We start from the raw sequence: 144,179 nt of genomic DNA on the forward strand, positions 1-144,179 counted from the left end.
TGCCATTCAATACGATCATGGCTGATCTTCTGCCTCAATTCCACTATCTCACCCGTTCCCCATATCCCTTGATTCCCTGAGAAATCAAAAATCTGTCTATCCAGCCTTGAATATATTCAATAATGAAGCATCCACAATCTTCTGGAGTAGAGAATTCCAAGGATTCGCAACCCTCTGAGTGAAGAAACTTCTCCACATCTCAGACCTAGTTGATCGATCCTTTATCCTGAGGCTATGCCCCTGTGTTCTAGATTCTCCAGCCAGGGGAAATGAGAAGTAAGAAAGTGAGTGAAGGCTGGATGAGTGGGAGAGAATGTGCATTGGCACCAATACCTTGAATAATCTTAGCTACCCTTATATGGTCACTGAACATCTTCTGCCAATGTGTGACAGTACTTAGGGTAGTGGAAGTAGCACTGACTGCCTTTGTCATTGGATCCCACACAGCCTGAACTACACTGTCATGGGACTTGCTGCCCTCAGTCCCGAATAATCTTAATCTTTTGGCTCTTAAGGGAACCTTCACAGATGCATTTACCAACCCATCCAGTTGTTGATGCTCCTAAGGCATTGCACTACCACAGAATTTGGCCACTGCTATGCTTTACACCTGTGCATTTTATCATACAGTAGGTCTGGTATTTCCCAATGTCTACATGTTAGCAGTCATATTACCACACCAAATCCACCCTGCACATGTATTGAGGACCCCAGGAGGGAAACTGCAGTTGGTTAATCATGGAGTCAAGATTGCGGGGAGGTGGGGGGAGGCGGGGGGGGTGGGGGGGGGTGTCGTTCTCCATGCTCTTCCGCTAATCTGCCAATGGCAGGAGTGTCCAACTCATAATATTAACATAGCAGTCAGTACCACTAATATATAATCTGGAGTTTTTTTCACTTGTCCCATTTTGTCACCCAATTAGGGAATTTTCAAAATCAGCAGGGGCAAGAAACTAGAGGCAGAGTCTTGCCCACCTGATTAAGGAACATTGGTCAGAGAATATAACGGACAGCAGATCCACTGACTTGCTGAGGGTTTCCAACATTTTCTGTTTGGCTTCCATTGCTGTGTGGAGTATAAACAGATTGAAGAGATTAGCAATGTTTACCAAAACTACACAGAGGCAAAAGGCCAAGCCAAGGGAAATAGTTCGGAAGTGATTCAAGATTGTTACATTACAAGAGAGATCAGCAATTATTAATTATGTTGCTTAGTTGCTTGCTACATCGTGATGCTTTGTGCGTGAAGCTCGGTTTAAATTGAGTATTCAGTGCTGCTTGCTGATCCTACTGCCTTTAATCAATTTCATCCTGTTCTTTTAAGGTTCTGGTGCTGCACTGTCTTTTCATAACTAAAATTACTTTGGTCTTCCTCGTCATTGCCCATCATAGGTAAAGGCTGTTTCAGCCCTTAGTTTCTAAAAATCAGCTTCTTCGAGTGTCTTTTGCTCTTCTGTTCAATTTTTTGATTTTTTTTGCTGCTCCTCTCAGTTGCCACTGGTTTGCTCTCAGGGAATAATCATTCAAATTCATATTTAACAGACTAGAAATTCATGTTTGAAATAAATGTAGCCAACAATAAATGCAGCGGAACTTCTGAAAAAAAGGTGTGTAAATAAAATTGCTTCCTTTCCTAGCTGCACCTTTCAATTGAAGAGGTAGTTGCATTTCCATAGTGCCTTTCATCTCAGGGTGTACTCAAGGCGCTTTAAACTTTTGAAATTTTCTTGACTCTGTTGTAATGGAGGAAATGTGGCAGCTAATTTGCATACAGCAAGATCCCACAAACAGCAATGAGGTAAACAATCAGATAATCTGTTTCTAATGCTGTTGGTTGAACTTGGTTTAATTAATTTTCTTTCTTCAACAAAGTTTATCATTATCTTTTAAATGGCAGGGAATTTAAGTTCTGCTGGTAGTTCACTGGTTAATCTGCTATTTTAATAGTTTTTAATCTTTTGCTTTTAATATTCTTACTAGTTAACTAACCACAATTAGCTGTGATTGCTTATGTGATTATGCTTATGCTTTGCATGAATAACAGAGGAAATGTTCTCTCAGTTTTCGTTTTCAGCGTGAGCCTTTTCCAAAGTTCCAAAGCACCTTCCACGGTGTAAGGAGAGCAAACAATCTTGAGCTCTTAGTGTGCTGATCCGACAATTAAAACCACTCGTCCCCTCAGTGGCACATTAGTCATGTCCACTGCTATTTGAAGAAACACATATTGGGTACAAGCTATGCTTACATTTGATAAATGATATTGCGTAGAGTAAATGTGCTTCATTAAAAGGCTATCTCATAATTATAACTACGTTTTGTGTATTTCCTTGAAGGTGTATATTTCAATGCTTTGCCTATTATGATTCCATTTGCTCATCATTGACTTTGCAAACAACAAGCTATTCACTACAGAAGAGCTGAATGATTTTTCTTCACTCTCCTGTAAATGGTTTCCCATTAGTTTAATGACAAGGCATTTGTTTTATTTGAAGTCAATATTTGTTTATTCGTATTAGTTTCCTGTTACTGACAATAGTTTTGTGCTGTTATCTGTTTTTCCATTAGTAGCCTTACATTTGTAACTATCTTCACAGTCAGGTTAGTAGTTTCTCATCTGTTTTATTTTAGTATTTCCAGTGTTTGCTAGTGACAGGCAATTGGAGGGCATAATAATATTTGTCCACATGCAGTTATTCAATAACAGCCACTCGCACTCACAGTAGATCACAGAGAAGATTCGTCTCAGAATTACAGCAGGGTGGATATTGGTGCTTCAGCAGAGAAAAGGACTGAGCTATTTTGAGATCTGGACCTCAATTAAATAGAATTATGAATTGTAGATGCCAAAGAGCTCAATATCAGACAACCCACCCAAGTGGCAGCAATATAAACCCAGGGGTGTCTTGATGTCATTGTGTTGCAGTGGATGGGGTGATCAGGATTATAGTGGCACAAATGATTTTTTTGGTGGAGGCCTGGAGGACTATTCCAAGCTGCAAAAAGATAATTAAAAATGTATCTGTTCATTGCATGATTGTTCCAAGGCACACACTCCAACTAGTTCTATCTCAAAATGGCAATCAGGGCTCTCTGCACATCGATTCACATTATTTAAAGGGGTCTACCGCCCGACAAGTGAAGTTTGACCTCTCAGCAGGAGGCCTCTTTAAATGCAGCAGCAGGCACTGACTGAGTGGCACGTTTATCGATCCCATTTTGAAGCTGTCACCACCCCTTTAATGGAGATTTTGACAAGTTAAAATCAACCCCAGTGTAGTTTCAATTCTTCAGTAACCCCACCAAAATAAAATAAAACACCCTCTTCAGCAATACAACGTATTCTTTCCTCCTCTGTCCTCTGGACTTGGATTTGCTATTGGATGAAATTGCACTACATTCAGTAACAAATTGTCAAAAATCTTCATAACTCCCACAGGATTTTGCACAGCTTTTCTAAACAGTTTGGATATGATCGCAATAGCAGTGTTGAGACTTAAAACTGAGCTGTAGCATTGCAGGGTACCAGGACATCTGGCTACGATGATCGTAGGTAAGTGTATCACACACACACAGATATGATGCTTGAGTTCACTTTGCAAACATTTCCAACGAGATGATATATTTTGTGATTTTTTTCAATCCAATTTCTGGTTGATAAGTCCCCAGGACCTGATATTTTACATCCCAGAGTGTTGAAAGAGGTAACTATGGAGATAATGGATGCATTGGTGATCATCTTCCAAAATTCTATAGATTCTGGAGCGGTTCCTGCAGATTGGAAGGTCGCAAATGTCACCCCACTATTTAAGAAGGGAGGGAGAGAGAAAACAGGGAATTACAGACCTGTTAGCCTTACATCCGTCATTGGGAAAATGCTGAAATCTATTCTAAAGGATGTGATAAATGGACACTTGGATTTATGAATGGGAAATCATGTTTGACAAACCTGTTGGAGTTTTTGAGGACGTTACTAACATAATTGATAAAGGGAAGTTGGTGGACGTGGTATACTTGGATTTTCAAAAGGCTTTTGATAAAGTCCCTACAGGAGGTTGGTTAGTAAAATTAAATCACATGGGATAGGAGGTAATATACTGGCATGGATTAAGGATTGGTTAACAGGCAGAAAGCAGAGAGTAGGAATAAACGGGTCATTCTCGCGTTGGCAGGCTGTGACTCGTGGGGTACCACAAGGATCAGTGCTTGGGCCCCAGTTGTTCACAATATATATCAATAATTTGGATGTGGGGACCAAATGTAGTATTTCCAAGTTCATGGATGAAACAAAACTAGGTGGGAATGTGTGTTGTGAGGAAGATGCAAAGTAGCTTCAAGGGGATTTGGACAGACTTCGTGAGTGGGCAAGAATGTGGCAGATGGATATAATGTGGAAAAATGTGAGGTTATTAACTTTGGTAGAAAGAATAGATGTGCAGAGTATTTCTTAAATGGTAAGAGATTAGAAAGTGTAGATGTACAAAGGGACCTGGGTGTCCTTGTCAATAAGCCGCTGAAAGCTAACATGCAGGTGCAGCAAGCAATTAGGAAGGTATGTTAGCCTTTAGGAAGGTATGTTAGCCTTTGTCGCAAGAGGATTTGAGTACAGGAGTAGTGAAGTCTTGCTTCAATTGTATAGAACCTTGGTTAAACCACACCTGGAGTACTGTGTGCAGTTTTGGTCCCCTTACCTTAGGAAGGATATTATTGCCATAGAGGGAGTGCAACAAAGGTTCACCAGACTTGTTCCCGGGATGGTTGGTCTATCCTATGAAGAGAGATTAGGGAAACTGGGCCTGTATTCTATAGAGTTTCGAAGAGTGAGAGGTGATTTCATTGAAACCTACAAAATACTTAAAGAGATAGACATGGTAGATGCAACTATGATGTTTCCCCTGGTTGGGGAGTCTAGAACCAGGGGGACACAATTCCAAAATAAAGGGGAAGCCACTTAGGATAGAGATGAGGAGAAATTTCTTTACTCAGAGGGTTGTAAATCTTTGGAATTCTCTACCCCAGAGGGCTGTGGAAGTTCAGTCATTGAGTATGTTTAAAGCAGAGATTGACAGATTCCTAAATACCAATAACCAATATAGGGATAGCGTGGGAAAAAGGCATTGAAGTGGATGATTGGTGGGGCAGGCTCGATGGGCTGAATGGCCCGCTCCTATGTTCCTAAATGGGGAGGGCAGGTGTCTGGTTTCATTGGCAGATGTACTGGTGAATCACTGAATGGGGAAAAATTAAGAGGATAGAACTTCTACTTACTAAGAACATAAAGGGAAAGGAAAACAGAAGCGTGGGCAAACAATATGGATTTGAACAAGTGCTAACAAGGATAGATATTAGCCTCAGGCTAGAAGGTAAGATGTAAGAGATCATTATTTTTCAGTTAGAGATTGCTTAGATAGAAAGGCAATGTGAAATACAAATAAATCAGACCACAGAAAAGGAAAGGGCATATGTTTAATACTTCTTTCTCATTTTTAAAGGAGAAATGTAGACAGCAGGATTTGTTTACAGCTTTTATTCTGCACATTCACTGACTGTCTTTAAATAAATCAGCTTAACAGTTGGGGTAGAAATTCCAAAGACTCACAACCCTCTGAGTAAAGACGTTTCTATCATCTCTGTCCTAAGTGGCTTCCCCTTTATTTTGAAATTGTGAGTGCTGGTTCGAGACTCCCCAACCAGGGGAAACATCTTAGCTGCATCTACCAAGAATGTGTTCCTCAGTTTACTCGCTGAAATATTCGAAAAGCATTCATGAGAACAGATTTGAAAGGCAATGAATCCAATTCAAATCACAAGGGATTCTATTGTTACATCCCTGGGTTATGTTATTACATAATTAGATATTGGGCATATGGACACACTCCTGAACATACGATATTTAGGCCACTTAGAGAAGGCACCTGATTCGCTGTACGCAAAATAATGTGTAAAGCAGACCTGAAAGATATTAACAGTTGACTTAGCAAAGGCCAAGGATTGAATTTAAGGTCATCCAGTCTGTATGAATCAGTATGAAATCATATGAGACATTTTCACTTACTCATCACTTACAAAAATAATTAAGCCCAGATTTTAAACCAACGTGCTCAGTGGGCCCAGTGCAGATTTGAGTCAGATGTATTTTTCACTCTATCTGATTTTAGTGTCCATTGAAAGGAGATTGTAAAGTGGACATGCAATCTGAATCTGCCCTCTTATGCTAAAATCGAGGCTGTAAAATTGCTATATAACATTATCTTAATGTATTATGTTTTCTTTGTTCACAATATTTTCAGAGGTATTAATACTTTTATTTTAATGCCTCTATTAAAAATAGTTAATGTATCAAGCATTCGTATGCTATTATTGTACAACACCTCAGACAGTACTTCGCAAACCCGCAGCCTCTATCGGCAAGAAAAACAAGGCCAGTAGATGCATTGGAAGTTCCCCTCAACGTCACGCATTGTCCTGACTTGGAAATATTTTGCTGTTTCTGCATTGTTACAAGGTGAAGATCCTGATACTCCTTCCCTAACATCATTGTGGCGCAGTGGTTAGCACTGCAGCCTCACAGCTCCAGTGACCCGGGTTCAATTCTGGGTACTGCCTGTGTGGAGTTTGCAAGTTCTCCCTGTGTCTGCGTGGGTTTTCGCCGGGTGCTCCGGTTTCCTCCCACATGCCAAAGACTTGCAGGTTGGTAGGTAAATTGGCCATTATAAATTGCCCCTAGTATAGGTAGGTGGTAGGGAAATATAGGGACAGGTGGGGATGTGGTAAGAATATGGAATTAGTGTAGGATTAGTATAAATGGGTGGTTGATGGTCAGCACAGACTCGGTGGGCCGAAGGACCTGTTTCAGTGCTGTATCTCTTTAAAAAAAATCATTGTAAGAGCAACATCATCGTGGTAGCAGAGTGGTAATGTTACTGGATTAGTAGTTCAGAGATTTAGACTAATAATCCAGAGCCATGAGTTCAAATCCCACCACGACAACTGCAGAAGTTCAGAACACCTGGAATAGTATCAGTAATGGTGACTATGAAACTACTGGCTCAGTAATGTCCTTTCGAGAAGGAAATCTGCTGTCGGTAACCTGGTCTGCCCTATGTGTGACTGCAGACCTTTAATGATGTGGTTGTCTCTCAACAGCCCTCTGAAATAGCTAAGCAAGTTTTATTCAAGAAGATGTTTCACCATCACTTTGTCAAGGGCAATTAGAGATGGGTAATAAATATCATACACATAGTGTAAATAAAAGCAAAACAATCTCAGCCCATGTCTTTATTTCTAATTGGCACCATGAGAATTTTATCTTCCGTTTCTGTCTAGCATATTAAAAAAAATTGAATATTAACTTTCATTGTTAACCATGGTGGCTCAGTACAGCACTCTAACCTCTGAGCCAGGAGGTTGTGGGTTTAAACGTCACTCCATAATCTTGAGGACCTGAACTAGGCTGAAATTACAGTGCAGTACTGAAGGAAAGCTGTGCTGTCTTTTGGAGAAGAGGGTAAATTAAAGTCCCATCTTCTCTTTCAAGTGGACAGTAAAGATTCCATGGTGCTAATGGAGGATAAGCAACAGAATGCACCTTGTGTCCTGGTTAACAGTTATCCCTCAAGGAATAATCTGTTTTAAAATAGATAGTTTGCTCATTTATCTCATTGCTGTTTGTGGGACCTTGTGTATGCAAATTTCCTGCTGCATATCCCTATATTACAACAGTGATTACACTTCAAAAGTACTTTAATGGGAGTGACAAACTTTGGGACATCTTAAGATTGTGAAAGGTGCCATACAAATTTAAGTTATTTTTCTAATAAAAATGTATGCGGTCAAAATGAGGCAATTCTCATTCTCCTGCCAAGACTGATTCAGTTGCTAATGCCAGAAAAATAAAGATGTGGAAACTGACAAGATGAAGAGAAAGAGCGTCATGAAGAGTGGGTAGGAGGAGAAAATAAATATGAGAGTGTGCATTAGTGTTTAAGAGACTGTGAACATGTGTGAGTGACTGCCACAAAGCCCATGGGACTGACTGTATGTGGGAGAGAGATAAAGCAGGAAAGAAGGTTTCATAACAAGAAAGTAACAATACACATCAATCAGTTCTAATCTCTGTATTGTTCTGCATTGTGTTCCATGTCAGTTGTAGGTTCGATGGTGAGTTGGAAGGCATTGCATAAATAAATTCCTCTGTATATGATTAGATTATGGCCTTATGGTGCAATTGGTAAGTAATATCTGCCAATTTGAGAATCTCAAACACTGTAACAACACAGTGATCAAATGGTATATTTAATTCTCATTTATCCTTGGTAATATTGCAATTAGGACAACATTCTGTCCTCCACCGAGAGTAAAGTAAATGATATTTCTCAGTACCTGTGTAATTTAATGAACAGCTACAAATGATTGGCACCATTCCAAGTCAATACTTTTTTTAAAATGTTGGTTAAGTGGGTTTACAACAGATGAGGAAACTCATCACAATGTTTTGGAATTTCCAAACCAAACTACTGAACAATCCAGATAAATCTTTTATGGTTTCATGATATGACATTTTAGTTTTCTCCACATAGGTACGCACCCCATTTATCCAAATCCAGAGAGTTTAGGTGCATTTTTTAATTCGTTCATGGGATGTAACATCACTGGCTAGGCCTGCATTTGTTGATAATCCCTAATTGCCCGTGAGGAGGTGGTGGTGAACTGCCTTCTTGAACCGCTGCCGTCCACGTAGTGTAGGTACTGTTAAGAAGAGAGTTCCAGGATTTTGACCCAGCAGCAGTGAAAGAAAAGTGATATAGTTCCAAGTCAGAACTGTGTGACCTGGAGGGAAACTTGCAGGTGGTGGTGTTCCCATGCTCCAGCTGCCTTTTTTCCTCTAGGTGTAGAGCTCACAAGTTTGGAAGGTGCTGTTGAAGGAAGCTTGGAGAGTTGCTGCAGTGCATCTTGTAAATGATGCACATTGCTGCCACTGTGCACCAGTGGTGGAGGGAATGAATGTTTACGGTGGTGTGTGGGTTGCCAATCAAGTCCTGCTTTGTCCTGGATGGTGTTGCGCTTCTTGAGTATTGTTGGATCTGCACTCATCCAGGCAAATGGTGAGTATTCCATCACACTCCTGACTGGTGCCTTGTTGATGGTGGAACGGCTTTGGGAAGTCAGGTAGTGAGTTACTGGCCACTAAATTCCTAGCCTATGCCCTGCTCTTGTAGCCACAGTATTTATATGGCTGGTCCAGTTAAGTTTCTGGTCAATGGTAAACCCCAGGATGTTGATGGTAGGGGATTCAACAATGACAAGGTCATTGAATGTCAAGGGCAATTGTTGGCAATGGTCATTGCCTGACCCTTGTATGGCACAAAATTTACTTGCCATTTATCAGCCGAAGCCTAAATATTATGGGGGTCTTGCTGCATGTGGGCATGGACTGCTTCAGTATCTGAGGAGTTGCGAATGGTGCTGTACACTGTGCAATCGTCAATGTACATCCCAGCTTCTGAGCTTCTGATGGAGAGAAGGTCATTAATGAAGCAGCTGAAGATGGTTGGGTCCAGGACGCTACCCTGAGAAACGCCTACAGCGATGACCTGGTGCCGAGATAATTGGCCTCCAACAACCACAACCATCTATCCTTTGTGCTAGCTCTGACTCTAACCAGCGGAGAGTTTTCCTCCCAATTTCCTTTGACTTCAATTTTGTTAAGGCTGTGTCATACAGGCCCCCATCTGCCAAGAATGGGGTAGAGATATTTTGCCACATGGACATTAAATTTTAAAATTGTTGCTGGGAAGAAAAGAAAGCCTATTAAAAGGGATTGCCAAGCCCCTGACTGGAAAGACATTTGCATAAAAACAGACAGTGCTTGGAAAGGACAAAGGGACCACTCCCTGCTCCAACCTAATCCACAATGGACTTTTGATTACCAGACGTTGAAGGTGGAGAGGCTAGCATTCCAAGTTAACTGCGAGGATGACCGAATACACAAATAGATGTGGTGAGACCAGTTTAGTCACACGACTATCTGGCTTTTTTTTAAAATTCAAACTTGCCACAGAGAATTTGAACTCAGAAAAGCTGTTTCCTCGTGGACTGAAAAGACCTCTCTCCTGGCAGCTCCCATCTTGCTCTCACCAGTTTCGGAAACCATTGAAGACACATGAACCCCAAGAGAGAAAAGTTTCCACAATGAACAAGGTTTAAGAAGAATATTGGGCCCCAACAAAAAGTAAGAATTACCTACAAGCAAGAACTCCCTACAAAAGGACTACAGTGAGGTCGAAGCACAGCAACGAGAAACTCTTTTGACAGTGCCTCAAACCTCTACTTTATTTTCTTCTTCTGCTCTTTTCTGTCTCTATTTGCATGTGCATATCGTGAATGTATAGACTGATGTGACAACAGACAAGACCAAGTGGACCTCAAGTGTGCACAAGGATAGTGCAGAGCCATTGTCTAACACTATACAACTGATTTCTTGCTTCTCCATATAAAACATCTGAATGATTGTGCTTTCAATTTCTTGAAATGATAAGATCTGCCACTAGAGTAAATATTTCCAACTGATTAAAATATGTAATGCTCAGAGTTAATATTTGCATTTGTCTAATCAGTGGTTCATTCCATTGGTGAGCATTAAGCAACCTGTGAAATAATATATCAGCTTCACAGAGTCCACATCTTTCCACTACTGCTACCAATTATCTTACCTCTGGCTGCAGAATAAGCCTGGTTATCGCTGTTGGCCTAAAGAATTCTGCTAGCTAAAACATTAAAGGGGATGACAATGGCCGACGTGAGATGCAGCAATTCCCTGACATACACTTCCGAATCTAAAGAAAATTGTTGGAGGGTAAAACCCAAGTGGGAGGTCCATTGTGCTCAAGTTGAGCAATTGTGTAATTACTCAGTTAGATTGGATACTTAATGGGAACTCTCCCCGCATTGCTATAGGAATGCATTGCTGAAGATTTGTTCATCTTGCCCAGCTGTAAAGTACATTAAGGAAGGCTCCAGGGAGAATGCTGGAGAGTTGATTTAAAGACAAGTTGACTCAAAAAAATTCCCAGATTCTTGTTTTTTTAGCTATCATGGATTGTTGAATGCAGTGCAGGAAAAGGCTGGCAGTGATATTGGATAGCATTCATCGTGTACTGTTCAGTCTTGCTGCTGTATTACACAGTGGGACTCTTGTAACAGATACCCTGTAATGACAGTAGGGATGTGCCTAAGGAGATTTGAGTTTAGCAGAAAGAACGTGACAGATCTGTGCCTTATTGAAGATCTCCACACAACATGTAACGTCAGCACAACACCGCCGAAAGCTGTCAATGTCAGTAAGATCCTCAATTTTTAGACATCAGGGAGCTCGTAGGTTGGCATTGGGGAAATCTGGAGTGTCAGCCAGTTTGCTGTCCCAGATGCATCAAGGAAAGCACAGATATGTAATTCAGCAGAGACCATGATTTCATCACCTTCACTACAGCAGCAAACTGAGAGGACAACACAACTCTGTTGAGCTGTTATAAAAGCAAACTACTGTGGATGCTGGACACCTGAATTAAAAACGGAAAATGCTGGAAATACTCGCAGGTCTGGCAACATCAGTGGAGAGAGAAACAGAGTTAACGTTTGGCCAGTTCTGATGAAAGGTCACAGACCTGAAAAGTTAACTAAGCATTATGAAAATAATGTTTCATCAGTTAAACTGCAGAGCCACAAGTGGATCCATAAAAAAAGTACAGATTTTAAAAAAATTCTAGCCAAGTATATACTGTTCCATTTTGTGTTTCCATCCATTTCAGTGGATGCACCACAACTGATCTTTTAAAATTGGGAGGTGAGTTCAGGATGATCCATCATTGCTTCTACAAATTTTGAAGGTAGATGAGAGATAAACATGACTTAAATCCATTAATTAGGATTTAAAGTCATAACACTTCGAATGATTGATTTATTTTTAAATAGATGGTAACTGAATGTTGTAACTTTGCTCTGATATTTCAAAGCTTCATGTAAAATGGAGAGCTGGCAGGAAAGTGGAGTTGAAGCCTAAGATCAGCCATGTTCATTTACCTCTCTCAGAATCACAGCGCATCGTGTCCGTACCTGCTCTCCAAGTGAGCAATTCACTTAGTGCCGGACTCCCACCCTCTCCCCATAACCATGTGTGTTCTTCCTTTTCAGGTAACTATCTAATTCCCTTTTGAATGCCTCGATTGAACCTGCCTCCAATGCACTCTCTGGCAGTGCATTCCAGATCCTAACCATTCACTGCGTGAGAAAGTTTTTCCTCGTGTCGCCATTGATTGTTTTGACAATTACCTTATATCAGTGCCCTCTCATTCTCGATCCTTTCACGAGTGGGAACAGTTTCTCTCTATCTACTCTGTCCAGACCCCTCATGATTTTGAACACCTCTGTCAAATCACCTCTCAGTCTTCTCCTCTCCAAGGAAAACAGTCACAATTTCTCCAATGGTAAATGAAGTTCCTCATCCCACTGTTTTTTTTTCATGTTTGTACTTGCGGCTGTTCAATTTCAGTCCATTAACACCCTATCTGTACTAACGCTTTGTCTTTCAACACACCATAACATATTGTTTGCCTTTGCTCCACGACCTTCTGGTCAGCTATTCTGTGACCTTGTCCTATTTACACCTTCTCCTTTGTTATCTCTTGCCCCACCCCCACTTTACTTGTAAAGCTATAGTATTTCCAGCATTTCTTGTTTTTATTTCAGATTTCTAGTATCTGCAGTATTTTGCTTTTACAGTATCCAGTGCCTTCAGTCGTTTCTTGATATCACGTGGAGTGAATCAAATTGGCTGAAGTCTGGCATCTGTTCGTGCACCCCTTTAGAATTGGACCCTTTATTTTATCTTCTCTCTCTGTGGTCTTCCTACCAAAATGAATCACTTTACATTTCTCCACATTGAACTTCATCTGCCACTTGACCACCGTTCCACCAGCTTTGTCTATGTCCTTTTGAAGTTCTACACTATCCTCCTCACAATTCACAATGCTTCCAAGTTTCGTATCATAAACAAATTTTGAAATTGTGCCCTGCACACCAAGATCTAACACTGACCTCTGGGGAACTCCACCATAAGCCTCCCTCCAGCCTGAGAAACATTTGTTAACCACGACTCTCTGTTTCCTGTCACTCAGCCAATTTCGTATCCATGTTGCTACTGTCCCTTTTATTCCATGAGCTATAACTTTGCTCACAAGTCTGTTGTGTGGAATTGTATCAAAGACCTTTTGAAAGTCCATGTACACCATATCAACTCATTGTCCTGATCAACCCTCTTGGTTTCCCCTTCAAAAATCTCAAGCAAGTTAGTTAAACATGATTTTGTGGCCTAAAAAAATGATCTGACTAGATTTAGCATCACTTCATCGCTTTTGTACTCTATACTCATATGTGTAAAACCTAAGAACTTATATACTTTTATTACAGTTTTATCAACTTGTCTTTACACTTTTAAAGATTTGTGTATCTAAATCTTTCAGTCTCTCAACTTCTTTTAAAGTTGCATTATTTAAGGTAAATGTCCTGTTCTAATTCTTTCTGCAGAAGTGCATCATCTCACACATGTCAGTATTAAATTTCATTCTGACATCTTTTACAGTTAGTTACATGCCTCACTTTTGTGTTGCCTGTACATTTTGATATTGTCTCATATACTCAAGAACAAATTATCTATCTATATTGCTCTGATGCCGGTACATACACTGATCCCTGGAGAGCACTGGCTCTCCTTTGTCTTCATCACCTGCTAAGTGGAATATTTAGCAATCTGTTAGTGAATTAATTGGGCTGGATTTTCATTCCAGGATTGGGAATCCGATGCCCGGAGCATTTCGGAGTCTAGACCCCGCACTTCAGCAGTGTCGCTCTCGCAATGCAAACTTGGAATGCAAGTGCCCTAAATTGGGCATGAGCCAACCTTGGCATCCAATTAGAGGCGCTAGAGGAGCTGCCTGCCTGGGGACAGTGGCAAAGGCAGACAGCAGCCATGTTGGAGGCTGCTGCTGCCTTACTGTGGAGTGCAGGCAGCTCATGAAAGGGCCAGGACAGTGACGAGGATGGAGAGTGGCCATGGAGGCCAAGTGGAGGTACAGCACTTGACCCAGTGCTTGCAGGCCCCTCAAATTTATTTCCAGCACACTTTCTAATAAAGTTTATTTGACCGCATGGTCACCTCGACAGCTGTTGGAATCACCAAGATCAGAATTGAAAATTGCCTTCTCGAAAGACAGACGGCTGTTTTAGTGACTGGAAGCCAGTGTCCAGTGGCGTACCACAGGGATCTGTGCTGGGTCCCCTATTGTTTGTCATTTATATAAACGACATAGATGACTATGTGGGGGGTAGGATCAGTAAGTTCGCGGGTGACACAAAGATTGGCCGAGTGGTTAGCAGTGAGGTTGAGTGTCTTGGGTTACAGGAAGATATAGACGGGATGGTCACATGGGCAGAAAAGTGCCAGATGGAATTTAAAGCTGAAAAGTGTGAGGTGATGCACTTTGGAAAGTGTAATGTGGCACGGAAGTATTCAATGAATGGCCTGACACTGGGAAGTTCCGAGGAACAAAGGGACCTTGGCGTGTTTGTCCATAGATCCCTGAAGGCAGAAGGGCAGGTTAATAGGGTGGTGAAAAAGGCATAAGGGACACTTGCCTTTATCAATCGAGGCATAGATTACAAAAGCAGGGAGGTCATTTTGGAGTTGTATAGAACTTTGGTAAGGCCACAGCTGGAGTACTGTGTGCAATTCTGGTTGCCACATTATAGGAAGGATGTGATATCACTGGAGGGGGTGCAGAGGCGATTCACCAGGATGTTGCCTGGGATGGAACATTTAAGCTAAGAAGAGAGGTTGGATAGGCTTGGGTTGTTTTTGCTGGTGCAGAGAAGACTGAGGGGTGACCTGTTCGAGGTGTACAAGATTATGAGGGGCATGGACAGGGTGGATAGGGAGCAGCTGTTCCCTTAGTTGAAGGTTTAGTTATGAGGGGACACAAGTTTAGGGTGAGAGGCAGGAGGTTTAAGGGGGATTTGAGGAAGAACTTTTTTACCCAGAGGGTGGTGACGGTCTGGAATGCCCTGCCTGGGAGGGTGGTGGAGGCGGGTTGCCTCACATCCTTTAAAAAGTACCTGAATGAGCACTTGGCACGTCATAACATTCAAGGCTATGGGCCAAGTGGCAAATGGGATTAGGTAGACAGGTCAGGTGCCTTTAATGCATCGGTGCAAACTCGATGGGCTGAAGGGCCTCTTCTGTATTATTCTGTGATTCTGTGAATGCCCCGGCCCCTTAACAAGCTCCTCCATGAGCTTAATGGGCCCTTAATCGCTGGTGAGCGCCTTCCTTATTCCCTTCCCTCTGCCCTCACAGTGAAAATCACGGGCTGTCTCAGACATGTCGGCTTCTGGAAGCGATCTCCAAGACCATGACTGCTGCAGTTCCCGATGCCATGACCCTTTGAAAATCTGGCCCATTATGTTTGACTACTTTATCTGCATTTTTTCAAATCTTCTGGGTGTATCATCTTCATAATAAAAGTGTCTGGCAATTTTATATTTCTTCATTTGTTGAGCTATGATGAAATATTACATACCTGAGCACCCTATTTACTGGAAAGAGGAAGCTGGAGGTTGTTGATTGTATAATGGTCCTCAGGAAACGTGTCAGTTTGATTAAGCAGTAACATATGATCAGAAGACTAGGAGCAGGAGTAGACCATATGGCTCCTCAAGACTACTCCGCCATTCAATATGATCTTGGCTAATTTTCAGCCTCAACTCCACTTTCCTGCTCACTCCCCAAACCCCTAGATTCCATGAGACACCAAAAATCTGTCTCTCAGCCTTAAATATACTCAACGATGGAGCATCCTCAACCTTCTGGGATAGAGAATTCCAAAGATTCACAACCCTCTGAGTGAAGAAATATCTCCTCATCTCAGTCCTAAATGATCAGTCCCTTATCCTGAAACAGTGTCCCTGTATTCTAGATTCCCAGTAAAGGGAAAAACTTCCTTCAGAATCTTGTATGTTTCAATGAGATCACCTCTCATTTCTCTAAACCCCAAACAGTATAGGTCCAATTTTCTCATCATAGAACAACCCTCTCATTCCAGGAACCAATCTAGTGAACCTAAGTAAGAAGCTTGTGGCTTCAACATCCAGTGCAGGATTTGATCAGATAATCTATGGTGACACTTCAATTCAGTACTGTGGCAATCTGTTTTACAGGGTGTGCCATCTTTTTGATGGGATGTTAAAGGAAGGCCCATCTGCCTGATCAGGAGGACATAAAAGATCTGGAATACTGAATATGTCACTCAGGACGGCTTTGCAAAGATTCATCCCTCAACAAACAACACTTAAAACTATTAACTGGTTATTAATCTCAGTTGCTGTTTGTGGAATCTTGCTGTGTACAAATTGGCTGCTACACTTGACTCTTAAACAAAGGGATGGCAGTTTCAAACTAAATAATTGCCTTTGAGACACTTTGGAACACCCAGAAGACTTGAAAAGTGCAATATGAATGCAAGTTATTTTTTGAAACATTTTTCTTTAGTACAACGGGATAGAAACATGAAACAGATTCCCAACATTGTGTTCACGAGCCTGGTGCAATGCCAGGTACATAAGCTGTATGTCTCAACGACTGACGGATCATATCAAACAGCATGTTTGTAACAGGTAGAGTACTGACTGTACTCAATCAGCCGCATGTGCAAAACTCAGAACACAATGTTAGATGTGATTCTGCAATTGGACAACCCTTACTGAATAATCCTGAGTGTGCTAAGAATTACACGAACTACCAATTTAAGATGAACATTCGGACTTGCAACGTGTCTCACTTACGCTTGCTAGAAGCTACATATATTCATACACAGGGACTCGTCCTCAGAGGCAAAAGGAACATGTCCAAGAGTTGCGCCTTTTTGAATTAAACAAAAGCATGGGGGACTATAGTTCCCTGGTGCATTCTCCATAGCAACATCGCAACCAGAGTTGACTTGCCAACCAACCAGCACCCTTTTCTCATGCAATATAAATTGTTGCTCCCTTTGAAATTTGACCTTCTTGCATCTGTCCTGGTGAGTGCAAGATGAAAAGCTTCAACAGCATGTCTCTTTTTTTCAGTAATACATAATAAAATGTCTCAAGGCACTTCACCGGAGTGTTAGCAAACCAAATTTGGCACTGAGCCATAAGGAGGTAATCTGCTGCCCCTGTCCTAACGCGCACCAAGTCCCATTCACCCATCACCCCTGTGCTCGTTGACCTACATTGTCTCCTGTTTAAGCAACCCCTCAATTTTAAAATTCTCATCCTTGTTTTCTAATATCTCTCCCTGTCTCTGCCTTTAAAACACTCCTTAAAAACTACCTCTTTGTCCAAGCTTTTGGACATCTGCCCTAATGGGCTGGATTTTTCCCTCGGCGGATGGGAGCTATCAACCAATTGAAAAGTCAGTGGTGAACCAGCTTCCGCCTGGCCTGGGAATCCGACCCACATTTTGCAGTTCCCCGGCCTGTAATTGTTGTGAGTCGGGACTTCCACCCGCTTGAGGCAGGAAGTCCTGCCTTATGGAGCTGCCAGCCAATCAGCGGGCGAGCAGCTCCTCGTCCCAGCAGTGCCACCGGGAATGTACCGGTAATGCATTTTGGAAGATCTAATGCAGGTGGGAAGTATACAGTAAATGGCAGAACCCTTAGGAGTATTTGACAAGCAGAGAGATCTGGGCGTACAGGTCCACAGGTCACTGAAAGTGTCAACGCAGGTGGATAAGGTAGTCAAGAAGGCATACGGCATGCTTGCCTTCATCGGTCGGGGCATAGAGTATAAAAATTGGGAAGTCATGCTTCAGCTGCACAGAACCTTAGTTAGACCACACTTAGAATATTGCGTGCAATTCTGGTCGCCACACTACCAGAAGGACGTGGAGGCTTTGGAGAGGGTACAGAGGAGGTTTACCAGGATGTTGCCTGGTCTGGAGGGCATTAGCTATGAGGAGAGGTTGGATAAACTCGGATTGTTTTCACTGGAACGACGGAGGTGGAGGGACGACATGATAGAGGTTTACAAAGTTATGAGCGGCATGGACAGAGTGGATAGTCAGAAGCTTTTTCCCAGGGTGGAAGAGTCAGTTACTAGGGGACATAGGTTTAAGATGAGAGGGGCAAAGTTTAGAGGGGATGTGCGAGGCAAGTTCTTTACACGGAGGGTGGTGAGTGCCTGGAACCTGTTGCCGGGGGAGGTGGTGGAAGCAGGTACGATAGCAACGTTTAAGAGGCATCTTGACAAATACATGAATAGGATGGGAATAGAGGGATACGGTCCCCGGAAGTGCAGAAGGTTTTAGTTTAGGCAGGCATCAAGATCGGCGCAGGCTTGGAGGGCCGAATGGCCTGTTCCTGTGCTGTACTGTTCTTTGTTCTTTGTTGCTGGGACTGCAGCCCAGCTTCAAGAAGAAGATGTCGGTGAGCCCCGGAACCAAGGTATGCTTTTGTTGCCTTGCCGGGGGAAATCGGTCAGGCCCCGGCGAGGCAAGGTGATCGATTGAGGGGACGTGGAGCGTGTTGTGTGTTGGCCATGGTTGGGGCAGTGGAGACGGTCCTCCGTCAGGCACGAGGGTGCCCGATCATGAGGTGCCCCCCCCCAAAGGCCGTCAGAGAGCTGCCTGCTTTTGTCAGGCAGCTTTTCTCAGGCCTGGGCCACCTGCTTGCCGAGGGTAAAATACATGTGGCGGTGGGCGGAGGCCCTTAAGTGGCCACTTAAAGGCCTTGATTGCCTTGGGGTGGGCGGGCTGTTTGTCGCCGCCGCCACCCTTCGTAAAGTGACAGCGGAGGCAGGAGCAGGTCGGGAAGGCCCCCCCACCCCCGAGCTTCCCGCTCCATTTTATGCCCCCCACCACCACTTTCCCGCTGTTTGGGTGGGGGTCGTAAAATTCCGGCCAATATCTCCTTATGTGGCTCAGTGTTAAATTTTGTTTGCTAACCCTCAGACATTGGGATATTTTATTATGTTAAAGGTGCTTAACAAATACATGTTATTGTTGCTTTTGTATTCGAGCAGATGGCCAAAAGCTTGGTCAAAGAGGTAGATTTTAAGAAGCATCTAAAAGGAGGAGAGCGAGGTAGAGAAGTGGAGAAATTTGGGGAGAGAATTAGTGTCTTTTTACCTACATTACAACAGTTGTTGTTCTTCAAAGGTCTTTTTTAGCTGTAAAGTCATTTGGAGCTGCCCTGGGCACATCGATGGCACAATAACAATGCAAAGCTTATCTTGGGGATGAAAAAGTTAGTTGCAGCTTAAGCAGATTTTGTAAAGTAAGTACAATTCTGAAAATTGTACCTGTGGAGTCTGTATCTTTTTGTGTCACACAGCTGCGTAATATCCTGTCAGTCACATGATTTATCACATCAGTAAATTTGCTGTATTCTAGCAACGGGTGTACTGCTCTCTTGCTTAGGCTGTAGTTCAGCTGGACGTAACATCAGAAACTGCACCAGTGAACAATGCCACAGCAAGTCTACTAATAACATTGGAATTTCACCGATACTCACTGCATGTACACATTATTGTAATAAACACTGCAACACAGTTACAGGATCCATCAAACAGTGTAGAGGTTAATTTGCTGGAGATTCTATCTGCAGCTGTATTTATCCAGGTCATATTAAAAGTTAAATTATTCAGTACAGGGAACCTGACAGGTTTTCTTATGTAACTAATCTGGTGTTTTTTTCCCCCATGGTGAGAGTTATGAATATTAACTCTGGAAAGTTCTACATGCCATATAGAATGAGGTCCTTTGTTAATTATGTAGTTGGTGAATTTCATTGAAGTCAATAGACACATTCTATAAATTTGCAGTGTAGCCTTAATGCAAATACGATAATATCTTCCGATTTATTTTCTGATATATTTAAACATTAATGTGATTTCCTTATACAAATAATTGGTTAAAGTATTCTTTTTAGCAGCACATTTACAGCAGGTGAAGAATTCTTGCCAAATTAATGAGTGAATCTAGAACACTTGCTTAAAAAAATTTGCCTTATAAACCTGCTTACTACAGAGTCAACACAAAATGTTGTCGAATATCTTGTTCATAGAAATATAGAAACATAGAAAAATAGGAGCAGGATTAGGCCATTCGGCCCTTCGAGCCTGCTCCACCATTCAATACGATCATGGCTGATCGTTCAAACTCAGTAACCTGTTCCCGCTTTCTCCCTGTATCCGTTGATCCCTTTAGCCCTAAGAACTATATCTAACTCTTTCTTGAATATATTTAATGATTTGGCCTCAACTGCTTTCCATGGTAGAGAATTCCACAGGTTCACCACTCTCTGGGTGAAGAAATCCCTCCTCATCTCAGTCCTAAATGGCTTACCCCTTATCCTTAGACTGTGACCCCTGGTCCTGAACTCACCCGCCATCGGGAACATCCTTCCTACCTCTAGTCTGTCCAATCCTGTTAGAATTTTGTAGGTTTCTATGAGATCCCCTCTCATTCTTCTAAACTCTAGCAAATATAAGCTTAATCGACCCAATCTCTCTCCATACGTCAGTCCTGCCATCCCAGGAATCAGTCTGGTGAATCTTCGCTGCACTCCTTTCATAGCAAGAACATCCTTCCTCAGATAAGGAGACCAAAACTGTACACAATACTGATCTTACCAAGGTCTTGTATAATTGCAGCAAGACATCCCTGCTCCTGCACTCGAATCCTCTCGCTACGAAGGCCAACATACCTTTTGCCGCCTTAACTGCCTGCTGCACCTGCATGCTTACTTTCAGCGACTGGTGCACAAGGACACCCAGGTCTCGCTGCACCTCCCCCTTTCCCAATCTATCGCCATTCAGATAATAATCTGCCTTCCTGTTTTTGCCTCCAAAGTGGATAACCTCACATTTATCCACATTATACTGCATCTGCCATGTATTTACATACTCACTCAACCTGTCCAAATCACACTGGAGCCTCTCTCCATCCTCCCCACAGCTCACACCCCCACCCAGCCCTGCGCCGTCCACAAACCTGGATACATTACATTTAATTCCCTCATCTATATCACTAATATATATTGTGAATTACTGAGGACCCAGCACTGATCCCTGTGGCACTCCACCAGTCACCGCCCACCACTCAGAAAAAGACCCGTCCATTCTCACTCTCTGCTTCCCGTCTGCCAACCAGTTCTCTATCCATGTCAGCACCCTACCCCCAATCCCATGTGTTTTAATTTTGCACGCTAATCTCTTATGTGGGACCTTATCAAAAGCCTTCTGAAAGTCCAAATGCACCACATCCACTGGTTCTCCCTTATCTATTCTACCAGTTACATCCTTAAAAAATTCCAGTAGACTTGTCAAGAATGATTTCCCTTTCATAAATCCATGTTGACTTTGTCTGATCCTGTCATTGTTTTCCAAGTGCTCTGCTATTACATCTTTTATAATGGACTCTAGCATTTTTCCCACTACTGATGGCTAACCAGTCTATAATTCCCTGTTTTCTCTCTACCTCCTTTTTTAAATAGTGGGGTTAAATTAGCTACCCTCCAATCTGTTGGAACTGCTCCAGAGTCTAAAGAATTTTGAAAAATGATCAGCAATGTATCTACTATTTCTAGGGCCACTTCTATAATAGATATAATATGGTTCTTTAAAACATGATATTATTGTAGCTATCCGTTTGGGTTTTGGATTGGATTGGACAGGTTTGTCTGCAAATTTCTAAGGCATGGAGCAGATTCCATAGGTTTTTTTTTACCAACTCACAGATCCTGATTGTTAATAAAAATTGAACAGGCAGGGAATTGGAAAATGGAAAGTTAATGTTTTTTCCTCAGTCGTCACTGAAAAATATGCTTAAGCTTCCAATTCAAAGCAACAGAACCAAACAAAATTTGCCGATTTCTTTTGATATTTCATCCAACATCAGGACAATTAAATCTATGGGATGACAGGGAGCCCCTAATCTGACTCTGCCAGAGTTGCTGAGGCCAGAAAGAAAAGAAAGACTCTCATTTATATAGCTCCTTTCACGACCTCAAGATGTCCCAAAGTGTTTTACAGCCAATGATATATTTTTGAAGTGTCTTCACTTATTACATTATTGTAATGTAGGAAATGCAACAGCCAAATCTGAAATAAAAAGGCAAAATGCTGGAAATACTCAGCAACTCAGGCAGCATCTGTGGAGAGAGAAACAGAGTTAATGGCTGGAATTGTATGCCACCCCAGCGAGCCGGATGGTCGCAGGGGGGATTGGCGTAAAATTGAGCGGGAAGCTCCGGGAGGCCTTCCCGACCTGCTCCACCTCTGCCCCACTTTACAATGTTCAGTATCTGTCACGACTCCTCAGATACTGAAGCTGTCCGTGTAGAAATGCAGCAAGACCTGGACAATATCCAGGCTTGGACTGATAAGTGGCAAGTAACATTCGCGTCACACAAGTGCCAGGCAATGACCATCTCAAACAAGAGAGAATCTAACCATCTCCCCTTGACATTCGATGGCATTACCATCGCTGAATCCCCCACTATTAACATCCTAGGGGCTACCATTGACTGGAAACTGAACTGGAGTAGCCATATAAATACCGTGGCTACAAGAGCAGGTCAGAGGCTAGGAATCCCACAGCGAGTAACTCACCTCCTGACTCCCCAAAGCCTGTCCACCATCTACAAGGCACAAGTCAGGAGTGTGATGAAATATTCTCCACTTGCCTGGACGGGTGCGGCTCTAACAACACTCAAGAAGCTCGACACCATCCAGGACAAAGCAGCCCGCTTGATTGGCACCCCATCCACAAACATTCACTCCATCCACCACCAACGCACAGTGGCAGCAGTGTGTACCATCTACAAGATGCACTGCAGCAATGCACCAAGGCTCCTTAGACAGCACCTTCCAAACCCACGACCTCTGCCATCAAAATTGCCAGAGAATCCTAGCCAGTGAGGATTTGGGGACTATTAACTTGATCTATCCTGAAAGGACTGGAGTTAGTCAGTGTAACCTGTCTGGACTTCTTTCCCAACTGTAGTTAATCACAGTGTTGCAGTTACTGCCCCTGACATGGGCAGGCTCTGTAGGCAGGGGGAACGGGTGTGGAGGAGGGTGGGTGGGTTTGATCCTCAACCTCGGGGAAGTCTTTACATTGGGGGAGGTTCTGATGAAGGGGTTTGCAGAGATGACTGCTGCTCCTCCTGGCCCGCAAGCAGTGCTATAATGACACTATTATCTTCTCCCCGAAGTTGTCCTCACCTCATTTCAGCTGTCGGGTTTACCCCAGTCAGCCAAGCTTAAACCTACAAAGCAAGTTAAAACTGAGGCTGCCAGCAACAACATATTTAAATTGCCAACACACATCCTAGGAGTAGGTTGGCTCCCTGCCCCCTGTCTTTCTTCCGTGGGCTCGAGAAGGGTTCAAGATTTTTAAAATTTTAACATCCCACCTGACTCCAACCCACCTAGCTTTGCTGGTTAAAATTCACCGAGTGTGCAGGCATGTGCTGTGACACAATTAGCAGAGCTACCCCTGACTAAGGAATTGGGTAACAATTACTGGACAAAAGGTGACGCACAAGGTGAGTATAATCTAGCAGAAGTGGTGACCACCCAAACAATAAAGCAAGAGTCATTGAATTCATTAGTGCTGTCCATATCATTAATGAAGGATAAAACAAAATGGAAACAAAGGCTCCATCCTTGCCGGCAGTGAGAAACACAACATCCAAGAAGATAGATGTCAGGAAGACGCTCACCAACAGAGACTGATCACCTCCTCATCGGCAATGCAGTGCAGTCTGATCAAAAGTGTATGTATCCATCCAATCTGTGAAAGTTAAAGGGATTGTATTGTAATATTATACATTATAAAGTATGACATTATATTAAGGATTGTATGGCTTGAACTAAAAATTTGAAAAAGAGTGTTGTGAGAACAATTGAATTTGTTTGAGCAAAGCAGAGTTAACTGGCTGGACCTTTAGCCCCCGCTGGGGGTGAGAGTGGAGTCAGGGGGGCTCGGAGCTTTTTGCCGCTGGGATGCGTGCTGGTTCCCCGGCTCCATCCTGTTCCCGAGCCATGTTCCTGGAGGTGGGACATGGCGGGGGTCGGGGAGGTGGTGGAAGCAGGTCTACCTGCCTGCAAGCAGCAGGTAACCAGTTCACCTAGTTAATGGCTACTTAAGCGCAATTGCCAGAGGCCAACTGGGATTTTCCAGTTAACCTCCAGGCTCCCACAGGTGGTGGGGGACATTGCGGCTGCCTGGAGGTGGCCTTCCAGCGGCAGACCAGGGGGCCAGCACTCCAGTCAGGCTTAGAGAGCCACAGGCCACCCTGTGGGGATCCTCCCCCCCCCCTCACCCCGACAACCCCCACCCACTCAGTGGTGGCCCAGCTGCAAAGGCCTTTTTAAAATTTTCAATTTGAAAATGTCGAGAGGGCACCTCCACTTTAGGGCTCCCTCTCCGTCAGTTACCTGTCAGGACATCCTGGTGCCACTTTCAAGCTGGAGAGCCTCCTATTGCCCCCCAGCTTCGAGAGACTGCCCGCCCTTTGGCCATTAATTGGCCAATTTAGGGAAAGTCACAGGTGAGTGACTGTTTTCCACAAAGTGATCCCCATTTGAGCCTAACAGCAGGGTTCAGAAGCCAGCAGGACAATCCTGCCCAATGTTTCAGAACTGGTTGTGTTAAAATGTCATCAACCTGAAATGTTAACTCTGTTTCTCTCTCCACAGATGCTGCCTGACCTGCTGAGTATTTCCAGCACTTTCTGTTTCAAAAGCAAAATGCGAAATCTGAAATAGGATTTGTTTGAGACTCATTACTCCATTCAGTATGTTAAGATTGAGATATGGAAGGAAAATCCCCAATGCCAGTAATTTTATTAATGTTGACAGTGACTCAATTGTTTTTTGAAATGGAACAGATATTGAACAAAGTTATTGGTCAGCTTAGAATTATCAAAGTTAGTGTTACACAGCTATATTCAACCCAGATCATAGAATCAGAGACAAAAACAAGAAATGCTGGATTCACTCAGCAGGTCTGGCAGCATCTGTGGAAAGAGAAGCAGAGTTAACGTTTCGGGTCAGTGACCCTTCTTCCGTTAACTCTGCTTCTCTTTCCACAGATGCTGCCAGACCTGCTGAGTGAATCCAGCATTTCTTGTTTTTGTTTCAGATTTCCAGCATCCGCAGTATTTTGCTTTTATCATAGAATCAGAGAATGGTTGCAGCAGGGAAGGAAGCCATTTGGCCCATCGTGTCTGTGCTGGTTCTTCACAAGAGCAATTCAGCTAGTTCCTACTCCCCTGCCTTTTTCCCGTAGGCCTGAATATCCTTTCTCTACAGATAATTACCCAATTTATACCAGATACAAATAAAGTCCACAGATGTAAATGTTAAAACATGCCAACATGTTAAAACAAAAATGCTTTGAATGTGTGCAATAGGTTGTAAATGATGCCAGTCAGTTTAATTGAAGCTGCCTTTCAACCTCACACTTCAATTTTACTGTCCTCAATTATTCAACTCCCACTTGCCCATTATCACTTAATTCAATCACACCTGAGGAAACTACAGTATTCTGCTTGTCTAAACTCTGTCGTTGTAAATGTGATTGAGAATACCTCAACATGACTGAAGTTATCCTCAAGTGCCAGAACATGTCATAAAGATCAAAAAGCAAAGATAATAATCATGCACTTCAGTAGATTCAGATAGGAAGTAATGCTGCACTTTTTCAATGTTTCAGAAACTACGATTGATGGTAATCAATTTTTTTATCCTTCTATAGTTCCACAATAAAGCACAAATAAGTGTCCATTACCATGAAGTGTAGATCATAAACGTTTATTTCATGATGATCTTCGATTGATTCATGTTTCATGTTTCTAGTTCCTCCCAAATCAATCCCTTCACATGATGTTATCCTCTAAAATCAGTGAGGTGGGATTACTCAGGCTATAAATTAGGCCTGCTCCTTGATCAACAAATCAGGAGGTATGCTTACACAATGAAAGGTCTTCTCACACTCCAATCTGAGAATGGGGAACCAAACTGAGGTCCCCAAGTGGAAGTTGCACTCTCTGATATTATAGCTGCAAGAGAATTGTGCTGTTAACTGTTTTACGTTGTCTATATGAAATTAAATAATGGTGCATTTTGCTGTGAGATTTGTATCTGAGAAGAGACTATAGAGAAGTGTCGTGTACGTGGGTTTTCTCCGGGTGCTCCGGTTTCCTCCCACAAGCCAAAAGACTTGCAGGTTGATAGGTAAATTGGCCATTATAAATTGTCACTAGTGTAGGTAGGTGGTAGAGAAATATAGGGACAGGTGGGGATGTTTGGTAGGAATATGGGATTAGTGTAGGATTAGTATAAATGGGTGGTTGATGTTCGGCACAGACTCGGTGGGCTGAAGGGCCTGTTTCAGTGCTGTATCTCTAATCTAAAAAAAAAAGTGTGTGAGCATATTGTCTTCCAACATGACAATTTCCTGAGTTTGGCAGTATCTTATTGGAGAGCACCAGTCATAGCACTGATCTTTACCTACAAACAGGCAGGAAGAATCGGAAGGGTGAGGAACCACACTGCCACCTTGCTAAACACAGCTGGTTGTAGAGAAGTATCGGCCAGTAGCCTGAGCACAGGTTATCTGCCTGCCTTCTTGCTTGGGTTTGCTGACATATACAAAAGACAGAAATGTTCTTACAGTCAGACTACCTTGAGTAACTGGAAGCCGTGATGGGATTGAAATTTACCCAGGCTTACTAAAGGAGCTTTATCAGTTCGAAGTTGGCATATAAGGAACATAAAAATGCCACGTTATCTCTTAATGATGAATTCATAGAGCAGTTGTGGTATTAAACACTGTGAATTAGTTCATGACTACTTGAAATGACAACCAATATGAAATAATGAATAAAAAAGTATTACAAAATATTTGAGGATTAAATAAATACATTGTTATAATGTGCATTAGATTGTTGTGTTTGATCCACCAGAAGCATTTAGAGCAAACAAACTGTTGATCTTTTGTCTTTCAATTTAAATCAGAAATTACTGCTTGCAACATTACAGAGTGAAAGCTTAATGCCTTTTCATGGCACTGCCGTGACCACTATTTAACTAAGACATCAACTATTTACTTTTAAATTGCTGGCTTCTGGGCTATAAATAAAGAAGTGGATATAACCTCATGCAATTGACTAGATGGCTTTATGACTAAAATGTAATTGGAACTAAGTATGAAAGTCCCAGCATCATAGCGATAGAGCTTAGTTCCTTTGATGGCAACATCCTTGTTAGTAAGGTTAATTAACCTTCAAGAAAAGCTTAGTTTAAAATGTAGTTGACAGCCGAACAAAGGGAAAAAAACAGGAAAAGAAAATCTCCCAATGTAGGAACTGAGGGATTAAAACTGTAGTCATTAATAAAATTAGCTTAGAAAGTAAATGCAAGCAAAATGTTGTGGAATTGGCAGAGAAGACATGAAAGGACAAGTGGACATTGCTTAGAGTGTGTCAAAGGATTCCTACACCATCGAAAACGGATTCGTGAACTTTTAAGCAAAAAGATTGAAAAGTACTGTGCTTGTTAACAGTCAGTGGTGGGAAACTCATGAATACATTTGCAGCATTGGAGGTGATCAGAAAAGTGAGTATTCGTCTCCAGTGTAAAGGGAGAAGGAAGAGAGAGATTCCTCTGTGTAACAAAATCATAAACCTAGTTACAAAGAAGAGGTATTTGATTCTGTTACCACATAGCACACAGGAAAAATCTCTACCCCCGCACCCTTCATCTTTTTGCTTTTGATTTGATAGGGTAGGCATAGTAAAGTTATTTCCACTTGTGGGGAATCCAGAACTAGGGGCCATAAATATAAGATAGTCATTAATAAATCCAATAGGGAACTCAGGAGAAACTTCTTTATGCAGAGAGTGATTAAAATGTGGAACTCGTTACCACAAAGAGTGGTTGAGGCAAATAGCAGAGATGCATTTAAGGGGAAGCTAGATAAATAAAGGAGGGAAAAAGGAATTGTTACAGCCAGGTGGGTGATAGTATGACTTGTTCCCACTGTTCATCTCCCAACTGACCACAGAAAGTGTTTTTCTTACTAATGTTTTAGCCCCTTGTGTTTTATTTGCCAAATAAGCAGATGACAGATCTTCTTGTAGTTGAAAAAAAACTATTTCTTTTAAACAAATCCTGAAATAATCATAACACTACTCATGCATTCATTCACTCTTACATGCACTCTCAAGAGAAGAGAGATAAAAAAGTATAGGGTAAGAGGTTGTAAAAGTCTGTTGTTTCAGAACAACACAAGAAATAGGAGCGTGAGTAGACCCTACGGCCCATCGAGCCTGCTCCGTCATTCAACACAATCATGGCTGATCTTGAGCTTCAACTCCACTTTCCCATTTGCTCCCCATATCCCTTGATTCCCTGAAAGACCAAAAATCTGTCTATCGCAGCCTTAAATATATTTAATGATGGAGCATCTACAACTCTCTGGGGTGAAGAATTCCAAAGATTCATATCCCTATGAGTAAAGTAATTTCTCCTCATCTCAGTCCTAAATGATCAGCCCCTTATTCTGAGACTGTACCCCCATGTTTTAAATTCCCCGCCCAGCCGAAACAATCTCTCAATGTCTGCCCTATCTAGCCCCTTCAAAATCTTGTATGTTTCAATGAGGTCACCTCTCATTCTTCCAAACTCCAGAGAATATCAGCCCAATTTACTCAGCCTCTCATCATAGGACAACCCCTCATCCCAGGGACCAATTTAGTGAACCAAGTAGTCATGAACTAATTCACAGTGTTTAATACCACAACTGCTCTATGAATTCATCATTAAGAGATAACGTGGCATTTTTATGTTCCTTATATGTGAACTTCGAACTGTTAAAGCTCCTTTGCTGTATCGCTTCCAATGTAAATGTGGAGACTAAAACTGCACACAGTACTCCTGATATGGTCTCATCAAAATCCTGTACCTGTGGAATCTCCTCGGACGGAGAATTTTTAAAGTTGCAGGCCTGTTTGCTGCTGTCTGGTATTCGTTGGGCTGTTGCAGTCTCCTGGTGGTTCACTTTGAAGATGGTGCCAATGTCTTAGGTCAATTCTCACTGGTAGAAAAGTCATTTTTGCAAAGGCACTCTCTTGTCTCTGTTGCAGCTAGCTTTGAACTTGTCCCAGCAGGGTTGGAAATGATCTTGATCTCTCACTCTCTCAGCCTTACTGGAATTTAAGATGAATATTTGTTGTACTGTCTGGCTAAGGAGACCAGACTGATGTTGCCTCGAGTCCTGTCTTGAAAAAACTTCCCCCTTTGTTCCTCAAAATGATTACCTTATAAGGTGAATTTTAGAAGGGTTGGCTTCACCCATGTGACTTCAGGTTTTAAGCCTAACTGGGCTGTAAAATAGCTTTGATGATGGCCCCTTTCTGAGGAGATGAGGGTGGTTTACACTCCAATGTAATGGAGGTTATTCAGAGGGGAGAAGTCTGAGAAAGATCTTGTCTCATGGTGTTTGAGTATAGCTCACATCCAGGTGTGATTATCTGTCGCATTTCCACGCAGATGGGGCTTAATTGGTTTTCCATCTTAGTAGACACGGATGTGAATTTGAGTGCAAGAGATGCTGAAGGTCATGTGTCCTTTCGTCCATTTTGTTGACAGCACATATACCAGTCTCTTTTAAATTGCACCAATCTTTTATAACTCTTCAGTTTAGTCCTGTATTTTCATTGCTGCCCTTCTTGTGAGCATGACAGATTAGAAGGATATGATGAAATAAGTTGGGCCTCATGGCTGGATTCCCTGCTGCAATTTTTACTGAGATATCTGTGCTCTTCTAATTCTGGCCTCTTGAGCTTCCCTGATTCGAATCGCTCCAGCATTGGTGGCTGTGCCTGAAGCTGCCTGGGCCCTAAGCTCTGGATTTCCCTTCCTGAAATGCTCCGCCTCTCTACCTCTTTATTGACCTTTAAGATTATCCTTAAAAGCTACGAGTTGAACTTTCCTGCTCCATTGGCAATGAGCTGGAGGCAGAAGGGCTGGCAAAATAATGAGGGAAGGTGTCAGGAGGGGAGACTGATGTCTTCCTGCCGCCAGGCCATAATGCCAGCGGCACCTCATGCTCATCAAAAGTTGGTGGCTCAGCTGCCCCCTGGGTGGCCAATTGAGCTACTTAAGTGCCCAACTAAGGGTCAATTGCAACTTCCATGGGCATTTTGCCCATGTCAGGAGGGCCTACCGCCAGGCGAGGAGACCACCCAGTGAAAGCTGGCGGCCTTCGGGGGTGGAGACCCTCCTTCATGGGCACTCCATGGCCCATGGAGGGGTCTGCTGGTTGCAATGGCTGCCCTCATGGCCATGGTGCTGTGTGTGCTCCACAACAGCTCCCCCTCCCCCCTACCCCCACGCAATCACCGGGGCCTGGTTGCCAGGCCCCAGTTTCCCCAACCTACCTCAATTCTCTTTAAGGATGCCCCACCATTTAGGAGTCCTCATGTGGAGCAACAACCTCAGCAATAGCCACCTATAGCGATGACACTGTTGAGGTTGCTGAGCTGACGGTCCTCTGATTGGGCAAGCAGTTCTTGGTGGCAGGCCGCTATCCTCAATTGGACAGTGGGCCTGGTAGTGGTGGCAGTATGCTGCCCCAGGTCCGGCTGCCTGCCTAAGTGGCATCGGTTCCCACATTCGCCCCAGCAGCATGACTTGCCGGTTAGCAGCAATATTCAACCCTACCTTTTCAACCAAGCTTTTGGTCATCTGCACTAAGATCTCCTTAGCGGGCTCGACGTCAAATTTTGTTTGATAACCCTCCTGTGAAGCATTATACAAGTTGCTGTTGCAAGTTCTATGCAACTTTGGGCAGGATATTTATTTGTTCATGAGGGTGGGAAAGGGGGGCAGCAGATGCTAAACCCAGCTCTCGGGTCGGCATGCAGTTTCTCAATGTGGAACCCAATGCTTTGAGTTTAAAGGTCATGGTGGGAGCTGGAAGAGGAAACCTGCCCACTCTGTGCAAATGGCCACTTAATCCATTATTGAGCTTCTTGTTAGCTTGTTAAAGGGCCAGTTTAGGATTTTGTTTCTAAGGTGCGGGTTCGACGCAGCATCAGAACCACGACAGGGAGGAGGAGATGATGACGCAGAGGGGTGTGAGCTGGGACGGTGGGAAAGAAGCAAGAGGCAGCATTAAAGAGGGAAGGTTCAGAGACAGCCCTCATTCACAGATAATCAGTTGTTTTCAGGCAGAAGAATTATCTTTCATAACTCTGCACTCTTGACAAGGGCATTTTAGAGGGGAGCCAGGATTGTCGTGGCAGGGGTGGGGGCAGTTGGGGAGGTGGTGGGGAAGAGTAGAGGGGAAGGGCTTAAGGAGGGTGACAGGTCCTTCTGCTAACAGGTCTCACGGGTATATAATGGTGGGTGGGGGGGTTCAGGAAGACTCCACTTTCCATTGCCAACAAAGGAAGGGCATTAGAGGAAATGGGATCAAACTTCTCCAAGCTTGTTCCAACCAGTGAGGAGGAGCAGCATCTGCTGAAGCAGAGGCCGATCCCTGGGCAATGAGGGCAAAGGGCTGAGGAAGGAGGGGCAGGGAGGCTCCAGACTCTCCACCTTACACAATCCCCACCAGCTCACTCCATCGTCCTGCGAGCCCTCACATCCCATTCTCCTGCATCTCGCCAACATGAAATGGAAACACACAAGTCAGCCATAGTGCAATAACTTTCCCACTGCTTTATCACTTAACATGTCACTATTATTTACATCAGAAACACCCAAGTGATCCACACAGTAACATAACCGACACAGTGGCCTGCGTTCACGGCCACTCCTATGATGTCTTTCCCCTGTGGTTGAGGATGAGGTGGAGGCAGACTGCTCGCTAGTGCCTGTCTGGGACTGAGATGTCCGTGTCAGTCAGCCTCAACGTGGAGATGCTGGGGGGCAGGGGGCCTCCAAAGGCTGCTGCACCGGCAGCGCTGTGTGGGCAACCTCTGTCACAGGGCGTGACGCCACAGATGCTTCACCCGTCGGAGGGGCCATGGACGTGGATGATGATGATGAAGCCCTTAAGGGGTGGCTTCCTCATCGCCAGCTGTTGCCTCCTCAGCACTTTCTTGGTGCCCTTGATCGCTGGAGGGAACCATCGGGGGCGCAGCTGGCATCCACTCCATGCTTCATTGCATTTGCATTACTGAACAGTCAATGTTACAGATTGCAGCATGCATTCCATGCATGGCAGTGCTCTGTTCCTGCATCCACTCAGTGATGCTGCATGGGCTCTCCATGAGGTTGGCCACTCTCTCAATAGAGGAGCTCATGTGCTCAAAGCACTGAGACATTGTGAAGAACATGAGATGAATGGACTCCTCCATTCTCATCCCATGACTCTGCAGTGCCTCTGGTAACTGACATGTGGGCACACATTTCACACTGGTTCTCCAGGTAGGGCCACCTGTTTTATGACTCCAGAGGCTTTGCATCTTCGTCCTGCAGAGCAGGGTTGCGTCTGTCCTCCATCCTTTGAGGGGGACTGTCCACAGCTGATTCTGCCTCCCCTGTTCCTCCTGCTCTGATGTGATGTGTGCTTCACCCTGTGCCACATTCTCTATAACAAGTGAAGCCCCACCAATGTGAGAGTACCTGCGCTGGTGGAGGATGCTCAGGAAAGATATGCTGGTACAGGTTTCTGTTTCTTCCTCCTCTGACTCTTTAGGAACTTGTTGTCTTTGTCTGGCCTCCTGCCCCTCTGACCCTGTGGGAGAAGGTGGTTATGAGAGATCGGGACAGTCAACAAATGCTTCCGCTGCTAAAAAGCAATGTGCTGATAGCTTAGGCATTGACAGCTCGCTGCACAGGGAACACTGCCGTGCATCCCCTGAACCTGGAGATGTTGAGATGTTTTCACCCTCTCTATGGTGGACCCCCTGATTCTCCATATCGAGCCTCCCTGTGGCTTGACACTCTGGCCAAATCAAGGGCCAGCTCCTGAAAATGATTCACCGACATGAGCTGGGGCACCCTGCCAGGCTTGCCCTCTCTCACTCCTTGGCATTGTTCTCCCATTTGGCCTGCAAGGTGAATAAAGATGCAGTTAGTACAATGCCTCTTTCCCTCACCACTGGCAGCTTTTCAATCACATAAGCTGTGGCAGTCTGCACTGCTGCCTCCTATACAGCAGGGTTCTGACTTTTGCTTCCAGGTGCTGAGCACTCATCTCTTCCATGGTCAAGAAAGCGCTCTATGCTGTCAGGATGCTGGTCTTTTTTACATTATGTTGGGGGTGGGGGAGTTGGTGGTGTGCTTCCTTCCCAATGCCCTTTGCTCTTCACCTGCCTCCATCTCTTAGGTGAATGGAAACCTCACCAACAGCTACCGTCCACCCTTAATTCAGGCCTGCCATAGCCTTTTGCTGCATCCACTACCACTAATTGGGCAGTGAATGCAGCTCTTGGCCTATTAGTTGCTTCACATGAGAAAATTGCAATGTAGGCGCATTGCAGACACGGTGCGGGGCCGGGACTCGGAAGTGACCGGGACTTTGGGGTCCCGACCCCAGAATGGAAATCCTACCCTCTAAGTCATTCCCATGAGTTCATTTTACAGCTGGAGTTGGCAAGATGCTGAGACGAACAAACGTTTCTCATTAGTATTATTACTAGCTCCACTCTACTGATAACGCTCATCACACCTGACTGGGGAATATAAATGTCGGAGAATCTTGGGACTTCGCTTTAATTAACATGCAGACATCTTAAGCTGATTTATGCTATTCAAATTGAGCAAAATGCAAGAACTTAAATCTGATGAGTGTTGATTAGAATCAAGCCAGTGGGATTTTAACTTGTAATCAAAGGGGTTGAAAGTAAGTGATGCACTGCTTCACTGATCTGGAAGTCTTTTATACCCAAACACAAAAACTTAGTGGGGCTATTTTCTGCAGCATATTGAGGATCTAAAGGGGTGGCCAAGATGGGGTTTTAAGCTGAAATGCCAGTTCAACCTGCTTTTAGTGCAAAACACCATCTCGGAGTCGAAGTCTTCACTAGGAATGATTGCCTTGTTAAGGGGCTGATTGCCAATTAAAATGTCTGCTAGTGCTCAATAAATAGGCTGCATGGCATTTTGGTGCTAACGTTTGTCTCAATGTCCTCTTTTAACAGTGACCAGCTGATTGGATGTAAACATGACATTAATGTAGAGTTCAAGTGCTACTTAAAGGGATACTTGCCATTTCATTGCTGCTGGAGCTATCAATAGGATCTCTGAAACACAACAGGAGACTTTCTGGGACTTTTTGTCGGGACTTCAACATGAGCCACATTTATTCCCGAAATCCTTTAAGGATTTTACCTAAGAAGAGTGTTTGCTGTGCTACTCTACCTTATAGGAGTCACCAGGAGAAAGGCAGTGTTTGCTCATCGGCATCTTGCTATAGGAACCCAACACCCACACCCCTCACCCCATTGATTGAATCTGCACAACTGACGTTTGTGTACAGCAGTTAGATTCAATTGTGGATTCCCTCCCCAAACCCCATTTTGGAGATGTCCATCGTGTAGTTGTGCGAGATAGAAAATGGACCGTGTCCGCAGGGACACGATGTACAAAACTCTAAAGGGGAAAAAACGTACCCAATGTTGCCCTCATCCTGATGGCGACCTTTGTCTGCTGCTGCATCAAGTTGTGTGCAAACCCCTGACACACAAACATTAAGTGTCACTACGTGCTGAGGTTCTATCTGTCTCCAGTGTTGTGAAGGATGGGTCTGGCCACGTTGCTATGAAACACTCCATTCAGTTGGATCGTGCTGTACCACATGTCCCTTGAGGAAATGTTTGTGTTGTAAAACACCTTTGACCACAAGCCCATCAGGTAGTGATCAGCATGTAATGTCCTCAAGGCTATGTGGGAAAAGGAGATGGTGGATCTTGTCGGATGATTCCCTGAGCAGACTGTCAAACTCATTTGACAGAATTTTCAAACAAGCACCAAGATGTAGCTTGCCTGGTGGTGAGAAGAGCCCTTTGCATCAGATCCTTCCTGCACACCTGGGGTATCACTGCCTCCGTACGCTGCTCTCTATGCAGCTGCAGTGGGTCACCCACCTCCTTCTGGAATGTGCCTTTGCAAAGCAGGTGTGGAAAGAAATGCAGTGGTTTTTGTCAAGATTCATCCCGAGCAGCTCCGTAACACAGGAGTCTGTGCTCTAGGGGTTGTTCCCAGGGATGCACATCTCGATAAACATCAACTATTGCTGGAGAACCATCAACTCAGTGAAAGACACTCTTTAGTCTGCCCGAAACTTGCTGATCTTCCTGTGCAAAGAGCTGTCGACTACCACATGTTACAGACTGGCACATTCCAAGCTCCAGGACTACGTGCTGAAGGACGCATTAAAGCTTGGGGCAGCTGCTGCAAAGGCTCAAGGTTGCTGTGTAAGGTCCTCCGGATATAGTATACTGAGGGACTGGAAACCGTGTAAAACCCCTCGGGCTGTATGTACCAGTGAATGTTTGATGTGTAATGTAAATTGTCAGGCAAACGCTCTCACCTGCCAAGACTGAGGCACACATAATTTCGCCACATGAACGTTAGAACTTAAAATTGCAAGCCCCTGACTGGAAAGACATTTGCATAGTAACCGACAGTGTTGGAACAATGGGGACCCAGTTATTGCTCCCCCAATATACAGAAGAAATGGTCAGACCAGTTCTGGTCACATGACTGACTGACTGACTGTTGGAGGTTTTGAATTTGAACTTCCAGAGGATTTGAACTCAAAGCCTGGAATTGAAGCAGAGCCTCTCCAATCCTGCTTACCTCCATCTCTTTCCCACCGAACTGAATCTTGTGGAAACACGTAAACTTCAAAGAAAGAAAAGTCTCCTACATGAACAAGGTTTAAGAAGAACACTGGGCCCCGACCAAACAGCAAGACTACCTTCAATCAAGTGAGCTCAAAGCAGTCATAGAGTGATACAGCACTGAAACAGGCCCTTCGGCCCACCGAGTCTGTGCCAACCATCAACCACCCATCTATATTAATCCTACATTAATCCCATATTCCCTACTACATCCCCACCATTCTCCTACCACCTACCTACACTAGGGGCAATTTATAATGGCCAATTTACCTATCAACCTGCAAGTCTTTGGCTGTGGGAGGAAACCGGAGCACCCAGCGGTCATAGGGAGATCTTGCAAACTCCGCACAGGCAGTACCCAGAACCATACCTGGGTCGCTGGAGCTGTGAGGCTGCAGTGCTAACCACTGCGCCACCCTCAATAAATAAGAAACTTTTCTGATATTGCTTCTGATCTCTCTACTATATTTTACTCTCCTCTTTTCTGTCCCTATTTGCATGTGTGCATCGCATGTGCATGCTGGTGTGGGCGTGACGTATATCTGTAGACGTGAACCATATGAGAGTTTAAATTTTAATAAAATGTAATCTTTCCTCTTTAAACTTAAGGAAGCCTGTTTGTGCTCATTTCTTTGCCTTATAATTGGAAAGTGGTGAACAAGGATTCACAAAGGGGGAACTTAAAACACAGTGTGTTTAAAATAAAACCCTGTTACAATAAGACCAGGTGAAGATAGTAACAGACCCCTCGACACATTTCTCACCTGGTCCTAACAAAATGTACATTGTAAATATAATCTGTAATGGCAAGTGTAGTGAGGCACCTCATGGACTGTACTGAGTGAAACAAACTGATCTTTATTATACCTTATGTAATGTCAAATATGAATTGTTGTGTAATGTATTTTTACAAAGTATATTTTTTGGAAAAGAATTTTTGTTAGAGGTCCTCCATGGTCTGGAGGAGGAATGTGTGCAGGATATGAGGTCAGGTAGAGCGAGGTAGGCCCCTTGCCCCGTGCGGGCACAGGACATCCCTCCTCCTCTGGATCTCCTCCACCAGAACCTCCAGTGCTGCATCTGAAAACCTCTGTTGCCTCTCCCTCTGTCCCTGAGCCATTTGGAAATGTGCCACTGTGTGTCAGTCAGTGTACTCCACACTTCAGTGGCAGTGATTTTGGATCTTACAATTTTCCATGAAGATTGCTTCTAATCAGCACTTGAGTGCTAAACCTGCCTTATTTCAATAATTAATTCCGCGTGGGGGTGTGGCCACTTTTGTAGGCATGGCCAGCCTCCAGAGCCATATTTTTTAAAACAGCACTTAAGATCGCAGAAGCTCAATTTGCAGTGGACGCAATTTACACTTGAAATTCCCTGATCTTTTGCACTGGTTTTGGCTGCATTGTACTTGGAAAACAAACACAACCGAGCGGAAACTCTAACCCGAATTTTCTAATGAAGTTAAAAAAGAACTGTTGAGAGAAAACGTCACAAAAAAATTCTTCCCAATGCTTATTAACTGTTGACAAATGTAACACAAGACAGACTGAAATTTTGAAATGACAATTTCTAAATGAGTATCTTGGGTATTGTCCATATTGCTTTCACTGCTGCCTCTGTTGTAGCAGTTAAGCTGAAAGAATTGTTCTTTCTTTAACGCTATCCTTAATTCTCCACTGAACAGATTAGCTCAAAATCCACATCTGTTGTTCCCTCAAGTCACACACTATTAAATAATATCTAATCTGCTGCTGCTGCCAGCTCAACGAGATAATTCCAGTTTCTTGCTTATCAAACAGCCATTAGTGTGAAACAATAGATATTTTCCTAATATAAATGACTATCAGAAAATGCAGAAAGTCAGAAATCTGACCCAGTATTTGAAATCAGAATCATTATGGTGATTAATCATCATTTCAGCAATAGTGACTGTCCACATTTGATTGAAAAGTGTTCATGTAATTTTCTCATTAGTCATAATTTTGTTAAGACTTTACTTTCTTTGGAATACTGATGCTATCAGGTAAATATTTGTTTTCATTGCCCACGTTGTAGTCCAGTTAAGCAAATCACTCATCTTTTCTAAATTCCACCCAATTTTCATTTCATTCAGTTCAATTTCTCTATTCCCACATTATTGGTCACTGTCAATCAAAGCTTTCTCTTACCACTTCCCTGTATCCGCCCCCACCCCCTGCCTTAGTGTATATCCTGCTCCTCCCTTTCAACTCCACTTTCTGCATCTGCTCCAAGAAAATTGTTTCTCCTCTCAAGTCACTTACAATTGCATTTTCAAATTGCCAACTGTATATTCTTTGCTGTTTCATTTGTCAAGATAATTCTGCAGTTGTAGATTTACTCAATAATTTTCCCACCTCTATCTCTGATACCTTTTATTCTTCCCGGTCTGGTCATTCCTCCAGTCTTCCTGCCATTTTCACTCCCTCAAGATCAAGTATTGCAGACTTGAATATATCTGACACACAACTGACGTATTCATTGATCAACAGATCTGGCTAGACATTGAGCGCTATTGATCTTGCTCTCTTCCGACCAAATCACCAATGACTCACGCATCATCCAGGAAGTCAAAGATAATTCATGACTTCTTTTATCCACCACCAACCATCTCCTTAAACACCTCACTCCTGTCCCCTCCACCTTCTCCTCCAACTATATGTGTGTGGAGCTCATGGACTTCTTTGCCACTAAGATTGAGACCCTCCATTCAGCTGCCTCTGATAGGTTCCTCACTTTTCTGGCCCACAAAGCCAGATCTCGCCCAGGTTCTTCCCTGCCTGATGCTGCATCTTTCTTCACTTTCCCATGTGCCGTCATGCCCTCTTCAAACTCATCTCGTCTATGTGACATAGCTTCCTGCTCTCTTCACCCCATTCTCCTCTTCTGATTGGCACAATCAAGGACAACATTTGGCTGTCCCAACATCATCCAACGAAATAAAATGAATCTAACAAAAATGCTTCCTTTAAAACGACACAAACAATAAACACCCAAATTAAAAATAAAATAAAGGAAATGTATAAACTTGAATAATTATATCATTTGCACTATCCATCACACCCTCCAGTCCCTCTGGTGCCCGCCAGTTGCAAGGCCTCACACGTATCAGCAGACACCCAATACTCCTTTTCCAGGGCCACTCATGTATGGACAAGACCACAGAAAAGAGGCAGGTAGCCAGAGCAAACTACCCCACAGACCACATTCAACCTGGACCTGTTAAATGGCAGCCTTGGCCAGGTCCAGCAGCAGATCCACGACACAATCCTTTACCTCGCATGCTCCCCTTCGCTCTGGGTGATCAAAGATCAGGAGCGTGAGACTGAAGTGCAGACAGAAAGCAAGGAGCAACCCCTTCACATTGTGAAAGAGTGGCTGCAACCTCTCACACTCTGTGTACACACATGGATCCAGGTCACAAAGGTTACTAGCAGACTGGGAGGAGTTCACTCTATTGTTGTAAAACTGCTGACAGCCCAGCATCCTATCCAGGCTCCAATGCTAATTCACATTATAAATGTTTCTGTCTCTTCACAGGTGCTATTCCCCATCCCTTTGCAAGTCAATTGGCAATTAATTCTCAGGAGAGAGCGGGAACCCCAAGCACCAGGGATTGTAAAGGAGCAGCGACACAACCACAGCTGATTGGAAAGCACGGGAACCCCCTGCAGAGCAGCTCCTGGTTGGAAAGTACGGGAATCCCGGGCGACAGCAGAGAAATCAAAAAGTGACATCAGAATCAGCACAGAGGGAGGAGCAGCAGAACCCAAGGTTTTTAAGGTGAGAATATGGGTAAGCTTTTAATTTAACCTAAATTAAACAACTATAAAATAAGACTAGGTCAATTAATTAGTATAAGCACTAAAGCCAATTTGATAATTTACCATAGAATTACAATCAGTGTTCAATTAATCAGATCTAGGGGACAAAGTTAAACATAGAACCACAGAAACATAGAAAATAAGATCAGGAGTAGGCCATTCGGCCCTTTGAGCTTGCACCGCCATTCAATACGATCTTGGCTGATCGTCCAAACTCAGTACCCTGTTCCAACTTTCTCCCTGTATCCCTTGATCCCATTAGCCCTAAGAACTATATCTAACTCTTTCTTGAATATATTTAATGATTTGGCCTCAACTGCTTTCCGTGTAGAGAATTCCACAGGTTCACCACTCTCTGGGTGAAGAAATCTCTCCTCATCTCAGTCCTAAATGGCTTACCCCTTATCCTTCAACTGAGACACCTGGTCCTGGACTGCCCTGCCATTGGGAACATCCTTCCTGCATCTGGTCTGTCCAGTCATGTTAGAATTTTGGAGGGTTCTATGAGATCCCCTCTCATTCTTCTAAACTCTTGCGAATACAAGCCTAATTGACCCAATCTCTCTTCATATGTCAGTCCTGCCATCCCAGGAATCAGTCTGGTGAACCTTTGCTGCACTCCCTCCATAGCAAGAACATCCTTCCTCAGATAAGGAGGCCAAAATTAAACAAGCGATTGTAAAACCAAAGGGTTCTCAATTTTTAAGTAAATTAAAATATGAAGTATATCGATAAGAAGAGTTAAGTAAAAATATTTAAGTTAATTCCCTATAAAATAAAGTGATGTCAGCACAAGGGAAGCAGCTGATTGGTGAGTAGTTATGAGTCTGTATTTAACATAAGAACATAAGAACTAAGAGCAGGAGTAGGCAATTCAGCCCCTCGAGCCTGCTCCGCCATTCAATACGATCATGGCTGATCTCATCTCGGCCTCAACTCCACTTTCCTGTCCATTCTCCATAACCCTTCAACCCATTACTAATTAAAAATCTGTCTATCTCATCCTTAAATTCATTCAAAGTCCCGGCATGCACCGTACTCAGGGGTAGTGAATTCCACAGACTCACGACCCTTTGAGAGAAGTAATTTCTTCTCATCTCTGTTTTAAATCTTCTACCCCTAATCCTAAAAGTATGACCTCTCATTCTAGTTTGTCCCACCAGAGGAAACATCCTCTCTACGTCTACTTTGTCAACCCCCTTAATCATCTTATATACCTCAATTAGATCTCCTCTCATTCTTCTAAACTCTAGAGAGTAAAGGCCTAAACTGCTCAATCTCTCTTCATAAGACAAACCCCTCATCTCTGGAATCAATCTATTGAACCTCCTCTGAACTGCCTCCACTGCAACTACATCCCTCCTCAGGTAAGGGGACCAAAACCGTACACATACTCCAGGTGTGGTCTCACTAATGCCTTGTACAGTTGCAGCAACACTTCCCTACTTTTATACTCTATTCCTTTATAATGAATGCCAAAATTCCATTTGCCTTCCTTATTACCTGCTGTACCTGTATACTAGTTCTCTGTGAATCATGCACAAGGACACCCAGATCCCTCTGCACCGAAGCACTCTGAAGTTTCTCTCTATTTAGATAATAATTTGCCTTTCTATTCTTCCGACCAAAATGGATAACCTCACACTTATCCACGTTAAACTCCACCTACCAGATTTTGGCCCATTCACCTAACCTATCCATATCCATTTGCAAATTTCTTATTTCTTTATTGCAACTTACTATCCCACCTATTTTAGAGCCATCTGCAAATTTGGCTATAGTACCTTCTATCCCTGTATCCAAGTCATTAATATATATTGTAAATAGTTGGGGCCTGAGGACCGAACCCTGTGGCACCCCACTAGTTACATCTTGCCAACCAGAAAAAGACCCATTTATCCCGACTCTCTGTTTTCTGTTGGTTAGCCAATCCTCTATCCAAGCTAATAAATTGCCCCTAACCCCATGTGAACTTACCTTGTGTATTAACCTTTTGTGTGGCACCTTATCAAATGCCTTCTGGAAGTCCAGATATACTACATCTACAGGATCCCTATTATCCACTTTACTTGTTACAGCTTCGAAGAACTCTAGCAAATTAGTCAAACATGATTTACCTTTCATAAAACCATGCTGACTCTGATGGATTTCGTTTTGACTTTCTAAATGTCTTGTTATTACTTCCTTAATAATGGATTCTAACAATTTCCCAACAACAGATGTCAAATTATCTGGTCTATAGTTTCCTACTTTCTGCCTCCCTCCCTTTTAGAAAAAGGGCATTATATAAGCATTTTTCCAATCCACTGGAACCTTCCCTGCATCCAGGGAATTTTGGAATATTATAACCAATGGATCCATTATCTCCGCTGCCACTTCCTTTAAGACCCTAGGATGTAGGCCATCAGGCCCTGGGACTTGTCTGACTACAATCCCAATAGTTTGCTCAGTACTTTTTCCCTAGTGATGATGATTTTTCTAAGTTCCTCCCTTTCTATAACCTCTGTATTATTTTTTACTATTGGAATGGTACTAGTGTCCTCCACTGTGAAAACTGAGGCAAAATACTGATTTAGTGTCTCTGCCATTTCTGTGTTCCCCACTATTAACTCCCCAGTCTCATCCTCCAAAGGACCAACATTCACTTTATCTACTCGCTTCCCTTTTAGATACTTATAGAAGCTTTTGCTATCCGTTTTTATATTTTGCGCTAGTTTTCTTTCATAATTTACCTTTGCTCTTTTTATTACTTTTTTAGTAATCCTTTGTTGATCTTTAAAAGTTTCCCAATCTTCCAGCCTGCCACTGGCCTTTGCAATATGGTATGCTTTAGTTTTTGTTTTTATGTTATCCTTAATTTCCTTGATTAGCCATGGATGTTTTTCCCCCTCTTACAATCTTTCTTCCTCTCTGGAATATATTTTAGTTGGGAGGAATTGAATATCTCCTTAAACATCTGCCACTGCTCATCAACTGTCCTACCTTGTAGTCTTCCTGCCCAGTCCACTGGGGCCAAATCTGTCCTCATGCCTATGTAATTACCTTTTGTTTAACTCCAGAACGCTCGTGTGGGACTCCAGTTTCTCATCCTCAAACTGAATTTGAAATTCTAGCATGCTATGATCACTCTTCCCTAGAGGATCCTTAACTATGAGATCATTAATTAATCCCACCTCATTACATAATACCAAATCTAGAATAGCCTGCTCCCTGGTTAGTTCCACAACATATTGCTCCAAAAAACAATCTCTAATATATTCAATGAACTCTCTCTCGAGGCTACCCTTTCCAATTTGATGAATCCAGTCTATATGCATATTAAAATCATTTCCGTTGCTTTCTTACAAGCCTCCAGTATTTCTTGGTTTATACTGTGCCCCACTGCGGAACTACTGTTTGGGGACCTATAGATTACTCCCACCAGGGACTTCTTTCCCTTTCAATTTCTTATTTCTACCCAGACTGATTCTACGTCTTGATCTCCAGTGCCTATATCATTTCTCACTACAGCACTGATCTCTTCCTTTACTAACAAAGCTACACCTCCTCCTTTTCCTTCCTGCCTATCCTTCCAAAATATTGAGTACCCTTGGATATTCAATTCCCAAACCTGGTTTCCCTGCAACCACATCACAGTATTTATTTCAGTCTTAAGTTTATTTCTGTTAAGGCAGTTAGTAAATGAATAAAATAGAAACATGGCTGGACAGCTGCTCTGTTGGAGTGCGCATCCTGTTCTACGCAGGAATTCCAGGATGTTTCTCCTGTCCTGGACAACTACCTGTGAAAGAAGTGTTGTCCATTGGAGCAGCTCGTGCTCCAGATTTCGGAGCTTTAGCTTCAGATGGTGTCACTGCGGCGCATCTGTGAGGTTGAGAGGTTCGTGGATAGCACGTGTATAGATGTGATCACCTTGCAGCTTAAGGGTGTGCAGGCAGAGAGGGAATGGGTGACTGCCAGGCAGTCAAGGAGGAGCAGGCAGGTAGTGCCGGAGTCCCCGGTGTGCATCTCACTCCCCAACCGGTATTCATTTCTGAATACTGAGGAAAGTGATGGTTCCTTGGGGAGTGCAGCCAGAGTCAAGTCCACAGCTGGCTCAGTTGTACAAGGAGCAGCAGGAAGATTTGGAAAGCAATAGTGATCGGGGATTGTATAGTTAGGAGAACAAATACGTGTTTCGTGACCACAGACGTGAATCCAAGATGGTATTTTGCCTCCCTTGTGCCAGGGTCAAGGATGTCACGGAGGGGCTGCAGAGCACTCTAATGGGGGAGGGTGAACAGCCAATGGTCATGGTCCAAATGACAAAGGTAGAAAGAGAGATGAGGTCCTGTAGGCAGATTTTAGTGAGCTAGGAAAGAGACTAGCAAGCAGAAACTCAAAAGGTAGTAATCTCTGGATTAGTCCTCGTATTACGCACTAGTGTGATAGAAATAAGATAGAGCAGATAAATACATGACTGGAGAGATGATGCAAGAGGGAAGGCTTTCGTTTCCTGGGACATTGTGACCGTTCTGGGGGATATGGATGGGTTGCACCGGAACAAAATCGGGACCAATGCCCTTGCGACTGGTGCTATTGGAAAGGGTTTAAACAAACTTGTCAGGGGTATGGGAACTAGGAGGTAATATTATCAAAGAAAAACAAGGTATACAAAGAATTGGGAGAGACAGATTGCACTAGAGTTGGAAATAATAAGGTATGAGGTGAGCTCAGAGTAATAAGGCATAACAGGTTTACTGTGCTGTTATGTGAATGCATGGAGTGAAGAAATGGCAATATACTTCCAAGTCAGGATGGCGTGCGACTTGGAGGGGAACTACCAGGTGATGGTGTTCCCATGTATAATTCTAGGTGGTGTAGGTTGCAGGTTTGGAAGATGGTGCCTTGGCGAGTTGCTGCAGCACATTCTGTAAATGGTACACACTGCAGCCATTGTCTTCAATTATATCAAACTAACTAGGACAAACTACCTAGATGTAAAAATGATGTTTTCTTCCTGCCAGACGTGGGAATTTCAAGCACTTATTGTTGATCCGGGCAAATACATCTGTGTGATGTATTCGCAACTTACATTGTTCAAGCTCAGAATCTTAGAATTTGTGATGATGGAGACAATTTGATATGCCAGAGAGAAGGAAGAGTTTTTGGAGTGAAAATTTGAGAGGGTAGTCAGATCAAAGAGGGATAGAGGGTAGGCAATGGAGGAGGAAAGATGGGGACTATCTGAGGGGCAGTGGAAAAGCAGGAAGGAATGGGTTACGAGTGGAGTGCCCAGTGTAATTTATGCTGTCAAATAGATTCAAAGCTCTGGCTTCCCGTGGGAAGAGCAATTGATGGCACCAACAAACAAGAGATGGCTCAGGGGAGGGAGATAAGCATCACAGCTAGAAATGCAGTAGTCATTAGGATTCAATAGTTAGAGGGTGGACACAATCTTTTGTGATCCAGACCAACAGTCCCAGATGCTTTGCTGCCATTGACAGGAACTCCCTTGCTTAGTTCCACTCTTAACTGACAGATCATAGTAAAAACATGTCCAACAATGACTTCTTTTCTTGCCATGAGTCATTACCTCATGTTCTAGATCTATCATTGGTCCCCTCGTCTTCCCTATCTACATGTTATTCCTTGATGACATCAATAACAACTTGCATTTGTATAATGCCTTTATCATGGTGCAAAGTTCCAAGGTGCTTTGTAGATGCACAATCAGATTAAAATTGATACCAAGGCAAAAATGGGATTTTAAGAAGGGCAACCAAAAACTTAAACAAAACAATGGGTTTTAAGGAGGATTTTAAATAAGAAGGCAGAGGGATTTATGAAGTAAATTCCAGAGCAGAGAGCCGAGATGGCTGAATGCACAGCTGCCAATGCTGGGATGAAGGGTGGGAGATATGCATAAGAGGTCAGGATCAGAGGAATACTGATAGCACCCAGCTCTACCTCTCGAACAACTGTCACAATCCTTCCACATCCTCATTGTTTACACACTGATCAGGAGTTGTCATTCTCCTGTGTATTGTGTCACAAGAAAAGCTTGGAATACTGTGTGTGTTTAAAAGACTGAGAAAAAGGATTTTCTGTGGACATTGAGTGCTGAGCCTTGGCGTTTGAACTGGGTGGGGCAGACTACAAGACACCTGTTCCAAATAACAGCAAGGGAAATGACAGGTCACATGATTGTTGGAGTTTCAGTTTCACCTCTGCATTGTAAAAGACCAGTGAACTGGACCGGCAGGAGGCAGCACAAACTGACTGGGACCTGTTTTTTTGCAGACCAGAGAAAAAGACTTCTCCCTGAAAAGGAAGGCTTGCCTCTCTTGTAAAAAGAAATTTTACTTTTGAGATGGTGGCTGTGGTCTACCTGGGGAGAGAAAAGACCCCTGGAGAGAGGAAAGACCCAAGAAAAGAGGAGTTGCTGCTCTCCGTGCAGCAAATGCACTGTATTTTAAAGGTAGCAGATTCTTATTGCCTCCAGTCTCTGGAAAATCCCTGCCTCAGAAGTGGTTCCTGTTGCCTCTTGTGTTTTGGGAGATCCTGAAAGCTCAAAAAAGCTTCTATTGTTAGACTGCAATTTCAAAACCCAAGTAGACCTGTTGCTACACACTTTGCTGAAAGATCTGTGTGATGCCTGCAATAGACGAAGTGCCTACTCATATTATAGATTGTTCATCAACCTCGCCTGGAGACTTTGAGTGGCATCCAACTAATCAACTCTGGGACACCTCATCAACCCAGAAATATCCTACCAGAATGTTACAACCCAGTTATTTTATTATTCCTAAGAAATAGTTGTATACCAAAACATATTTTTAAAACCTGTTAACTGTTTTTTTTAATGTATGTGTGAGCATATGAGGGCTAGGAAGAATAAAAAATTTGAAAAGAATCCTTTCACATATAGAGTTATTTTATTATTGTTTAAGACTTAGTTTATTAATAAACAGTTAATTTTCTTGTTTCTAATATTTGTCAGTTCCGAAGAAGGGTCACTGACCCGAAACGTTAACTCTGCTTCTCTTTTCACAGATGCTGCCAGACCTGCTGAGTGGTTCCAGCATTTCTTGTTTTTATTTCAGGTTTCCAGCATCTGCAGTATTTTGCTTTTAAGTTAATTTTCTTGTTGTTTAAAGAAAACTGATTTGGTGTACTTTATTCTGGGGGACAAATAAAATGTTTAATTTGGCTGTTTTCCAGTAGGTGGGAAACTTTATTAATACGCTGTGACCAGTTTTTTTTTTTTTTTTTTTCTTTTTTTTTTCTGCTGTACCTGTCCTGGGAGTGTTTGATGGGGACAGTGTAGAGGGAGCTTTACTCTGTATCTAACCCCCGTTTTTTTTTTTTCACAAGGTGACCTTTATACCCCAGGCCCCTTTTATATTTTTCACATCGAGGGGGCCTTTATCCCTCAGGCCCCCTTTATGTACATATTTACAGTTTTAAAATAACTTTATTAAAACAGATAAATAAACAAAAAAAACTCAAATTAAAATGCCATTCTCGGCGTCGACGATGCACTCCAGTCCCTGCGGTGCCCACCGGTCGCGGAAGGCCTCAAGCGTACCGGCGGATACCGCATGCTCCTTTTCCAGGGACACCCGGGCGCGAACGTAACCGCGGAAGAGGGGCAGGCAATCGGGGAGGACGGACCCCCCGACGGCCCGCAACCTGGACCTGTGAATTGCCACCTTGGCCAGGCCCAGGAGCAGACCGACGAGGAGATCCTCCTCCCGGCCCGAGCCCCTCCGCACCGGGTGCCCAAAGATCAGGAGCGTGGGACTGAAGTGCAGCCAGAATTTGAGGAGCAGCCCCTTCAGATACTCAAATAGGGGCACGCTGTGACCAGTGGAGTAGTGAGACTGAATTAATAGTGCATTACTCCCGCTTTGGTTGTAACATATTAATCTTTATTTTACAAATGATCCAGGTTTAAGCATTAGTCAAAGTGCATCAATCGGCAAGATCATACAACAGTTAAGTACAATTTTCGGGCGGCACAGTGGCGCAGTGGTTAGCACCGCAGCCTCACAGCTCCAGCAACCCGGGTTCAATTCTGGGTACTGCCTGTGTGGAGTTTGCAAGTTCTCCCTGTGTCTGTGTGGGTTTCCTCCGGGTACTCCGGTTTCCTCCCACCACCAAAAGACTTGCAGGTTGATAGGTAAATTGGCCATTATAAATTGCCCCTAGTATAGGTAGGTGGTAGGAAAATATAGGGACAGGTGAGGATGTGGTAGGAATATGGGATTAGTGTTGGATTAGTATAAATGGGTGGTTGATGGTCGGCACAGACTCGGTGGGCCGAATGGCCTGTTTCAGTGCTGTATCTCTAAATAAATAAATAAAAATTTTCATTGAGTTACATCTAATAGACTTCATATCGCCAGCCAAAACTGAATGGTCAATGAAACAAGAACAGACAATGTGAAAGGAAGAGTAAAAATAGTAAGACCATGACTCTAAGGTTCTTCACGACTGCAGTTATTCATGAATGCCCCAATCCTGTTGAGTAAAACTGGGCTCAACCTCTAGTCTGGGCTTGGTGAACCTAAAGCTAAGGCCTGTTTCTGGCAATCTCTGATAAATGGGGACCACAGTCTATTGAATCTTCACCAGTACAGATGTTCTGCAATATTCTCTGACTGGAACGTTAAGAATGTACATAGTTGAGTTACTCTTTTTACTTTTCCATGCAAAGCAAAACATCAGGCAGTCCATTTTTCTATTACTTTTACATCCAGCTGATTGTGCTTTGGGTTATTTTCCATCACAAAGATCCTTTTTATGTGAACAAGCTCCTCGCCTGATACAACTCCTGACTCAGAAAGCTGGTTACCTGCAATTTGGGTTGAGGGCTGGTGGAGGTTGGGGGGTGAGGGGCGGGGGGAAAAGCAGGGTTGGGGAGTGTTTGTCATCACTGCACTTCCATCAACCACAAGTTCCCCACTAAATGTTAACCCAATATTCAGAGATTGAAGCTCTGATCTGCTCACAGGAGATACTTCAGGAACCCTAAGAACTCCAGTCATAAGGGATCATCAAACAATAATGAAAGTTCAGTAACCAATGTCAACGTTTAAGGTGCTGTTATGAAACAATGGATCGTCTCATAGTAAATACCATATGAGTTCGGCCCATGGAGCACATTCACTTGGATATTAACTGGAGAAGTTGGGAGTTTTCTGTTGGAAAAAGAGCCAGTGATTGCTTATCTTGTGGCAACCAACATCTTTTCCTGTCAATAAATAATCCATGATCAATAGCCAGCGATTCATTGTATGCAACACATATACATCTAGCTAGGTAACAATACAGTTCTACTAGTGATATGCTTTCATGATCTCCTCATATACCTCTATTTCACCTAAACAATGACCTTAATTCAGCATCTTCAAGTTGTGAGACATTGCTGAAACAATTCAAGTGTGCCATGATGGGTTTTAACATCACAAAATCTATACAAAAGAAGACCCTTGCTTTTATAAAATGGGAGCAAAAATTTGGAAGATGTACATTGATCACATTCAGGTTTTGTAACTCAGGATGCTAAGGTAACCCTAAGGTGATCTTAGGGTTCAAGATATGAGTCGATCAGATTCTGCCCGGCAGCTGCAACACAAAAAACAATTTGCAGATGACGCTTGTACATGTTTATATCCACAAGTACCAAACGTAATTTCACTGTTTCAGTGAAGGTAAGACACAGTCTATAGCATGATACTAAAATCATGCACTGCCAGACCTGAAGGAGGAGTGAATTTTGGATGAGCTACTGAAACTCACTATAAGCTCCTAATTCAGTTAAACGTTGGGCAACACATGTGAAGACTAAGCATCAATTCTCTGTCAATGTCATCATCAATACCAAACAGAACCTTTCCAAGGTCAAAGCACAGACCAACCAGGTCAACTACAGTTATTATTAAGACGATGGAATTTAGCTCCATGGAAATGATTGCCCAGTAGAAGGCAAAGAATGCCTTGGATGGGGGAACAAAATCATTTCTCAGTGGTGTCAGTTATTCAACCATAGACTTCAAAAACAGTTAATGAACCACAGGGACCCAGATATATATATATATATATATATATATATATATGTCTACAGAAATATAACCAGTCAAAACAACAGCTTAATGTGCAGCAAGTTTCTGCAACAGAACCTACTGTGTACAGCTTTGGAGATGGTGATGCATTTTATTTACCATATGAGAATGGTTTGGTGATCAGTAACAAGCAGAAAGCAATTGCATTACTGCAAGGAGTATCGATTAAAGTCATTGTTTACCCTGCGTATCCAGGGAATATTATCGATATTAACAATTACCAATTTCACAAAATCACAGAATTGTTACAGTGCAGGAGGCCATTTGGCCCACCGTGTCTGCACTGGCTCTCCTAATGAGCATTTCACCTCGTGTCACTCCCCCGCCTTCTCCCCATAACCCTGCACATTCTTCCTTTTCATATAACTGTCTAATTCCCTTTTGAATGCCTCGATTGAACCTGCCTCCACCACGTTCTCAGGCAGTGTATTCCAGACCTTAAACACTCGCTGCATGAAAAAGTGTTTCCTCATGTCACTTTTGCTTCTTTTACCAATTATTTTAAATCTGTGCCCTCTCGTTTTCCATCCTTTCACGAGTGGGAACAGTTTCTTCCTATCAACTCTGTCCAGACCCCTCATGATTTTGAATACCTCTATCAAATCTCCTCTCAGCCTTCGTTTCTCCAAGGAAAACAGACACAACCTCGACAATCTATCGTCATAACTGAAGTTCCTCATATCTGGAATGATTCTCGTGAATGTTATCTGCATCTTCTGTAACGCCTTCACATCCTTCCTAAAGCGCGATGCCCGGAACTGGACACAATACTCCAGCTGAAGCCGAACTAGTGCCTTATACACGTTCAACATAACTTCCTTGCTCTTGCACTCTATGGACCTATTAACCTGTCCTGCCACCTTCAATAACTTATGCACATATACACCCAGGTCCCTCTGCTCCTGCACCCACTTTAGAATTGTACCCTTTATTTTATATTGTGTCTCCATATTCTTCCCACCAAAATATATCACTTCAGATTTCTCTGCATTGAACTTCATCTGTCACCTGTCCGCCCATTCCACCAACTTGTCTATGTCCTTTTGAAGTTCTACACTATCCTCCTCACAGTTCACAATGCTTCCAATTTTTGTATCACCTGCAAACTTTGAAATTGTGCCCTGTACACCAAGGTCTAGGTCATTTATCAGGAAAAGCAAGGGTCCCAACACTGACCCCTGGGGAACTCCACCACAAATCTTCCTCCAGCCTGTAAATCATCCATGAACCACTATGCTTTGTTTCCTGTCACTCAGTCAATTCCGTATCCATGTGGCTACTGTCTCTTTTATTCCATGAGTTACAACTTCGTTCACAAGTCTGTTGTGGGGCACTATATCAAAAGCCTTTTGAAAGTCCATGTACACCACACCAACTACATTGCCTTCATTAACTCTCTCTGTTACCTCTTCAAAAAACTCAAGCAAGCTAGTTAAACATGATTTTCCCTTAAGAAATCCATGCTGTTTTCTTTAATTAACTCGCATTTGTCCATGTTACTATTAATTTTGCCTGAACTATTCTTTCTAGAATTATACCCACCACTGAAGTTAAACTGACTGGCCTGTAGTTGCTGGGCTTATCTTTACATGCTTTTTTGAACAAGGGTGTAACGTTTGCAATTCTCCAGTCCTCTGGCACCACCCCCAATTTTTTGTTGCAACTTTTTAATTGTGAAAGAAGATACACCATATACTGTTCCCATTGTTTCCAATTGCTACAACAGCTTTTCTGGTAATTGGTAATTTTTTTTTGCTCCCAATGAATCCAGCAAGCAAGTGGTTTCACATGATGAACTAACAAGAAGGAAAATGCTTGTTCACTTTGTTTATGTATAACTCAAACATTACAAACTATAAGTCTACCTCCATCAGTATGTATCATCAATATACCAACAGAGGAGGATGTTATTTGCAGTGAATTCTCCCAAATATTTGATGGTGTAGTCAAGCTGAAGGGCTTGCAGGTCAAAATGTATATTGAGAAATGTGTTATTCCTGCTGCTCAATGTCATTTCAAGATGTCAGCCCCTTTACAGAGGGAAATTGCGGTAAAGCTAAAAGAGTCGGAGGGGCATTGATATAATTAAAGACTCAGATGGTCCTGCATTTTGTGTCTCACCGACAGTGACCATTCCCAACCTCAGGAATCACAATGGTGTTTGTCTTTGTGTTCATATTCAAGTAGGAAGCAAAGAAACTCGATATGAATGACATGACACTTCAACTTTGGGTAAGGATATAACAAATGTAAATGGCTCATGTGTTTTCTCAAAGATAGAGTTGAAATCTGTGCTTCACCAGCTAAAGCTCAATGAAGTGTCTGCGTGGGTTTTCTCCGGGTGCTCCGGTTTCCTCCCACAAGCCAAAAGACTTGCAGGTTGGTAGGTAAATTGGCCGTTATAAATTGTCACTAGTATAGGTAGGTGGTAGGGAAATATAGGGACAGATGGGGATGTTTGGTAGGAATATGGGATTAGTGTAGGATTAGTATAAAATGGGTGGTTGATGGTCGGCACAGACTCGGTGGGCCGAAGGGCCTGTTTCAGTGCTGTATCTCTAAAAAAAAAGGGAGCCACTGTATTATAGCATCTGCAATGTGCTACCTTTCAATCTACCTTTAGCTGCAAAGGTCTTTCAACATACAATCTGAAATATTAATGAAAATATTCCTGGTGCCTTGTATCTAAGCAAAGAAACATTGTTTCATGCAGCCAACCAAGCATTTTCCACAGGCCTTAAGTAAACAATCCTACACCCACATGAGCAGTGCAAATTTGATAAGGAACACCCCAGATGTATTGGCCACATTGTACGGAATATCACCAAAAGATAAGGAGGACAACACAGTCCACAATAACACAGCCCCAACAAACATAACAAAAGTTTCATCATCTTCCGAACATAGTTAGCTACTGTTCCCATTTTACTTTAAATTTGACACAATTAGAGAGCTATTGAAAAAATTGGAAGCTGCAGATAGCATCTTCAAATTGGCAAATGAATCTGATCATGCCTTACTGTTGATCAAGTGATTGCCACTGAGTTATGGTAATAGGTACTCAGAGGAGCTCAGAAATATATGTTGAATATTGGGCTTGGGTACCATTGTGAAACAAAAATAATTTTGATTAAACTTAGATCTATAATTTCTCCCAGTAATTCATTCAGTTCTACAGAACAAACCTGGAGTGCAGTTGAAGCATAAATTATTGGCTGACATTTATATAGCACCTTTCATAACCTCAGGATGTCTCAAAGCACTTTACTGCAAATGAAGTACTACAACAAAAACATGAAAAACAAAACATATAGCACCTTAACATAATAAAATGTCTCAAGGTGCTTCACAAGAGTGCTACAAAGCAAAATTTGACACCAAACCACATAAAGAGGATTGCATAATCAATGCTGTAATGTGGAAAATATGGCGGCTAATTTGCACACAGCAAACAGCAATGTGATAGTGATCAGATAAGCTGTTTTTTTGAGTGATGTTGGTTGAGGGATGAATATTGTCCAGGACATCAGGGAAATCTCCTCTGCTCTTCAGGATACTGCCATGGGATCTTTTACATCCAACTGAGAAGGCAGACAGGACCTTGGTTTAACATCTCATCCAAAAGGAGACACTTGCAGCAGCCCAGCACTCCTTCAGTTCTACACTGAATTATCAAGCTAGATACTTGTGCTTAAGTTCCTGGAGTGGGATTGAACCTATAGCCTCTGACTCAAAGGTGATACCAACTGAGCTACAGCTGCCACTGTTACAAGAGCTGTGGAATGACCCATACATCTATGTTCAACAATTTACAGTGTTTACAAATCACAAGTCTTCAGTCCACATGGTCTCTAAAGCAGAGCCTAAACATTCTGCTAGAATCTGGTGCTGGTTGCAGAAACTCCAGTTTTATGATATGTTCATTAACAATGCCCCTAGATTTGATAATCATACTAATTACCTGTCATAACATCCAGATTGAATGCTGCCACATAATTATTTGGAGAGAGCTGAGAAATTAATTTGTTTGGTAGCTCAGCTTTCCAGACCAATGACTCACTGAGATTAAACAAGCTGTACAAAAGGGTCAAGCTCACAAATTTCCTTCCAGGTATTAGGGACACTGTCATATTGAAAGATTATGTCATTTAAAAGTTCTCATGTTTAATTTTAGAATATCTGGTACAAAAGAGAACTGATATACTGTTAATCAATTTTATAACTGAATGTAACATAATTATCCAGACACTAGTGAGGGAAATGTGAGTTTTTAGAGAGAGTCATACAGCACTGAAACAGGCCCTTCGGCCCACCAAGTCTGTGCCGACCATCAACCACCCATTTATACTAATCCCACATTAATCCCATATTTCCTACCACATCCCCACAATTCCCCTACCTACACTAGGGGCAATTTACAATGGCCAATTTACCTATCAACCTGCAAGTCTTTGGCTGTGGGAGGAAAGCAGAGAACCCAGCGGAAACCCATACAGTCACTGGGAGAACTTGCAAACTCCGCACAGGCAGAACCCAGAACCGAACCCAGGCTGCTGTAGCTGTGAGGCTGCAGTGCTAATCACTGTGCCACCCCTGGAAATAGGAGCATGCTGGACCTGGACAATGCTCAGGCTTGAGCTGATTAGTGGCAACGAACAAGTGCCAGGCAATTTCCATTTCCAAAAAGAGAGGGCCAAACTATCTCCCCATGACATAGCATTAGCATCACCGAATGCCACCATCATCAACATCCTGAGGATTACCATTGGACATCAACTCAACTGGATCAGACACATTTATGCCACGGCATAAATGAACAGGTCAGAGGCTGGGAATTCTGCGCTGAGTAACTCACCTCCTGACCCCCCAAAGCCTGTCGACCATCGACAAAACACAAGTCAGGAGTGTAATTCTCTCCACTTGCCTAGATGAGTGCAGCTCCAACACTCAAGAAGATCAACACCATCCGAGACAAAGCAGCCCACTTGATCAGCATCCCATCAATCACCTTAAACATTCACTCCATCCACAACCGGCGCACCATGGCTGCAGTGTGCACCACATACCAGATGCACAGCAGTAATTCATCAAGGCTCCTTCAACAGCACATTCCAAACCCATGAACTTTACAAGGACAAGGGCTGCGGGTGCATGGGAACACCATCACCTGCAAGTTCCCCACCAAGTCATACACTATCCTGACTTAGAAATATATTGACCATTCCCTCTTTGATGCAGTCTCAAAATCCTGGAAGTCTTGATCAAACAGCCTTGTAGGCGTGCTTTGACCAAATGGACTGCAGTGCTTCAAAAAGATGGCCCACTGCCACCTTCTCAAGGGCATCTGGGAATGTGAAATTAATACTGGCTTTGCCAGTGATGTCCACGTTCCAAGAATGAATAGAGAAAAATCTGCTGTGACTATAATCATTTTGACAACCAAAGACTTTTCTGTCAAATAATCAGTGTTTATAAAGAGAAACAAGACAGACAGAACTAGAAAATATGAACAAGGCCATCAAATCATTTATATTTTAGATTAAAAATCCCTGGAATTCAGTGCCGGCATTTAGATGTGAAGTCAATCTTATGCAAAATCTTAAACGCTCTCACTCTCAACCAATTATCAATAGTAATCATGAAGGATGCAACCTTGATGCTTTCCTAGTTCTCTGTTTTCTCAGTGCTATTAGCACCTTGACTTCTTGTCAGCAGTTTTACCATAATGTCTACTAAATCTTTGGTATAAATACAGCAACACTTGGTAAGATCTGGATTTGATCACCACCACAGTTTTGCACACTAGAAATGGTCCACTGCACCACACAACCCATGTAATATTATCCCCATCTCCACAGAAGTCATAAAAAACAAACACAAGCCATCAGGATTGTCAGCCAACTGCCATAACTATACACAGCTTATAGTTGCATAAATATTGCAGGTCAGTAGTGGATTGCTTACATACTTCAATTGTTAACCATTTGGAAAACAAAAGTAAAATGTTAGGGAGAAAAGTCTCTAATATGGAATATTTAAATATAGACAAAAGTGCTGAACCGGATAAATTCTAGAATCCAATTGGCTCACATTGTCAGGCAAACCCCACCTGCCACCGCTGAGGCACACGTTATTTCGCCACGTGAACATTAAAACTTAAAATTGCAAGCTCTGACCGGAAAAACGTTTCCATGGTAACAGACTATGTTGAAACAATGGGGATCCAGCATTCACTTCTCCAATACACAGAAGTGGTCAGATCAGTTTTGGACACATGACTGGCTGGCTGGAATTTTTGAATTTGAACTTCCAACCAAGGAGGTTAAGGAGACTGTTCCATATAAGGAGCTGGTCACATGACTAGCCTGCTGGGCAATTTGGGAGTTTTTTTGAATTTGAACTCCCAAGCAAAGGGATTTGAACAGAGACAAAGCCGTGTGCTCATGGAGTAAAGGCCTTCTCCTGGGACTGAGAACATCTCCTCTCCTGCCTGTCCTATCTGCCTGCCTTCATCTCTTCCCACGGAACTGAAACTTGTGAAAAACATATGAAACTAAAAGAGAGAATGATTTCCTATGTGTACAAGATTTAAGACTAATACTGGGTCCCAAAGAACCGCAAGACCGTATCTGCAATCAAGGACTACAGCAAGCTCGAGAAACAGTGACAAGATTTTGCCTCAAACTGTTCTACTTATCTTTTCTATTCCTATCTACATGTTTATATCGCATGTGCATGCTAGCATGAGTGCAGCGTGTATCCATAGGCATGAACCATATTAGAGTTTAAGTTTTAAGGTTTTAAGAAATTTCCTCTTTCTGCTTTAAACCAAAGAAAGCCTGTGTGTCCTCAGTTCTTTGCCTTATAATTGGAAACTGTGAACATGGATTCACAAAAAGGGGAGTTCAAAACACTGTGTTTAATATTAAACCCTGTTACAATAAGACCAGGTGAAGACAGCAAGAGACCCCTAGACATATTGCTCGCCTGGTTGTAATAACATCGAAACTAATAGCTCTCAATCCTACACACCCTCAAAGATCTAAATATAAAATTTTAGCCCTTGCCCTGAACTCTGTTTCTGAATTGTCTTTGAATTCTTGTTTGCCATTACTATCCTGTGTTTTCCTATTGAAAGGCCTGCCTGTTATGTGAAAACTTATAACAGCACCTCATATTCAGCTGTCCTTGAAAACACACTGAACACTATCAGGTTCTACAGTTCAATAGGATCCAATAACCTTTTATGGAGTGTTCTTAATGTTGAACAACAAATTTTCATTTGAGCAAATGGGTTGGAAATTTACAATAAATGAATGAAAGTGATAGTTAGCGCAAATATAATTAGGCCAAGATGTATGAGGGAACTGATAAGTTGTTTGATAGGTGGGAAAGTGAATCTCGACAATCATGGAGGAATTGGGAAAAACAGGAGTAAAAATTGGTGAAATGTCAGCCAAAAATGGCAACTGATTATTCACCTTCTTCAGCAATACTGTGATGACTTCTACTGTGACCAAAATGGATTAAGAAACATTAGTTAAAAAAAAGAGTAAAAAGTTATTACTCATGAACTCATAAAGCACTCCAAAGCTGTACAGTCAAACTTCAAGTGATGTCCTGCAGGTCACACCTGGTACAAAAGAGGTTATTAAATATTTTCAAGTGTCAAAACAATTGTGGTAAAAGTGAATTCAGGGCCTCAGTAGTAAGTTGAGATTTTCTCAACCGTTCTTCAGCTATTTTTCAAAAAAAAACACATTCACCACTGGTTTCAAAGCTGCCTCGTTGCATAAACAGCTGCTGTCAGGGAACCTGTGTCTGTGGAAAACAATCATGCTACTTGGGGACCAAATAACGCGAAGATAAATCCAGTAACCAGGAACCCAGTGTGAGTATAACTGAACAGCATAGATTTAGCATTGTGCTTCAGTAGTGTTACTACAGCTGTGAATGGGGCTGAGATCATTGTCTTAATATTAAGACAGACAATTGTTGGAACAGGTTGCTTTGGGGAATAGAGAATTGCTGCATCCAGTTCTCACATTGCTTTTCATTAGGTTATATCACGTACTGTTTTGTCCATAGTTTTGGTGGAAAGTGACACTCAGAATTCTTTTCAGATAATGAATCGGATATCTGCAATAAGATTTGAATTTCACAGCTACCACTAACCCATATCTTGTGGACCATCTGATCAAGGATTAATTTATTTAAAGTGATCTTTGACTGGCACTCCTGGCACTTCATTTACATAGTCAGGAATTCTTCAATTGGCTTAGTGTTTCACTCCTTGTACCGTTTTTGTACCTTTTACTACCTTTCTGACCATGCCACCCACACATAATTGTCTCAGATATAACATTTACCTCAGTGTTGCTCACTCAGTGCATAAAGCAAACAAAGCAGACAAGAGGAGGAGGAATGGAACCAACCAGAAGCAGAATAGGAAATCTAACAAGGTAGTAGGCCCTGGAGATGCCAGACAGAAAAGGATAGGCACGAAGTGTTATGATCCTGTTATATTTTTCCCGGGAAGAATGCGGTGTGCCTTTAAGGCTAGAAAAAGAGCCATACTGCTGTAAGGCAGCGAGCTCAAAAGACTGAGTCAAAGAGTGCATTCTCGTTGTCTTGGATACAGCCATTCGTAAACTGCGATTCAAAGGGTGCATTCTCATTACCTTGGATACAGCCACTCAGACTGAGCATCGAGAGATACATTTGTTACAATTTAATTTTGAACTGGCTTATAATGCAAACAGTCTGTTCTAACAGATGACACAGAGACAACTGTGTGTTAGCACCTGAAAGGCAAGCTCTCAGCTAATTTAAACTGAAGGAACGGAAGTTAGACTGTGACAATCTTTTATCCCTCAAAAATTTGAAAGCCAGATTGATTCTATTGAAAGTGGTGGGGAGTTATTGATCTACTGCAGTCATCGCTGGAGAAGGAAAGCATCACTTACTGCTGGAATTAGTCTACGGACTGTTCTACTGTTGAATAACTTTTCTTTCTCCCCATCAGACGGCTGTGAAGACTTCAAGAAACCTTGGATTTTTTCATCTCCAGCAGAAGTGTAAATTTGCACGGACTCTAATTTTTTTTCTATTCTAAATGTTGTTTATATCTTAGTGTTTAAGAAATTAGTTTTTCTGATTAAATAGTTAATTTGTTGATTTAACATGATTTGGTTAGCCTCATTCGGGGGTTAATAAATGGTACAATTTGTCTGGGTCTTTCTTAATTTGGAAAGTTTAAAATGATATGTTAGGCGATCTGTGGAGGGACGGGATTGAATTAGCAGTGCTTTTCTCCCACCACAATCAGAATCGTATATTTATTGGGGGCTTTGACTGGAGAAGTTGGTCGTAACAGAAGATAAAAGAGAGGATTGAACAGTAAGATAGTTGTGTAATGTGCTTGGAGAATAATATAAGGCACTTTGTAAGTAAGGAATACATTTATTAAGCAGATTCAATACTAATTTAGTAAGCACTGTTCCAAAGGGTAATTGAGAAGGGAATATTAATTCATTGGACCTAATTTTGGAGGTTAAATTGTCATAGAGAGTTACTATGTGAATCACAGCTCATTGGCAAGAGGGAATAGGATTTGATGTAGCGAACAGTTATTTGAATAACGTTGAATTTATTTATGGTGCACTTATTTAATTGATAGAGCCCAGCTCAAAATCATTCTTATGTGGAAAATATTATTTCCTTAAACACAGCAATCTGAAGAAAAGTCACTGACCTGAAACGTTAACTCTGTTTCTCTCTCCACTGATGCTGCCAGACCTGCTGAGTATTTCCAGCATTTTCTGTTTATATTATTTCCTTGAATGTTAGTTGAGGTGAGGTATATCAAACAGCCAATGGACATAAATTACTTATTGAGGTATTTGATAACTCATCATGCATAGCTTGCAACTTTGCCAGAAAACCTATGCAAGGACAACTTTTGATTATTTGTCCATTGTTACAACATGGAATCAATTTCAGCATGGAATGAAGCATGAAGCAAATTCAACTGCTCAATAATATTCAACAACACTTCACACGACACTGAGGAGTTTCTTATCAACTTATTCTTTCAGAAAGTAGGTTAACTCTATTGATCTCTTCCAATTCAGTCAACATTCATCAAGTTACATTTATTCAACTTCATTTGAATCTAAATATATTTCTGGCCAAAAGATGTTCCTCCTGGTTGACAACTAAGTTTGGTCAATGGTTGATGCTTTTATGAGGCTTTTTATAGGCAACAGGTGGGATTTGTTTTAAAAGACAATGACAGGCAACGACCATCTCAAACAAAAGTGTATCTAACCATCTCCCCTTGATGTTCAATGGCATTGCCATCACTAAATCCCCCACTATCAACATCTTTGGTTTTTGACCAGAAACTGAACTGGACCAGCCACATAAATGCTGTTGCTACAAGATCAGGTGAGAGGCTGGGAATTCTGTGGCGAGTAACTCACCTCCTGTTTCCCCAGAACCTCTCTACCATCTACAAGACACAAATCAGGAGTGTGATGGAATACTCTCTACTTGCCTGGATGGGTGCAGCTCCAACAACACTCAAGATGTTTGACACCAACCAGGAAAAAGCAGCCCGTTTGATTGGCACCCCATCCACCACCTTCAACATTCACTCCCTCCACCACTGACACACAGTGACAGCAGTGTGTACCATATACAAGATGCACTGTGGCAACTCACAAGGCTCCTTTAATAGCACATTCCAAACCCACGACCTCTACCACCTAGAAGTACAAGGGCAGCAGATGCATGGGAACATCACCAACAGCAAGTTCCCCTCCAAACCACGCACCATCCTGACTTGGAACTATATTGCTGCTTCTTCACGGTCACTGGGTCAAAATCCTGGAACTCCCTTCCAAACAGCACTGTGTATGTACCTACCCCATATAGACTGCAGTGGTTCAAGAAGGAGGCTCACCACCACCTTCTCAAGGGCAATTAGCGATAGGAAATAAATGTTGGCCTAGCCAGCGACGTCCACAATCCCCAACCGAATTTAGAAAAAATACAATTTGATAGCATTTTAAAAAACAGATTTGAACATATGAAACTGAGATATCTAACCTAAAGAAATTGTGGAGGAAATTCAATTCAGGGCCATTTATCGTGCACCATATAGCCTCTGCTTAGTGGTACCAGGTTTGAATGGCTAACCAAGTGGTCTTTAATGTAACCAATGCATGCAATCAAAAAAAGGCCACAAAATGTCTTCAAAGTTATATTTCATGGTTTCAAAAGGAACAGGAGTGACTCTCCCAGGCCCTCATAAAAACTGGGAGCTGCTGCCAGCTCTGAGCGCACCTCCCTCCTTTCCCGTCCCCCAATCATGACCCCCACACCACAGCTGCCTCTATCCCCCAGGATTTATCCCTGTGTCACCTTGAGATTGGAGCTCTCGTGAATTTGGCCGGCCCAGAGGGTTCTTGATTGGCACTTGCAGTGCTTTGCTTCCCTTCAAAATGAACCCAATGCTGGATGTCACTCCACCCTCAGACCAGCATAGGCTGGTGCAGACCAGTACAGGCTGGTGAAGGCCCATGGACTGGTACACACTGACAGAGGCCATTACAGACTGGCACAGACCAATTGCTCTGTCAACACGCTGACATTTTATGTGCAAGTCAAATCTCTTCCCATTTAGCTTCATTAAATAGAAACACCAGCCCCAGTTTTCACCCCCCTCTGGCTTGGCAGGAGCTGGGCGAGAGGAAGGTTACCCCATGACACCTGCCGCCTCTCTGCCAGGTCCTGTTATTGACTTGCTTTATTGAGCAGGCAAGTGGGACACCTGCAGGAAGGCAGTGGAATCCTCTAAATATGCAGAGCAGATCCAGATATCGTCACTTGAATCAGATGCCTGAGGGTGGAGAAAGGGGTGGAGGAGCAGTGATGGCTTCACCATCAGATCAAACCTCCTGGGAGCTGGATGGTGGACCAGAGGCAGCCTGGCAGGTGTGTTTTAAAAGTTTTTTAGGTTCACTTATTCTTCTCCAGGCTTCACATCTTTGATCTTCTCTTGCCCTTGGAGGAGTGCAGCACTGAATCACCATCAAGTTTCTGGAGCTCCAAGGGTTAGATTATGAAGTGTGATTACATTAATTAGGCTTATATTCCCTGGAATATAAAAGGTTAAAGGGTGATTTGACAGAGTTTTTTTTTAGGATTTTGAAAGGATTTGATAGGACATAGGGAAACATTTTCTTGGCTGTGCCATCTTGACATTGGAACTGACTGGAATTTCTTTGGCACAGAGGGAGTCTCGAGCAAGGGGACATAACCTTAAAACCAGAGCCAGACCGTTCAGGAGAGACGTTAGGAAATACTTCACACAAAGGATGGCAGAAATGCTGAACTCACAAAGAAAAATCAGTAAACGCTAGGACAATTCTTAATTTTAAATGTAAGACTGAAAGACTTTTGCTAGACAAGAGTATCAAAGGAATATGGAACAAGGCTGGTGAATGGAGTTAAAATACAGATCTGCTTTGATGTCATTGAATGTCAGAACAGGTTCAAGGGGCTGAATGGCCTACTCCTGTTCCTATATACACATAAGCAGCTTTTTTTTTCTTGAAGTTTCACGCATTTGTTACTTGTTGACTTGTATAAATGGGTGGTTGATGGTCGGCACAGACTCGGTGGGCCGAAGGGCCTGTTTCAGTGCTGTATCTCTAAACTAAACTAAACTAACACATCATGAGGCTCCTGCACAGAATTTCATTGACAAGGATGATGAGCCTCCCTAGTCTATTGTTCATCACCTTCATTTTCACCTTAATATTGTGAATATATGTTCAGCTGTCTGTGCTGTCAGTTAATTTCCCAACTGTACTTAACAACCACCACTTAATTAGTTTTACAATTACATGCATATTTTAATATTCATATAACTTTACTCCCACTGTGATCAAGTGTTAAAAATATTCCATATGTTGATTTCCTACAATAAATACTTCAGGTTTAATTTTTAGTATTCAGGTCATAGTTGAAAGTTGATGTTTTACTTGTTGCTTGAGGTTTATTCCACACGTTGTTCAGCTCCGTAATTATGATGTTTTGTTTACAACGTATTTACCAGACTGGAACTTGGAGCAGTTTCAGGCATTTTAAAGTTTATTTTTTGGAGAGTAGGTTTTTTTTTAGCCTTCAATTATTGTCAGCTTCCTACCATGAATAACTAATAAATGGAAAACCAGGGTGGCATGCAAACTTTGCAAGAACGATCAGATCTTCAAATATTCTCATCCAGAATAAACGTGGCCTCAATTTCACAAACCCATAATCTGCCTGCTACAGTATAAATAAAATATTGGCATTGAGATCACAACATGATGCTATGAGAGCAATGACTGAAACTTTCAGAACTCCCTTTTTTATCTTCATGCAATGCTGTTAACATGCGAAAACATTGCTGAGTTCCACTTATTTAAGATAAGGAAAGATAAAATAATCTGCTTAAAGGTGTTTGGAATTTACCTCATGGGACATATCAATGAGGGTTATCAAGTTACTCAAGCTAGTTACCAATAGTAAAGTGAAACTGTTCCCATTGAGCATTTACGGATTACATTACTTTAAATGGTTACAAGAACTGAAACAGGTTTTGTGATGGTCTGTATTTGTAATTTGGAGAGGTGATTGAAACAAACAGGAAAATTCTGTTCCTTGATGTGATGCCTATTTACAAGTCATTCAAGATGATTTTTTGTATCGCCATGATCTCATTTGCATTTCAATGTGGGGCAGTAGTGGGACTAATCAGTATGTGTGGTTGAAACACTATCTCACTGCCTGTTCCAATTTCCAGGCACACCTGGCTCTAAGACGGTGGAAACAGATTCAATAATAACTTTCAAAATGTAATTGGATAACTACTTTAAGGGAAATTAAATTATCAAACTATGGGGAAAGAGCCGGGGGGGGTGGTGGCAGGGTGGAGAGTGGGACTAATTGGATAGCTCTTTCAAAGAGTTGGTACAGGCATGATGGGCTGAATGGCCTCCTTCTGTGCTGCCTCATTTGATGACTCGAGATAATAGAGTACCTGCTGGAAACAGCAGAAAATCCCATTAATACATGCAAATAAGGGTTGAAGGAGTTACAACCCATGGTGCTAGTTTTATCCCTGCCTGCACTATTATTGCCAGTTTCACCATTCATGTGTGATACGATTGGGGAGGAGGTATTTCCAGTGATATTTTAGGGGATCCTCAGCTGCTCTCAGGTAAAACAGTAGAAAGTTTTAGGATAAAAACATAAAATGCTGGAAATACTCAGCAGATCAGGTAGCATCTGTGGAGAGAGAAGCAGAGTTAAACTTTCAGATCAGTGACCTTTCATCAGAACTGACCTGAAACATTAACTCTGCTTCTTTCTCCACAGATGCCGCCTGACCTGCTGAGTATTTCCAGCACTTTGTTATTATTTCAGATTTCCAGCATCTTCAGTATTTTGCTTTTATGTTAGAAAGTTTTGGGAGTCATTTTGCTTGCTTTAGATAGTTTTTTTTGAAGCTCTGAAGACCATTTCTAAGTACTTGTAGTTACCGCTGAACTTTCTGAACTCAAAGGGTTTCTGGCATGGAGCTCATTTCTTTGTGGCAGCCCTTCTAGGAATTCCCCTCTGGCAAGTTGAGCAGAAAGAGAAGGAGAAATGAGAGCAGAAGGAAAGGGTAACAGAAATGCAGCTGGAGGAGACCAAATAGAAGAAGATGGAGGTGCGTTCACAGGAATCCTTACCCTCCAAACTGAGTTTACAGAGCCAGGACAACATACCTGCAGTTGTCTCAGCAATAATGATTAAGGAAAGTTTGCTTCTTTAGGAATGCTGTGACAGGATTGTGCCACCTCCTGTAATAAGAGCTGGGACCACAGATAGCACAGCACTGCCTTGTTTAGTTGTCAAGGTTCTCACAGCCTTACTTTATGTCCATCCCCTTCCAGGTTGCTCAGGAGGATATCAAGTAACGTTCAGTCAGTTTGCAGTTCATACTTGCATTATTAAATAGATTCCTCCAAGAGAAAACATTTTCATCACTTTCCCATTAATGTGAAAGTGGTATATGAACCCCAGCAGAGCATCATGCTGGTCTGTGTCTGCTTTCCTGCAAACTGCCATGCCTTTATATTGCATCACTCTTAGACCTTTGCCCAGCAGGCGAGTGACTGGCTGTTTGGGGGACACGGGTAATCTCCTGCACATACAAGATCCCCGGGCAATATACAGCCTCCCGGAGTTTGGGCCTGAGAAATGAACTTGGTTCTCTTCTTTGAAGAATTCAGTGGGAACTTTAACTCTCCCTGAACATGCCCAATGGGGCCTTAGCTAAATGTCTTTTTTGAGAGATGATATCTCTGAGAATGTAGAATTCTCTCAAAACCAGCCTGGTGTGTCAGTCTAGATTAAATTGGGGGTGGGGCCAGAACTCTCAACCTTCAAACTAGGTTAAGAACTTGAGCGACAAGTGATGCAAGAGGTTCCTCGTGACTGTAAAACCAGCTCAATTTCATCATGTTGCACAGGAGAAATTTAAAGGAATTACAATCTGTGATATACTTTTCCAGTGAAATTAAATCCTTAATGTGAACAGGTGGAAATATGTAAATGATGATTAAGGAGACAATGATGGGATATGTCAGAATGCTCATCAGGTCAATGTCAGTTCGACCCTTGTGTGTTTAGCACCTGCTTGAAGCAGCATCTCACTTTGACAGGACCAGGCTGAAATAAATACCAACAGAAAAAGAATTACTGATATTTCGTACACCATTTTGAACTTCATTATTACCTACAGACCTACACCATTGGTCCAATCCATTTAGTACCTGAAATTGTGAGTTAATAACAGAAAGCTGCAAAGGCCAGAACAAGAATGCTGGGAATTTCAGACAATGCCCAAAAAACAAATGGCCTAAAAGTCAGCTGACATTACTGTCAATCTCTGAAGCTAAATCTCCCACTGGCTGTGGTTCTTTATTGAAGCTACTTATGCTGTCTGAAACAATACATGTCCTTTGATTGCTCCTGAGACAGAGAAAAGTATCCAAGTCTAAGATGTGATGTAGTACCAGGTCAGTGTATAATGCACTGTTTAAGAGACAAAGAGGATAACTTAAACATAAAATAAAAACAGGAAATGCTGAAAATTCTCAGCAGGTTTGGCAACTTCTGTAGAGAGAGAAACAGAGTTAATAGGCAGGATTTTTCCATCCTCGGGTTGCAGACAGGAAGGCATGGGAGTGGGGAGGGACGCGGTGGGGGGGAGGCAGGAAAATAGCAGGGAGCTGCATTGGGAAGTTTCACAAGCTGGGGCTTGTGTGTTTGACAAATTTGCCCTGCGACAAGGTCTTGAAATGAGAAGTCTCAAGAAGAAAGGCACACACTGGGCCATGGAAGATCAAGGTGCCTGATGCAATACTGATTGCAAGAGGCATGCATTTACAAATTAAGAGAAGCATTGGCAGCTAATAATCTGTGTCCTCTGAATATTTACCTTCCTTCTACAGTTCAAATACATGTCATGCAGAGCCCTAAGGAGCACTCGACACACATGGGCTCCATGATGTCAGAGGATTCCCAACCTGTCACCAGAATTGATCTATTTGTCCATCATACTGCACGATCCTCTCAGGCTTTTTGGAACTGTCTCCTAATAATCACAGATGGGAAATACCATGAAATCGCAACTACGACTCAGAATCTTTTCATCTGTTTGATGCACATAGTTTTTCAAATCATTGCCTGTGACACTAAGTTTTCTACCCACTCACCCCACCAGAAAGCAATATCATATCTTAAAAAATATGCTGTGGGATGGCTCAATTTATTTATTTTTATTTTCCCATCGCTGCCATTGCCGTAATAACTCAGCTTTATAAAAAGGTCATTCTTGAGATGTCAGCATTGCTGGCAAGGTTAGCATTTGTTGCCCATCCATATTTGGCTTGAGTGGAGGTGGATCTTCTCCTTTGTAGTGGTTGATATGACTGACTGACTCGATGACCATTCTTTGCTATATAACAGTCATTTCATTTCAAGATAATTCATTGACACTTTGAGATGCCCTGAGTTATTTTTTTAATGAGTTCTCAATCACCATTCGGAGAATTCATTCTAGCTGTTCACTGCCATTTGTGTAAACCAAAAGTGTCTATTTTACACTTGTCCTTTACAATTTTGCCCTGGGCCCTCTTGTCCTGATGATTATTCTTTTTTTTCTCTCTATCTCATTAGAAATGTCACGTATCTTTTTAAAATTCCCTTTGAAAAACACTTTTTTTGAAGTTGATGAGTTTATTTGTCAGTTCTGATGGATCCTCCCTCGAATACCAGGGATGGTTGTGTTGCTCTTTGTTCTCCACCTCTTGGAACCAGATAACTCCTTTAATATAATAAAGGAAAGAGTAGGGCCCATAAAAGATCATAAAGGTAACCTATGTGTGGGGGAGGAAGATGTTAGTATTGTTCTTTGTGTCTGTCTTCACAAAAGGGAAGGATGATACAGATATTGTAGGTAAGGAAGAGAGATGTGAAGTATTGGATGTGATCAGCATGGGGAAAGAGGACATATTAATGGGATTAGCATCCTTGAAAGTTGATAAATCACCGGGCCAGGCTGTTAAAAGAAGCAAGAGAGGAAATAGCAGAGGGTCTGGCCATCATTTCCAGTCCTCACTGGATACAGGTGTAGTGCTGGAGGATTGGAGAACTGCTAACATTGTACCTCTGTTTAAAAAGGGAGCGAGGGATAGACCAAATAATTACAGACCAGTCAGTCTAACCTCAGTAGTGGGCAAATTATTGGAATCTATTCTGAGACACGGGATAAACTGTCACTTAGAAAGACACATGTTAATCAAGGATCGTCAGCATGGACATGTTAAAGGAAGAACTTGTTTGACGAACTTGATCGAATGTTTTGAAGAAATAACAAGGAAGAATAATAAGGGCAATGCGGTTGATGTGGTCTACATAGATTTTAGCAAAGCTTTTGACAAGGTCCCACATGGCAGACTGGTTAAAAAAAAATCCCATGAGATCCAGGGAAATGCAGCAAAGTGGATACAAAATTGGCTCAGTGGCAGGAAACAAAGGGTAATTGTTGACGGGTGTTTTAGCAACTGGAGGGCTGTTTCCAGTGGCGTTCAGCAGGGCTCAGTTCTCAGTCCCCTGCTTTTAGTGGTATATATTAACAATTTGGATGTAAATGTGGGGGGCATGATCAAGAAGTTTGCAGTCGACACAAAGATTGGCTGTGTGGCAGATAGCAAGGAGGATAGTCGTAGGCTGCAGGAAGATGTTGATGGTCTGGTCAGATGGGCAGAAAAGTGGCAAATCGAATTCAAACCAGAGAAGTGTGAGGTGATGCATTTGGGGAGGTCAAACAAGGCAAAGGAATACATGATTAATGGGAAAATACTGAGAAATGTAGAGGAAGTGGGGGACCTTGGAGTGAATGTCCACAGATCCCTGAAGGTAGCAGGACAGGTCGATAAAGTGGTTAAGAAGGCATATGAAACCCAAGGTATATAATATAAGAGTAGGGAGGTTATGCTGGAACTATATAAATTATTGGTGAGGCCACAACTTGAGTACTGTGTGCAGTTCTGGTCACCTCATTACGGAAAGGATGTAATTGCACTAGAGAGGGTACAGAGGAGATTTACGAGGATGTTGTCGGGACTGTAAAACTGCAGCTGTAAGGAAAGATTGGATAGGCTGGGGTTGTTCTTCTTGGAACAGAGAAGGCTGAGAGGAGATTTGATTGAGATGTACAAAAGTTTGAGGGGCCTGGATAGAGTTGATGTGAAGGGCCTATTTACCTTAGCAGAGAGGTCAGTGACCAGGGGGCTAGATTTAAAATGCTTGGTAGTGGGATTACAGGGGAGATGAGGAAAGGTTTTTTCACCCAGAGGCTAGTGGGGGTCTGGAACTCACAGTCAGAAACCCTGAACTCATTCAAAAGGAGTCTGGATATGCACCTCAAGTGCCGAAATCTGCAGGGCTATGGAACAAATGCTGGAAGATAGGATTAGGATGGGTGGAACGTTTTATGGCTGGCATGATGGGCCAAGTGGCCTCTTTCTGTGCCATAAACTTTCTATGATTCTATTGTGGCAACTGGGACTATATGCACAGTACTCATGTTCAGTTTCAGCATGATGTCTGAGGATTTAGCAATACAACCCAGCAACCAGTTCATTATTCTTCAGTTGGTGTGAACTGTCCCAAATTTCATGTGATGCACTATTATATTCCAAAAAATATATAATAGCTGCAAGATGGGTAACCAGATTGATGAATCTGCATCAATTCATGCCAATACATTCACATAGCACTTGAGGAAAATTACATTTGCATAAGGAGAAATTTAATTTATTATTCTAATCGCTGCTAACTTTAATGCATGGATTTACTTAGTTTCTTTTAAACATCATTAAACTTTGAAACAATTAATTCATCTTAGGTTCAGACAGTTTCATCTTTCTGTACTTTTTTAATTTGTAAAACTAAATACCTGAATTGCAAAATGTAATTAGAGCTTGTGACAAATGTAATTGTGTCACTGTTCCAAAGCTGTTCATGACAAGCTCCAGAATCTTCTGATTAACTGTTAATGAAGGCTGGACATGTAAAATATTAGCATATGTAGGCAAAGCTGACCCATTGCGAAACATAGTTTGCCACTTTTACATTCCCATCTATAATTTAACACTGATAGCGTCATGATTAAACTCAGTCCTGTGGTATGTTATCTCTTCACTCCTGTGAGCAAGCAACCTTTTGATGTATTCTAATGCAGCAGACATTGGATTGATCAAATCTACATAGCAACATCGCACTCATTCTTCTTCTGGCTTAAATAAATGGAATTGCTTTTTGACCAATCGAAAATTTTAAAAAAAAATCTTCCTTGCACGTTGCAGTTTGAGGCTGGGAGCAATGGTTGAGAGAGAGACTGGAAAGAGAAGGCATCTGTAGAGTTTTTAAGGGTAGCTTTTACAATAAATAAGGTGTGGAAAGAATTAGAGTAGAAATCAAAAAAAAAATTCAAGTTTTTAAAATAAGAACTGAAGTTTAATGAAGAGTGCAGCAGAGCATGCCAGGAGCAGCACCAGGCAAAGCTAAAAATGAGGTGTCAGCCTGGTGAAGCTACAACACAGGACTATTTGCATGCCAAACCGCGGAGGCAACATGCAATAGACAGGGCTAAGTGATCCCACAACCAACGAATCAGACATAAGCTCTGCAGTCCTGCTACATTCAGTCGTGAATGGTGGTGAACAATTAAACAACTGACAAGAGGAGGAGGCTTCACAAATATCCCCATCCTCATTGATGGGGAGCCCAGCACATCAGTGCAAAGGACAAGGCTGAAGCATTTGCATCCACCTTCAGCCAGAAGTGCCAGGTGAATGATCAATTTCAGTCTCTTGCTGAGGTCCCCAGCATACAGATGCCAGTCTTCAGCCAATCCAATTCACTCCACAGTATGTACCATCTACAAGATATACTGCAGCAACTCACCAAGAATCATACGAACATATGAATTAGGAGCAGGAGTAGGCAACTCAACCCTGCTCCGTCATTCAATAAGTTCAAGGCTGAACTGATTACTCCTCAACCACTATAACCTAGAAGAACAAGGGCAGCAGATGCATGGCAACATCACCACCTGCAAGTTCCCCTCCAAGTCACACACATGGGCGGCACAGTGGCGCAGTGGTTAGCACCGCAGCCTCACAGCTCCAGTGACCCGGGTTCAATTCCGGGTACTGTCTGTGTGGAGTTTGCAAGTTCTCCCTGTGTTTGCGTGGGTTTCCTCCGGGTGCTCTGGTTTCCTCCCACATACCAAAGACTTGCAGGTTGATAGGTAAATTGGCCATTAGCAATTGCCCCTAGTGTAGGTAGGTGGTAGGGAAATATAGGGACAGGTGGGGATGTGGTAGGAATATGGGATTAGTGTAGCATTAGTATAAATGGGTGGTACATGGTCGGCACAGACTCGGTGGGCCGAAGGGCCTGTTTCAGTGCTGTATCTCTAAACTAAACTAAACTAAACTAAACATCCTGACTTGGAACTATATCGCCGTTCCTTCACTGTCGCTGGGTCAAAATCCTGGAACTCCCTTCCTTACAGCACTGTGGGTGTACCTACAAATGGACAGCAGCGGTTCAAGAAGGCAGCTCACCACCACCTTCTCAAGGGCAATTAAGGATGGGCAATAACTGCTGGCCTAGCCATCAACACCCACATCCCACAAACGAATGAAAAAAAGGATAAAGAGAGAATGGTGGGGAGAATGTGATGAGAGGGGAACCAGAATTGTATGTGTCTCTTATTCCTTTTCTTTATCATTATAATTATAATTGCTTAATCAAGTGTTTTCAATATTATGGCAGTAATAAATATACTTGTGATATTTGAGTAGCTTCATTACAATAACGATAGCTTTTGTTTCATGGTCACAGTGTGTGAACTTTAATCTCACAAAATTGATCAACCCACAGAGCTGAATCTTTCCCAACAGTCGAAGGGTTAAAGCAGAGCACTCTGCCTGGCGACCATATTAACTGATTAATGTTAGTTATTATTGTAATGTAGTTATTCCCTAATCATGTTCCATCCATCAATATTGGCGACCACGCTCTGGAAGTGGTTCAAGAGTTCACCTACCTAGGCTCAACTATCACCAGTAACCTGTCTCTAGATGCAGAAATCAACAAGCGCATGGGTAAGGCTTCCACTGCTATGTCCAGACTGGCCAAGAGAGTGTGGGAAAATGGCGCACTGACACGGAACACAAAAGTCCGAGTGTATCAGGCCTGTGTCCTCAGTACCTTGCTCTACGGCAGCGAGGCCTGGACAACGTATGCCAGCCAAGAGCGACGTTTCAATTCATTCCATCTTCGCTGCCTTCGGAGAATACTTGGCATCAGGTGGCAGGACTATATCTCCAACACAGAAGTCCTTGAAGCGGCCAACACCCCCAGCTTATACACACTACTGAGTCAGCGGCGCTTGAGATGGCTTGGCCATGTGAGCCGCATGGAAGATGGCAGGATCCCCAAAGACACATTGTACAGCGAGCTCGCCACTGGTATCAGACCCACCGGCCGTCCATGTCTCCGTTATAAAGACATCTGCAAACGCGACATGAAATCGTGTGACATTGATCACAAGTCGTGGGAGTCAGTTGCCAGCATTCGCCAGAGCTGGCGGGCAGCCATAAAGACAGGGCTAAATTGTGGCGAGTCGAAGAGACTTAGTAGTTGGCAGGAAAAAAGACAGAGGCGCAAGGGGAGAGCCAACTGTGCAACAGCCCCAACAAACAAATTTCTCTGCAGCACCTGTGGAAGAGCCTGTCACTCTAGAATTGGCCTTTATAGCCACTCCAGGCGCTGCTTCACAAACCACTGACCACCTCCAGGCGCGTATCCATTGTCTCTCGAGATAAGGAGGCCCAAAATAAGTTATTCCCTAATCATGTTCCCAGGCCCACTGGCACTTTCACTATGAACATTATAATCAGGGTTTTATATTTTTGGGGGGAATAATTAATAAACAAGAACCACTAAATGCTGAATTTTAAGCTTTCTTACTTTAATTACACCAATCAAATGGCAAACAAATAAAAAAAGCACAACAGTCTCATTTTAGGCTGAATTTCTGCAAATTATCAGCAGCAGGATTTTTCTGAATTTTCATGAGATAGATTTAAAATCTGAACCCACATTCACCTTCATGGTTAAACCAGTAAACCATAACCGAGAGGTTCTAACTCATATTTTCTTTCCAGGATTAACTGTACGTCAAATGATAAGCTCACTGGCAGTGCAGTGAGAGACTTATGAAGCTCTGTTCCTTTACAGGTACCCAGAGTCTAGACTCATGAATGTCTAGATTTTAAAAGTAATGAAGGTACCAGGGTATCAACTTACACATACTTCCAGGAATCAGTGTTGCCTGTGACTGGGAAGAAGGAACCCAGATATCCAAACACTTATAATTACAAATATGTGCCAGACACCAAAAGAGCAATTTTAACCCAGCGGAAATGGAATGGAAGGGCAGTTAAAATCAGTTGGCAGATTTATATTTTGGCATGTCCTCCATTCTTGCAGTCTTCAATTTTAACTTGCCCTTCTGAACAGCCGATACGGATACCCGCCTGAAACTGATGAGCTCCTTCGTTAAATATGCTGCCCCCGACCCCAACAACCTCATTCCCCGGACCTGTGATTACATCCTCGGGGGTCTGAGCGGGGAAGCTGTCTTGGTTGTGCCGCTAGGGGAAGCTAGTGAGAAGAGAGGTCACTCTTATGTAGAGCTCCTCAGAGAGTTCCTCATCTGACCTGTGTGGCTTTTATCTAGTGAGAGTCATCCTTTTTAAATGGAGGCCTATTTCCCTTTGCTCTATCTTGCACTGTTCCTCTTCCTCATCCAAGACAACAACAAACATGGGGAGGCCCAAAGGACATATCTTCTGGTGGACTAACAATGTAAGGAACGGTCACAAGCAAATGCTGCTAACTGTGGAGATGAATGCAAATTAAATGGCTCAAAAAGCATTTCAAACTGCAAAAATCACTGTTCAAACTTTCCCGACTTTACAAACTCCTCACTTCTACCTCGATCTGGTAATTCTTGCCAGACTGAATTGGTCAGGGTGCATTAGCAGTGCAAACATAGGAAACTTGCAGCTAGCTCTTTGCGATTGACCCATGTCCCGTCTTATTAAATGAGGCCAGTTGGGACTGGGCAAGCAGATTGAGGGAGGATGCAGAAAGCCATGAGGAAACACAAGTGAAATGTTTTAATGGTGCACAGAGAATGGATAATGACTACCACCTGCTTTTCCTGCCTCAGAGAATTTTCTACCCCATTTATACACCACTAATATGCTGAAAACGGTAAGAAAATTCAGACCAAAGTATGATTTAACACCAACAAATATTTTACAGTTCTTTTAGGATACCATCACTTTCAATTCGGTAGTTTTAACTCAATGCAACAGGCAAAGACAGCTCTGTACCTTTCTTGTATTCTGTCAACCTGTACTTGTCTAATTTAAGTCACTTGCTCTGTTGTCTTGGTGAGACTTCATGAAGCAGCTCTAGTCATAATTGTCTCCAGAGGTTTATGATTATGTTCCAATGCAAAATGTCACATTTGCCAATACAAGTGGAACATTTTGCTCACAGGTTTTACAGCTGCAAGTTTTTTTTTTCTATTTTTGAATAGCTGCATTGAGTTGATGTAAATGCTAATGAGTTATATGCGATGGTTGTTCCCTCTTTCGTAATAATGCACACATAACTGAACTAGTAGCATCAACATAGATTTTCACTGGCTTGGTGTCTTAGCCTGTCATAACTCCTGAAAACTTCCACTGTGTTCATCTGTCAAAAACCATATTTAATCTTTTTAGCGGTTTTGTAACAACTAATAAAGTAGGCAGGAACACATGAATAAGAAAAGTGACTGTTGCAGGTATTTTCTTCATCTATTTGATGCCATTCAACTTTTTCTCATTATCTGTAGTTCCTTCTGTTGTGAGTGTGTTCTGTAAGTGAGCTGCAGCTCTGTTGGCAGCACTTCCACCTGAGTCAGAAGGTTGTCTTTCTTATGTAACTATTTTGAGGGGCCTAGATAGACAGGAAGGATCTGTTTCCCCTAGTGGAGAGGTCAATTACCAGGTGACACAGATTTAAGGTGATTGGTAGAAAGATTAGAGGGGACATGAAGAAAATCTTTTTCACCCAGAGGGTGGTGGGTGTCTGGAATTCACTGCCCAGATCAGTGGTGGAGGCAGAAAACCTCAACTCATTTAAAAAGGTACCTGGACCCGCACCTGAACTGCTGTAACCTGCAAGGCGATGGACCAGGCAGTGGAAGGTGGGATTAGATTGGGCTGCCAGTTTTTTCAGCCGGCACGGACATGATGGGCTGAATGGCCTCCTTCTATGCCGTGACTTTTCTATGGTTCCAATGTCTTGTGTTTCAACTTATAGTTCTTCATATTTGGCTTTTGCAACATGCACTTCTACTCACTGTCCTGCTTTTTCCAACTTCTGGTCAAGTTTCTATTTGTTCTTATACCTAAGCAGAGAAAGATCTATAAAAAATTCCACTTTAAGTACATCATATTTCTCTGTTGCTATGAGGCATTTGTCATTTATGACTGAATCATTTTTTAAGAATCCTAATCATTGTCAATGACTAACATTTATGATCTAATGAACTGGAAATATTTTGGAGTCATGGTTGACCCAAAGAGCATTCAAATTTACAATGATTTGTCAAAAGAGCATGAATTTTCTTTTTATTTTACCTTCCAACAGCCACAATTTATAGTAAGATTTTGGTATTTTGTTCCCCTGACATTACTTCCTCTATAGCAGGGGTGTCCAACCTTTAGCCCGAGGGCCCACATTACCATATTTATCCTACAAAGGGGGCCGGTAAGCAAATTTCAGAAAGATAAAAGCATTAGAAATAGGGCATACTGGGTAAAAAATATTAACCTCTTTTTTTTCCAACAATTCCTCCCTTCGCCCACCATGCACCAGGAGCAGAAACACACTGCCTCTCGCCGTGGCCCTGCACTCTGAATCGTGCATCACCTCCCTCCGCCCCACCATCACCATCTGTGTGCTCCCCTCTCCCACCATCTCTGTGTGCTCATCCCCCACAACATCTCTGCGTGTGTATCACCACCCCCCACCCCCCCAATGTCTCTGCGTGCTCACCCGCCCTCACCGGCTCTGCGTGCTCTCCCCACCCCCACTGTCTGCGTGCTCACCCCCCCCCACTGTCTGCGTGCTCACATACCCCCCCACTGTCTGCATGCTCACATACCCCCCCACTGTCTGCGTGCTCACCCGCCCCCACTGTCTGTTTACTCACGCACCCCCCCACTGTCTGCGTGCTCACATACCCCCCCACTGTCTGCGTGCTCACCCCCCCCACTGTCTGTTTGCTCACATGCCCCCCCACTGTCTGCGTGCTCACCCGCCCCCACTGTCTGTTTGCTCACGCACCCCCCCACTGTCTGCGTGCTCACCCGCCCCCACTGTCTGCGTGCTCACCCGCCCCCACTGTCTTCTTGCTCACATACCCCCCCCACTGTCTGCGTGCTCACCCCACTCCCACTGCCTGCGTGCTCACGCACCCCCCCCCCCACTGTCTGTTTGCTCACGCAACCCCCCCACTGTCTGCGTGCTCACCCCACTCCCACTGCCTGCGTGCTCACGCACCCCCCCCCCCACTGTCTGTTTGCTCACGCACCCCCCCCCACCGTCTGCGTGCTCACCCCACTCCCACTGCCTGCGTGCTCACGCACCCCCCTCACTGTCTGTTTGCTCACGCACCCCCCCCCACTGTCTGCGTGCTCACCTGCCCCCACTGTCTGTTTGCTCACCTGCCCCGACTGACAGCACCAGCCTCCCCCACACTCCTATTCGACAAAGATCCACATGAGGGCAAACAGTTCGTGCTTTTGATTGGTGAGCTTCCACTTCAATCGCATGAGTGTCATTCTGCACCCCCAACACCCGCCACACTGCCACTCGCTGCAGGAAACGAAGACCAGTGGGTGCTCAGGTACAGGCTGCACTGCACCAACTCTCCACTCACTTACAGCTTACAACTGGCAGACACAAATGGAACAAAATCAATTACGTCCCTTTCTGCTCACAAGTTATGAAGGGTTGGCGGGCTGGATTGAGAACATTGACGGGCCGAATTCTGAACCATGAGCCATATGTTGGACAGTCCTGCTCTCTAGACTGCACTAGAAACCATTCTCTTTCTATGACATTATTTTTGTCTTTATAATATCACAAAACATTTGCAAGTAAGGGAGGCCATTCAGCCCATTAGTTTTCACATCAAGATCATCATAAAATCCTTACATGATAATATCCAATTGGACTTGAACTCGAGGAATTTTGCGTCCACTACCCCAACTAGAATCCATTCAATGTATTGATCACATGCACAAACCTCCTGATGCCGGTCTTAAATTTGGTTCCTTACTTGTCTGCTATACCAAAACCTTCCTTTAAAAAGATGTGGGGCTCTTTTCCTTAGAACAGAGGGAATTAAAGGGTGATTTTTGATTGAGGCATTAAATATTTTAATGGGACGGGATAGAGTAAGTGCAACTAGAGGGCAGGAATTTTAGTTTTAGATTGGGACCCCAATGTCAGGATCAAATTGAGGTCAAGGTGGGGTTCTCCCAGCTTTTCAGCCTGTGCTGGGAGCCCTGCCACCTTTACAAGATCTAGCCCTCTGTGTCTGCACATGTGCAGTTAAACGTGGAAATCCAGAAGTTGCTGTCTGATTCTATTCCTCCACAAGTTGCATTCCAGTGGTACCTCACCAACAGACTCAGTATTCAAACACATGAAGGGTGTGAAATTGCAATACTTACCCAGTTGATATCCACTGAACACATCAAAAAAGGTTATGCCTTGTCGATTGAAATGCATGTGATTTTATTTTTGAAATGGTGTTGATTACTGCCAAATCTAACTTTGCAAGTTTGGAGCCTCATTCTTCTAGGTTTTCTTATGTTTTAGATGTCTTTTTTTAAATTATGTCTTTGTCATTTTATCTGTCCCTCAATCCCATCCTTTTTACCTCTATTTCACTTTCTATAAATGATTTTAAATTGAATGAAATATTCTAATTTGCATTTTCTGGTTTTGACACTGTAGACATCAGCAAGGATGCTTCAATCTGATTTGTTGAAGAGCCACACTATTGGTTCCCTGCTCACACATGCCATAGATCCCCATTAGAGGGCACTACACTGAAATGGCTCTCTAACATTAGTTGCCGTGCAAAAGCCCACAAAATGTCTGGACAGCTGTGAGCACAATGAACACCAAGTCCCATCCCTTCGCTGATGACTATAACATCCAGGCCAAAGTAAATTCTCCTCATCATTCTTAATTCTCTGATACTGTATATTTTAATACTGCTCTCATGCACAGAATAGTTCCTCTACCTCCTCCTTCACATGAGATAAATAAAAACACTTGCCATCTGTTATGATCAGGTGAGGAAGGGTCGAAAGGTTCCCCTCTTGTCCCTCTCCTTGTTTGACCAAAATGAGGTTTATTTCTTTGCAACAGTGAATGTGCTTATCAATTCAGTAAATGTTAACCCTTTATGTGCTATGATCATAAAAGAACCAATCGGACAGGTTTTCTGGAGTATAAACAAGAAAGAGGTTTGTTTTTTGTACTTAAAATCAAAATTCAATCTAAGTAAAAATAATAAACTATGCTCCAACTTTCACACACACACAAATAGGTTACAGAGTGATGAAAAATAGTTTGGTTGGATTAGAGTCCAGAACAAATAAAAAAAATATACCGTCGGTGGAGTCTGGTAATTCAGTTGTTTTCTGGCTGAATTCGTGAGCCCGAAGTTCCTGGCTAGTAAAAGTGGTCCCTTTGGCTCAGGGTTTACTTGGAGACAATAATTTAGGTGGCTTTCTCCCCAGAGTCTCTGTCGGTAGCAAGATTGACTTGGATGTTCTGCAGGCCACAGTCAGTGTTCGAAACTTGCAGTACTACCTAGAGAAATTACCTAGAGAAAGAAAGAGAGAGAGAGAGGCACAGCCCCACTAGGGTCCTGCAATGATTAGCTCTCAAAGCTTGTCTCCTGTGTCCAAAAGAAACTCCAAATTTTCACAGAGAGGTCCAGATTGTCACATGATTATCTCAGTGTATTCTCTGTTCCACGTTAATGAGATTCAAGTCTAAGAATTTCAATCTCTCTCAGGTCTTATTGTTTCAATGATTACCCCTTGGAAGCTCATCTCCACTAGGGTTAATCTTCCAATATGGCTTTGACTGTCTTGCTAATGAAAGCGATGTCAGATAGTTCATTCAACTGTTCAAGCCATTGTTCTGGATGTAAGCTTATTTAGACATGCGTCTCCACTTTGATACCTTGGAATGTGAGGTATTTCAATGCAAATTGTGGTGGCCACCTTTGCTGCCAGTTTTTTAAAAGTTGAATGTTGGATTCCAGCTTTCCTTTTAAACGTTTAATGCAGGTTTCCAAGCAATGAATTAAAAATCCTCATTCAGCATAGCACTTTTTCATGACACAATCTAATCGATTATTCTTCTTTCAGATATCTCTTTCTGCAACATTTTTACCTCTATTTGATTAATATGATTTTGATCTTTGCTCCTCTGAACTTTCCTATCTTGTTCCTCCTAAGCTTCCTATGTGCTATTTTATATCCTTTGTTCTACCTGTATCCTCACTACATTAACAATCAAGGTTTGTTACAATTCCCCCTACTCAGTTTTATTGTCTCTTTGTATTGTGAAACTATGGAATGTTTTAACAATTAAAATAATGGCTTCAATAGCTTATTCATTATAGTTAATGTTAAACACAAGTCTAATAATCGTTTAGGTGGCCTCAATACTTTATGAAATATTTATTTTAATTTCTATTTGCTTCTTTGTGAATGTGTGTGGAGTGACATGGGGAATTAAACACTTTTCTATTTGGCATCCACTGTCAGCATCGCCCATTCCCAGCTGAAGTATATGCACTCTCTATTCAGCCCCATGAATAGCTTAGTCTCTACTTTCGAGAAGCAATCCCTGCTGCACAAGTTTGAAATGATTATTTCCTGCACAGCCTACTTATGAATTATCTAAGTGGGACATCAATTCGTGACAAGTTAGGGGCACTTTTGTGCAGTAACTCATTCCTACTGAGAACTGAGTTAAGACTGCACAATCTCGTTTCATGTAAGATCCTCACAGCCAGTGGAGAAAAACCTTTATTCTATCATATGAAACCAAGAACATAAGAACAGGGAGGAATGAGAAAGATGCCTTTAGACCCACTGAAGCTGATCCCTCTAGTATATTAACTGTTCTAACAGCAACTGATTGAAATTTGAATTAACTTGGACAATTTTGTCTCCAGTGCCTTCACCTTGGTATGTTATTAAATTTCTTATCACTGTTTTGAGTGAAGTATTTTGTCCTCAAATCAGTTTGTAACCTATATTGTATGCATTTTCATTGATAGTTTTTCACTTTGCTTTCTTGGTGTGTTTTAAAGTAATAATCTGAATTTACGTTATCTACATCATTTCATATTTTATATATATATACCTTTAGGCAGACCACCCTCAATTGCATTTTTATAGACTGTGGAAGTTAACCCCTATTTTGTTCTCGTATTTTATTCTTGCTAGTCTTTTCAGTGGGATTTCTAATGTATGTATGTCATTGTGGGGCACAGTGAAATCAGACTGAATGTATATTCTAAGTAAGAACTTCCAATTTGTTAAAAATTTACCAGCCAATATTATCAGAGCATTCAGGAATGACTTCTTGAAAAGTTATGCCTTTTGCGTTCAGAGTAACAGAGCTTGCTGTAATGATAATAGTTGTGTGACTAAGGCAGGCGTGACAAATGTTGAGGACTTACAAGATTGGAAAGAATTGATCTCAGTCATCCCTCACTCCTATGACCTGTTGCTGAAATTTGCTCATCAGGTTTCACACATGTACCATTTCCAAAAGTCCTATGTCCTTCACCCAGTCTGAGATCAGAAACTAAAGCAACGACAAGAATTCAAAATAAGTCTATCTATACACCTTCCAGTGATGATTTTGCTAAATTACGTTTTGTTGCCTACTCGAGCCTATATTTTCATTATAAGTAGAATATTCTGGAAATATGTCTAACTGAGTATCAGTAAAATTGTGCCTTCAATGTGGGGTAGGTGGTGGCATAGTGGTAATGTCACTGGACTAGCAATCCAGAGACCCAGGCTAATGCTCAGGGGACCTGGGTTCAAATCTCATCATGGCAGCTGGTAGAATTTAAAATCAATTAAAATTCTGGAATTTAAAAAAAAAGCTGACCTCAGTAATGGTGAAATCATGAAACCATTGTCAATTGTGGTAAAAACCCATCTGGTTCACTGTTAGGAGAGGGTCTTGTTCTACAAGAGAAGGAAATCTGCTTTCCTCACCTGATCTGACCTACCTGTGACTCCAGGCCCATAGCAATGTGGTTCTCTCTTGACTACCCTCTACAATGGCCTAGCAAGCCACTCAGTTATACCAAACTGCAAGAGAAAAATCTAAAAGGAATGAAACCGGACAGACCACTCAACATTGATCTAGGCACCGGAAACAGCAACCACACACCCAGCCCTGTCGACCTTTATTAACATCTGGGGGCTCGTGCAAAAATTGGGATAGCTCTTCCACAGAATAGTCAAGCCACAGCCTGACAATCATACTCATGGAATCATACCTGACAACCAATGTCCCAGACACCACCATCACCATCCCTGGGTCTGTCCTGTCCCACCAGACGCAGTGGGGCACAGTGTTATACAGTCAAGAGGGAGTTACCCTATGAGCCCTCACGATTGACTCCGGACCCAATGACATTTCATGGCATCAGGTCAAACATGGGAAGGAAACCTCCTGCAGATATCCACCAATCACCCCCACCCCACCCCTCAACTGACGTATCAATGCTTCTTCCAGGAGGATGGCAACAGCACAGAATGGACTCTGGGAGGGGGACTTCAATGTCCATCACCAAGAGTGGCTCAGTAGCACAACTACAGTCCAAGCTGGCAAAGTCCTAATGGACGTAGATGCTAGACTGGGTCTGCAGCAGGTGGTGAGCAAACCAACAAGAGGGAAAAACCTACTTGACCTCATCCTCACCAACCTACCTGTCACAGATGCATCTATCCATGACAGTACTGGTAGGAGTGCCAATCGTGCTGTGTGGCACATGGTATGTGAATAGATTTCGAATAGATCTAGCAACTCAAAACTGGGCATCCATGAGGCGCTGTAGGCCATCAGCAGCAGAATTGTATTCAACCACAATCTGTAACGTCATGGCCTGGCATATCCCCCACTCTACTATTACCATCAAGCTTGAAGATCATCCTGGTTCAATGAAGAGTGCAGAAGGGAATGCCAGGAGCAGCACCAGGGTTTTTTTAATATATGTTCATTCGTGGCATGTGGGCATTGCTGCCTGTGCCAACATTTATTGCCCATCCCCCATTAAGAAAGTGGTGGTGAGCTGCCTTCTTGAACTGCTGCAGTCCATGTGGGGTAGGTGCACCCACAGTGCTGTTATGAAGGGAGTTCCAGGACTTTGACCCAACGACAGTGAAGGAACGACGATATAGTTCCAAGTCAAGCTGGTGTGTGGTTTGGAGAAGAAATTGCAGGTGGTGGTGTTCCCAAGCAACTGCTGCCCTTGTCCTGCTAGGTTGTTGAGGCCATGGGTTTGGAAGATGCTGTCTAAGGAGCCTTGGTGCATTGCTGCAGTGCATTTTGTAGTTGGGTACACACTGCTACTACTGTGTGTCAGTGGTGGATGGAGTGAAAATTTGTGGATAAAGTGCCAATCAAGCAGGCTGCTTTGTCCTTGTTGATGTCGAGCTTCGAGTGTTGTTGGAGCTGCACCCATCCAGACAAGTGGAGAGTATTCCATCACACTCCTGACTTGTGCCTTGTAGATGGTGGACAGGCTTTGGGGAGTCAGGAGGTGAGTTACTCGCCTCAGGATTCCTAGCCTCTGACCTGCTCTTGTAGCCTCGGTATTTATATGGCTACTCCAGTTCAGTTTCTGGTCAATGGTAACCCCAAGGATGTTGTTAATTGAGGATTCAGCAATGGTAATGCCATTGAATGTCAAGGGGAGATGGTTAGATTCATTCTTGTTTGAGATAGTCATTGCCTGGCACTTGTGTGGCACGAATGTTACTTGCCACTTATCAGCCCAAGCCTGGTATATTGTCCAGGTCTTGCTGCATCTCAACAGGGTCTGTTTAAGTATCTGAGGATACTTTGTGAAACTACAACACACGACTACGTGCATGCCAAAAGTGGAAGCAGCATGCAATGGACACAATTAAGCGATTCCACAATCAACAGATCAGATCTAAGCTCTGCAGTCCTGCCACATCCAGTCATGATTGGTGGTGGGCAAATAAGCAACTAACTGGAGGAGGAGGCACCACAAATATCCCCATCCTCAAAAATGGAGAATTTCAACACATCAGTGCAAAAGACAAGACTGAAGCATTTGCAACCTTCTTCAGCCAGAAGTGCCGAGTGGATGATTCATCTCGGCCTCCTCCTGAAGTCCCCAGCATCACAGATGCCAGTCTTCAGCCAATTTGATTAACTCCACAGGGGACATGAAGGCACTGGATTCTGCAAAGCCTATGGGCCCTTACAACATTCTGACAATACGACTGAAGGCTTGTGCTCCTGAACTGGCCACACCCCTAGCCAAGCTGTTCCAGTACAGCTACAGCACTGAGATCTACCCAGCAATGTGGAAAATTGCCCAGATATGTCCTGTACACAAAAAGCAGGACAAGCCCAACCCGGCCAATTACCGCCCCATCAGTCTACTCTTGAGCATCAGCAAAGTGATGGAAGGGGTCATCGAAAGTGCTATCAAGCAGCACTTGCTCAGCAATAACCTGCTCACTGAAGCTCAGTTTGGGTTCCACCAGGGCCACTCAGCAACTGACCTCAGCACAACCTTGGTCCAAACATGGACAAAAGAGCTGAACCCAAGAGGTGAGGTGAGAGTGACTGCCCTTGACATCAAGGCAGCATTTGGCCGAGTAAGGCATCAAGGAGCCCTAGCAAAACTGGAGTCAGAATCAGGAGGAAAACTATCCACTGGTTGGAGTCAGCACAAAGGAAGATGGTTGTGGTTGTTGGAGGTCAGTTATCTCAGCTGCAAGACATCACTGCAGGAGTTCCTCAGGGTAGTGTCCTAGGCCCAACCATCTTCAGCTGCTTCATCAATGATCTTCCGTCCATCAGGCCAGAAATGGGGATGTTCACTGATTGTGCAATGTTCAGCACCATTCACGACTCCTCAGATATTGAAGCAGTCCATGTCCGTACGCAGCTAGACCTGAACAACATCCAGGCTTGGGCTGATAAATGGCAATTAACATTTGCGCCGCATAAGTGCCAGGTAAAGGTGTGCAAAGGAAACTCGACCCCAGTAGAAATGCCGGACCCGGAAGCCCGACATGACCCGGCTCGAACCCGCCTTGTGTCCTCAGATCCCGTCGGGGTCGGGTCGGGTAACAAGCCTTTACATCAGTACATGGTTAAAGGCCTGCTACTCGACCTGACCCCAACGGCATGTCTCGGGTTTGGGCTGGGTCATGTCGGGCTTCCAGGTCCAGCATTCGGGCTCGGTCTGGTTTCCTTTTGCACACCTTTAGTGCCAGACAATGACCATTCAACCTCTCCCCTTGACATTCAATGGCATTACCATCGCTGAATCCCCCACTAACAACATCCTGGGGGTTACCATTGACCAGAAATTGAACTGGACCAGACACATAAATGCTGTGGCTACAAGAGCAGGTCAGAAGCTGGGAATTCTGCAGGGAGTAACTCACCTCCTGTGTCCCCAATGCATGTCCGCCATCTACAAGTCAGGAGTGTGATGGAATACTCTCCACTTGCCTGGATGGTGCAGCTCCAACAACACTCAAGAAGCTCGACATCATCCAGGACAAAGCAGCCCCTTGTTTGGCACCCCATCCACCATTTTCAACATTCACTCCCTTCACCATCAACGAACAGTGGCAGCAGTGTGTACCATCTACAAGATGCACTGCAGCAACTCACCAAGGCTACTGAGGCAGCACCTTCCAAACCCGCGACCTCTACCACCTAGAAGGCCAAGGGCAGCAGATGCATGGGAACACCACCATCTGCAAGCTCCCCTGTAAGCCACACACCATCCTGACTTGGAACTATATCACCGTTCCTTCACTGTCATTCGGTCAAAATCCTGGAACTCCCTCCCTAATAGCACTGTGGGTGTACCTAATCCACATGGACTGCAGCGGTTCAAGAAGGCAGCTTACCACCACCTTCTCAAGGGCAATTCGGAATGGGCAATTAATACTGGCCCAGCCAGCGACGCCCACATCCCGTGAAAAAATATAAAAAAGTTAATACAACCTTCAAATCAATGCCCATATTATTTCAAGAAAATTAGATTACTCCTGATGAATCACATTTCTCAGTTACTAATTCCAAGTCACAAATCCACCTTTTCGCATTACAATCTGTCTAACTAAAATGCAGAAATTGCATCATTTTTCAACAACATCAAAGCAGACTTTTTTTTACCTGGCTGAGAGGGGAGCAGGATGCTGTTTTTCCTACATCTGTCAGTGCTGCTTTGTCACTCACTGCCTGGAGGTTTAGAAGAATAACTTAAGGTGAGGTGAGAATCATTTTCTGATTTGGGAAAGAAAAGAATAATTCACTATTATTTTTCTAACTTACTTTACTAAAGTTTTTTGTAGCTGGTAAAATGATTCAGCTGGATCTCTACATAGTCCATATCCTTCAAGGATTAACCTGCTGTCCTCAATTCTGATCTGTAGTTAAGTTGCTTTGTGCATATTCAATCCAGGACCTGTATGATTAAGCAGCATGTGCCTTGCCATGAACCTAGGAGACTAATTTGATGATAGGTAGGTCCTGTTCAGGAAATATTATTTTGCAATTCAAATGTCCTTTGAATCTTTTGATGTCCCATGTGCATGGATTGCGGATTCAGTAACAAATTATTCTGCAGTTGACTTACAGCAGCTCCAAGGGGTTATTCAGTGGTGAAGGATGTTTCAGTGTTGGGTCCATGTAAAGTTGGGAGTTGAGAGAGAGTTATTTTTTAGTATTTAGTATTATTAGCTTATGTCCTCTGCCTTTAGCATACCAAAACCAGGTATCTATGACCTGAACATTGCAATGGTGAACTGCAAATGGATTGATTATTGCCACATCTCCTATCATTACCAAGAACCAAAAAATGGAACGCTGAGTAATTTATAAACGCTCTTCCAATTCTGGAAGACACCACAGAATCTGCCTCAAATGCTGGACAGATCTTTCTCTTTGGCACTCTGGCATTAAGTAAACCATCTAGGAGGAAAGTTGATGGAAAAGATTGTAGAGCTACAACAGAATCCAACTAATTTACTTCTGTGCTTCAACCAGGTGATTAATTAATACCCAATTAAAGGAGGGCAGTTTGCTTTTTAAAACATGCATTAGCCCAAAGTAATTTCACTCCTAATGTAACACATTCTTTGCTGGCGAAATTATGTCTACATACACAAGGTTATTCCACTAAGTATTTAAGTTCTAATTATTTAAAGTAAGCATGTTTCTATTATATCTTTGTCCTGAAATGTGACATCAATCAGAATTTACTAAGAAAACTGGCAACATTTTAGCATCAAGTATCTCATTGGATACCAGCTAGATATATATCAGCAAACATTAAAAAGTTGACAGGAATTGGCCTCTACTTTTGTATTCCAACCTTGAGTGCATGGCACATACACCATGAAGCTGTGTTATGAACCAAACAACTGGGAGATGCTTACAGCATGCCAATTGAGATGGCATTTAATACTACTGTGCAGAGTGAACTGTTTTCCAATGCAATGTTATCAATAATAAACAAAGTACTTGCTGTAAAAACGCAATGACAGTGAGAAACAGAGGTGACAGAAACATGTTGCTCACAAGCACACACTGGGGGCTGAATTTTACCAGCCCCTTGATGCGGTGGGGCGGTAAAATTCTGCAGGGAGAGGCCCGATGCGACCCGCGACGTCGAGAAGGGCCCACCGCATATTACCGGCAGCGGGGGGGGGGGGGGGGGAAGCCTTTTTGCCGCACCAACCCCCTCCCCCGCCCCCGGCACCTGGCGGCGGGCCCTTCATCTTAATATTCAAATGAACAGTAACGATATGTAAATGAACTTCTCTGCAGATGGCGGCTGTCCCAGGCCAATTTTACAGCTGCCGTTTGTACTTTGTGCGCCTTCGGAACTCGGTACGGAGTACTGAGGTGAGAACTTGGCGGGGAGGGGGCAGGAATGAAATTTTCAGGGCGGGAGGGGAGGGGGAGTGGGGAAATCATTTTTTTATTGGATGTAGGGATGGTGGGAAGGGGTTGAAGGGCAAAAGTTGGAAGGTTGGGGGGGGACGTTCGGGTAGGGAATAAGGCAAGTGTTGGTTATATCGGGCAATGAAATGACCATCGGGGGGGTTGGGGAAGGCCCTCCATGTCTTTATTATTTGTTAATAAGAAATAACAAATACTGTACCTTTAAAAATTAAAATTACTACTAAGGGCTTAAAGCACTTTATAAATGGTGCCGGCACCTGTGCGGTGACACCGGACGCCATTGCCAGGGACGGGGCGAACGCCCCCTCTACGTCATCGGGGGCGGCCGCTCTACCCCCTCTATTTAAATCAGTAATACCATGGGGACTGTGCGGCAGCATTTCCGTCTCGGAAGGCTGCCGCTCTCTCAGTGCGCCGCGGCGGAGCGCAGCGCACTAATAAAACGCAGCCCTGGGTTAAGCATTATACTTCATGGATTGAACACATAATGTGGTTAGGTGATCTACAAAAAAACAAGTTTGTCGATCAGGACTGTCATAAAATTCTGACCTATTGTACTCGAACTGAATGTTAGATCTACATTGCCAACACTGTAATGGATTTGCAGCTATCACCCATATCAAAAAGGAAATTTAACAATTTGGATCTAACAACAATGTCTTAATCCTCTAAAACAGCAATTTGTAAAGCTGAACTACGATTGAAAAATGATCAAGGAAGCATTTACGCTCAGATATGTCTCAAGTGCAGGTGTCCATCTGTGACACAACATACTGCTGCCTTGTTTTAAATCTGATCTCTATAACCTCCTCCAGCCTTATATCCTTCTGAGATCTCAGCACTCCTCCGATTGAGACCTCTTGCACATCTCTGATTTCAATCGCTCCACCATTGGTAGCTGTGCCTTCAGCTGTGTAAACCCTAACCTCTCAAATTCCCTTGCTAACCCTCTCCACCTCTCTACCTCTCTCTTTCCTCCTTTAAGATGTTCCATAAAACCTACCTCTGACCAAGCTTTCAGCCATCTGTCCCAATACCTCCGTATGTGGCTTGGTGTCTAATTTTGTATGAAATCTCTCTTTTGAAGTGCCTTAGGATGTTTTTACTATGTAAAGTTTTCACTATGTTAAAGGTTCTACATCAATGAGTTGCTGTTTAATATAACTAATCATAGAAACTGATATGTAAATTCAACAGGATACAAGCACACCTCATCTACCACTGGAAGACAGGAACAGAGACACAGGGACAGGAGTAAGCCATTTTACCCATTGAGCCCATCCCACCACTCAATCAGATCATGGCTGATCTGTACTTCATCTCCATTTACCTGTCTTAGCTCCATGTAGATGGTTACCTTCATCTGACAAAAATCAATCTGAAAAGCTACAATTGTCCTGGCATCCACAGCCTTTTGGGGAAGAGAATTCCAGATTCCTACTAGCCTGTCTGTGAGAAAATGCACGTTTATCACTCATATATTAAAGTGTTGCTCTACCTTCAGTTGTAAACATTTGCCAATATTCAAAAGGGTGCAAAATAATTTTTTGTTCCGCTCTGAAACTGGTGAGAAATTACCTGTGATTTTGCCTTTTTCTTGTGAGGGAGAGAATAAATAACATGATAAAAGGTGAAGGATAAGAAAAGCAGTTAGGACTGGAATTCACAACAGCTGCTCCTGGATGATGATAGCTATCCCAACAGCCAGCACGATCATTGTCATGTTCATCCAAATCTAATTGCTATCATCACAACACTCATCCAGTACAACAGATGAGAATCCTTCTGGTGCAGTATTAACGTGTTCCCAAATTACAGTTTGATTTTCCTGTGCCATATCTCTCTACTAGTGGGTGCATTCTCCACTTATTTATAATTGCTCAATAGAGTGTAGCAAATTGGGAATGATAAAATGAATATTTTTGTACATGTTTGCTTTATGTGAAAACGTAAATCTTTATGCCCAGCTAGCCAAGCATGTGAAGTCCTCCTTCATCTTTTTTCAGAGTTGTCAAATTTCTCATATTTGTTTGATGTTTTGTAATTTTGACATGTTGAAAAAAAACTCACTGGAATAACACAGGGCAACGTTCAATAAAAATATAACTGGAATGCAGGGAAACTATAAGCCAGCAACATTTCCTGCTGTTCTGCTTTATTAGTTGTCCATGAACTGTCTGTGGTCTAAAAAACACACAAAAATAAATCAGCATTCTCAGGAATTTCAACAAGTTCAGGGATGAAACAATTTTCTCTCTTTGGCAAATGTCTAACTCCTGCAGCTTATCAATGCTTGTCAAATTCAGTCTAAAATCTCACAAATCAATTGCCCAGTGTAATGGTTTATTCCACTCAGTACCATTAATAAACAAATCTGTGATGATTATTTGCACCCTGTCGAGTTATTAAACAGAGTAAGTGGTAGATAATGGGATGGCTTCATTGGGATGAGTGCAGCGTAGTTTTAAATCTCTCATCAAGACATTGATCATTACTGATTATAGCAAGTTTGTTCACCTAACTTCAGTCTAAAATCTGACAAAATTGACTATCCTAAGTCGCATCCTTTTAGGTTGTTTTAATGTACTTTTTTCAGGAAGATGGCAAACAGTCTGCATGGATGCAGGCTCTGAGTCTGAAGGTTGTAGATTCAAGTCCCACTCCAGGACCTAACTACAAAAATCAAGGTTGATACTCCAGGGCAATGCTGAGGAAGCATTGCAATGTCAGAGGTGTCGTCTTTCAGATGAGATGTTAAACCAAGACTCTGCTTGGGGAATAAACTGGGAATTGAGAACTGGAAAAACATGCTCCTTACGTAATCTATAACTTATGACAAACAAATAAATCTTAAAATACTTGCATCTGGCACATGCCATACGTTGTTAGAATGCTAAACTTAAATCAGCATATTGCACTTGATTAGCTTAACAACCAGGATTTGTTCCGTTAACCACACTGAATTACTAAATATCTGATGATGAGAAAGAATTTACATTTATTTAGTATCTGAAAACATTGAACTATTAGATAGAATCTACATCACAGAAAAGGATCATTCACCCTAACCGGCCTGTGCCTGTGCTTATGTGCCAAGAGTCTTCTTTCAGTCTAATTGTCTCTTCCCATCTTGCCCCAACTCCCATAGTCCCTTCTCCCTCATGTATGCCTCAAGCCTCCCATTAAATGTTTTCTGCTTCAGCCACTCCATGTGGCAGCAAGGTCTACATTCTCATCACTGTCTGTGTAAAGAAATCCCTACTTAAAGGTGTTAGGACCAAGGCAGGAGCAATGCACTGCCAATTCAGTCCCATCACTCCACAGGTCACAGCATATTATTAAAGTTTTCCCACCCAACCAGAAAGCAGCCAAATTAAATCCTCTAGTAACCCGCAGAATAAAACAGACCAAGTCAGGTATCTTTAGACAACAAATTAACTATTTATTAAAACTAAATTTTAAACACTATTAAGATAAACCTATGACTAAAGACCTGATAACTTATTTTAACCTAACTCCCCCATTCACACACATACATTCAAAAATCAACAGTTAACTGGTTTTAAAACAGAATGATGTTTTAAAAATTAGCTGTTACTTAAGAATAAATAACTGGGTTGTTAGTCTTTGTGGGTTACGTTCCTGATGGGTCAGATATTCTAGTGTAAAAAAAAATCAAATGCCACTTGAAGTCTCCACATGGATTTGGTGAAATAGTCCTTCAATAGATAGGCTTTCAAAGCACTTCGGATGCAGCAGGCGTACCACAGTTCTTTCAACGATGAGCACAGCAATAGGTTTATTTGTATTTTAAAATCAACAGTCTCTCACTCAAAACTTTACTGCGAATTCCAGCAAACACATTCAAAGAGAGAATCAATCTTGAAGCAAAGACTTCCTGGCTTGGAAGTAAAGAAAAGGAATTTTGCTACCTCCAGCAATAAAAATGGTCTCTTCAAAGGTTTATTTTCTCCCTCCTTAGGCAATTAAAATGGCCTGTAGCTCATTGTAGAATTTGCGCTGAGAGAAATAGACAGCTCTATCCTTCAGTGAGCACGCTTCACTGGTGTCTCTCTAAACTGGTTTTAGCTTTTTTTTTTAAACATAGGTAAACTGAAACATACCATGTGATGACCTCACTCTCTTGCTGTTGCCTAGGTAACAACTACAGCTGGCACACTGTTGTCAGAAGTTTAAAAGCTTCTCTCTGTCTTAAAGGTACACTGTTTTTAACAGAGTCTTAAAGGCACACTGTTTCAAGCAGAGGAGAAAATGAATATAGTTCCGTGACAAAGGCGTCAGAGGTACATAGATCATTACTTTTGTCGCTGTTTGTGACATTTTAATTTTAGCCATTACATATCAAGGACTAGAATACAAGGTAGAAGTCATGCTTCAGCTATACAAAGCCCTGGTTAGACCACACCTGGAGTTACTGTGAGCAGTTCTGGACATTACACCTTAGGAATGATATATAGGTCTTGGAGGGAATGTCGCATAGATTTATTACAATGCTAACTGGACTCAAAGGGTAAGGAGAGACGAACCAAACTAGTGATATGTTCTTAGAAATATTCATTTGTAGGATGTGGATATCGCCAATTCCTAACTGCCCTTGAGAAAGTGGTGAGCCACTTTCTTGAACTGCTGCAGTCCTTGGGGTGTAGGTACACTCACAGTGCTGTTCGGAAGGGAGTTCCAGGATTTTGTCCCAGCGACAGTGAAGGAACAGTGAAATAGTTCCAAGTCAGGATGGTGTGTGACTTGTAGGGGAACTTGCAGGTGGTGGTGTTCCTATACATCTGCTGACCTTGTCCTTCTAGGTGGTTGAGGTCGTGAGTTTGGAAGGTGCTGTCGAAGTAGCCTTGGTGAGTTGCTGCAGTGCATCTTGTAGATGGTACACACTGCTGCCACTGTGCGTCGGTGGTGGAGGGAGTGAATGTTTGTGGATGGGGTGCCAATCAAAAGGGTTGCTTTATCCTGGATGGTGTCGAGCTTTCTGAGTGTTGTTGGAGCTGCACCCATCCAGGCAAGTGGAGAGTATTCCATCACACTCCTGACTTATGCCTTGTAGATGGTGGACAGGTTTTGGGGAGTCAGGAAGTGAGTTACTTGTCGCATAATTCCTAGCCTCAGACCTGCTCTTGTAGCCAAGGTACTTATGTGGCTGGTCCAGTTCAGTTTCTGGTCAATAGATACCCACAGGATGTTGATTTATAAGGTTAAGGGATTATTTGATCGAAAGTTTCAATATATTGGGGGGAAACAGAGTGTAAGAAAATATTTCCGTTGGTTAGGAAGTCTTGGACTAGGGGCATAGTTTAAAAATTAGAGCCAGACCTCTCAGGAGTGAAATTAACAAACATTTCTAAACACAAAGGGAGATAGAATTTTGGAACTCTCTTCTGCAAATTGCAATTGATGCTCAATAAGTCGTTAATTATATAACTGTTCACACTCAATACAGCTAAACATATATCATATGTATATTTATTTAACATCTAAACATTTACCAACATTCAGTAAACCACTTTGTGCAAGCTTTCTCTTTTACCAGTTTGCAATTCTGGCATGAATTAATTAGATGCGATACATCTTAATGCAGATTCTCAGTTTGCGTCCAACGGTTGCGAACGACAGTTTGAATAATCAGATCAGTTGCTGAGGATGTTGGCTCACGCAAGACATGTAAAACCCACTGCCCTCCCCCGTCCCCCCATCCAGACCCACCGAACTCGCCCCCATCTCTCCATCCAGACCCACCGCCCTCCCCCGTCTCTCATCCAGACACACCGCCCTCCCCCGTCCCTCATCCAGACCCACCGCACTCGCCCCCATCTCTCCATCCAGACCCACCGCCCTCCCCCGTCTCTCATCCAGACACACCGCCCTCCCCCGTCTCTCCATCCAGACCCACCGCACTCGCCCCCATCTCTCCATCCAGACACACCGCCCTCCCCCATCTCTCCATCCAGACCCATTGCCCTCCCCCGTCTCTCCATCCAGACCCACCGCACTCACCCCCATCGCTCCATCCAGACACACCGCCCTCCCCCGTCTCTCATCCAGACCCACCACCCTCCCCCGTCTCTCCATCCAGACCCATCGCCCTCCCCCGTCTCTCCATCCAGACCCACCGCACTCGCCCCCATCTCTCCATCCAGACCCATCGCCCTCCCCCGTCTCTCCATCCAGACCCCCTCAAATTCTCCATCCAAACTTGGCCCCACTCTTCAGCGAGACACAACCACCTCCCACCACCACCCCCACACCCCCCCAAGTCCAAAGGTTTCGAGGACAAGCCTGGCACCACTATTATCCATCCAGCTAAGATAAACTAACTCAGCAAAAGCCAAACCTGGGAGCTTTTCAGTTTGTACAGCTCAGTTTCACACTGGGCAATATCCTGATTTATTTTGCCACTGGGGAATCAGAAGGCAAGGGTTAACAATACCAAGCACATTGGTAGATTTTAGCCTAGGTTTTGTGCTCTGAATTAGAGTTTGACCTGTTTGGTGTGATTGGGATTACACTCGCATTACAGGAGCACTTAACAGGAAACCTATGTACTCGAGTCTGATCCTCATTCTAAGCACTATGACATGCAAGTATTCAACAGATTCAGCCAGGTTCTTCGTTCAGATTGATGCTCCTGATGCAATATTTCTTTTCTCCATTTCCCCCAGGACTACTTAAAGCTCTGAATGTCAAAGTCACATCATTCCTTTGCATTTCACAATTGGTGCATATGTTCAGACAAGATTTAGATTGCCAATTATTTATTTTGCTAGATAGCTTCATCAGTTATCTTTCTTCTTTCAAGTTTCAGCGAATTTGTAACTTGGATTTTGCAGAAGTCAACAACTGCTAAACCCATGGTCCCTTTAAGGATGAATGAAAACTTCTGTTAGGAGATTATTGAACAACGGCTGCATCTTATTTGTTTTCAGTTTAGTTGTTTCCATGGTCTCCAGCATCCTTCAGTGGTTGCCTTTATAAATGATAATCAAGGTTTTAGACACAATCTGCTGCACACAGAGCAACAAATTTTGACTTTGTGCCTTAGTGTAGGACGGATGATAGTGAGTTAGTGGCCCACTTTATATCTGTCCCGATTTCTATTTTCATTGAAGTTTCCTTTTTCACTCGATCACACAACATCTCGATCAAACCATGATTCCTTGATCCCCTGTGAGGAGTGGCTATTCAAGCCAGAAACATTTCTTATTTGACATACTTGCTTTTTGAAATGCCTGTGGTTATATATCGTAAAAATAATTTTTGTCAAAGGAACCGTACTCCATTTAATTCAAACTCTCCGTCACTGCATTCATGCATTAATTCCAAAATACAAAGCTTTTTCACCCCCATGCCCACATGTGACGGATGCTGGCAATTTGTTTTGTAAGATTAAATGGTTACAGGGAACATGCTTCCAATGTTAAGTATTGCTCACCTGGTTAGGAAATTTCCAGAAACAGCTTCAAACTCAGTACAAAACCAATCAGTTGAAGTGAGGTAAAATTCAGATAATCACCAAGGGGCTAATTTTAGGAGACTGTACTGCTGGTGAGGAGACTCACTATGTGACAGCACATGCCCTGCCTACAGATTTCAGATTATTAAAATGGACAGTCATCAAAATCACCCTAATTTTTTGATTTGTAATTTGTGAGAGTAAAGATCCTTTCTGGCAATACTGACTACAAAACTTATCCCGCGATGGTAGTCTAAAGGTAAACACCCAGGGACGAGGCCGCAAAACAGGTGACATTGTATTAATTGGCTGCTATTCGCTGCTCCTGATATTCAGGCCCAGTCATCGCAATAGAAGTGAATATTGGGAAGTTCTATAATGGGTGCTTGCTCACATTCAATTGCAGCACCCCCCCCCCCCCCACCCCCCCGCCCGTGCCCGATCCTTAATTCTATTTATGGTGCTGTGACCATCCATAGTGCTAATAATGCAATAGATAAATTGCAGCCTGTGTGCTTCACTGAGGCGAAATATTAAATAATTACAGCCAAAAATATTAAATAGTTATTTTGCTTTAGAATTTACCAAGACGACAGATCAATGGGCATGATATCAAAGATGAGTTTAGAAATGAGATTGTCAATCATGAACACTGTGGCAGGAATTTTGAGGCCTCCTATCAAGCTGTGTGCAAGCTCCCTGAGAACAGTGTGGAGTGATTCACTTCTCCGTTTCCACTGTTATCCTGGTCATCACAATTGTCACCCTGGGCTGAGCTCAGCTCGGAGTTATCTTCCATGCGCCAAACAAACCAGTTTAGACTTCTGACATTCAGATTCCTCCACCTGTCTTCCAAAGAGCACCCCACCCAACCCCACTACCCCGCCCACACCAACGCCATGGACTGACCTCCCCTGGTTTGGAGGCCATTGTTGGTCACCCAATATTGTGGCAGCCTGGAGCCAGGTTTTGGAGCAACGGGACATTCACTTTACATAGGAACATAGGAGCAGGAGTAGGTCACTCGGCCCAGCGATCCTGCTCCACCATTCAATACGATCATGGCTGATCGTCCACTTCACTATCTTTTGACCACACTATCCCCATATCCCTTTATGTTATTTGTATTTAGAAATCTGTCAGTCTCTGCTTTAAACATACTCAATGACTGAGCTTCCACAGCCCTCTGGGGTAGAGAATTCCAAAGATTCACAACCCTCTGAGTAAAGAAATTTCTCCTTATCTCCGTCATAAGTGGCTTCCCCCTTATTTTGAAATTGTGTCCCCAGGTTCTAGATGCCTCAACCTGCATCTACCCTGTCAATTCCTTTAAGTATTTTGTAGGTTTCAATGAGATCACCTCTCATTCTTCGAAACTCTACAGAATTCAGGCCCAATTTCCACAATCTCTCTTCATAGTACAGTCTGGTGAACCTTTGTTGCACTCCCTCTTTGGTAATATTATCCTTCCTAAGGTAAGGGGAGTAAAACTACACACACTACTCCAGGTGCAGTCTAAACCAAGGTTCTGTGCAATTGAAGCAAGACTTCATTACTCCTGTACTCAAATCCTCTTGTGAAAAAGGCTAACGTAGCATTAGCCTTCCTAATTGCTCGCTGCACCTGCATGTTAGCTTTCAGTAACTTATTGACGAGGACACCCAGGTCCCTTTATACATCTCTTGCCCCACCGCCCGCTTTACTTGCTTAAAACCTTGTACATTTCTAATATTTGTCAGTTCTGAAGAAGGGTCTCTGACCTGAAACGTTAACCCTGCTTCTCTCTGCACAGTTGCTGCCAGACCTCCTGAGTATTTCCAGCATTTCTTGTTTTTATTTCAGATTTCCAGTATCTGCAGTATTTTGCTTTTATTTTAGTGTTTATTTTAGTGTTTAATTCACTGCCACTTCTCTTCCAGGAATGCCTACCTGGAAGAAGTTCTGCTCTTCTGTCCGACGGGATTTTTGTTTGTCTCTTTTACCTTGTTCACCTTCATTGCTTTCTATTTCCCTCCTGGTATTTCAAAAAGTGTCTACCAAAACTCGTTTTCTCAGCCACATCTCCTTCCTCAGTGACTGTCTCCAGCTCCAACTTATTCCACATGGATTCCAACTGAAGTTTCAGCCTTCGTGTTTTGAATCCACCCAGGATTACAGTTAACTCCGAGAAATACAATGTTCCTCGGACTGCTGTTCTCACAGCATCCTGAGATCCACACTCAGTGCCAAGCGCCGCCACATGTACACACTGGACCTCTCTCTCCAGAAGCACAGCCTCACCTTATCTCAAAGCTGTTCTACTCTGCAGTTTCATTTCATCCTTAGTCGTATCCGACGCATTAACAAAAAACTTTTTTCTTCCTTTCAGGTGTTAAGGAACACAAGCTCCGGCAGCTGATCGGAATTAATGCCTCTCCAGATCCTTCTTCCCCTTCACTTCCCTCTGACCCCATCCCTTCTGATCTGACCTCTTGCCGTTTATTCACTATACCTTCTGACCTTCCCCTCTCTGATGCTGAACATTCTGTACTCAGCAAAGGTCTCAGTTTTATCCCCTTACACCCCCACCTCAATGAATTTCGTGCTTGACATGACGTTGTGCTCTTCTTCCGTCGCCTTCGCCTCCGGGTTCACTTCTTCGACCAGGTGTCCTCTCCCCGACCAGCAGACCTATTCACCTGCCTCCAGCATTCTCCCTCTCCTGGCCTCTTACCCGCTCTTGATCTTTTCATTGAAAACTGTCGGCGAGACATTGGTCATCTCAATTTCTCTGTCCCCCTCACTCACTCTAACCTGTCCCCCTCTGAACTTGAGGCACTCCATTCTCTCAGGTCTAACCCTGACATTGTCATCAAACCTGCAGACAAGGGTGGTGCTTTTGTTGTCTGGCGTACCGACCTCTACCTTGCAGAGGCTCAGCGCCAACTCTCAGACACTTCCTCCTACCTCCCCCTGGACCATGACCCCACCATCGAACATCAAGCTACTGTCCACAGAACTTTCACTGACCTCATCTCCTCTGGAGATCTTCCCTCTACAGCTTCCAACCTCATAGTCCCGCAACCCCAGACAGCCCGCTTCTACCTCCTTCCCAAAATCCACAAACAGGACTGTCCCGGCAGACCCATCGTTTCAGCCTGTTCCTGCCCAACTGAACTTATTTCTTCCTATCTTAACTCTATCTTTTCTCCCCTGGTCCAGTCTCTTCCCACCTACATCCTTGACTCTTCTGACGCCCTACGTCATTTTGACAATTTCCAGTTTCCTGGCCCTAACCACCTCCTCTTCACAATGGACGTCCAATCGCTCTACACCTCCATCCCCCACCAGGATGGTTTGAGGACTCTCCGCTTCTTCCTTGAACAGAGGCCCAACCAGCCCCCATCCACCACCACCCTTCTCCGCCTGGCTGAACTTGTTGTCACATTGAACAACTTCTCCTTCAACTCCACTCACTTCCTCCAAGTAAAAGGTGTTGCCATGGGTACCCACATGGGTCCCAGTTATGCCTGTCTTTTTGTGGGATATGTCGAGTATTCCTTGTTCCAGTCTTACTCAGGCCCCCTCCCCCAACTCTTTTTCGAGTACATTGATGACTGTATTGGTGCCATTTCCTGTTCCCGCCCCGAACTAGAAAACTTTATTAACTTTGCTTCTAATTTCCACCCTTCTCTCACCTTCACATGGTCCATCTTCACTTCCCTTCCTCGACTTCTCTGTCTCCATCTCTGGGGATAGGCTGTCTACGAATACTCATTATAAACCCACCGACTCCCACAGCCACCTTGACTACATTTCTTCACACCCTGCCTCCTGTAAGGACTCCATTCCATTCTCCCAGTTTCTCCGTCTCCGACACATCTGCTCTGATGATGCTACCTTCCACGACAGTGCTTCCGATATGTCTTCCTTTTTCCTCAACCGAGGATTTCCCCCCACTGTGGTTGACAGGGCCCTCAACCGTGTCCGGCCCACTTCCCGCACCTCTACCCTCACCCCTTCCCCTCCCTCCCAGAACCGTGACAGGGTTCCCCTTGTCCTCACTTTTCATCCCACCAGCCTCCAGATCCAAAGGATCATCCTCTGCCACTTCTGCCACATCCAGCGTGATGCCACTACCAAACGCATCTTTCCTTCCCTTCCCCTGTCAGCATTCCCTCTGTGACACCCTCGACCACTCCTCCATTATCCCTACCACCTCGTCCCCTTCCCACTGCACCTTCCCCTGCAATCGCAGGAGGTGTAATAGCTGCCCATTTACCTCCTCTCTCCTCACTATCCAAGGCCCCAAACACTCCTTTCAGGTGAAGCAGCGATTTACTTGTACTTCTTTCATATGGTATACTGTATTCGCTGCGCACAATGTGGTCTCCTCTATATTGGGGAGACCAAACACAGATTGGGTGATCACTTTGCGGAACATCTCCGCTCAGTCCGCAAGCAGGACCCTGAGCTTCCGGTTGCTTGCCATTTCAACACTCCCCCCTGCTCTCATGCTCACATCTCTGTCCTGGGATTGCTGCAGTGTTTCAGCGAACATCAACGCAAGCTTGAGGAACAGCATCTCATTTACTGATTAGGCACACTACAGCCTGCCGGACTGAACATTGAGTTCAATAATTTCAGAGCATGATGGGTCCCCCTTTTTATGCTTAGTTACTTTTTTCCTTTTTTCTTTTTCCTTTTTTATTTGGTTATTTTATTTTAGGTTTTTCAGTTTCGTCTGTTTCCACTGTGCTTACCCACTGTTTTGTTTCTTTTAATGTGTTTTTTTTATGTTGGTGCTTGGAGTGCTCTGTGCTTTCCAGTCAATTCATACCCACTCTGTACTAACGCTTTGTCTTTCAGCACACCATTAACATATCATTTGCCTTTGTTCCATGACCTTCTGGTCTGCTATTCTCTGTGACCATGTCCTATCAACACCTTCTCTTTTGTTATCTCTTGCCCCACCCCTACTTTACTTGCTTAAAATCTTTTACATTTCTAATATTTGTCAGTTCTGAAGACGGGTCACTGACCTGAAATGTTAACTCTGCTTCTCTCTCCACAGATGCTGCCAGACCTGCTGAATATTTCCAGTATTTTTTGTTTTTATCTCTTTATACATCTACACTTTCTAATTTTTACCATTTAAGAAATACTCTGCACATCTATTCCTCCTACCAAAGTAGATAACCTCACATTTTTCCACATTATATTCCATCTGCCATGTTCTTGCCCACTCACTAAGTCTGTCCAAATCCCCTTGAAACCACTTTGCATCTTTCTCATAACACACATTCCCACCCAGTTTTGTGTCATCCACGAACTTGAAAATATTACATCTGGTCCCCAAATCCAAATCATTGATATATATTGTGAACAGCTGGAGCCCAAGTACTGATCCTTGTGGTATCCCACTAGCATAGCATGCCAACGTGAGAATGACCCGTTTAATCCTACTCTCTGCTTTCTGTCTGTTAACCAATCCTTAATCCATGCCAGTATATTACCTCCTATCCCATGTGCTTTAATTTTGCTGACAAACCTCCTGTGGGGGATTTTATCAAAAGCCTTCTGAAAATCCAAGCATAGTACATCCACCACCACCTCTTTATTAGTTCTATCAGTAACAGAAGACTCCAACAGATTCGTCAAAAATGATTTCCCATTCATAAATCCATGTTTACTATGCCAAATCAGATCATTGTTATCCAAGTGTCCATTTATCACATCCTTTAGAATAGATTCTAGCATTTTCCTTACTACTGATGTAAGGCTAACAGGTCTGTAGTTTCCTGTTTTCTCTCTCCCTCCCTTCTTAAATAGTGAGGTGACATTTGCAACCTTCCAATCTGCAGGACCCGTTCCAAAATCTACAGAATTTTGGAAGATGCGCAATAATGCATCCACTTTCTGCCAGCTGACCCAACGCTAAAAATATCTGACCCTCAAATGGACCAGGCCCCTGTCTGCGCTATCAGACAAAAATCGGGCAAACTCTGCCCAGTACCCATCTACAATCCACCCCAAGGGAACGTCTAATCCTGTAATTCTCTGAGGAACTGTACTTTGAAAATTCTGTAGCCAGACATGTGAACTACTTCAATGAAAGAGACAAGTCTGAGAATCATAAACAAGGTGATGAACCAGTATGCTATGAAATAATTTTTAGCAGCAGCAGCGGGAGATATCTGCCAACATCTGTTAAACTGTCATAACATGTTGCATTTGCAGGTGACTGTTGCCTTGTTTGTCTCATCCTCTACAATTCTTCAACTTTCTGATGAAAAGCAGGAACACAATAAAGCCTGTACTTTTACTGTCTGCCTGGATTTCTGCATGGTACTTGGAATTTTAACAGAATGCATGTGGCCATACAGGACCTACCTCCAACACTAACCTATTCATGAACAGAAAAAGATTGCGGTCAATCTCCGTACATCTGGTCTATGAGCACAGGAACCGTTAATGTCCACTAACCTGGTAGTTGCCATCATTCGTTATTTACTTAATTCTTCCAAAATTATTTGAAAAGCTATGAAGATTCATTGGATAGCTGCTGGGGCATTAATGGTATCAACTAAAGACATTTTTTGCTCACTCCAATGAGAAACAAAGGCAAGAAGTGAAGATTGAAAAATGCTACTTGGTCTTAGTTGGTCATATGATCATTAACCCTAAACAAAGGTTTAGATGTCTATACTGAGCAGGTGAGTGGTACGATACAGGCCAGCAAAGAAGTCAAAATTATTCTTGCCTTCTGTGGTTTACACTGCTTTGCCCTGTAAAAGACATTGGAGACAACTGCAGATGACATTGAGCATCAGTCAATTGCAGATAGCCCTAACCAATAGCTAGAATAATCATGCCGCGAAAAGCAGCCAATCAGCCAGAATGATATGACAATCTCTCCTGGAACAACTCTACCTTAACTGTATGACACATCCACAAGCATCCAGTACTGTAGCCAAATTTTTCAGGCTCCCAGTAGGGTGTTGTCATGCTAGGCCCCCACCTGCCAAGAATGAGGCACATTAATTTTGCAATGAACACTGATTTTAAACTGTTACTGCAGAAAGGACTTGTTAAACAGATCAGCTGTGGCTGGAAAAGACATTTGCATATTAACAGATGGTGATTGGAAGGTCAAAGGACCATTCCCTGATACATTCAACCCACAATGGACCTTGATCACCAGGTAGTGTGTGTAAGAGGAGCATTCCAGCGACTGCTAAGGTGACACAATACAAGACATGGTCAGACCAGTTAGTCACATGACTAGCCTGCTTGACAACCTGGATTTTTCTGAATTATATAGTTTGAACTCAGAGTATCTGTTTGCTCCTGGACTGAAAATCTCTCCTGTCTGCTCCCATCTCTCTCTCACAAGCCTCTGAATCCACTGAAGCCACATGAACCCCAAGAGAGAAAAGCCTCCTACAGCTAACAAGGTTTATGAAGAATATTGGGCCCCAACGAGGATTCTACAGCGAGCTCGAAGAATGGTAACAAAAACTCTACAGATATTGCCTCAAACTTTTCCACTTTATTTTTCTTCTGCTCTTTTCTGTTTCGATTTGAATGTGTGTATCGTGTATGCGTGCTAGCGTGGGCGTAGCATAGGCGTCAACCAAATTAGAGTTTAAGTTGAATAAATTTCAATTTTTCTTCTTTAAACCTAAGAAAACCTGTTTGTGCTGGTTTCTTTGCCTTATAATTGGAAAGCGGTGAACAAGGATTCACCAAGGGGAGATAAAAACATGGTGTGTTTAAAATTAAACCCTATTACGGTAAGACCAGGTGAAGGTTGAGAGGAACCCTTGTCCTCTTTCTCACTGGGTTGTAACAGTGTGATGCAGATGTGTTCAGAATATCTCACCCTGTATCACATTTATCAGAGTTTAAGATGGTGCTTCTGCTATTTTGCCCTTTCCCTTTTGTAGGGCAGTTTTAAAAAATGAGCGCTAGCTCTTGAAGTGCTATTTTCCTGAAATCTTATCTCCAGCTTTTCGTGCAATGAGCCTATTGTGTGCTATACACTGGGAGGGCCATACTAAAATATTGACAAGCTGATCTCATATTATCATGGAATGGCATCTTATGTACTGATAGTGCATTCAAAATCCCAGGAACAGTTGTGATGCTGACCATTGTGTTTGGACACAGTATCAGATGCACCAAGAAAATGGTTTCTTTTACATTCAAACTGTGCCAGTGTTTCATTTTCATTGTGAAATAAAACCTTCTAGATGTCCTGGGTGTCGTGTTGTGCTGTGTTTTCTGAAGTCATCATGAAATGATAACCACAGGCTTTATATTCAGATCCAACACAAACAATATTTATTGTCCTACTTATCTGCACTGCATGATCTCAGGTCCAGGTCTTTTCCTCGCAAGCCAGGTGTTGAGTGTTTCAAAATGGTGTCCCCTCCTTATATGTCGCTGATGATGTCATCATTTGCATCAGTGTCCTGGTTTCTTAAAGTTGAAGTCACCACTACACACCATTACATGGGTAGCCTGTTATTCTCAAACCCATTCTTGCTGACATCTAAACTTTCTATTTAAATAGCAGTATATGCACCCATGACATTGGATTACAAAAGTTCTTTCATGAGTGTCCAAAATCATTGCTGTGTTCACCAGTTGTAAAATGAGTTCCCAAACTTAAGAATGTCAACAGCATCGTCCATCATGTGATGTTCTTTGTGTATTCTGTACATGAATGCCACTAGGTTTATGTTAGAATGGCTTTACATCCCATAATATCACCTGGAAAACAAAATTAATTATCAGTCCTAGTTTTGCTGCAGTGACTGAGCTGGATAGCAAGATTATCATTCACTTCACCACAATAAAAAAGCTTTATCTTTCAGTCAATCATGTGACTGACATCTACAGAAACAACAACAACTTGCATTTGTACATCACCTTTTAACATAGTAAAACATCCCAAGGTGCTTCACAGGAGCATTATAACGAAAATCTGACATCATGCCACATAAGGAGATGTTAGGGCAGGTGGCCAAAAGCTTGGTCAAAGAGGTAGGTTTTAAGAAGTGTCTTAAGGGATGAAAGAGAGGTAGAGAGGTAGCGAAGTTTAGGGAGGGAATTCCAGAGCTTAGGACCCAGGCAGCTTAATGTATGGCCACCAATGGTGGAGTGAATTGAAAGCAGGAATGCTCAAGAGGCCAGAATTAGAGGAGCACAAATATCTCGGCAGGTTCTAGGACTGAAGGAGTTTACAGAGATAGGGAAAGGCAGGGCCAGGAAGGGATTAGAAAACAAGAATGAGAATTTTAAAATCAAGTTGCTCCTTAAGCAGGAGCCAATGCGAACACAGGGATGATGGGTGAACAGGACTTGGTGTGATTAAGGAGACAGCAGCAGAGTTTTGCATGACCTCAAGTATACAGAGGGTAGAATGTGGGAGGCCAGCCAGGAGTGCATTGGAAAAGCCAAGTCTAGAGATCATAAAGACATGGATGAAGATTCCAGCAGAAGATGAGCTGAGGCAGGGGCGGAGTTGGGCAATGTTACGTCGGTGGAATTAGGTGGTCTTAGTGATGGAACAGATATGAGGTTGGAAAATCATCCCGGGGTCAAACATGACACCAAGGTTGTAAATAGACTGTCTGAGCCTCAGACAGTCACCAGGGAGAGGGATGGAACAGAGTTTGCTGGGGGGACAGAGGACATTAAGCTTTCATCTACCCAATATTTAGTTGTAGGAAATATCTACGCATCCAGCGCTGGATATCAGATAAGCAGTCTGACAAGATAGAGACAGTGGAGGGTTGAGAGAGTTGATGAGGTAGAGCTGGGTTTGGCCAGTGCACATGTGGAACCTGACACTGTGATTTCAGATGATGTCACTGAGGGGCAGCATGTAGATGACAAATAGGAGGAGCCAAGGAGAGATCCTTGTGGGACATCAGAGGCAACAGTGTGGGAGCCAAAAGAGAAACTATTGCAAGTGATAGTCTGACTATGATAAGATAGCTAAGAATGGAACCAGGCAACTTCAGTTGAATGATTGTGGAGTGGCTTTGGAGGAGGATGGTGTGGTCAATCTTTTCAAAGGTTACGAACAGGTCAAGAAGTATGAGGAGGGAAAGTTTTCCATGCTTAATAGTTTTCAAACCAAACTGTTAAAAAAATCCACCTAAGTAGGGGTTGATTTTCACTTAGTGTAAAATGGTCAATTATAAATCAGTATTTTATATCTCTCCTAATATTTATATGGAGTGAAGTTAATGCTTTGATTCCAGTAGCATAACACCATTAGAATTTGGGCCCACATTTTTATTGCAAATGTCAAAAATTTTCTCTGGTTAATGCTGATAGTTAAAAGAATATTAATGACAATATATAATAATCAATGTTTTACTACAGTGGATGATGAAATCCAAAGGATGAAGACATTCTTACCTTGCATCGTTCAACAATGTATTTTTACACCATCTTATCACATTCTTTAAGTCTGCTTCAAATATTTTTCTGTTACTTTTAAGTCTGGACCGACATTAAATATTCCTTAGAAGTGGAATAGACCAGTCAGTGTACAGCATGAGATGTAAACTGCGTTAGAATGAATAGTAAGTTCAAAGAGCGGCACAGTGGCGCAGTGGTTAGCACCGCAGCCTCACAGCTCCAGTGACCCGGGTTCAATTCTGGGTACTGCCAGTGTGGAGTTTGCAAGTTCTCCCTGTGTCTGTGTGGGTTTCCTCTGGGTGCTCCAGTTTCCTCTCACATGCCAAAGACTTGCAGGTTGATTGGTAAATTGGCCATTAGCAATTGCCCCTAGTATAGGTAGAAGGTAGGGAAATATAGGGACAGGTGGGGATGTGGTAGGAATATGGAATTAGTGTAGGATTAGTATAAATGGGTGGTTGATGGTCGGCACAGACTCAGTGGCCCGAAGGGCCTGTTTCAGTGTTGTATCTCTAAACTAAAGTAATTTTCAGTAGCGGATTTGTTTACCAGAAACTTCTTTGGGGAAAAAAAAAGTTTTAGCATAAAAATATTGCCAGCTTTTTACTTTTTTTTAGAAAATCCCCCCAAAATCTTTTTTTTCAGAAATTAGGCGGTGCATTGATGACAAATGACATCCTATGTGACTGTGACAAAGGTAAACTATCTCTCCTCATTCTTCTCGACCTGTTTGCAGCCTTTGACATGTTGACCACAACATCTTCCTCCAACACCTCTCCACTGTTGTCCAGCTGGATGGGACTGAACTTGCCTGGTTCCATTTTTATCTACGTAATTGTAGTTGGAGAATCACCTGCCATGGTTTCTCTTTCTGCTCTGGTACTGTTATTTCTGGCATCCCCCAACAATATTTCCTTGGTTCCCTCCTATTTCTCATCTACATGCTGCCCCTTGGCAACATCATTCAAAAACACAGTGTTGGTTTTCATATGTACGTTGATGACATCCAGTTCTACCTCACCACCTTCTCTCTCGACTCCTCCATTGATACTAAGGGCTGGATTTTATAGAGGCCTTGACGTTGGGATACATGGCGGGGTGGGGGGCATGAAGATTCCCCCAGATGAGGCCCTCCACGGACCTCAACGCCAACAGGGTCTGTCCCGATATTGCCAGCAGCGGCGAGGCCTTGTGGCAGCCCACCACTTGGCGACGTGACCATAATTTGAATATTCAAATTCCTTTAATTACCTGAGTTAATGACGTACCCGTCGCCTCCTGAAATGCACTGCCGCGCCTTCGGATCCCTGTCCCTGTCTGGGGAAACGAGGCTCAACCCCGGTGGGGAGGGGGGAGGAGGTATGTTTCTCAGTGTGGGAGGGGGGAAGCGGGGTCAAAGATTGATGGAGGGGATGGTGGGAAGGGGTAAAGTTAAAAATTTGTGAACTTTGAGGGGGGGAAGGTCAGGTACACAGGATAAGTATTTTTGGGGGGAGGGGACAAGGAATGAGTGCATTGTTATTGGGGGAGGGGCTGGGAGAGAGGCTGGAAACATGCATGTAATTTTTCTAAATCAGTTTTATTAAACATTCAAATTAAATGGAAGAGCTGGAAGCCCTTTCAAAATGGCAGTGAAGCCTGCACAGTGGTGCCAGATGCAGTTGCCGGGCACGGCTCACCCGCCCCCTCCACGTCATTGTGAGGGGGTGATCCGCCCTGCCCATGTAAATGAGCCACGGCGTATAATATCGTGATGGCCCCGCGGAGTAAAACACGCGTCTGCGGGCCGCCATCTTTTCCAGCTGCTGCCGTAATCGGTGTCGGCAACATAAAATTCAGCCTTAAATTGTTAGACTGCTTGTCTAACATCCAATACTGGATGAGCAAGAATTTCTCCCATGTAAATATTGTGAAGACCAAAGCCATTGTTTTTGGTCCCAAACACAAATTCTGTTCCCAAGCTAATGATTCCATCCCTGTCCCTGACAACTTTCTGAGGCTAAACTAGACTTATATATTTGTCATATATGACACAAGATGATTTTCCAACTTTATATTCATGCCATCACTAAGACCCCCTATTTCCACCTCCATAACATCGCCCGACTCTACCCCTGCCTCAGCTCATCTGCTGTTGAAACCCTCACTCATGTCTTTGTTACCTCTAGATTTGACTATTTCAATACAGTCCTGGCCAACCATTCTCATTCTACCCTCCATAAACTTGAGGTCATTCAAAACTCTATTGCCCATGTCCTAACTTGCACCAAGTCCCGTTCACCCATCACCCCTGTGCATGCTGACCTACATTGGCTCCCAGTCAAGAAATACTTCAATTTTAAAGTTATCATCGTGGTTTCAAGTCTGTCTCCGGCCTTTTCCCTCACTATCACTTTAATCTCTTCCAGCCCCACAACACTCCATGATATCTGCACTCATCGAATTCTGGCCTCTTGAGCATCCCCGATTTTAATTGCTCCACCATTGGTGACTGTGCTTTCAGCTGCCTGAGCCCTAAGCTCTGGAATTCCCTTCCTAAACCTCTCTACCCCTCTACTTCCCTTTCCTCCTTTAAGACACTCTGTTTGACCAAACTTTTAACAGTCTGCCCTAATGTCGCCTATTGTGGCTCAGTGCCTAATTTCATTTCATAACGTTCCCGTGAAGCATCTTGGGACATTTTATCAAGTTAAAGGTGCTTTATAAATATAGCTGTCTTTTTAGATGTCAGTGCTTGAAACTGTTCGTAAGATGAAAAATGTGTTTTGATTCACATTCATAATTAGGAGAAATAGCCTTTTTACTGTAGAGATTTGAACTGTCAAAGTTCAACTCCATATCAATGAAAATTGTTTTTAAGTATATGCAAATACTAGTATTGTTTTGAATTTTTGAACTTTCATGTTGTTGATTAACGTATCACTTTAAAAAAACGACACACCAAACTCGAGCAACAAGAAATATTTTTCTATTAATAAAATTTACACACCTGTAGTTTATTGAAAGCCTAACCTGGATAAAAGAGACAGACATGATTAACTTTAACGCAGGAAAAAAATATCTTAATGAGCCCAATTATTTGCATATTTATTGCATTAACAGCACTTAATAAATGAGGAAAATCAATCTTCATCCCATGTATGACTTAAGCTTCAATGCATTATTCATCAGGATGCACAATGGTATCCGTAGCAACCACTTGAACACCTTGGAGTGCAGTTTACAGCCGGTTACACAAACAGATGCTAAAATGTAGATGGCAAAATGGCAGGTTTATATTCTGAGTAAGTTGTACAATAGATTTTTCAAAATTAAATCGCATCACTGCGGTGCATGTAATTCTGCAAATGTGCAGTCTGTAATAATAACAATTTGTATTTATTTAGCACCTCTCGTGTAATAAAACATCTTAATTTACTTCGCAGGATCATTATATAGCAAAATCTGACACCAAGACACATAAGGAGATGTTAGAGCAGGTGACCAAAGGTTGGGTCAAAGATACAAGTTTTAAAGAGCATCTTAAAGGGGAAAGGGAGGTGGAGAGGTTTAGGAAGGGAATTCCAGAGATTAGAGCCTTGGCAGTTAAAGGCACAGCCACCAATGGTGAAGCAATTAAAATTGGGGATGCTCTAGAGAGCAGAATTAGAGGAGGCAGAGATCTTGGAGGGTTGTGCAGCTGAAAGAGATTCCAGAAATAGGGAGGGGCGAGGCCATGGAGGGATTCGAAAACGAGGATGAGAATTTTAAAATTGAGGCATTGCTTAACAGGAGCCAATGTAGGTGAGTAAGCACAGGAGTGATGAGTGAACGGGACTTGGAGCAAGTTAGGATGCGGGCAGCAGAGTTTTGAATGACCTCAATTTTACAGAGGGTAGAACGTGGCCAAGAGAACATTGAAATAGTCATGTCTAGAGGTAGTCAAGTCTAAAGACATGGTTCAATGTGTTATTAATGCTGTCAGTCTTGGACTATTGGGTGAAAGTGAAGTGAATAAAGCTGACTCACTAATAGTCAACAAACTCTTAGTGAAAAATAACCCTTAATAGAAGCAGACTTTTTTTTTACTTCCAATTAACTTGTTGAATTGGAAAAATACATTAAAAGGTTTGATGGTAGATAGGCAACACTTAGTGTTTAAAGAATTAATGCATGGTTTTCAAAAAGCATACATTCTTGTAAGGCAAAAGAATGCAATAGGGAAAGCTAGTCAGTCGTAGCTAACAAAGGAAGTTAAAGATAGTATTAGATCAAAGGGGGAGGCTTATAACATTGCCAAAAAACGTCATAAGCCAGAGAATTGGGAGAATTTTAGAATCCAGCAAAGGAGGACCAAGAAATTGATAAAGAAAGAGAGATTAGAATATGAATGTAAACTTGCAAGAAATATAAATATGGATTGTAAAAGCTTCTATAGGTATGTAAAAAGGAACAATTTAGGAAAGGCAAATGGCTGTCTATTACAGGCAGAGACAGGAGAATTTATAATGGCAAATAGAGAAATGTCAGAAAAGCTAAATAATTACTTTGTGTCTTTGCAGAGGAAGATACTTGACGTCTGCTTGAAATAATTGAGATCCAAGGGTCTAGTGAGAATGAGGAACTGAAAGAAATTAGGATTAGTAAAAAAGTAGTGTTGGAGAAATTAATAGGACTGAAAGTTGACAAATCCCTGAACCCGATGATCTTCACCCTAGCGTGTTGAAAGAGATGTCTACAGAGATAGTGGATGCATTGGTGATCTTCTTTCAAAATTCTGTAAATTCTGCAATGGTGCCTGCAGATTGGAAGGTTGCAAATGTAACCCCACTGTTTAAGAAAAGAGGCAGAGAGAAAACGGGGAACTACAGACCTATTAGCCTGACATCTGCAATACGGAAAATACTAGAATGTATTATAAAGGATGTGATTACTGGATACTTAAAAAATAATGGTCTGATTAGGCAGAGTCAACATGGATTTTATGAAGGGGAAATCATGTTTGACAAACTTGTTAGAGTTTTTTGAGGATGTTATTAGCAGAGTGGATAAGGTGAACCAGTGGATGTGGTGTATTTGAACTTTCAGAAGGCTGTTGATAAAGTCCCACATAGGAGGTTACGAAGCAAAATTAAAGCACATGGCATTAGGGTTAATATACTGGCATGGATTGAGGATTGGGGAACAGGCAGAAAACAGAGAGTAGGAATATGTGGGTCATTCTCAGGTTGGCAGGCTGTTGACCAGTGGGGTACCGCAAGGATCAGTGCTTGGGCCCCAGCTGTTCACAATCTATAATCAATGATTTGGATGTGGGGACCAAACGTAATATTTCCAAGTTTGCAGATGACACAAAACTTGGTGGGAATGCAAGTTGTGAGGAGGATGCAAAGACGCTTCAAGGGGATTTGGACAGGTTGAGTGAGTGGGCAAGAAAATGGCAGATGGAATCTTCTTTGGCCTCCTTGTCTCGGGAGACAATGGGTAAGCGCCTGGAATGGCTATAAAGGCCAATACTAGAGTGACTGACTCTTCCACAGGTGCTGCAGAAAAATTTGTTTGTCGGGGCTGTTACACAGTTGGCTCTCCCCTTGCGCTTCTGTCTTTTTTCCTGCCAACTACGAAGTCTCTTCGACTCGCCACACTTTAGTCCCGCCTTTATGGATGTTCGCCAGCTCTGGCGATTGCTGGCAACTGACTCCCACGACTTGTGATCAATGTCACAGGACTTCATGTCGCGTTTGCAGACGTCTTTAAAGCGGAGACATGGACGGCCGGTGGGTCTGATACCAGTGGCGAGCTTACTGTACAATGTGTCCTCGGGGATCCTGCCATCTTCCATGCGGCTCACATGGCCAAGCCATCTCAAGCGCCGCTGACTCAGTAGTGTGTATAAGCTGGGGATGTTGGCCGCCTCGAGGACTTCTGTGTTGGAGATATGGTCCTGCCACCTGATGCCAAGGATTCTCCGGAGGCAGCAAAGATGGAATGAATTGAGACGTCGCTCTTGGCTGACATACGTTGTCCAGGCCTCGTTGCCGTAGAGCAAGGTACTGTGGACACAGGCTTGATACACTCGGACCTTTGTGTTCCATGTCAGTGTGCCATTTTCCCACACTCTCTTGGCCGGTCTGGACATAGCAGTGGAAGCCTTTCCCATGCGCTTGTTGATTTCTGCATCGAGAGACAGGTTACTGGTGATATGTAGGTGAACTCTTGAACCACTTCCAGAGCGTGGTCGCCGATATTGATGGATGGAGCATTTCTGACGTCCTGTCCCATGATGTTCGTTTTCTTGAGGCTGTTGTTTAGGCCAAATTCGTTGCAGGCAGCCACAAACCTGTCAATGAGACTCTGCAGACACTCTTCAGTGTGAGATGTTAATGCAGCATCGTCAGCAAAGAGGAGTTCCCTGATGAGGACTTTCCGTACTTTGGTCTTGGCTCTTAGACGGGCAAGGTTGAACAACCTGCCACCTGATCTTGTGTGGAGGAAAATTCCTTCTTCTGAAGACTTGAACGCATGTGAGAGCAGCAGGCGAGAAGAAAATCCCAAACAGTGTGGGTGCAAGAACACAGCCCTGTTTCACGCCACTCAGGATAGGAAAGGGGTCTGATGAGGCGCTGCTATGCTGAATTGTGCCTTTCATATTGTCATGGAATGAGGTGATGATACTTAGTAGCTTTGGTGGACATCCAATCTTTTCTAGTAGTCTGAAGAGACCACGTCTGCTGACGAGGTCAAAGGCTTTGGTGAGATCAATGAAAGCAACGTAGAGGGGCATCTGTTGTTCACGGCATTTCTCCTGTAGCTGATGAAGGGAGAACAGCATGTCAATGGTGGATCTCTCTGCTCAAAAGCCACACTGTGCCTCAGGGTAGACGCACTCGACCAGCTTCTTGAGCCTGTTTAAAGCGACTCGAGAGAAGACTTTCCCCACTATGCTGAGCAGGGAGATTCCACGGTAGTTGTTGCAGTCACCGCGGTCACCTTTGTTTTTATAGAGGGTGATGATATTGGCATCGCACATGTCCTGTGGAACTGCTCCCTCGTCCCAGCACAGGCAAAGCAGTTCATAGAGTGCTGAGACTATAGCAGGCTTGGCACTCTTGATTATTTCAGGGGTAATGCCATCTTTCCCAGGAGCTTTTCCACTGGCTAGAGAATCAATGGCATCACGGAGTTCCGATTTTGTTGGCTGTACGTCCAGCTCATCCATGACTGGCAGAGGCTGGGCTGCATTGAGGGTGGTCTCAGTGACAACATTCTCCCTGGAGTACAGTTCTAGGTAGTGCTCAACCCAGCAGTCCATTTGCTTGCCTTGGTCAGTGATTATGTCCCCTGATTTAGATTTGAGGGGGGCGATCTTCTTGGTGGTTGGCCCAAAAGCTCTCTTAATGCCATCATACATTCCTCTGATGTTTCCGGTGTCTGAGGCCAGCTGAATATGACTGCATAGGTGTTGCCAGTAGTCATTTGCGCAGCGCCTGGCTGTTCTTTGTGCAGCGCTTCTGGCTGTTTTAAGTGCTACGGATGTTAACGCTGGGGGCTTTTTTGTAGTTCAGCAGTGCAATGCGCTTAGCAGCTATGACAGGTTCCAGCTCTTCAAAATGAGATTGAAACCAGTCTGCATTCCGCTTCACACGTTTGCCATAGGTGGTCATAGCTGACTCATAGATGGCGTCTCTGTTGTGGGCCCACTTGGTCTCAGCATCCCCTGTGGAAGTGTTTTGAAGGGCTTTTTCAAGTGAATTTAGAAATTTTTGTAACAGCTGTGGATAAGAAATTCTGCTCGTGTCGATGCGCGGGTGACCCTTCTGCTTGGAGTGACGCAGCTTCTTTGGAATATAATGCGGATCAGTGTGAAGTTATCAACTTTGGTAGGGGGAACAGAGGTGCAGAGTATTTCTTAAATGGTGAGAAATTGGAAAGTGTTGATGTCCAAAGGGACCTGGGTGTCCTTGTTCACAAGTCACTCAAAGCTAACATGCAGGTGCAGCCAACAATTAGGAAAACAAATAGTATGTTAGCCTTTATCGCAAGAGGGTTTGAGTACAGGAGCAAATAAATCTTGCTTCAATTGTATAGAGTATTGGTGAGGCCGCACCTGGAATATTGTGTGCAGTTCTGGTCCCCTTGCCTGAGGAAGGATATACTTGCCATAGAAGTAGTGCAGCGGAGGTTCACCAGACTGATTCCTGGGATGGTGGGATTATCCTATGAGGAAAGATTGAGGAAGCTGGCCCTGTATTCTCTGCAGTTTAGAAGAATGAGAGGCAATCTCATAGAAACTTACAAAATTCTTAAAGGGATAGGCAGGGTAGATGCAGGAAGGTTGTTTCCCTTGGCTGTGGGATCTAGAACCAGGGGGCACAATCTTAGAATAAAGGGCAAGCCATTTAGCACTGTGACGAGGAGGAACTTCTTCACTCAGAGGCTGGTGAATCTTTGGAATTCTCTGCCCCAGAGGGTGGTGGAAGTTCAGTCACTGAGTAAGTTCAAGACAGAGATCGATAGATTTCTAGTTGCTAATGAAATCAAGGGATACAGGGATAATGCAGGAATATGGCATTGAGATAGATGACCAGCCATGATCTAGAATGGTGGAGCAGGCTCCAAGTGCTGAATCCTGCTCCTATGTTTCTATATTCCTATGTTACAAGAGAGTGACTGAAATCCTGATTTTACCATTGGAATTGATTGAATGAATGTTATGTACAAGTATGTTTTACTATAGGTACCAAGGGGAGTCTAATCAGCCCCAAATATTTTGATGCCTCCATGGGCAAAGGTATGTTTCTATCTGGCAGTTTATCCCTATGAACATTGCCATTGATAACATAGTTAAGTTGCATTAGTGTTAACTCCCAATCTGGTTAAGTCCTACCACTCCCTATTTTGCTCGGTTCAGCTCTCAAGAATCGTTTGACTGCATTGGGAAGTTTGACAAAGGTAGAAATAATGTCCCTGAAGATCTGTTGTTCTTGAAAATCTTATGAAAGGAGGAGACATGTTACGAGACATGTTACATGTCTGCTTCTCTGTTGCAATGACTAGGGGGCTGCAACACATACCATGTAAGAGTAAGGCTTCACAGTGGTATTTTTGACTTTTTTTGGGGAATAATTTCAAAGGCATCATTCAAAGGTAGTATATCCACAGAACATTGCCATCTGATATCATCGCCACTTAAAGGCACCCATGATCAATAAATTTGCACAGAAATCCCTTTTTTTATATTAAGACTTTTTTATTGCAAGGTGGTGTTAGATTATGCAATGGAAGTGTCAACTCTCTGCTAGTAAAAGGGAAATTTGATCAGTGCCTTTAGTCCAAAGCTACTATACTGTGGTTTACTATTGCAACATCCCATGTTCCTCCGATATTCCTAATAACCATAGCAACTCTTGGGCAGCAGTACCAGATATACTGATCATGTACTTCTGCTTTCAACACAGCTGTTTACTAATCAGTAATGCTGACACAAAATAAGAAAATACTTGTTTTGCTTCATTTGATTGTGATAAAACAAGTTGGACCATGTATTTTGGCATAAAACATTGTTTGTACTGTCACAAAATGAATAGAACCAAGCCTGTGTTATGTATGGCTCCTTAGCCTGATTGAGAAGCTAATCTTTTCTGGCATGTCAGGTCAATTACTGAACTGAATACGTGACTTTGCCAGAAGACAAAGTCAATATTAAGTGATGAAAAATGGATGTTCATATTCTTTAAGCAACAACTAGAAGGAATATCTCAGAGAAACATGCTTAGCCTCTCTCCGTAATATTTCTCGTGTGCGTTTTAGTGGGATACCATCAAAAGTGATGTTATTCAGCTTACACTCGAAAGGAGGGATATTCACGTCTAAAAGGTGAGAGGTGTCAGGACCACTGCAACTGGACATAGAACTGAACACTGGTTGGGAAGCTGTTTCACTTCAATGCTAAGACCAATTGAATAATTCTCTGGACAAAGTAACTGAGATTTACCCACCTACCTACCTCTACTCTGTAAAGGTAGCGAGTTCAGCTGGTTCACTTACAAGCATTCATTACTTTGCTTTCGTAATCACACCTGATTACACTGAAATAAGCAAAAAGCATAAATGCTGGGAGTGCTGATAGAAGTGTGATAATCCTGGAGAATACTCTGTCCTTCTACAGATTACAAACCCAATATCAAACTTCACTCTTTTCAGCATCATAGAGTTTGAAAACTTGTAAGTAAAGTAAAAAGCCCCGACAAAGTTAAAGTTGGAAAGGGCACCACTGGAGCCCTAAGTGCTTAACAATTCCTTTCCTCCTTTCCTTTTTGTCCTCCTTGTCTCGAGAGACAATGGATACGCGCCTAGAGGTGGTCAGTGGTTTGTGGAGCAGTGCCTGGAGTGGCTATAAAGGCCAATTCTAGAGTGACAGACTCTTCCACAGGTGCTGCAGGTAAAGTTGGTTGTCGGGGCTGTTACACAGTTGGCTCTCTCCACTGTCTCTTTTCCTGCCAACTGCTGAGTCTCTTCGACTCGCCTCACTTCAGCCCCGCCTTTATAGCTGTCTGCCAGCTCTGGCGATCGCTGGCAAATGGCTCCCATGACTTGTGGTCAATGTCACAGGTCTTCATGTCACGTTTGCAAACGTCTTTAAAGCGGAGACATGGACGGCCGGTGGGTCTGATACCAGTGACGAGCTTGCTGTGCAATATGTCCTTGAGGATCCTGCCATCTTCCATGCGGCTCACATGGCCAAGCCATCTTAAGCGCCGCTGGCTCAGTAGGGCATATATGCTGGGGATGTTGGCTGCCTCGAGGACTTCTGCATTGGAGATACGGTCCTACCACCTAATGCCAATGATCGTCCAGAGACAGTGAAGATGGAATGCATTGAGACGTCGCTCTTGGCTGACATACGCTGTCCCAGCCTCGCTGCCGTAGAGCAAGGTAATGAAGTCCATATTATTGCCTGGGATCAAGAGTTGCTCTGGCTACACCTCCATATTTCACATCAAGGACTAACACCTATTGAGACCATCAGTGGAGAAACATAACACATTATTTCAGTAACCACCAGAACTGTCTCCAAGGCAGTATTACCATCTTAATCTCTGCTCTTGTGAACAGAAGTTCAAATGCAAAAATTAGCCAACACTTGTTAAATTCTGGCTGATGAAAACTGCATTGAACAATGAAAAATTTGTGATTTATCCAATGGCATCTCCAAGCAAATCCTCCTTTCCTTAGCTGCGAAATTATGTGGTGGGATATCATGTCTAAAACATGTCTAAAATTCTTCTCTCTGCTATTTTGACAGAAGCATTAATCTACTTAGGCTACCACCTCCACTAGCGTAACAGAGAGAGAGATTTCGGGCTAAAATCTTGGCCTGAAGCTTCAAAAAAGATGCGGCACACACCGGACTTATCACCGCCAAGCTCCGCGATATTTTGTGTGGTGGCTCATTTACATGGAGGCAGCGGAACGCCAATGACGTAAAGGGGGTGACACTCTGTCCCAGACAACAGTGTCTGGCGCCACTGCGAAGGAGTTGGCTCCATTTTTAAAGGGCATCAGGCCCTTTAGTTTCATTGAAATGTTTAAAGGCACAGATTTGCAAAGAAATTGAAATAAAATTTATTCGCACGACCAATCCCCTCTCCAAACCCCTTCGATGAATAATCATTTTATTATTTGTCCTATATCCCCAAAAAAGAAACTTTTTGATCACGACCTTTCCCCCCGAACTTTCTTTTCTTTAACCTTCAACCCCTTTCCACCATCCCCTCAACTAATCGCGTTCATTTTTGCCACTCTCCCCCCCAGCCCCCTCCCCCGCACTGACTAATTCACTCCTTCCCCCCTCCCCACCAATGTCACGCCTCGGATCTCCGAATCGAGATCTGAAGGCATGGGAGCTCCTGCCACTGGACAGAATATCACTGTAGGACAGCCATTGGGGTATGGTACATGTTTATGCATTCATTACAATTTATTTAAATATTTAAAAGAAAGCTCCACCGCCGAGTGGCGGAGGGGCTGCCCCGATGCCTCGCTGCCGCCAGTAAAATGGGACAGGGCCTTCCTGGCATCGAAGCCCTTGGTAGGCCTCTCCCAAAAGTGTTTCCCAGGACCCCCGCCACGACTCCTGATGTCGGGGGCTGTAACACAGGAGTCTGTGTTCTATGGGCTGTTCCCAGGGATGCACATCGAGATAAACATCAACTGCTGCTGGAGGACCATCAATTCGGTGAAAGACACTCCTTGGTCTGCCCAAACCTTGCTGGTTTTCCAGAGCAAAGAGTTGTCCATGACCGAGTGTTGCAGACTGGCACATTCCAAGGTCCAAGACTATGTGCTGAGGGATGCACTAAAGCTTGGGGCAGCCGCAGCAAAGGCTCAATGGGGAAAGACCACTGTGGAAGGTCCTCCCGCCATAGTGAACTGAGGGGCTGGATCCATGGGAAACCCCTCGAACTGTATCCAGAAAATATGGGTTTGCTGCAAAATGTACATGGCATGTAAAATGAAATGGAAGGGTTGTGAGGCAACTCATTCCTGTATTGAAGGAAACTGATCTCCTTTGCACTCTTTATATTGTCAACTTGGTGCTGTTTTGAACTGTTTTGTAATGTATTTTTTACAGATTTTTTTGAATAAAGTATATTTTGGGAAGAAAAAAAGTCGGGGTCTGGTAAAGTTCAGCCCGTTAAGTATTTAGAGGCTGGATTGCACAATGTGATTTCAAATCCCTGGGATGCCTCTGCTCACATTAACTGCCAGAGTCTAATTGCAAGGTTTCTACCCATCATTTGCTAAACTTCCAGTGGGGGATCGGAAAATCTCTGCAAAGTTTGACTCCCATCATTCTATTGAGAACTCCTGCTGTGAAGGCCATGAATAGAAATGTGACAAATCCCCCAGGCACCAGTGAAACTTTGGGGGCATTTTAACCCCTAAAAAGCTGGTGGGTTTAAGTCAAATGGGATGTTAAAAATGTAAAAACAAAACCTTAAACCCAAACCCAGCACACCTCAAACCTTCCCGCTTCCAGTTTTAATGGCGGTGGAACAGGGTGGGAAGTGGTGGGAGACCAAGCTGCTCCAAAGAGGTAGGTGGCTTATTTAAATATTTTAATGAGGCAGTATGCCTCAGATTTTGTTTGTGTTTCAGGTTTACCACTGTCGATCAGTGTTTCTTGAGCCTTGGGAAATGCAGAAGCTGAAGAAAGGCGATTGAAGAAAGACGAGGACTACTGCATGGTAGAGTTAAGTGATTTTACAGCACTGCTTGTGGGCCAGGAGGAGCAGGGGTGCTCCCCGCTGACCCTGCCAAGCTAACCTGTTGAGCTTCCCAGCTATCGGACACTAATCCACACCCCCCGCAATCACCAACATCCCCAGCAATCACCAAATCCTCACTATCACTCCTGACACTCCAAATCAAACTGTACTTACTGCCCCCACCTCATCCCCACCTTGACCTCTGTACCGAGCAGCATGGAACCTACCTGCTTCTGGGATACAGCCTGTTCTACTGAGTTCCCATCCCGACAGGGAGCTGAGACTGTCAATCTGGGCAGAAAATCTGCTTAAAAAAAATCAATGCTGTGGAGTTAAAACTCCATCGTGTTCCAATCGGAATTCCTTCCCAGCTTGTAAATCTAGGGGCCAATGACTTGATACAATGATAGACATGATGCACTGCAATAAATGGCAAATTGTTGATCACCATCTCTTCAATGATGACATTTTATAAAAATAATTCTGTGCTCTTACTAATAAGGGAGCTAAAACCCATTTCTATTTGTGAATGTTTATTATTGCATTCATGCCATGATGTGCAATGCTAATTACTTCAGACAGTGGAATGCAGTCTTCATATGTAGACTGAGTTCTATACAGCTTGTGTTCTATTTTTATGAGACAGTCCCTGATTTGAAATTGAAACTAAAGGTTTCCAGGTTTTTGCGGAATCAACCACAGGTTAGACAAACAAACAGTCCTTTGACCTTTTAACAAGGACATGTGACTGTAGACTTAGGTTTCAGTTTACCAGAAGGCTTTTGGAAAAGTGGTAGCCAGCTAAAAGGCTGTATGTGTTTCATGAAAAGAAGACTTTTGGGGAATTGAGAGGGACCCTGCATTGGATGGAAAATCCGCCAGATAGTTTTAAAGAGACAGGCTGACAGCTACAGGCTTTGGGCTTCCAGAGAGGCTGCTTAGAAAAGAGCAGACTACAAAGCAACTGGTTGATGCAGTTTGATTGCGGGAAAAGGAGCCTGGCTGAGGGTTGACCATTAGTGAATGACTTACAGCAGCTATCTTCGGTGACTAGAAGAGATATCCGTGATACCATGTCATCAGGACGGTAGTGGGCAAGGCTGAGGTTGTTCAAGAAGCGACCAGACGGAATGGTTAAAGGGTAGATTGCAATCGCTCGCTATTGATGGGACCTCATTACTTCTGTATCTGCATCCCGGAGGACAGAACTTGAAGGAACTGAAGATATGGTTGCTAAATTTGTTGATGAGACAAATATAGGTAGGAAAGTAAGTTGTGAAGAGGACACAAGGAGGGTACAAAGGAATATAGATAGGTTAAGTGAGAGGGCAAAGATCTGGCAAATGGAATATAATTTGGGAAAATAAGAAATTGTCCATTTTGGCTGGAAGAATAAAAAAGAAGCATATTATTTAAATGGTGAGAGATTGCAGAGCTCTGAGATACAGAGGGATCTAGTTGTCCTCATGCATGAATCGGCAAACGATTAGTATGCAGGTACAGCAAGTAATTAGGAAAGCTAATAGAATATTATTGTTTATAGCGAGGGGAATTGAATGCAAAAGTAGGGAGGTAATGCTTCAGTTATATAGGGCATTGGTGAGACCACATCTGGAGAACTGTGTACAGTATTGGTCTCCTTATTTAAGGGGAAGCAGTTCAGAGAAGGTTTACTAGACTAATACCTGGAATGGCGGGTTGTCTTATGAGGAAAGGTTAGACAGGCTAGGCTTGTATCCGCTGGGGTTTAGAAGAGTAAGAGGTGACTTGATTGAAACATATAAGATCCTGAGGGGACTTGACAGGGTGGATGTGGAAAGGATGTTTCCTCTTGTGGAAAAATCTAGAACTAAGGGTCACTGTTTAATAAATGAGGGGTCACCCATTTAAGACAAAGATGAGGAGAAATTTCTTCTCTCAGAGGGTCGTGAGTCTTTGGAACTCTCTTCCTCCAAAGGCGATGGAAGCAGAGTCTGAATATTTTTAAGACAGAGGTAGATCGATTCTTCATAAGCAAGGGGGTGAAAGGTTATCGGGAGTAGGTGGGAATGTGGAATTGAGGTTACAATAAGATCAGCCATGATTTTACACATAGAAACATAGAAAATAAGAGCAGGAATAGGCCATTTGGCCCTTCAGGCCTGCTCCGCCATGCAAAAAAGATCATGGCTGATCTTGTTGAATGGCGGAACAGGTTTTAGGGGCCAAGTGGCCTACTCCTGCTCCTAATTCGTATGTTCATATGAGGAAGATCCTAATTTTGTTGTCCTGTGGGACTGTTCACCGTTACCTTGCTGTTAAGACTATTCTGAGGATCTGTAAGGACTACCCCTTTGTTGCATTTGCTAATTAATGTATAATCTTTAAGATATATATATATATATATATATAGAGAGAGAGAGAGAGAGAGAGAGAGAGAGACCATGAGTTAACTGTTAGTTCATGTTTCATTTATGTTGGTTTTAATTTGAGTGTTAAAGTAAAGTTTATAAACGTGAAATCTTGTCCATTTGGTTTTTGGTTTCCACTGTGGTAGTCTCCACAGGGATCAGAACAAGTGTCAAAGCAGCATGAGTCTTGCCAAAGACTCTTACCCACAACATTAGATCATGATAATAAAACAAGAAATGCTGGAACCACTCAGCAGGTCTGGCAGCATCTGTGAAAAGAGAAGCAGAGTTAACGTTTCGGGTCAGTGATCCTTCTTTGGAACCCACTCATGATGCACCCACTTCCAATGCCCAGACAAATGCCACCAAGTTAATTAGTCCAGACACCACGAAGAGAAGCAGAAATGCATAGTCTGCAGCCAGCCAAGCACACATATCCCCAGTGCCCTCATTAGAACAACAACTGCCTTCAATCCGCAATGCTGAGACCATTGAGGTAAAATAGCAGCAGAACACTAGGGTTAGGCAAAGTGCAGAAAGAAAAGATACAATTGAGTAGCACCTGGGTGAGTAAATAGTTTTCTGACATTTGCTGAATTCATTAAAGAAAAGCAAACTTTTGTAGCTGCGTTTGTGTGGAGATTGGTTGACAATCAGGTGGGATTTGATTGACAGGAGGAGCACTCCCTCAGTACTGCACTGGAGTATCAGCCTAGATTGTGTGCTCAAGACTCTGGAGTGGTGCTTGCACCCACAACTTTCTAACTCAGAAGTGACAATGCCATGTCTGAAAACCTAGTGAAGGTAAAAGGACTGAAGTAGATGTAAAGGAGAAGTGGTCATGGCATGGTTAGGGAGGCAAGAGTTCAAGTTTATTGGTTGATCTAAGACATTTTGAGCAGTAAAATGTTTCTGGTCTACAGCTTCCCCATCTTCTTCCAGCTCTTTTTCATGAGAGCATGACAAGGCTTCCTGCTCTTCCATCACTAGGATCTGTTCGTGCTGAATGGCCAAATTGTGGAGAATACAGCACGTCACCGCCATGCATGACGACCAGTGGGGGCGATATTATAGGGCTCCTGACAACCTATCGAAAATCTGAAATGCTGCCTCAAATGCCCAATGAGCTGCTCCATTTGGATATGGTTACTTCCATAGCTGTTATTGGTATGTTAATGTTCAGTGTGAGTGTATAAATGGTATCATCAATCAGGTCATTAATGGGTAGCCCTTGTCACCAAGCACCCATCCACGCACTAACTGGTCAGTGTGGGGTTGTGCAAGGTGTGTAAACAAATGCAAAGCTGAATGGAGAAGGACCATGGGGAATCTCAGGTTAGCAGACAGAGTCCGAGGCTGTGAGTCAGGAACAATAGTAATTCACCACCTTGCTCTCACGCCCACATTTCTGTCATCAGCCTGTTGCAGTGTTCCAGTGAAACTTGAGCAAACTCGAGGAACAGCACCTCATCTTCTAATTAGGCACTTTACAGCCTTCTGGACTCAACATTGAGTTCAACAATTTCAGACCATGAACCCCAATTTGATTGGGTTTTTTTACCACGTGCCAGGTTTAAACTTGTTTTTCATGTTTTTGCTTTTGGACAGAGCTGTTCATTATTCTGCCAATAACACTATCCCTAGACTACTGCTTTGTTTTTTACTACAACTATTAGCACTCCCTTTGCCTTTTATTCCATGACATCTTTGTCATTTAATCTCTCCCACCCTCTGCCCTATCACAGACCTTCCCTTTTGTTCTTCTTCCCTCTCCCCCTTTTCACTTGCTGAAAATCTATTACATTTCTAACCTTGGCCAGTTCTGATGAAAGGTCACTGACCTGAAACATTAACTCTGTTTCTCTCTTCGCAGATGCTGCCAGACCTGCTGAGTATTTCCAGCACTTTCTGTTTCTATGACAATAGCAGGAAAGCTGATCAAAAAATAACAGAAAAAACAGAAAAAAAAGTAGAAAATTGATCCCTTGCGTTAAAGTGTTTGGCATGGACAAAACTCCAAACATTCAAGCTTAACTTGTTACAGACACACATGTTACAGACACACATGTTACAGACACACTGGTGCATGGATATTATTCAGTTTAATTTGCTATTGTAAGCAAATTAGTTAATACTTGTGCATGACCTTTGTGTGCGTGCTCTTTTAACACTGTCATTAACCTATTTATCTCAAAGTTTTTAACAACTTATTGCATTCATATAGTGCCTTTAGCATAGTAAAAAGTCCCAAGGTGTTTCACAGGAATAATAATCAATAAGATTTGACACTGAGTCACATAAGGAAATAGTAGGTCAGATGACCAAAAACTTGGTCAAAGTGTATCTTAAAGGAAGAGAGGTGGAGAGGTTTAGGGAGGAAATTTCAGATCTTAGGGCCTTGGCAGTTGAAGGCACGGCCACCAATGGTAGAGCAATTAAAATCAGGGAAGCGCAAGATGCCAAAATTGGAGAAGCACAGAGATCTCAAAGGTTTGTAAGGCTGAAGGTTAGAGAGGTATGGAGAGAATTGAACACAAGGATGAGAATTTTAAAATTGAGGCATTGCAGAAATTGAGCCAATGTACGTCAGTGAGCACTGGGGTGATGGGTTAATGGGATTTGGTGTGAGTTAGGTTACGGGCAACAGAGTTTTGGATGAGCTCATGTTTACGGAGGATGGAAAGGAGAGCATTAGAATAGTTAAGTCTGGAGATAACAAAGGTATGGATGCGGGTTTCAGCAGCAGATGAGCTGAAGCAAGGCAGAGTTGGATGATGTTACGAAGATGTAAATGGGTGGCCTTAGTGATGATGCCAGTGTGATGTTGGAAAATCATCTTGAGGTCAAATACAACACCAAGGTTGTGAACAGGCTGGATCAGCCTCAAACTGTTGCTAGGGAGAAGAATGGAGTTTGAAGTGGGGACTGAGGACAATGGCTTCAGTCTTCCCAATAGTTAGTGGAGGAAATTACTGCTCATCCAGTACTGGATGTCCGATAAGAGGTCTGACAAGTTAGAGACAGTGGAGGAGTTCAGGGAGGTGTTGCAGAGGTAGAGCTGGATAACTTCAGTGTAGGTATGGAAACTGATACTATGGGGGGAATTTTATGCTCTCCCCCGTGGTGGGTTTGGAGGCAGGAAGAGCAAATAATTGAATGGGTTGGTGGCAGGGGGCAGAACCGTCACCTTCCCACCTCTGCCGAAATAATGTCCGGGGTGGGATGGCCTGTAAATGGTCTTCCCACCCTGCCGTCAATTGAGGCCTTAAGTGGGCAATTGATGCCCACTGAAGGGCCTCAATATGCTGCCACTGCTATTTGCTGAGCGACAGGCAGGCCTGTCACTGCATGGGAAGCACGGCAAGCAAAACCGTGCAGACTGCTTGCTGGCTACAGCAGTGGGGGTGGGGGGAGGGAGTGGGGGATTCGTGGGGGGGGGGGCTTGTTAAAAGCCACAGTGTCTGAACAAGGGACTCGACATCGGAAGCAGGGGGGTGGTGGCTCTGGGAACCAATCCCTGCCCTTTCTGCTGACCCCCCAATACCCCGCTCCACTGTAACCCCCAATCCCCACCCCGCAAGACCCCTCTCACCCTGACCTACCTGTTGTCTGGGTCCAGTGCCACTGCTCAGCCTCGAGTGGGTACTCCACCGACAGCAGCCACTGCCTCCTCTGATTGGCTGGCAGCTGTCAGAGGGTGGGACTCTGTCGCCAGCGTCCTTGATCCCATGGAAGGCCCACTGTTGTCCAGTTAAGTGCTTAAGTGCCTTCCCACGGAAGGGGCAATGCGGGGATCTCAGCAGCGCTTTTGCCAGAGGTCAAGACTCCCGTCGCCAAGATAATGCCACCAAAAGGCAGCATCTAGATAAGGAATAAGAAGGGGCCAAAGATAGGTCCTTGCAGAACACCAAAGGTAATGGTGTGGGAGCAGGAAGAGAAGCCATTGCTTGTGTTTCTCTGGCTATGATTAAATAGATAAGACTGGAATCAGGTAAATGCAGTCCCCACACAGCTGGTTGAGGCGGAGAGGCATTGGGGCATGGTGTAATCAACCATGTCAAAGGCTGCAGGCAGGTCGAGAAGGATGAGGAGGAACAGTTTACTTTTGTCACAGTCACATCGGATGTCATTTGTGACTTTGATAAGAGCCTATTTGGTCCAGGCGAAGGCAAGGTAAAAGTGGATTCAATGGATTCAAACATGGAGTTCCAGAAAAGATGGGCACAGATTTGGGAGGTGACAACATCTTCAAGGACCTTGAAGGGGAAAGGAAGGTTGGAGATTTCCTTAAAATAGGAAGGGCAGGAATTTAATGTGAGCACATTTAAGCAGTGCCCTAAAATGAACACACAAAGGATTAAACCTAAGATTTTAAAATAAAATATGGGTCACAAAATTCCACGGGGTTGCCCTCCGCCACACTCCCCCACCCACCGCCCCCCCCCCCCCCCACCCCACCCTCCTCCAACATTACTTTGTCAGAAAACCTGTTAATGTGTAACAACAGATTTTCATTGCCCTTCCAATGGAGTGGGAACAGGTCAGAGGAATGGACGTCAAGCAAAGGATTGTACATTATCAAACACCCTGTAAAATCAAACTGAATCTGAAGTTTCATGTGAAAGTAAATCTCATTCATTTCTCCGACAGGAGCTTTAAGACAAAGCTGACAGCAGTGCCCTCTACTGCATCACCTCCTCATTCCCCAAATATTCAGATGCTGTGTGAGATTGACTAATCTTAGGCAGTTGCGTTGTATCTTGAAGTTTTTTGCGATGTGGTGTATCCAATTTTTCTGGAATATTCGTAACTTAGTATTTACTAATTGGTTTTAATTTTCTTGTTAGTTTTTCTGACTGTTCTCCTGTTTTCTGTTTTTCTTGCTTGTTGCTGTTTTTCTCCTCTGACTTTATTGAAATTCTACATTCCTATTCATTCTCTTCTGTGATTTCTTTTTATTTGTAATGTTAGGAAAGAAACCTCACTTGCTGCACAAGATACTTGCGCTGAATCACCTTTGTTGCTCTGATTGCTCCAAGCTCCATTAATACCCAGAGGAACACAAAACTAGATGTATGGCTGATGAGGACCTGTCAAACTGACATAAATTGCTTTTACATTATTGGTGGTTATGATGGGCTTCTGGATTTCAGAACCATTTTTTGCAGCAACACAAAGGTTTGCCATCAGTTTTGATTTGTGTTTGACTATTATATTTAAAAAGAAATCTTTGTGTTGTAATATTCATTCTTGTGCTGTTGCACTATGATTTCCAAAAGCAGCCATAAAAACATCATTTAAAAAATCACCAATTTTTAAGATCCTGTCAGAGTTTTGTGTTAATTTAAATTAAACTGAAAAGAAGAAGGCTCATGTGGAGCATAAATGCAGGCTGAATGGACTGTAAACTCTGTAATTTGATGTACTTTTTATTCTGTGGCCGTAACTTGCATCCAGTTGTCATTCAACGTGAGAGCTGTCAGCCATGGCTCAGTGGTAGCATGCTTATCTCTGAGGCAGAAGGTTATATGCACAAGTCCTACTTAAGCACCTACTCTGCGCTGACACTTCAGTGCAACTCTGAGGGAGTGCTGCATTGTCAGAGCTTGTTGATGAAACATTCAAACTGAAACCCTATCTGTCCTGTCAGACAGCTGGAAAAGATCTCCTGGCAGGATTCATAGAAAAGTAAGAAGTATTCCGGTGTAATAAGAGCAAAATACTGTGGATGCTGGAATTCTGAAATGAGAACAGAAAGTGCTGGAAATACTCAACAGTTCTGACAGCATCTGTGTAGAGAGAAACAGAGTTAACGGCCGGAATTTTTCATTGGGCAGGGGGCCCCGTCGACCGACCGAAAAGTCAGTGGCGAGCCCACCACCGCCGAGTATGGGGATCCAGACTGGGATTTTACTGTCCCCAAGCCTTTAATTGGTCTCGGGCGGGACTTACACCTCCATGCGGCAAGAAGTCCCTCCTAATGGAGCTGCCAGCCAATCAGTGGGCTGGCAGCTCTTAGTCCCAGCAGCACCACCGGAAGCGGTGGCCACTGCTGGGACTGCACCTAGCCATCAGAAAAAGGTAAAGGATCGTCTTGGAAAAAAGGTAGGTTTTTAGGGCCTCCCCGGTGACAATCGGTCGGGCCAAGGCAAAGCAAAAGGGGGTCGGTTTGGGGGGTGGGGTGAGTATTATGCATTGGGGATGGTTGGGGCTTTGGTGGCAGCCTTCTGTGGGGCACAGGATGCCTGATCAGGAGGGCCCCCCCCCCCCAGCCCTCAAGACGGCCACCTGCTTTCATCAGGAGGGCTTTTTAAGGCCTCAGCCACCCGCCAACCAAGGGTAAAATCCCCGTGGCAGTGGACCGAGGCCCATATGTGCCAGTTAATTGGCCACTTGATTTAGGGCCTTGATTGGCCTGGGACACGTGGGCCATTTCTCACCACTGCTGCCCCGCGTAAATTGGCAATGCGGCCCCAAAACCTGTCCAACATCTACAAGGCACAAGTCAGGAGTGTGATGGAATACTCTCCACTTGCCTGGATGGGTGCAGCTCCAACAACACTCAACAAGCTCAATACCACTCAGGACAGAGCAGCCCGCTTGATTGGCACCCCATCCACAAACATTCACTTCCTCCACCACCGACGCACAGTGGCAGCAGTGTGTACCATCTACAAGATGCACTGCAGCAACGCACCAAGGCTCCTTAAAAAGCACCTCTCAAACCCGTGACCTCTACCATCTAGAAGGACAAGGGCAGCAGGAACATGGGAACACCACCAACTGCAAGTTCCCCTCCAAGTCACACACCATCCTGATTTGGAACTATATCGCTGTTCCTTCACTGTCGCTGGGTCAAAATCCTGGAACTCCCTTCCTAACAGCACTGTGGGTGTACCTACCCCACATGGACTGCAGCGGTTCAAGAAGGCAGCTCACCACCACCTTCTCAAGGGCAATGAGGGTTGGGCAATAAATGCTGGCCTAGCCAGTGACGTCCACAACTCGTGAATGAATTAAAAAAAATGAGGGGGTTGGGAATGGCCTCCCCCCCACCTCCCACTCAATTTTACATCCCCACCCACCACCAGCCCGCTTGTTTAGGGGTGTAAAATTCCAGCCAGCGTTTCAGGTTTGTGACCCTTCATCAGAACTGGCAAAAGCTAGAAATGTAACAGTCTTTGAACAAGTGAAAGGGGGGCGGAGGGAAGAAGAACAAGAAGGAAGGACTGTGATTGGACAGAAGGGAGATGTCATGCAACATAATGCAAATGGAGTGTTAAATAGTTGTCGCAAAAGACAAAGCATGAGTCCAAAAAGAGTGCTGATGGAAGAATAATGAACAGCTCTGTATGAAAGCAAAGACATGAAAAATAAGTATAAGATTAGCACATGGTTAAAAAAATAAATAATTAAAAAAGAAGAAAGGAGGGGTGGGGGAGCTGGGAAAACACTTTGGATTGGTAGGACAGATGGTGGGAAGGGGTTAGGGGTTAAAGTTATTAAAGGTCGGGGGGGGAAGATCAGGATCTGAATAAAAAGTTTTCTTGGGAGGAATTGGCTGTTAATGAATTGATTATTTTTTGGGGGTGTGAGTGAGGGAAGTGACGATCTTATTTAATGAATAACTTTAATTTCATACTTTCATTCCCTTTGAAATTCAAAATTCTACTAAGGGCTTGAATCCCTTTAAAAATGGTGCCAGCGCCTGCACGGTGGCACCGGACGCCATTGTCCAGGACGGAGCAGCCGCCCCCTCTACATCATCGGGGGGGCCACTCTGCCCCCTCCACGTAAATGAGCCCCCGCACGAAATATTGCGATTTGCAGAGTGCTCATAAAATTCAGCCCAATAACTGTTTTTCTCTACACAGATGCTGCCAGACCTGCTGAGTATTTCAAGTACCCTGGTGTCCTGGCCAATATTTATCCTTCAACCATGATCAATAAAACTCATTATCTGGCAATTTATCTCATTGATATTTGTGCACAAATTGGCAGCTGTATTTCCTCACAAACTGTAACTACACCACAAAGCAGTGAAATAAAAACAGAAAATGCTGTAAATACTCAGTGGGTCAGGCAGCATTTGCAGGGAGAGAAACGGAGTCAACATTTCAGGTCAGTGACCTTACACCCAAACTGGAAAATGTTAGAGATGTAACAGGTTTTAAGCAAGTACAGAGACAGGAAGAGGGGGAAGAGAGGAAAGAACGAAAGGAAAGGTCGGCGATAGGGTGGAGGGTAGGAGAGATGAAATCGCAAAAGGGATGATGGTGCGAGGCAAAAGGAGCCGATAATGGGACAAGTAAAGAATCAAAAGATGGGTTTACAGGGGGTGTAAATGGGAATAGCAGAATCACAATTACACCTCAAAAGCATCTATAATTTTTTCCTGTTCTGATGAACGGTCATTGGCCTGTAACATTAACTCTGTTTCTCTCTCCACAGATGCTGCCAGACCTGCTGAGTATTTACAGCATTTTCTGTTTTTATTTCAAATTTCCAGCATCTGCAGTATTTTGCTTTAAAATGTATTCAATTGGCTGTGAAACACTTTGGACAATCTGAAGTTGTTAAATATATATAATTGTAAGCTCTTCCTTATTTTCATCATAGAAGCATAGAATTATAGAATGGTTACAGCACAGAAGGAGGCCACTCGGCCCATCATTTTCCGTGCTGTCTCTCTGCAAGAGCAGTTTAACAAGTCCCATTCCCCTGTACTTTCCCCGTAGCCTTACAATTTCTTTTGTTTCTTTAAGTGCTTATCGAATTTGCTTTTGAAAGACTCAGTTGAATCTGCCTACACCACATTCTCAGGCAGTACATTTCAGATCATAACCACTCGGAGCATAAAAACGTTTTTTTCCTCATGTCGCCGTTGCTTCTTTTGCAAATCACCTTAAATTGGTGTCCTCTGGTTCTCGACCATTTCTTCAATGGGAACAATTTCTCTCTGTTTGCTCTGTCCAGACCCCTCATGACTTTGAATACTTCTATCAAAACTCTCAACCTTCTCTTTTCTTAGGAAAATAACCCCAGCTTCTCCGATCTATCCATGTAACTAAAGTCCCTCATCCCTGGAACCATTCTCGTAAATCTTTTCTACACCTTCTCTTCACACCCTTCCTAATGTGTGGTGCCCAGAATTGGTCACAATATTCTAGTTGAGGCCAAGCCAATGTTTCTTAAAAGTTCACAAAAATTTCCTTGCTTTTCTACTCCATGTCTCGATTTATAAAGCCCAGGATTCCACATGCTTTTTTAACCATTTTCTCAACCTGCCCTGCCACCTTCAATGATTTGTGCCCATTACCCCCAGGTTCCTCTGCTCCTGAACACTTTTTAGAACTGTATCCTTTACATTGCCTCTCCTTGTTCTTCCTACCAAAGTGTATCACTTTGCACTGCTCTGCACTAAATTTCATCTGTCACGTGCCCACCCATTCCGTCAGCCTCTCTATGTCCTCTTGTAGTCTATCAGTATCCTCCTCACAGTTTACAATACTTCCAAGTTTTGTGTCATTTGCAAATTTTGAAATTGTACCTCTACACCCAAGATTAGCATTAATTAATATCAAGAAAAGCAGTGGTCCTAGTACCGACCCCTGGGAAACCTCACTATATATCATCCTCCAGTCCAAAAGACAACCGTTCACCATTACTCTCTGTTTCCTGCCATTCAACCAACTTCGTATCCATACTGCCACTGTCCTTTTTATGCCATGGGCTTTAACTTTGCTGGTAAGCCTGTTACGTGGCACTCTATCAAATACCTTTTGGAAGTCCTTATACAAGACATTAACTATATTACCCTCATGAGCTCTCTCTGTTACCTCATCAAAAAACGCAATCAGGTTAGTTAAACATGAAGCGCTTTTAACAAATCTGCACTAACTTTCCTTAATTTATCCACCTTTGTTCAAGCGACTGTTCATTTTTCCCGGATTATCGTTCCTAAAAGCTTTCACACCACCAAGGTTAATCTGACTGGCCTGTAGCTGCTGGGTTGATCTTGACACCCATTTTTGAACAAACGAGTGACATTTGCAATTCTCCAGTCCTCAGGCACCAGCCCCGTTTCTAAGGGAGATTGAAATTTTATAGCCAGTACTTCCACAATTTCGACCCTTACTTCCCTCAATATCCTCGCATGTATTCCATCCAGTCTTGGTGATTTATCAACTTTAATTATAGCCAGCCTTTCTCATACCTCCATTTTATCAGTGTTAAACCCATCCAATGTCTCAACTACCTTTTCTTTCACTATGACTTTGGCAGCATCTTCTTCCTTGGTAAAGACAGATGCAAAGTACTCATACAATCAGCAAATGTCTAGCAGAATATGTAAAAAATAAATTTATGCATTCATATCCTGAGGCATGTGTAACGGTCAAGTGAGGAGAGGTTGAAGGGCTTCCCTCTTTTTCATCTCCTTGTTTGACCACAACAGGTTTAATTCTTTCTTAGGTGTTTGATTACTTACTTGTTATGATCATAACCTGAACCAATCGGACCGGTTTCCTTGACTTAACAAAGAAAGAGGCTAACTTTATTGTACCTAAACCAAACTAATAAAATAATAAACAACCCGCCAACTTTCACTCACACACACACTCTGGAGGTTTACACACACACAAATAGGTTACAGAGTGGGGAAAGATAGACTGGTTGAGTTAGAGTCCATAAAAAATGTATACATTCTTTGGAGTTTGGTGATTTGGCTGGCTTCTAGCTGAATTCAGTAGTCCTGAGGCTTTTAGCTTGAAGATGTAGATGACTGGTTTGGTGAGTCCCTTGGAGATAGCGAGGCAGATGATTTCCTCCAACGGGGTTTCTGATTGTAGCTGGAGTATGCAAAGGTTGTCAGTCAACAAGCAGGATTTCAAGCTGGAATGCAGAGAACGAGAGAGAGAGGGACCCGCACTTATGTCCAGTTGCTTCGCCTCTGCTGCAGAGAAAACACCAGTTTAGAACCACAGATGCGGAGGGGCTTGACACAAGACAGTCATTCAACCATTCAAACTTGGCAGTTAGAAGTATTTCTCTGCTTGCTGAAATGAACAAGAACAAGCAGTTCCTTTAAACTTGCTGGATCTTGGATCTTGCCGGAAAATGCAGACATTTTGTTTCCCTCCTCACAGTCCTTTCCAATGTAAGATACAGTGCAGCAAATTGAGTGATTACCTTAAGCTGAAAGGATGACTTTGCTGGCAGCTTGACTTTTAAAAATGTCTTTTAAAAAAATACAAATTCAGATCTCCAGCCAGTGGACCAAAGGAAATTATCATTCAACAAAACACATTGGGGTAACAAATGTTTTCTCCCCCTTTCACCTTTTTTAAATAACCTAAGGAGTTTTAATAACATCATCATTATCCCCAGGAAATCCATCCATCAGCAGAGCAGAAGACAAGAATGAGCAAATTAGGCGTATTACAAAGTCATTCGGCCCAACAGGTCTCTGCTGGTGTGTATGCTCCACATGAACCTCCTCTCACCTGTCTTCATCTCACTTTATCAATATCTTCTTCTATTCCTTTCTCTCTCATGCGTTTATCTAGCTTCCCCGTAAATACATCTGTGTATTCGTCTCAACTACTCCACATGGTAGCAAGTTCCACATTCTGACAAAGAAGCTTCTCTTGAATTCTTTATTGGATATATTAGGGACTATATGGAAGGAAGTAGCACGGAATTCAGCTCGCCAAACTACTGCTTCGATAGCATACTTAACTCAGGGAATTTAGTGAGTGAGGGAATTCGGTGTAGTGAGGAAGGAGATGCTGTCCTAGCCTTTTGCAAAAGAAAAGGAGTGGTCCAAGTAAGGAGCAGGAGACAGTGAGATCTGAGAGCTGAAGTCTAGAGACATTAATTAGGTGAGCGGTGGTGGGGGGGGTGGTGGTTATCTACATTAAAGAGACTCCCTGGCAGTAGCGGTGGAGTGGACCTAGGTGGAAACTGAGCACCGAGGAGCGAAAGTGGAGGAGGGACTCCAGCAAAATCTCTGACAACAAAAGCAACATTTGAAGAACAGCTATGGTGACGTCCCAACCAGGGAAGGAGCCGATTGGTGTGTAGTTGGTAAGTGTTTCCAGATAATTGTCAAATAAGTAAAGGTATAGCAGGGCACCTCAGCCCTGTGGAATGCACATCCTGTGCCATGTGGGAAATCCTGAACACTTCTCGTGGCCTGGTGACAACATGTGCAGGAAGCATCGTCAGCAAAAGCTGCTTGAGCGCTGGGTTCGGAGCCTGAGCGGTGGCTGGAGACACTAGGAGGCATCCACGAGGCTGAGAGTTTCATGGATAGCACATTTATGGAGGTGGTCAACCCAGCTTAAAAAGGTGCAGGCAGAGAGGGGCCACAACAGGATTGGGACCAATATCCTCAGAGGATTTTGCTAGTGTTGTTAAGAAGGGTTTAAGCTAGCTTGGTAGGGGGATGGGAACTTGAAAGTAGATTCAGAAGGGAGAGAACAAAAGTTGGAAATGGAAGGCAGAAAATTGATAAGTGTGTTTGGAAGGTAGAGGAAACAAAGGCTAGAAAATAAATGATAAGGGAGTTTGGGAGTGCTAAATAGTATGTACTTCAATGCAAGAAGTCTAGGGAATGCAGATGCGCTGAGAGCACAGATAAACACATACAAGTATGATATAACTATTAGAGCCATGGCTGAAAGAAGGGCAGGAATGGCAGCTCAACATTCCTGGATATCGGGTTTTCAGATGAGATAGGGAGGGTGAATAAGAAAGGAGGGAGGGGGTTACAATATTGATTTAAAAAACAATTATAGCTGCGAGGAGGAATGATATGGTAGAAGGATCATCAAATGAGGCCATATGGGTTGAACTGAAGAACAAAAAGGTGCAACCACATTACTGGGAGTGTACTATAGACCCCCAGTCAGAGAGCAATAGAAGAGCAAATATAGAGGCAAATCTCTGAGAAGTGCATAAACAAATAGATGCATTGATAGTCATCTTTCAAAATTCTATGGATTCTGAAACGTTTCCTGCAGACCTGTTAGCCTCACATCAGTCATAGGGAAAATGCTAGAATCTATAATAAAGGATGTGATAACAGGACACTTAGAAAAAATGGTATGATTGGGCAGATTCATTATGGACTTACGAAAGGCAAATCATGTTTAACAAACCTGTTGGAGTTTTTTGAGGATGTAACTAGCAGAATAAATAAAGGGGAGCCAATGGATGTGGTATATTTAGATTTTCAGAATGCTTTTGATAAGGTCCCACACAAGAGGTTAGTAAACAAAATTAGAGCGCATGTGATTGCGGGGGTGGGAGGAAGGGAGAGGAGAATATACTGGCATGTATTGAGAACTGGGAGAAAACAGAGAGTAGGAATAAATGGGTCATTTTCAGATTGGCAGGATGTGACTAGTGGGGTACCATAAGGATTAGTGCTTGGGCCCAATCTATTTCAATGATTTGGATGTGGGAATTAAATGTAATATTTTCAAGTTTGCAGATGTCACAAAACTGGTGGAAGTGTGAGTTGTCAGAAGGATGCAAAGACACTTCAAGGGGATTTGGAGAAGCTAAGCAAGTGGGCAAAAATTTGGCAAATGGAATACAATATGGATGAATGTGAGGTTATCCACTTTGATAGGCAAAACAGAATTACAGGGTATTTCTAAAATGGTGAGAGGCTGGGAAGTGTTGAACTTCAAAGGGACTTGGGTGTCCTTGTTCATAAGTCACTGAAAGGTACAGCAAGCAATTAAGAAGGTAAATGGTATGTTGGCCTTTATTACAAGAGGATTTTAGTATTAGAGTAAAGATGTCTTGTTATAATTATATAGAGCTTTGTTGACACCGCACCTGGATTATTGTGTGCAGTTTTGGTCTCCTTACCTAAGGAAAGATATACTTGCCATAGAGGGAGTGCAATGAAGGTTCACCAAACTAATTCCTGGGATGGAGGGATTGTCCTATGAGGAAAGATTTAATAGACTGGGCCTTTATTCTCTAGAGTTTAGAAGAATGAGATGTGATCTCATTCAAACGTACAAAATACTTACAGGGCTCGACAGGGTTGATGCAGGAAGGATGTTTCCCCTGGCTGGGGAGTCCAGAACCGGGGGACACAATTTCAGAATAAGGGACAGGCCATATAGGACTGAGATGAGGAGGACTTTCTTCACTGAGAGGGTGGTGAATCTTTGAAATTCCCTACCCCAGAGGGCGGTGGAGACTCAGTCATTGAGTATGTTCAAGACTGAGATTGCTGGATTTCTACACATTAAAAACATCAAGGGTTACAGGAATAATGCAGGAAAATGGTGTTAAAGTAGAAGATCAGCCATGATCTCATTGAATGGTGGAGCAGGCTCGAAGGGCTGAATGGCCTACTCCTGCTCCTATTTGTTATGTTCTTATGCTCTCATGTTCTTACAATAGGGCAGTAATAGTGGGGGTTTTCAACTATCCTAATATTAACTGCGATAGAATTATTGTGAAAAGCACAGAGGGAACAGAATTCTTAAAATGCATTCAAGAGAACTTTTTTAGCCAATATGTAGCAAGTCCAACAAGAGAGGGGATGGTACTGAACTTAGTTTTCGGGAATGAAGCTGGGCAAGTGAAAGGGGTATCAGATGGGGAGCACTTTGGTGGAAGTGATCATAATTCAGTTAGATTTAGGGTAGTTATGGAAAAAGACAAAGACAGACCAGGAATAAAAGTTCTCAATTGGGGAAAAGTTAATTTTACTAAGTTGAGATGTAATTTAGTTAAAGTGGACTGGAAGCAGCTACTGGAAGGTAAATCAGCGCCAGATCAGTGGGAGGCATTGAAGGAAGAGATAGTGAGTGTTCAGAGCAAGTATGTTCCCTTAAAGAAAATGTCTGTGACTAACAAATCCAGAGTTCCCTGGATGTCAATGGGCTTAAAGGAGAGGATAAAGGAAAAAGGGAAGCTTCTGACAGATACTGAGTGCTCCATACTGCAGAAATCTAGAGCAGTATAAAAAGGTGTAGGGGTGAAATTAAAAAAAGAAATTAGGAAAGCAAAGACATGGCATGAAAAAATATTGGCAAGTAAAATCAAGGAAAACGCAAAGATTTTCTATAAACACCTAAAGCGCAAGAGGATAACTAAAGAAAGTGTATGGCCTATTAGGGACCATAAGGGTAACCTATATGTGGAGGTGGAGGGCATTGGTATGGTTCTTGATGAATACTTTGCATCTGATTTTACAAAAGAGAGGGACAATACAGACATTGCAATCAGGGAGGAGGAGTGTGAAATATTAGATGAAATTAAAAGAGTGAGACAGAAAGTATTAAGGGGTTTAATATCTTTGAAAGTAGATAAATGCCCAGGTCTGAGCAAAATGCCTCCTAGGCTGTTAAGGGAAGCAAGAGAAGAAAAGCAGAGGTTCTGACCATCATTTCTCAATCCTCTCTGGCTGCAGGTGTGGTGATGTCAGAGGACTGGAGGACATTGTTTCAAAAAGGAGAAAGGGATAGACTGAATAATTACAGACCAGTCAGGCTAATGTCTGTGGTGGGAAAATTATTGGAAAAATTCTGAGACAGAATAAATCTTTATTTAGAAAGACAAAGATTAATCAAAGCCAGTCAGCGTGGATTTGTTAAGGGAAGTTTGAGTCTGACTAACATGACTGAATTTTTTGAGGAGGTGACAAGGAGGTTCAATGAGGGCAGTGCACTTAATATAATCTGTATGGATTTTAGCAAGGCTTTTGATAAGGTCCTACATGGTCACAAAAATAAAAGTCCATGGGATCCAAAGCAAAGTAGCAAGTTGGATCCAAAACTGGCTCAGAAGCAGCAAGCAAATGGTAATGGTCGATGGGTGTTTTTGTGACTGGGAGGCTGTTTCCAGTGAGGTCCTGCAAGACTCAGTACTAGTCCTTGCTTTTTTGTGGTATATATCAATGATTTGGACTTGAATGTGAGGGGGGTCTGATTACAAAGTTTGCAGATGATACAAAAATTGGCCGTGTGGTTGATAATGAAGAAGAAAGCTGTAGACTATAGATAGATATCAATGGACTAGTCCACTGTGTGGAACAGTGGTAAATGGAATTCAATACAGACAAGTGGAAGGCCATGCATTTGGGGAAGGCTAATAAGTCAAAGGAATACAGAATAAATGGTAGGATACTGAAAACTGCAGAAAAACAGAGGGACCTTGGAGTGCATGTCCACAGTTCCCTGAAGGAAGCTGGACAGGTAGATAAGGTGGTCAAGAAAACAAACAGGATACTTGCCTTTATTAGCCGAGGCATCAAATATAAGAATTGGAAGGTTATGCTGGAACTGTATAAAACACTAGTTAGACCACAGCTGGAGTATTGTATACAGTTCTGGTCACTGCACTATAGGATAGATGTGATTGCACTAGAGAGGGTACAAAGGAGCTTTACGACAGTGTTGCTTGGACTGGTGAATTTCAGGTCTGAGGAAAGGGTGGATGGGCTAGGGTCATTTTCTTTGGAACTGAGGAGGTTGAGGGGAGACCTAGTTGAAGTGCATAAAATTACAAGGGGTCTGGACAACATGGATAGGAAGGCCCTATTTCCCTTGGTTGAGGGAGTCCATACCAGGGGACATAGATTTAGGATAAGAGGAAGGTGGTTTAGAGGGGATTTGAGAGGAAATGTTTTCACTCAGAGGGTGGTGTGGATCTGGAACTCACTGCCTGAAAGGATGGTAGAGGTAGAAGCCCTTATAACATTTAAAAAGTACTTAGATATGCACTTGAAGTGCAGTAACCTACAAGGCTACTGCCCAAGAGCCGGAAAGCGGGATTAGGCTGATTAGCTACTTGTCAGCCAGTGCAGACATGATGGGCCACATGGCCTCCTTCTGTGCTGTAAATTTCTGTGATTTTATTACTCTATCTTATATTTATGGCCCCTAGTTCTGGTCCTGCCTGCAAGTGTAAATATCTTCTCTATGTTTACCCTATAAAACCCTTTCACAATGTCGAAGACCTCTAACAGGTCACCCCTCAGCCTTCTCTTGTCTAGAGAAAACAGCCCTGTTCAATCTTTTCTGATAGGTATAACCTCTCAGTTCTGGTATCATTCTAGTAAATCTTTTTTGCACCTTCTCAATTGCTTCTACATCCTTCTGGACACCACAACTGTTCACAGTGCTCCAAGTATGGTCTAAAAAAAGGTTTTATACAAGTTTAACATAGTATTGCTACAGAAAGGAATTTCAACAAATTGCGCTGAGCTGACTAAATTCTGCTTCCCTTGGGTTCAGAGTTGGACTTGATGTTCATACCGAACATCTAAAGCCCAGACAGAGTAGTAGATGGAATTTAAATTGTCACTGCTGCTCTCTTCACAGTATTTATTCACACTGATCTAAAGTCCTTCATTACTTTTAACTGTAGTCCATTTTAAAGCTCATGTCAGCACTGAGCTCAGATTGCCTGCTCCTTCATACAAGGCACGTGCAATACAGTGATCTATTTCCTCACAGAATTTAATTTTCAGCTGGACTCCCTCATAAGATGAAAGGCATTTACTTTGCCAGTACGTCTGATGGTGCTGATTATTATGCATAGAAGATTCACAGGGCCAGGCAGGGTAACAAAACTGCGAGATAGTGATGTATAGCGCATTTGATGCAGTGAAACCAGTTCCCTGAAAGATGTGTAGCTTTACAGCAGTTTGTCTACGGATTACATTTACATTTCAAGGCTGCCACTTTAGATCAAACAGAGTATTTATGCCTTTCAATGTCCTTTTCAGCAAAAATAGCTTGAAATATGCAATTTATAAGGAATTATGACTGTAAATCTAGGTTGTCTTTTAGTAAGTTACAAGGAAGGTGTACTGTTTTCTGAGATTAATGTTTTAAGTGTTAACCCATAAGATATAATTAATTTTATACAATCATTAATAATACTTCCTCCACATCCAGTTGAAGTAGAACTTAGCACATACATTCATTACTCAAAGGCTGCTTACATTTTATATATAAATGTTAGTAATAACATTGGGTGATATTAATTATCACATAATAGACTGGAATGAAGGTAATGCATGGGGTTAAAGTGAGGATTGATTTTTAGAATGAATTTAGGACCATTTCCTGATCACTGTGCTAATTATCGAACATAGAAACCTTCTAGATTTAGTTCTGGAAAGTGAAGTAGGCCCAATAACTAACGGGACACTAGGGGAAGAGTTAGGAAATAGCAACCACATAAAGGTTAGGCTCCATGTAAAAACAGAAAAGGAAAACAAACAGTCAAAGATAAGGAAACTGGATTGAAAAAATCATAAAGCTCAATGAATTAAGAAGGCATTGGGCCCAAGTTTAATAAACAGGCCAAAAGATTATCAGTGGGAAAATTTCAATTATCAGATAGAGTGCAACATATCTATCAGGTGAAAAGGGAACACATTAGGGATGGAATTCTGTGGATAAATGGAGAGATTAAAGCTAAACTGAAACATAAAAGCATGTGATAAAATTTGTGGTAACAATGCTTAGGAATATAAAAAGCACAGTAGGGAGGTGGAGATTAGAAAGTCTAAAAGGGAATATGAAAACATTAACAACAGATAGGAATGTAGGAACAGGAGGAGGTCTGTTATAACCAGGTGAGAAAGAGGTCTAGGGTTCCCTTTCAGCCTTCACCTGGTCTTACTATAACAGGGTTTAATTTTAAACACACCGTGTTTTTAGCTCCCCCTTCGTGTACTTGTTCACCACTTTCCAATTATAAGGCAAAGAAACTAACACAAACAGGCTTTCTTAGGTTCAAAGAAGAAAAGTTGAAATTTATTAAACTTAAACTCTAATTTGGTTATCACCTACGGGTACATGGTGTGCCCATGCATACGCGATATATACGCGCAAGAGACAGAAAAGAGCAGAAGGAAAATAAAGCGGAAAAGTTTGAGGCAATATCTGAAAAGAGTTGTTGCTACAGTTCTTCAAGCTCACTGTAGAGTCTTTAATTGTAGGTAGATCTTGCTTTTCGTTGGGGCTCAGTATTCTTCTTAAACCTTGTTCACTGTAGGAGACTTTTCTCTCTTGGGGGTCATGTGTCTTCAGTGGATTCAAAGGCTTGTGAGAAAGAGATGGGAGCAGACAGGAGAGAGATCTTCTCAGTCCAGGAGCAAACAGCTTTCTGCCCAAACTGTTTGTACAAATTCAAAAAACTCAGGTTGCCCAGCAGGTTAGTCATGTGACTAGCTGGTTTGACCATGTCCGTTTGTGTATTTGGCCATTTTAGCAGTCAATCTGGAATGCGAGCTCCCCCACCTTCAATGTCTGGTGATCAAAAGTCCATTGTGGGTTGAATGTCAGGAAATGGCTGCTATGTCCTTCCAAACACCGTCTGTTAATATGCAAATGACCTTTCCAGCCACGGCTGATCTGTTCAACAAGTCTTCCCCTCAATCCAGTAACAGTTTAAAATCAATGTTCATCACAAAGTTAATGTGCCTCATTTTTGGCAGCTGGAGGCCTAGCATGACACCTCCACACCCAGTGGAATGAAGTGTGATTTGAGAAAAGTGCATTTCATTGAAAGGGTTGAGAAAAAAATACAAGATACAGAAAAACCCATGCATTTCACTCATTCATTCCCATTCATTCATAAATCCAAAAACTTATTACAGCCTGTCTTCTCTTGGTGCCAGTGCTGCTTTAATTGCCCCCTTTTTGTCATCCCAATCAACGTGTTTTTTTTTTTGGGAAGTTTCTCTTCCGTTTGCCCATTTCCATGGCTGCCTAGGCTCTTTGCTCCTGCTGAGGTAATTTTTTTTTAAAAAAGTCAGTAGTGGGCGGGTCTATCCTGAACTCTCTTTCAGTGCTTTGCTCAGTCAAGAAAAGGCTTTTGACTTCAGGGGATGGGTGGTTCGATTTTTTTCTGACTGTGGGGGAGGATTCGTTGCTAATCTCCCCTTTGTCCCAGAGGACACTCCTGCCTGCAGGTATTTGTGCAGACTCTACTGCCCTCCCCTGTGGCACTTTGACTAGGTGAGGCCTCTCTGCCCCCTAGAGGTCTTTCTTTGGCTCTGAAGGTTCCTATAAATGCTGTTAGCAACTCTGGTGGGGTGCTTCTAATGTCTGCTTTTAAGTAGGAGGATGTGGGGTCTAACTTTTCACATTTTCCGAGGTTGGCTGATGGACAGTAGGGGTTTTCATCCAGGATTCCTCCCAGACTTCCTTTAACCTGCCCACTTGGTCATTTTTTCCCACTTCTCTGTATAACCTTTTGCCAGCCTTGTGCCTGCCTGTCCCTTTTTGTTCCTGGTGGGGGTCTCTTACAGTTCACCAGCCTTCTGCTGGAGGGTCCTCCTAACACTGGTACAGGGCTTAGGGGTGCAGGTTTCACTGTAGGTTGGGATTTCCCCTCAACCTGGCACATGTGGCAACTCCTGCAGTACTCCACCACCTCTTTATGGAGTTTTGGTCAGTCAAACTGTTGTCTTATGCGGGCTTTGGTCTTTTGTATACCGGCATGTACAGCCACTGTAGTCTCCTGGGCACTTCTTAATATTTCTCTCCAGTACCTCTGCGGCCCCCCCCACTAACTGGTGAACTACTGTCCACTCCTTGCTCTCAGGTATGTGAGGAGAACTCCATTTCCTCATCAGTACCTCATTCTTTAAATGGTAGCAATCAGGGACTCCCTCTGCTTCACTTTCAGACTGGGCAGCCTGTGCTAACTCTTGCAATACTGGATAGACTCGCTGAACCTCAGCTAGGGAAATCCATTTAATTCATTCCCTGGGTCTCCCAACTTTCCAAGAAAGTCTCGGACAGACAGACATCATGGTCATCTGCCTGAAGTGCCAAAACAGTCTCCTCTGGGGGAGCTGCTTTGATCATGGCCTGATCCACTACACATTCAGGGAAAATGCGGAGGTCTGTCTCTTGCCACTGCCCTGTCTCTCTGATCTCCTGTGGTCTTTTTTCACCACTGAGGGGCTACCACCTTCACCCCCACATGATCATTACCTAGGAGCAGGTCAACCCTGTCCACAGGCAAACTAGGGACAATCCCTACGGTCACTGGACCCGAAACTAGGTCGCACTCCAGGTGCACCCGGTGTACAGATACAGACATACACTGCCCTCCAATACCATTCACCACCATTCTGGTGTTCACTGCACTCTCTGGGGGAAAGGTCAGGCCTTTTCCCAGTAAAAGGGATCTAGTGGCCCCTGTGTCCCTGAGAATCACTATGGGCTTGCTTGCTCCACTCAAAGGGTGTGGGGTGACTTTCCCTTCAGACACAAAACCTTGACCCTCAGGAATTCTATTAAATATTCCTGCCCCTGCAGCAGTAAACTTCCTGGATCTCACTCTTACTGCAGTTAAAGCCACAGCTTGTTCTGCTGTGCTTTCCATTAAGGTCACTTCTACACTGAACGGGCGTGCCCTGATTAACCCTACTGGTTTTCCCTTTAGCTTCCAGCAATCACTTTTAAATGCCCTGCTTTATTACAATGGAAGCATACAGGTCTCTGGGTCTCACTCTTGCTCACAGCACCTTCCTTTTTGGCTAGAGGAGGGCCCCCTGTGTCTCCTGCTTTCTTTTCTTTCCCAGGACTGCTTGGGCTTCTATCACCTTCCCACCCTTTGTCCTTTTCGGATTTGTGGGGGCGATTAGGAAAGGTTGTCCCCTGGGAAACTGACTTATAAATTAAAGCAAACTCATCGGCCTGAACAGCTGCTTGCTGGGCTCTCTGGACCAACTGCTCCTCTACATGGGTCTTTATGGAGAGTAGGACAGTGTTTAAATTCCTCTAACAGAACTACTTCTCTGAGATTCTCATAACTGAGCTGTACTTTAAGAGCCCTCAGTCACTGGTCAAAAGCCAGCTGCTTACCTCTTTCAAACTCCAGATAAGTTTGATTAGCTTGCTTCTTGAGGGTTCTAAAGTTTTGGTGATAGGCTTTGGGCACTAATTCATATGCCCCGAGGATAGCATTTTTGATCAGTTCATAGTTTGATGAACTCTCATCTGGCAACAGGGAATAAACCTCATGAGCTTTTCCAGTTAGCTCACATTGTAATTAAAGAGACCAGGTCTCAGCTGGCAATTTTAGCTGCCTTGTCAGTTTCTCAAAGGACACAAAAAATCTTCTACATCCTCCTTATTGAATTTTGTAATTAGTGGAGTGAGTTTTAACAATTTTGCACCCAGCCCTGAATTATTGGCTATGCTTTCACTAGGGTTACTCTGTCACCCCCTAGTTAATGCAAACCACTTCAACTCTCTCTCTTTGCATTCCTTCCAGAGTATTCTTTCTCTCTCCCTCTCCTCGAATTCAAGTTTCCTCTGTTCCAATTGTATCTTTGCTAAAAATATCCTGTCAGAATCTGCTTCTAACCCTGTTTCTGCTTCTTCAGATTCAAGGGAAATATGTTGGTCACTAGCTTTAGGAGTTCAGACTTCCTAGCCTTGCCACATACAGTGATCCCACACTGCTCAGCCATTTTCCTCAACTCCTCCATAGACAGTGCTTTTAACTTACCCCAAGTTACTTCACCCTGGCTTGGAGAGCTACTAGCTTCAGTTGCAGACATGTTAGTATTCAAGCACACACAACCATAAGAAAACCTGTATTGAAATCTTGCTCTTTTTGTGATTGGGAACAATTTGGCTTCCCACTTCCAATTTCTCTAGTTTGTCTGTGGGTAAAATCCCGGACGGCAGCACTCAAATATCTGTTGTGACCAGGTGAGAAAACGGTCTAGGGTTCCCTTTCAGCCTTCACCTGGTCTTACTGTAACAGGGTTTAATTTTAAACACACCGTGTTTTTAGCTCCCCCTTGGTGTACTATTTCACCGCTTTCCAATTATAAGGCAAAGAAACCAGCACAAACAGGCTTTCTTAGGTTTAAAGAAGAAAAGTTGAAATATATTAAACTTGAACTTAAACTCTAATTCAGTTGACGCCTATGGATACACGATACGTCCATGCTAGCATGCATACGTGACACACACATGCAAATAGAGACAGAAAAGAGCAGAAGAAAAGTAAAGTGGAAAAGTTTGAGTCAATATCTAAAGAGTTTTTGTTAAGGTTCTTAGAGCTCACTCTGCTTTCCTTAATTGTAGGTAGTTCTTGTTTTTCGTTGGGGCCCAGTATTCTTCTTAAACCTTGTTCGCTGTAGGAGACTTTTCTCTCTCAGGGTTCATATGTCTTCAGTGGATTCAGAGGCTTGTGAGAAATTGATGGGAGCAGACAGGAGAGATCTTCTCAGTCCAGGAGCAAACAGATACTCTCTGAGTTCAAACTGTTTGTACAATTCAGACAAAACCCAGGTTGCCAAGCAGGTTAGAACAAAGAAGAACAAAGAACAGAGAACAGTACATGTGACTAACTGGTCTAACCATGTCTTGGATTGTATCACCTTAGCAGTCTCTGGAATGCTCCTCTTGCACACAATACGTGGTGATCAAGGTCCATTGTGGGTTGAATGTGTCAGGGAATGGTCCTTTATCCTCCAATCACTGTCTGTTAATATGAAAATGTATTTTCCAGCCACAGCTGATGTGTTTAACAAGTTCTGTCTTCACTCCAGTGACAGTTTAAAATCAATGTACATAACAAAGTTAATGTGATTCATTCTTGGCAGGTGGGGGACTAGCATGATAATTATTAAAGAAGTCTTAACAATGCACTTAG

This window comes from Heterodontus francisci, chromosome 2 (assembly GCF_036365525.1).
Source record: "Heterodontus francisci isolate sHetFra1 chromosome 2, sHetFra1.hap1, whole genome shotgun sequence".
Lineage (NCBI taxonomy): Eukaryota > Metazoa > Chordata > Chondrichthyes > Heterodontiformes > Heterodontidae > Heterodontus > Heterodontus francisci.